General features: G+C 45.3%; 1 long non-coding RNA gene across 1 annotated transcript; it reads left to right on the top strand.

Annotated features, from left to right (window-relative positions):
- Positions 1-18,551: 18,551 nt before the first annotated feature.
- On the top strand, positions 18,552-118,012 carry LOC138293295 (uncharacterized). The gene is made up of 7 exons (XR_011202953.1): positions 18,552-18,647; positions 18,964-19,020; positions 95,512-95,544; positions 107,287-107,325; positions 113,142-113,225; positions 115,562-115,712; positions 116,538-118,012. It is a non-coding gene; the product is annotated as an uncharacterized lncRNA (long non-coding RNA).
- The last annotated feature ends 26,167 nt before the right edge of the window (positions 118,013-144,179 follow it).

The following is a 144,179-nucleotide window of genomic DNA, read 5'->3' on the forward strand; positions in this document are numbered from 1 at the left end:
CATGCAGAAGACTGGCGGAGGACCCCCACCTCAACCCCCACAATTCACATCATGGGAGGAGGAAGTCTTGAACATCCTGCATCCTGACGGCCTCGCAGGAGTCGGCGGAGGAATGGATACTGGTAAGTTGAAGCTTCACCACTGCTTCCCCCCCACCTGCATGCCAAATCATACCCCAACCCTCACCCCCATCCTCGAACCCCACCCTCACCCCCACCCCCATCCTCACCCCCACCCTCACCCCCACCACCATCCTCACCCCCACCACCATCCTCACCCCCACCCCCAGCACACCTATTCCCCGCCAATGTCTCACCATCACAACCCACACATCCCAAAACCTAGGCCTGCATGCGTCCACTAAGCATGGACACCCATCACCAAAGCATGCCCAATGCATATACACATCCCCCCCACAAGCCACCCTCACCAAAGCCCCCACACACGAATGCCAGCACTTGGGGACACGAGAACCCATAGATACACCCATATGCCACACATTGAAACTATAACCATACCTCTATACCCCTGCAGGACCCGACCGTCAACACACCGCGGCGGAGGGGCCAGAATTCTCCACACCCCCCACCCAAGAGGCCGTCAGCGATGACAGCAGCTCTGTCGACCTGGACACCGATGACCAGCCCGGACCATCGGGGACCTCTGGACAGTCGGTTCCCCTCACACAGGCCCAGGCCACTACAGCCCCAAACCCCTCTGGGAACACCAGCACAGCTCCCACCCAGCGGGCCCATGCCTCTGTCTCCAGGGCGCGTCAATCTGCGGTGTGTCTACCACTACAGGGCACCCAGGATAACCCACCACCCCAACAAGAACAGGGACCTGGGGGCAGTGGTAGTGGGCACACCGGCCAGGGGGCAGAGGCCCAGGGAAACAGGGCAACTCGGAGGGCAGCTGTGCGACAGGGGGGGGACGGGCCCAGGGAACCCACTCTCCACGAGGTCCTCACCACCATCATGGGAGCATACAACCGCTCCCAGGAGACGATGGCGACGGTACTGGCCCGGTTCCAGGAGATCCAGGTACTGCAGGAGGAACACTATCGGGGGTATAGGGAGGACATCAGAGCCATCAACACCACCCTGGTTACCATGGTAGGGCTGCTGCAGGACCTCGTCAACACCAGGGCGGACACTCAACAACACCCAAGGGCCCCTGCCACTAGCCTGGACCAAGAACAGCCAACCACCTCCGCCGGCGCTAGTGGACAGGAGGCCCCCGCACAGCAGCAGCCCACCAGACCCCCACCTCCTGCAGAAGAAGAACCACCCCGCAAGAGGGCCCTGAGATCTCGCAAGACAGAGTAGGATGTCAAGACCCCCGCCAGCAATGGATACCACCTGATGTCATCCCACTGTCCCACATTGTCACCCTGTCCATCCTTGAACTGCCCATGCTCCATCTCTCCACAGGCCTCTGGACAATGCACCTGTGTGACTGTTACTCTGGACTCTGCCATGGACATTCCTTCACCATAGCCCCTACCCACTTGAAACCACCCATCCCATTTTGAGCACTTAAATAAACACCAATTTTGCACAAAACTATCTGGAGTCTGGCTGTGATTTCAATATATTGTAATTGACATGACAGTGCAAATATGTCCTTGTACATGGTGAAGTCAACAAACAGCTGCCACAAAGCTGTAGTCCATGGGGAAACGAAGCACAGGACTCGTAGTGGGGACCCCAGATCTGAAATAGGGAGGGAAAAGCCAAAACTCAGTCATCATACACTGGGGCAAATAGACAGGCAGCAGAGATGCAGGAGAGTAGTTAACAGTTACTAAATTATCTTTGAAATGTTACCTGTGTCCTATTGGAAGTACTGTTCAATGATTCTGTCCCTGTTGTCTGTTTCAGCCCCGTCGTCTTCCTCCTCGTCACTCTCCTCAGGTTCCACCGCTGCCACAACACCACCGTCTCGACCATCCTCCTGCAGGAAAGGCACCTGGCGGCGCAAAGCCAGGTTGTGAAGCATGCAGCAGGCCACGATGATGTGACACACCTTCTTAGGTGAGTACATTAGGGATCCACCTGTCATATGCAGGCACCTAAACCTGGCCTTTAGGAGGCCAAAGGTGCGTTCGATCACCCTCCTAGTACGCCCATGGGCCTCATTGTACCGTTCCTCTGCCCTGGTCCGGGGATTCCTTACTGGGGTCAGTAGCCACGACAGGTTGGGGTACCCAGAGTCCCCCACTAGCCATACACGGTGTCTCTGTAGCTGTTCCATCACGTAAGGGATGCTGCTATTCCTGAGTATGTAGGCGTCATGCACTGACCCTGGGAATTTGGCATTGACATGCGAGATGTACTGGTCAGCCAAACACACCACCTGGATGTTCATTGAATGGTAATTTTTTCTGTTCCTGTACACCTGCTCCCTGTCTCTTGGGGGAACCAAAGCCACATGGGTCCCATCAATGGCACCAATTACGTTGGGAATATGTCCAAGGGCGTAGAAATCACCCTTCACTGTAGCCAATTCGCCCACCTCAGGGAAAATGATGTAGCTCCTCACGGATTTCATCAGGGCAGACAACACTCTGGATAACACCTTCGAAAACATGGGCTGAGACATCCCAGAAGCAATTCCCACTGTTGTCTGAAATGACCCACTTGCCAAGAAATGGAGTACTGACATGACCTGCACCAGAGGGGGAATCCCTGTGGGTTGGCGGATGGGGGACATCAGGTCGGGCTCCAGCTGGGCACACAGTTCATGGATAGTGGCACGGTTAAGACGGTAGGTCAGGATAATGTGGCGTTCTCCCATTGTCGACAGGTCCACCAGCGGTCGGTACACGGGAGGATTCATCCGTCTCCTCGCCCAACCCAGCGGACGGTGCCTAGGAAGGACAACATGGAGCACACAGTCAAGCAACCCACAGGTACGTACTCACAGCTAGCACAGTAAACAATTCTCTATGCAGTGAATGGCGTGTCTGAGTGGCTATGCAAGGCCTAGGCCTGTGTGACGCAGTTGAAATTGAGCCATGTGGGCCCTGGAAATGGCGGCTGCCTGACCTGTGAAGTGTGACAATGGGATGTGAGGTCAATGCGCTGGCGTGGCACACCGCGGCGGGCGGCGGGCGAAGACCGCGGCGCGAAGCCGCATTGGTTAACATTGAAGCCTATGGGTTTCAGGAGCCAATGGCGAAGGGCGCCGGCGGTGGCGGGACGCACCGCCGCGGTACGCACCGCCGCGGACGTGACCGCCATTTTCTATCTACTTATCCACTTGCGACTTGAACTTTCACAGGAGAGGACCTATACTGCAAGTGTTGCTGTGACCTCGGTCTGGAAAGGACAATGGCTGCTGCGCCTGGGGAAAGGGCCCCTGCCTTCACTGGAGAGGAGTTGGAGAAACTTGTGGATGGGGTCCTCCCCCAGTATGCGCTACTCTACGGTCCTCCAGACCAACAAGTGAGTTTAATTCAATCTGGATTTGGGGCCACTGGCTGGCTTGGGGGCCTGGCGGGGGGACTGGCGGGGATGGGGGGCATGTTGGGCCTGGCGGGGGGCATGGCGGGGGGCCTGGCGGGGATGGGGGGCATGTTGGGCATGGCGGGGGGCCTGGCGGGGATGGGGGGCATGTTGGGCATGGCGGGGGGCCTGGCGGGGGGCCTGGCGGGGATGGGGGGCATGTTGGGCCTGGCGGGGGGCCTGGCGGGGATGGGGGGCATGTTGGGCATGGCGGGGGGCCTGGCGGGGGGCCTGGCGGGGATGGGGGGCATGTTGGGCCTGGCGGGGGCCTGGCGGGGATGGGGGCATGTTGGGCCTGGCGGGGGGCCTGGCGGGGATGGGGGGCATGTTGGGCATGGCGGGGGGCCTGGCGGGGATGGGGGGCATGTTGGGCAAGGCGGGGGGCCTGGCGGGGATGGGGGGCATGTTGGGCATGGCGGGGGGCATGGCGGGGGGCCTGGCGGGGATGGGGGGCATGTTGGGCATGGCGGGGGCCTGGCGGGGATGGGGGGCATGTTGGGCATGGCGGGGGGCCTGGCGGGGATGGGGGGCATGTTGGGCATGGCGGGGGCCTGGCGGGGATGGGGGGCATGTTGGGCCACTGGCAAGGAAAATGCTGACAAACTTGAACGTGGTATTTCTCCCTCCCTGTACGTGTCACATAGGTCCGCGCCCATGAGAAGATCGGGATTTGGCGTGCCATCGCCAAGGAAGTCCGGACCCTGGGGGTCCACCATCGACGGGGCACCCACTGCCGCAAGAGGTGGGAGGACATCCGCCGCGGGACCAAGAAGACCGCCGAGTCTCTGCTGGGGATGGCCTCCCAACGTAGACGGGGTGCCTGCCGTCAACTGAGCCCCCTGATGTTCCGGATCCTGGCGGTGGCCTACCCTGATTTGGATGGGCGCGTGAGGGCAGCACAGCAGACACAAGGGGGTGAGTACAAGCATTATCTACTCTGTTGTCGCGCAGTGGAGGTGTCTGGGTGGGGGAGGAGGGCTGGGGGTCCCCCTAGGCCAGGGCGATATCTGTAGGCTGGGCACCCCCGTAAGCCCCTGTGTCCCCAGCCACCACCCTCAGTAGTTTGTCAGTACAGCCATCCCTGGGCCGTGTCATCCATGGGTGCAGTTGTCAACTCTAGGCGTGTAGGGCATGTTCCACGGAATGCGTAGCGGACCCCAAGTGCGCAACTTAGTGCAGGGGGCATCTGTGTCTGTCATGTCCGCTAACTGTACCGGAGATCCATGTACTCAATATCCCTTTATTTCTCTCTCCCCCCCCCTTTTTGTTTGTCTTTCTGTGCTTGTGTGCATCAGCATCATCAGGCGGAGGAGAAGTGGCATCGGGGCAGGAGGGAGCTGCATCTCACATGGCCCAGGAGGGCCATGCCACAGAGTCAGACTGGACCAGTGAGACGGAGGGCGAGGGGAGCTCCACGACGGGGACGACTGGACCCTGCAGCGACACGGACACGTCCTCGGAAGGGGGCTCCCTTGCGGGGGTGGCACCATCCGTGCCCCCCGCCATTACAGGTACAGCCGCCACCCAGCGCACCATCTCCGCCCTCCCAGCAGCCCCTCAGCGTTCGCCCCGTGCCCGCTCTGCCAGGAAGCCGGGCATCTCCTTCGCCCCAGGCACCTCAGGCCCTGCCCCTGTTACCCCCGCTGCCCTCAGTGAGGAGGTCATTGACCTCCTCCGAACGCTCATTGTTGGGCAGACTACCCTTTTGAATGCCATCCAGGGGGTGGAGAGGGAGGTTCATCGCAGCAATGCGTACCTGGAGGGCATTCATTCGGGTCAGGCTGCCCATCAGCGATCGTTCCAGGCCCTGGCCTCAGCACTGACGGCAGCCATTGTCCCTGTCTCCTGCCTCCCTCTACTAACTCCCTCCTCCCAGTCTCCTGTTCCTCTGCCTGTCCCACCCACACCATCAGACCAGCCTGCACACACCTCAACACCCAAGAGAAGCTCATCCAAACATAAGCACCACAGATCACGCAGACATTCACACACGCAACATTCCGATGCAGACATGCCAACAGTCACTACCACCTCTGTGACCCCCACCTCCTCGTCTCCCTCCTCCCTCCCTGTGACGTCTACACTCACACCTCCATTCACCTCACCATCAGCCAGTGTTTCCATCACCAGCACACCCTCCACTCCAGTCCGCACACGTGCAGTCACCACCCCCACTGCCATTTACACGTCCCCTGTGTCCTCTCCCACTGTGTCTGTCACCCCCTCTTCCACACCACACAAACGCAGCCACCCACCCACCCAACAGCCATCCACCTCACGACAGCCTATCCCTCCTGCACCTGCACCCAAAGACAGCAAACGTGACTCACCTACAACCACATCCTCTCCCTCCACTCCCATTCCCACTGTACCTCCCACTCTCCATTGTCCCAAGAAACTCTTCCTCGCCACTACTAACTTCTTTCCTGACCCTGAGCCCCCCCCTCCTTCTCGTCGGGGTAAGAAGAGCACCTCAGCCACCACCAGCCCTGCAGCCCCCTTGACAAGGGTGCAGGGGTATTGGAGCCCGCCAGCCCGCATGTCTGGATCTTCGCCCAGCAGCAAGGGGACAGCCAGCCCACCCCCTGGGAAGAGGAGCAGAAGGCGGAAGGGGCGCCGCAGGAGCCCGCCTTCTACATCCCCCCCGGACACCACCCAGAGACAGTCACCAGCCACAGCTCCAAAGGGAGGAAAGGGCCACAGGCCCACGACTAAGGAGGGCAAGGGCAGCAAGTCGGAGAGGTCAGGCAGCAGGCCTGCTGCCCAGGAGGAGCCCACAACCCCCATAGCCGCTGCCCCGGGAGGAACCGGCACAGCTGCCCCGGGAGAGCCCACCACCCCCATAGCCGCTGCCCAGGGAGGACCCAGCCCAGCTGGCCAGGAGGGCCCCACCACCCACAGCCCAGGTGGGCATTGAAGGAGCACCATCCCCGCTGCCCAGGAGGGCACCACCAGGCAATGAGCAGTTGGCCATAGACCGGCCGCCGTCTCACGCACCGCTCCGCTGGGCCCCGCCGTCTCAAGAACCGCTGAACTGGGCCCTTCAAGGCAAGGAGCGCTGAACTGGGCCCCACCGTCTCCAGAACCGCTGAACTGGGCCCCGCCGTCTCACGCACCGCTCCGCTGGGCCCCGCCGTCTCAAGAACCGCTGAACTGGGCCCTTCAAGGCAAGGAGCGCTGAACTGGGCCCCGCCGTCTCCAGAACCGCTGAACTGGGCCCCGCCGTCTCACGCACCGCTCCGCTGTGCCCCGCCGTCTCAAGAACCGCTGAACTGGGCCCTTCAAGGCAAGGAGCGCTGAACTGGGCCCCGCCGTCTCCAGAACCGCTGAACTGGACCCCGCCGTCTCACGCACCGCTCCGCTGGGCCCCGCCGTCTCAAGAACCGCTGAACTGGGCCCTTCAAGGCAAGGAGCGCTGAACTGGGCCCCGCCGTCTCCAGAACCGCTGAACTGGGCCCCGCCGTCTCACGCACCGCTCCGCTGGGCCCCGCCGTCTCAAGAACCGCTGAACTGGGCCCTTCAAGGCAAGGAGCGCTGAACTGGGCCCCGCCGTCTCCAGAACCGCTGAACTGGGCCCCGCCGTCTCAAGCACCGCTCCGCTGGGCCCCGCCGTCTCAAGAACCGCTGAACTGGGCCCTTCAAGGCAAGAACCGCTGGCCCTTTGGCAGACGTGGCAGGGCAGGATCTATCTCGGGCAGGGCTGCAGGATGTCCTCTGGCCAACTTGCCTCCTCCAGTGGCAGTGGGGTCTGTTATGGACTGTATGGACCGTGGCTTTGCACTCCCCAGGATGGCCCAGTGGGCAGGCCACCCACTGTATGGACTGTTTGGACAGTGGCTTTGCTCTCCCCAGGATGGCCCAGTGGGCAGGCCACCCACTGTATGGACTGTTTGGACAGTGGCTTTGCACTCCCCAGGATGGCCCAGTGGGCAGGCCACCCACTGTATGGACTGTATGGACAGTGGCTTTGCTCTCCCCAGGATGGCCCAGTGGGCAGGCCACCCACTGTATGGACTGTATGGACTGTGGCTTTGCTCTCCCCAGGATGGCCCAGTGGGCAGGCCACCCACTGTATGGACTGTATGGACTGTGGCTTAGCACTCCCCAGGATGGCCCAGTGGTCATGGAGTCCCCTCGTGGATCTGGCGTCGTGTACTCAAGTGGCTGAGGTGCCCCCCCTTCCCTTCCCCCTGAGTTGCCTGTCCTATTTTCTTTCTGATGCCCCTGCAGTGTTCTCTCCGTGGAGTTCTTGTCGTGGGACTGGGCCTTGCCCCTTTGCACAGGACCCCTGTGATCCACGGACAGTGGTTGGACTACATTTAGTAGCTGTGTATATTTTGTACATAGTTTATTTATTTATTGGGATTACTGGTGTACATATTTCAATATATCTGCCCGTTTATGATCTCTTCTTTTGGTCTTTGCATTATTTCGGAGGGGGGTGGTTTGTGGGTTGTGACAGTGATCTGTGGGAATGCATTGATGTGTGTGTTGTAGTGGGTGTGGGTGGGTGGGTGTGTGCCGGTAATCTTTTCCCTCCCCTGTGTCGTAGGTGCAGTACTCACCGATGTCTTCCGCGCCGCCGGGCGTGCTCCTGGTATATGAGCAGGTATAGGAGTGCGGGGATGACCTGCAACTCTGGTTCCATACTGCCGGAATCTCGCGTGGAGTGCGTAGAGGTGAGCGTTTTCCCGTTCGTAGTCTGTTTCCGCCGTGTTCTTATCGGCGGTGCTCCCGCCCCGGAAAAGGTGGCGGATTGGTGGGTCGTGATAGGGTGGGCGGTACTTTGTCTGCCGCCTGGCTGTTGGCGGGGACCGCCGCGCTGTTTGTTTGTACCGCCGTGGCGGGCGGAGTGTTAATACAGCGGGCTGTGTTGGCGGTTCCCGCCAGGGTCAGAATTGCATATTTTAGACCGCCGGCCTGTTGGCGGCTTGGCCGCCGCTTTATCACCGACCGCCAGGGTCAGAATGAGGGCCTAAGTCCGAACGTAAAAAGTTGACCGGGACCTCCCAGCCATCGTATCCGAGAAGGGCTCCATGGACGTCGGATCAAGATCCAGGTTTACCCCGGTCGAAGGATTTTCATCTCGAAAAAACGAGTAAGTCCGAAGGTAAAAGTCTCCACCGAGGAAACCCACATCGCGTATCCGGACAAGGGCTCCAGGAGGTCGGATTCAACTGGCAGGTTCGTCCCGGTGAAGAAAAACTTCAAAATAAAGACTAAGTCAGAAGGTAACTTTTTGACCGAGGCCTCCCGCGACCTGTAGCCGAGCAGGGCTCCATCGCGGTCGGCCTGAAAGTTTGACTTTGCCCCGGTCCTGGTGCAACCAGATGACCCGATTGGCGCTTTTTGTTTCTAAGCGCTAGAAAAGTAATAATTCTTTAAAAATTCATATCTCCGGTTCCCCTGAACCGATTTTAATCGTTTTTGTGTCATTTTAAAGATAAAAATATAAGCTATTTTTATAAATTGGTTTTGGATTTTTAAACTGTTTCCTGTGTTTTATTTAATTACTGTTTTGTGATATTTGAATGCTTTACACTTTGTCTCCTAAGTTAAGCCTTGACGCTCGATGCCAAGCTACCAAGGGTAGAGCTGGGATTAATTTACTGAGACCTAACTGTACCTATGTGGAGGTTAGTGGCTTGTTGCTAGGTGTAGGTACCTACCTGCCCTACCAATAACCCATTTTCCAACATAATTGGAAGCAGCGACGGGATCCTGTACTTGTGTTCAATATCACGTTACAGTTTTAGGTAAAACAAATTAAAAATCCTTTAAATTGTCCTAGTGCAAAAATTGTTTTTAATTTTTAATTTGGATTAATTTCAATTATTGAATTTTTGTAATTTTTCTAAATTCTTGTTTCCAATTTTTGCAAAAAGTTTTTGTTGACACAAAACTAGGGAACCATGGAGCTTGATCTGGCTAGCCTACCCACACTGACAGTAGTCCAGCTTAGGGGGTTGTGTATTGAAAGAGGGTTGCCTGCAACCACTGATCTCAGGAAGCAAATCCTGATCACATCCCTGACAGCATGGGCTGAGGCCCAAGAGGTAGAGTCAGAAGAAGCTCCAGAGGAGGGAGAAAGAAGGGAGGATGCAAGCTCTAACCACTCAGGGGAGGGAAGGCATCTGAGCCCAAGTGAGGATGAGGAAGAGCGGTCCTCAGTAAACACAGTCACTAGGGGCAGATCCAAAGCTAGTGGTGGGAAGGGGGTCCTTTCAGGAGGAGAGAACCCATCCATCAGAGAAAGAGAGCTGGAGGCCCAGCTAGCATACATAGCTTTGGAAGCAGAGAAGCTGGCCCTAGAAAAGAAAAAGTGGGCATACAAAGAGAAAAGAGATGGAAGCAGCGATAAAGAAGGTGAGGTGTCCATGGGTGTGGGAGTTTGCCCCAGATTACCCAAGGGGGTGGTTCCTGCTTATGTAGAGGGGGTTGACATAGATAAGTGGCTGGGGGCCTTTGAGAGGGCACTCCAAATGAGAAGGGTTAGGCCTCAATACTGGGGTTCCCTTTTGTGGGAGTTGGTCCCCAACTCAGGGAGGGATAGGCTTCTGACCTTAAGGGGGGAGGAGGCAGATTCATACCCTAGTATGAAGAGGTGCTTAGCCAAGAAGTTTGGTCTGACCCCAGAGCAATATAGAATGAAGTTCAGGGACACCCAGAAGGTCAGTACCCAGTCTTGGGTTGACTTTGTGGACATTTCACTAAAGGCACTGGAGGGCTGGATTATTGGTAACAAAGTAGATACTTATGAGGGGTTATACAATCTGATCATGAGAGAGCACATCTTGACCAATTGTACCCAAGAAAGGTTACGCCAGCATCTAGTGGACTCTAAGCAGACCAACCCTAGAGAGCTAGGGGAGGCAGCTGATGAGTGGTTGAGAACCAGGGTGGTTGTCAAGTCCCAGGGGGGAGACTCCAAGAAGGGGGGGACAGGTCCCCAAAAACCTAAGGAGGGAGGTGGTAAGCCCACCACAGAGACTCCCTCTGTAACCCATAACCCTAAGAAGGAGGAGAGTAAATCCCACTCCCACTCTGACCAGCAGAGACAGTTAGACCCAGGGTTAAAAAAGCTCTTGGACAGTAGGGCTTGCTTTGACTGTCAGCAGACAGGTCACTTCAGAGGAGATGCAGCCTGTCCAAAGAAGGAGGTTAGCACTGGGCTGTCCAGTGTAGCCATAGAGGAGGATTCCTCAGATGATGAAGTCCTCCTAGCATTGAGCTGGGAGACAGGACCAGATGGTAAGCTGGTGATCCCTGAGGGTGGAAGTAGGCACTTCCACCCCATTCAGGTGAATGGGATCCCTACCACTGGCCTGAGAGACACCTGTGCCAGTCACACTATAGTGAGTGACCGGTTAGTGACCCCAGACATGTATGTCCCAGGAAAGACAAAGAAAGTCAGGATAGCCACAGGGGAGGTCACCTCCAAACCTGTAGCCATAGTGCCCCTAGAGAGGGAGGGTATCCTTGACTGGATTAGGGTGGTAGTCAGTGCTGACCTTCCCCTAGATTGTATCCTGGGCAATGACCTCCCAGAGGTGAGTCTGGTCACAGATGGGGTGGTCGCCCAGGGCGCCCCCCCAACCCAAAGTCCTGGGGAGTCAGTCCCTACAGTTAGGAGACAGGGGTCCCCAAGCAAAGGAAAGAAGAAAAGGAAGGGTAGGCCACTCTTAAAGAGAGTTCCAGGGAGCCAAGGGCCCTCTGCCCAAGTAAGGGGGGAGCCCAGAGTTGGCACTGGTGAGGCCTCACCTGACCCCAAGGAAGTCCTGAGTAGTCAGGCAGCTGTCCAGATGCAAGGTGTTGCCCCTCCACTGACAGAAGGGAGAGTGGAAGGAGGGTGTCTGCCACAGGAGGAGGTAGCCCCCCACTCTAGACAGCAAGAGGGGTGCCAGGACCCCAAAGATGCCCCTAAAGCAGCTCAGCCACCTGTCAGTGGAGAGCTTAGGGTGTGGTTCTGGGTACTGACAGCTGTCAGTAGCCTCTGCTGGGTGCTAGCCTTCCTGGCAGCAATGTACTTGGCCTGGGAGGCAGACCCCAGGGCCAATAGCAAAGTAGTTCCCCTGACCCTATTGGTCATGGTGGGGTTGCTCAAGTGTTGGGTGACCTCTTTGGGTAAGCTAGGTGTTGCCCTAGCAAAGTTTGGAGTAGGGGAGGTGGGCACCTCACTACCCAAGTTGGCAGAGAGAAAGGAGGAAGACCCCCCTAGAGGAAAGTTTCAGTTTGAGTTGGGTCCTTTTACTGTTGGGATGGCTTCACTACCCATAGGGAGTGACCCTGACAGGAGGATATAAGGCAGAGTAGGCCCTGCAAAGGGACAGCCAGTTTTCTTCACTGTCTTCCTCGCCTAACAAGCCAGGAAGACTCTCCCAGGGTTGGGCTGAGTCTCCTGGGTGTGTGGGCTGGGGGGGGGTTGTGTGAGAAAACAGGGCTGATTGCAGAGGCCCCATAACTTTTTGCCCCCATTTTCCTCTTTTTGCTGGTGTTTTCCTGACTTTGATGGTGCCCTGGGTACTGCTAACCAGTCCCAGGGCCTGTGCTCTGTGTAAAATGGATATGCAAATTAGGCTAATTATAATTGGCTAAGTTAACCTACCTATAAGTCCCTAGTATATGGTAGGGCATGTAGGTTTAGGGACCACAGCATAGGTGGTGCACACCTAGGTGCACTGCTGAGGTGCCCAGTGTCATTTTAAAAGCAAGCCTGCCTTGCTGGCTGCTTTTAAATTAAAGTTATATGCAAATTCGACTTTGGAATTAAAGGTACTTCCAAAGTCTTAAACTACCTTATTTTTACATATAAGTCACCCCTAAGGTGTGCCCTATGTGCCCCTAGGGCTGGGTGCCATGTAACTATAAGCAGGGACTTTATAAAAATAGATTTATAAGCCCTGGTGAGGTAAAAACAGCCAAATTCGTTTTTCCCTCATTGAAGTAAATGGCCTTCATAGGCTAGAATGGGCAGACTTTATTTTAAATTTTAAAGTCTCCTGAAATGTTACATACCAAGAATTTGGTATCAAATTGATTGTTGTAATAAATCCCACAACTTCCAGTTGTTTGATTTAATATAACTTGTCCAGGTAAAAAGTTTAGACTTTACCTAAAAAGTTGCCAATTTCAGCTCTGCATTGTTTTTGCTGCTGTGCTCTAATTGGCCAGCCTGCAGCAGCTTCTGCCAGGCTGCCTTGATGAGGTGTGAAGTGGCCTGACTTCACACAAAGGAATGTGCTTGGGGGAGAGAATCTCCCCTCAGCAGATGGTGAGGCAGGAAGGGGGAGGGCGGCCAAACTGGTCTTCAAAGGCAGAGAAGGACATTTGGAGCACCCAGCAACACCCCCAGATCCTGCAACCCCAGACAACTAGGTGCCCCCTTGATTAGATTAGGAGAGGGCAGGAGAGGGGTGTGTTTATGATTTTTAGCCACACCAGTGGGTGGGCTCAGCCAGATGTAACCTCCAAAAATCAGATTCAGCCATGTTGGATTTTTAGAGACTGTTGCCTTTTGGGATGGATTTTTGCCACACTTCCCAGGAAGTGGTCATCACAGGGGGACGACCCTGTACCTGATTGGAGGATCAGGACCCCCCTGCTTTTCACCCAGGAGCAAGGATAAAACTGGCAGACCTGACCCCACACCTCAGATCCCCTCCAGAATTCAACAAGAAAGGAACTAAAGAAGAAGAAGGACTGCCCTGCTGGACCCCTGGCCTGCACCTGGACCCTGCACTCAGAAGGACTGCACCAGCTGCACACTTGGGCTTCACCACAAGAAGGACTTTGCCTGGCTTCAACTGGTTCAAGGAGGGACTCCCTGTTTGCTACAGGTGAAAAATTGCTAAACCAGAGTACCCTGCACCAACTCCTGAAGAAAGCGACCAGCTGACCACTGTCCAGTGGCCAAAAAGGAGTTTGCGCCAGGTGCATTCTGGGAGTTGAAGTCCGCACCCCCCAAGGACCATCACAGAACTTCTGGACCCTTGGGGTGAGCTGTGGACCCCAAAAGAACCTTCAAAGAACATCTGGGTGAAGCCCCAGAAGTTTGGAAAAGATTTGAGAATTTTTGGAAAAAAGCTCCAGAGAGGGACCGACCCGCCGCGGAAATTCTAGCCGGCTTGCCTCAACCGCGACCCGGCCTGACTTCGTGGTTCGTCCCGGTAAAGAAAAACATCCAAAAAAGAGACTAAGTCCGAACGTAAAAAGTTGACCGGGACCTCCCAGCCATCGTATCCGAGAAGGGCTCCATGGACGTCGGATCAAGATCCAGGTTTACCCCGGTCGAAGGATTTTCATCTCGAAAAAACGACTAAGTCCGAAGGTAAAAGTCTCCACCGAGGAAACCCACATCGCGTATCCGGACAAGGGCTCCAGGAGGTCGGATTCAACTGGCAGGTTCGTCCCGGTGAAGAAAAACTTCAAAATAAAGACTAAGTCAGAAGGTAACTTTTTGACCGAGGCCTCCCGCGACCTGTAGCCGAGCAGGGCTCCATCGCGGTCGGCCTGAAAGTTTGACTTTGCCCCGGTTCTGGTGCAACCAGATGACCCGATTGGCGCTTTTTGTTTCTAAGCGCTAGAAAAGTAATAATTCTTTAAAAATTCATATCTCCGGTTCCCCTGAACCGATTTTAATCGTTTTTGTGTCATTTTAAAGATAAAAATATAAGCTATTTTTATAAATTGGTTTTGGATTTTTAAACTGTTTCCTGTGTTTTATTTAATTACTGTTTTGTGATATTTGAATGCTTTACACTTTGTCTCCTAAGTTAAGCCTTGACGCTCGATGCCAAGCTACCAAGGGTAGAGCTGGGATTAATTTACTGAGACCTAACTGTACCTATGTGGAGGTTAGTGGCTTGTTGCTAGGTGTAGGTACCTACCTGCCCTACCAATAACCCATTTTCCAACACAGGGGCAATGGCCTCAAGGGAATTCCTGTGAGAGAGAAATCCTGCCATGAGAGATGAGTCTTAGTTGGGTCCACGACAGGCACCGGGAAACACGGTGGTCACCGACAGAGACTGGCCACCCAAAGACTAGTGCACTAAGGCCAGATCACTGGAGTCCTGTCAGCCGAGCACGCTGACCTTGCAACAACCACCCTTGTGGCTCGGTGCGCGACTGGGATGTGGTCCTGTTGGTGGTTCCTCAGTGACGACTTTGCTTGGCCTGCAATAGGCCTGGCACAGACCACATGGTCCAGTGGCAGCCCATCACAAGGCCTTTAGGAGATTCCTGTCTGATGGAGTACTGGCACAAGAGGGAAGCCTGATGCTGCTTTGCCAATGGACATCCGGATGCACCAGGCCTTCAAGGATGACGCTTCTCTCATCAAGGTCATCCACAGTCTTTAGAAGTGTGCCATCCCCTGAGCCAGAACACCTTCCAGACATCATTAAAGTGGAATCCCCACTGCTCCAGATGTACCTGCATCGAACTTTGTAAATAGACTTTATCACTGTGAGCACAGGTGGGACAGGACCACTAGTCCTCAAACACACTGAGATGTCATGGACTTGCGACTGAAGTATCCAGACATCACCTGCACTGCTATCCGTGTCCAGAGCAGTCTGGTTAAACAACAGAGGCGTGCCGTGATGCCTGAAGAGACCGAGAGAATTGTTTACAGTCTACGTTTTCTCTCCCATAGGTTGGACCTGACATTTGTTTTTCAATAAAGTTTGGGAGGGATGTAGTGTCCTGCTAGACACTTTCTAGTGTTTCCACCAGCCACTCTGCTGAGGGCTGGCCTCCACACTCACACCACAGCCATACATCACAGGCATCACCAGTCAGGTGACCCTGCTAATAAAAAGGGTCGGGCGCACGTGACCGAGGTCAGTTATTATAACCTACAACCATGTCTTCATGTCCCCTCATTTAGTAGCATGAGGGCTTATGGCTCCAACACTACATCCTGCTCCATCACATGGCAAAGGCATTTGTTTACCCATGCATCGAGGGATATCCCCCATTGGTGAACACTATTTTGACATTTGAGGCAGCTTGAGTTCTGAGCCCTTCTTTTCAGGTATGTTGAGGACTTTGAAGTCACCCAAGATTTGTGATTCACTCTGGAGGTCCTGAGAAAACAGCATGTGCGTTTTAAAAAAATGGGAAACTGTTTTGTTCAGGAAGGCGTGCTTCTTGTCTAAAAATTATACTAATACAAAGTGGATTGCTGCAAGACTGCTTGGGAAAATATGTTGTACAGAAAAGTGTGCATTTTGTCAAAAAATGACACTAATACAAAGTATGTTGTGCCAAGATTGCCCTCTTCCCAATTTTCAAAAGCCAACACAAAGGAAGAACAATGTCACCAAATGTTTTTGCGCTTTTTCTAAGTGGTGCTTAACATTTCCTATTGCATCTCCTTCTACCTGCTTGAACTATGTTCGGGAAACCAATGATTGAACCCAGGAAACTATACATTCATTCATAAAGGATTTATTTTTGCAGATCCTTCAAGGTTTTGACAAAAAAACTAATGTTGATGTAAAGAATAGAAAATGTAATTGGGAAAAGAGAACAATGTAACACGATTTTCAACTAAAATCTCTGTAAAAAGAAAGCCGAACTATAAAGGTAATATAGTGTAATTACTGCCAGAGTCTTTTGTAAAGGCAGGGATTATCCATTTACTTTCCATCCTATAAGGGGAGTTAATAGACCCACTGAATTGACACACTCTCAAAGCATTTTCAAAGTAGAAAGGGTTAGAGAGGTAATTGAGAATATCATAAAACGTACATGGTCGTCTGTGTTACAAAAGGTTCATGGCAAACCAAGTCTTAACTCCCCTTCCCACCCCTGGAATGGGATTTACTTGTGTGCAGACCCAATAGGCATAATAGGTAAATTCAGGAATAAACTTACACTTATTTTATCTGTGTGAATAGGGTTCCTTATGTATGTAGTTTGCCCACAACCAGCAAAATTCAGATAGAATAATCCAGTGGTGGATTATAATGATTTTTCATTGTGGGACATCTGGCATCAATCGCTAATGAATAATATGATGAATGACAATTGAATATAACAGAATTTCATGGGTTTTTGACATATACCTAATCTGAGTATATGGATGAGGTCATTCTCACCACTCAGAATTTTGGAGTACTGATCATCGAAGGTGAATCTGAAAGAGTTCACTCAGGAAGTGTTTTTTCGAAATTTAAGTATGAAGCTATACATATAGGAAAAGTCAATAGATAATAGCAAATACGCTACCACACTCCTAATAAAAATGGTATTCTAAATGCAAGTGTTGGCATATCATTTCACCTGTCTATCTCAACCACGTGAAAGGTATGCAAGTTGATTTCAAAATGATGGAGTTGTGAGATTTGGTTAGCTGCTGTGTTTTGGCCTTTGATCAGTCAAAATCCAGGGAATCCCATTAACCAGTGACATTTCTGAAAATTAATGACACAAGAGAACCTAAGGTGATGTGACTTGTCTGAATCTCACAAACATTTCTTTACCAGAATCCCCTGCAAACACCAATCTTTGGTTAAAGAGTCGAATTTTCACACATTACAGTGATAGAATTTGTAGGGAATGTCAACACAAAACTTTATTAATGAGAACACCCTGCACACATTCAACTTTGGTTAACAAAATGGAAGGAGACTAACTTAGATTCATGCAACATTTTGCAAACATAAGCTGCATCACACGGAGCAACATATACACTTTGTCTGTCCTTGTAGTTACATTGAGTCCCATGCCAATGATGACATCAGCCAGGCAAACACAAATGATGCTGTGGTTGATTGATGTTAAATGCAATTTCTAATTCGGGTGGTGCTAACAAGGGTTTCTTTTCATTGTGTACATTTGTAATTGTATGTTTAATATATAGTTGTGTGTGAATTGGAGTATTTTCCGTCTCAGAAATTAAAACACTAGACATTGATTGATTTAGAATTATTGTGGACTTCAAGGAGAATGTTAACGTTTATTTCACCCCTTTAGTTTTTTTAATTTTTTGGTTTGCCTTTACTTCTTTTCTTTACACTACTGATACTCAATTCCTGATGCAGGAAAGTGGTAGTAACACTGACTTTTCCCCTTGAGCTTTGTAATGTCTTGCTTCAGTTGCTTGTTTGGTGACCAGTAACAGTTTGAATTTGAACGCAGATAAAATGGAGCTGTTGGTTAGAGGAAATCATCCTTAGACCTGCACCTCCATCTAATGGTCAAAGGCTCTTGGCCAACTCCTGGCCTATGCTTCTGTGACCAAAAATGTTGCTGTAACTGTCAGTACAGATCTTATCTACTGCCGTTTTGTCAAGATCTCTGGTAGGTGTTCATTCCTTTTGAAGAACTCACATAAAATTCCTCCTTGTCTCTTGGTTGAATGGTGATGGCGATCCAGGCTGCTAACTCATTGTGTTTGGATTATAGGAAGGCAGACTTTCTTGATTTATGAAAATAACTGTTTTCTTCAGATTGTTCTAAATTTAGCAGCCACATTTGTTACATAATTTAATTATGTGTGCCTCTGTTAAATCACAGTTGAACTTCCACACCTTACCAGTTCAGAAACAAATACTTTTTAACATACTGTACAGTGCACAATTCACGTGCTGGAAGCTGCCCTGAGCAGCTCAGTTCTAAGCTTCGGCCCTGGGTGATCCTTACATGTTCATTCCTCTTCTAGAGGATGCCTTTAGATTCTCCCTCCTCCACTAGGGATAATCTTATTCCTATCCATTCGCATGTTATGATTACTGGCCCACGCATTGGTTCAAAAAATACTTCAGATTATTTTGACATTCCCTAGTTTTACACCATGTGTATACACTCCAGTTAAACACTGGACGATTGGTTTCCAGGTCCCTGTTGTGGAGAGCTGTTTTCGACTAGGGTTTGTACTATGTGCATATTCATAAAAAGCTGGACTAATTGTCCTCCAGTCATAGAGGACATCGAGTCCTTTGTTTGTTTCCACTATCTGCTAACACACGTGTAGTCCGTTTTTCATTTCTGCACCACTGGAATGCACGAGCCGGAAGATTCACTTCCGGGTTTGTACGCATTATTTATACCTCCGACAGCGCCCGTGTTTGTTGTTACGGGTACGCTAGTCGGAGGGTAGGTTCCCAGCGCGGACTTCTGGCAGAAACTGTACGTGCCACCATGTTCAAGGATCCTTGACATGGGCTCTTTCTGATTTTAAGTTTTGTTCTATCTTCATATCACTTGGTTTGGTTAGAGTAACTGTTACATTTTCTAACCGACCACATGATTTGGCAGTCAATGATTAAGGTATTTCTATTCTACACAGGGCTTCCAAATAATCCTATTTGATAACACTAATTGTATGGATTACTTACCTCTAAGTATTGAGTTTATGATTGCTGTATTTCGGTGTATGCTGTCTACTTGACTAAATGTTTCATTATCCAATCTTGACCTTCTTTATGACTTTTACTCTATGCAGTGCCAACTTTTGTCCCCGACATACGTTTCCCAACGAGCCGTTCCTGATTCGGGGGTGGTAAGTTTCTTATATTCATGTATGATGTTCCATTATACACTTCTTTCACGAGTGCACTTTTATCACTGTATTTACGTCACTTTTTACATGCGTGATTTTGATTCTCTATTCCAGGGCGATGAATTTGTAACAACCAGTCAACTCAATGTAAATGACGCTTTTTCTTTATTTCTTAGTTCAGCGATTCCTCAGTTATAAGGTTTCAGAGAAGATGTACTTGAATGATTTTCGTTTTGGTCCTGCTGAAGCGTCGTAGGATTCTGATGGACCGTTTGACGCGAAACATGTCGACCCTTAACTAGAGTCCCTAGATTATTGGAGTCTTCTAGTACTTTGTGTTGAATGTATTTGAGCATTCTCACTCATTATTTTTACTTTCGCCTGGTTTTTAATCTTGGTCTCCACCTCACTTATACTGATTAAACTTATGATGTTTTGAGGCGGATAACCAATTTCATTTATTTTTGTATCACTCTCTCCGGTTGGTGTTGGATCCCACTATAGGGTCCAAACCTGGATCTACCTGCTACTTAGAGAGCTACGTGGTTAAGAGCTCCCTGTGGGGAGCCCACCAGGCATTGCAGCACCAGCCTGGTGAAGAGCGTTCCCGATGATGAAGCTAGTCATCCATTGAGATGCATAAGGGTTTTGCGCTCTAGCCATTCCTGGACCCCTGGTAAGCTATTTTTTGGAACAGTGTACACCTTATATTATTACTATTTTGGGAGACCGTACACTGGACCACTAATATCCCGGTCCCTCTCTCGTGTGTTCTCATTCCTCTTCTACTACATTATTGTTTGTTCCCGGGTGCCATCGCACCAGAGCAGGCAGAGGCTTTTTCTTGGCTCTAGCTTCTATTCCCACTACACAAAGGTAAAAGACTGTAACCATGTGCGTACAGGGTGAGTAGCGCCATTATGAGAGTGCATGGTGCAGCACATTAAAGCCAGACCTGCTGGCATTACCAATGCTTGTTTAAATTGCAGATGCACCTCACTGCCTTGGGTTGGTCCATTATTTTGTGATATTTGATTGTGTTTCTATTCCTCTTGAGTTGAAAACAGAGGTAAAAGCGGGCCTACGACTCTAGCCATGCATGCCGAGTGCCGCTATACTAGGCATTTAACTTTTTGCATACCTTATGGGCCACTATCTTGTAGTTACATTCACAGCAGTGCCTGTTGTTGTTGCACAGCTTGTGGCATAAGTTTGAGAGAAACTAACAAATGCCTCTTACTGAAGAAAGATAACATGAAAACAAGTTTACTTGCCAAAATAATGCTATCAAGGACCATCTTCTCTGGTAGGGCAGGTCAGGGGTTTGGCGAAATCCCCCAATAAGCTAAACAAGGAAGTGGAAGGGGCAAATACTGGACTATACATAGCATGTGCTGAAAGAAAGAAAGAGCTATGCACAGGAGCCAGGTAAAAGAGTAGCGGTGGACTGGCACCAATCACAGATGAGCATGGTGCAGTGGTGACCAGTACTAGTAGAGTTCTGTAGGTATGTGAGAGACAGCATTTCAAAGGGAGTGAGCTGGTGGGCAAGGACTTGGTCTTTACATGGAAAAAGGTGGCCAACAGTATTTGGTATTAAAATATTCATTAGGAAAATAATTAACACAATGATTTTGTAATAAAACAATCAACAGAAAACATTTCTGAACATGTACATATGTCTGTGAATTATTTTATCTCACTGCTCCATTTTTGTTTTTGGTCAAACTCATGTGTGACATTGGTTTCTAAGCAGGTGTTTATTTAAAATCAAGTTAAAAGAAGGCCTGGTAAAGCCATGTTCTACGCATTAATGATAATGAGACCTCTAAACTCATATTCTGTTAATTTGTGATTCAGTGTATTGTATTTAGGTCAGGCTTCAGATCCTTTCCATGAGTGAGTCAATTACTTTGATCCTTCAGCAGAAACAGCATGAACTCACCATGATTTCACCACACCTCCAAAAATTACCAAGCCATCTACTGTTGAAATAAAAAAAGAAAAGAGTGTGGATTATTGATAAGGGCAGGTATGTATCTCCACTTAGCAATAGGCCACAACTGCCCCACTTTAGTCCAGTGATGGTCTCAATAAATTAATCGTGGCTCAACCCTTGGTAGCATGGCAACAAGCAACAAGGATTAATTTAGGAGATAAAGGCCCTCATTATGACTTTGGCCCTCTATTCTTAAGACTTCCGAAGCTACGTGCGCCAGAACACCACCAGTGCTGACAGATTTTTGTCCGCCATTTAATGGGTACTGGCGGATTCCAGCCACACTGTGGGTGGAAATTCGACAGGATCCATGCTGGCAGTCAGAGGCGCCTGGGCGGTGCCACCACCTGCACCGCCCCGCCAGAAGGATGCTACCAGCTGTATTAATACCATTAATACGGCCAGACGGTATCCTGCTGGCGGGCGCTACCAGCGGTAGCAGCACCCCTTCCCTACCAGACGACCTCGGCGGACAAGGTAAGTCGGGCATCTGACAGGGGAGGGGGTGGGGGGCAGGAGGATTGGGGGTGTTGTGTGTGAGTGTGTGCTGTCTGCGTGTGTGTATGAATGTGTATGTGCATGTGTGAATGCGTCTATGGGTGTTGTGGTGTATGCTTGGTTATATGCGTGTGAGTGAATGCATGTATGGATGAGTGTGTGTGAAAGCGTGTATGGATGAGTGTGTATGAATGCCTGTATGGATGAGTGTGTGTGAATGTGTGTATGGATGAGTGTGAGTATGTATGAGTGAATGCGTGTATGGATGAGTGTGAGTAGATGCATGTATAAAAGTGGAGGTCAATGGGTACATGCGTGGTGCATGTGGGTGTGTGTGTATATGTATGCGGGGAGTGGGGTGGGGAGATCAGGTGGAGGGGTGGGGGAGCCCCATACCAGTGACAGGGAACAAATTCCCTGTCACTGGTAGCCCTCCAGCTGTGGTTTACGTGGAGGTGCAAGCATTGCGGAAACCATGGCGGTAGGCCAGCTCATAATGCTGCCGGCAGTCTGCTGTGGCGGTATGAGTGGAGATGTGGCAGGTTTACAGCAGCCAACCCGCCACACTCATAATGTGGCTGTATATCGCCACATTTACCCTTGCGGTCAAAAGTTCACCAGGGTCTTAATGAGGACCAAAGTGCATAAATCATTCAAAAATCACAAAATAGTAATAAAATAGAACACAGGAACAAGTTTAAAAATCCACACCCAATTTATAAAAATAAATTATACTTTTATCTTTAATTTGACACCAAAACAAATAACATTGGATAAGGGAAACTGGAGATATGAATTTTTAAAGATTAAGGTGGTCATTGTGACATTGGCGGTGACTGTTAAAGTGGTGGCAATACCACCAATCGGCTGGCGGTAATTACTACCAAATTATGACCAGGGCTGTGATTTCTCCCATAAACAGCCAAGGTACCACACCAACCACCAAGGTATTAACACCACTGACCACGGCGGTAGCCATCAACAGCCAGGAGGAAGACAAGGTATCACCCACCATATAATGTCACAGCAAACCGCCAGGATTCCTCGGGCGGTACTAACGCCATTAAAAGCCTGGTGGAAACAGAACAAAGAAAACTAAAGACTCACCAACAAGTACGCAGAGGACTCCGCCACTGCCACTGAACCAGAACTTTAAGTCTTCCCGATGCTCTTCTACGCCATGGCCCTCCTGGAACACCAACTCCGACGAAGACTACGACGGTGAGTACAGCTACCTAGCACACAAGGGAGGGAGGGAGGTAAAGGAGAGTGACACACACACGCACAACACATTCCATTCACACTCACACCATACATAGAACCAGCTGCAGAGTTAAACCAATGTCACAGGACACACGTCAAAATGAAACAAGGACCACAATGATTATCAACAAACACTGTAATTTGATGCCAACAGCCACCATATTGTCCATTCAAATATAAATGCAGGTGACAATGTTCAGAATGGGCCAATGGCCAGTCCAAAGTACAAAAGGGCCACATGGCCACATGGCACATTCCAAGACCCAACTTGACTCCTGACACACTCCGGAATCCACTGTTCAGGGGCATCATGTTGGAAATAGGCAGGCACCTCAGGGAGGAGGGGCAGGTGAGCACCTCAGCTGAAGTGGGGGCTCCATACCCATCTGTCTTTAGTGGGGAGTGCAAGGCCACAGTCTATGAAGTGGGAAACTTGCCCACTGGTTCTGTAGGGGGCTCCATGCCCATCTGTCTTTCGTGGGGAGTGCAAGGCCGCAATCCCTGAAGTGGGGAACTTGCCCACTGGTTCTGGAGGGAGGTCCTTGTACAACAGTCCCTAGAGGGTGGCCTACATGCCCTCTGCTGGAGGTGAGGTCTCCTGTGCCTCAGCTGGAGGTGTGGGCTGCTGTGCCTGTGCTTGAGGTTTAGGGCTTCTGTGCCTCAGCTGGAGATGAGGGCTGGTGTGCCTGTGCTGCAGTTGAGGGCTCCTGTGCCTCAACTGGAGGTGAGGGCTGCTGTGTCTGTGCTGGAGGTGGGGGCTCCTTGCCCTCTGCCAGTGGAGTGGGCCTCTTGCCTTTGATTAGTGGTTTAGTGGGAACCTTCCTTTTCATTGGTGATTGAGTGAGAACCCTTCCTTTCACTGGTAGTTGAGTGGGAACCTTTCCTTTCATTGGTGGTTGAGTGGGAACGTTCCCTTTTATTTGTGGTTGAGTGGAAACCTTCCATTTCTTTGCTAGTGGAGGGGGATCTTTGGCAATCTTTGGTGGTGGAGAGGGATCCATGTGCCCCCTCTTGTAACAAGTCCCCTTGGCCTATGAGATGTTACTTGTGTCCTTACGTCCAGGACTAGGAGTTGCCTCCACTGTCCCGTCCCCTTTCCCTTGCTTTTCACCACCCAAGTTTTTCCTTTCGTGGCAGCCGTCACACTCTGGGGGCCCTTGGTGCCAGCAGCTGATGATTTGATTGGAGCAGTGGCAGACTGTTTGGCTGAGGTGCTGGGCTGGGTTGGTGGGACCCTGCTCTTACGGGCTGGACGGGGGGTGGAGGGGGAGGGAAGAGGTCAAGATGTGCAAGGAAAAGCTTCTTAGGGGTGCAGAGGAGGAAGGTGGGAGGAGGGATGAGAGTGGAGGTTGAGGGGTTGAGGGAGTGGTTGTCAGAGGTGTACCTCTGCTGGACTTGGGTGCAGGTGCATGGACAGTGTGCGTGTGTGAGGTAGATGGCTGTTGGGTGCCTGAGTACATGTGTTTGTGTCCCTTAGGAGGGGGGCAGACAGCGTGGGAGAGGACAAAGGGGACATGTGGATAAGTGTTGTGGAGGTGTCTGCAAGTGAGGTGTATGTGCTGCTTGATGTGGTGATGGTGGTGGTGGCTGCTGATGCAGTGCATGCAGGTGTGAGTGCGGATGTGACTGTGTGGGAGGAGGAGGAGGAGGAGGGGAGACAGTGGAGGCAGTGGATGTGGTTGTGTGTGCAAATGTCTGTTGTTTGTGAGAGTGCTTGTGGCCTAAAGTATGCTGCCTGTGTTTGACTATGCTACTCTTGTGTGATGTTTTGTGTGCATGCTTGTCTGTATTTGTGTCTGGGATGGGTTGGGTTGGGGTTGAGGAGACCGGAACTGGGAAGTGGTAGGTGGAGGGGACATGGTAGGAACAGGGACACTGGCTGCCATCAGAGAGGAGGCCAGAGCCTGAAACGATCTCTGTGGGGCCGCCAACCCACCATGGATGCCCTCCAGGTATGCATTGCATTGCATTGCTGCATCTGATATGCCAGCCCCTGGATGGCAATCACAATGGTTGACTGGCCTACAGAGATGGATCTCAGGAGGTCAATAGCCTCCTCACTGAGGGCAGCAGGGCTCACTGGGGTAGGGCCTGAGGTGCCTGGGGTGAAGGAGATGCCCACCCTCCTGGCATGGGCAACTAGATGGGGGGCTACTGGGATGGTGATGCTGTTATGGGGGGTGGCGGCTGTACCTGTAGCTGGGGTGGTTCCAGAGGTGTCTGCCACCACCAAGGTGCATCCATCAGAGGAGGAATCAGAGTCAGTGTTGTCACCTCCTGTCTCCACCGTGGACTCTGCCTCCTGGGTCCTGTGGGATGTAGCTCCCTCAGTCGCCGGTGCACCTCCTCCTCTGCCAAATGATGCTAATGCACACATGGACAGGATGACAGAAGAAAATAAGGGGGAGAGAGAGAAAGGGGGAGCACCGGGTCAATTGCAGCCCCAACACCACAGTTGGTATACACATTCCCATCACACATAGGGAAAAGGATTGTGCACTATGCATCGCACTGGCATTCCATTGGCTAGGTGGCACAGCAAGATAAGAGCCAACCGCTGCCAGCTGCACCCCTCCTGGGACCCACTAAGCCCTGTCTGACATGGAATGCAACCTAGCTAGGTTACTAGATTTTGCTATACACCCATTTACCTTGAGCTGGATCACGCAGCAATGGCTGAGCTGGCATTAAGGGGCACCCACTAACTGAAACTCACCACCAGGATCCCATGCCACCCAACAATAATTGTTGTCACCCTCATTGTACTCACCCACTTGTGGCTGCAGTGCTGCCCTCAAGGGCCCATCCAGCTCTGGGTATGCCACTGCCAGTGTGCAAGCCATCGGGGGGCAGGATCCAATGGGCACCCCGCCCTCATTGGGAGGCCATCCCCAGCTGGGCCTCTGTGGTCTTCCGTGCCCAGCGTCTCAGGTCCTCCCACCATTTCCAGCAGTGGGTGCTCCGCTTGCCCTAGACCCCCAGGGTCCGCACGTCCTTGGCGATGGCACGCCATAATCCCTTCTTTTGATGGGCGCTGACCTGCAGAGGTAATACAGACAGGAGGACACCATTAACCATACAATGCAGCCTCTCACACAAATGGCCCACAAATACCATTTCCATCTCCATTGGCACACACATCACCCGGCGCCCACCATGTACACTACCACCAGACATACCCCCCACCCAACTGACATGCTGCTAGCACACACATCTCCATGCAACCTTGTCACATGCATCGTGCTCATGGTGTACCTTTTGGTCTGGAGGCCCATACAGGGGTAGGACCCCATACACCAAGCGCTCTAACTCCTCCCGAAGTGAAGGCAGGTGCCCTTTCCCCGGTCACTCTGGCCATGGCAGGATCCAGACACAGGTCACAGCTGCACATGCATTGGAGATTTTGCCCTGTGGAAAGTCAGGAATCAAGTGAAGTTTTTGACAAAAAATGACAGTCAAGTCCGCAGCGGTGTACACCGTCACCGTCGCTGGTGATCCCCATTGGCCACTGTACTCCTTAGAGCCCCATTTTAGCCAATGAGGAATAGAACGGCAGTGCAAGACTGCCTTCCGCCATGATGCCCAATGCCGGCAGAGTTACCGTACTTCCACCTGTCTATACTTACAGGACAGGCAGTCACCATTTTATGGTGGTGGACAACATTCAGAAATTTGAAACTGGGTCATTGCTGTAAATTGCACGTACATTGCCATTCACATTGTCCCATCACATAAATGCTCTACACTGAGGTGGTGGTTCCATAGTTCAATTTGTGACACCCTACTTACTCTTGTGTCCCTTAGATACCTGCCGCTGTGGATGAATGGGAGGAGGAGACAAGACCCGGTGTACAGACCCCTTGTGGACTTGGATACGCTGGAGGGCAGGCACATAATACTCACCTACAGACTGGATAGGGCCACAATTACAGAGCTGTGTGCACAATTGGAGCCTGATCTGATATAAACTATCCATCATCATACTGGGATCCCCCCTCTTGTGCAAATTCTATTAGTGCCCCATTTCCTGGCAACTGGTTTGTTCCAAGTGACAGTAGGCTTGGCAGAAGGAATGTCACAGCCAATGTTCTCAATCGCGCTGGCAAGGGTTTTGTCTGCCTTGGTCAAACACATGTGTAGCTACATCGCTTTCCCCCAAGTTGAAGATTTGGCCACTGTGAAGGTAGGATTCTATGCAATGGGACATATACCAAATATTGTTGGGGAGACTGACAGAACACAAATTGTGTTTGTCCTCCCCCGGCACAATGAACAGGTGTTTAGGAATCATAAGCGTTTCGACTCACTCAATGTGCAAAATGTGTGCCTAGCAGACCAGTACATCTCCCATGTCACTGCCAAGTATCTGGGTCAGTGCATGACACCTATATCCTGAGAAATAGCAGCATCCCAAATGTGATGGCACAACTACAGAGGCACAGAGTGTGGCCAATAGGTGAGCCAGAATCCCCACCCAATGTATGTCAGTGTATGTCTTTAGGAGTTATCCCACATACCATTGTGTAAAGCTAATATTTGTCCCTCAATACTTTGCAGGTGACTCTGACTACCCAAACCTATTGTGGCTCCTAACCCCTGGGAGGAATGCCTGGACAGGGGCTGAGAATCAGTATAATGATGCACATGGGCGAACCAGGCGGATCATAGAATGTACCTTCAACCTCCTGAAGGCCAGGTTCAGATGCCTCCATCTGACAGGTGGATCCCTGTGCTACTCCCAAGAGAAGGTATGCCAGATAGTTGTTACATGCTGCATGTTGCACAACCTGGCCCTCAGACAACATGTACCTTATATGCAGGAGGAGGAGACTGGAAATACCCCTGTGGCAGCAGTGGACCCTGAGGACAGTGAGGATGAGGAGGCAGAGGATGAGGATGTGGACAACAGAACATCAGTTATATGTCAGTACTTCCAATGCCACACAGGTGAGGCAGTGGAACTGACCATTACCCTGATTTTTTATGTTTTCAGTGTGGCTGCAGCAGAATGGCATTCACTTCCTTTGCATCTCAAATGACTGTCACCTATGCCTTCTGATTTTGAAGATGTTGGTGTTATCACAACCGTGTACTGATGTGATGACTACAGACAGCTACATGTCATTATTTGTATGCTATCACAGTGTTCAGGTCATTTGCGCAAGATGTAACTGTTACCACAATTGCACATTTTCATCACACAAAGCACTATCACTCAAGTTGTGTTGAAGGGTGTTCATTGTAGTGAAATTTATAGTGATGGTAGAGGTAAGTCTAGGGTATTTGTTCAGTCTGTTTGTAGCACAGGTCTAGTGTCCAAGGGGCCATAGAAAGGGGAGCAAAGGCAGTTCAAAGTAGACAAGGTGACAGGGTGGGACACAAGCGGGACATTCAGGAGGGTCTCATTTCCTGGTGGTGTTCTTGGTCCTGGCGAGTGTCTCTGGTATCTGTCTGGGTCGCAGGAAACCTTTGTGGGATGGTTCACCTTCTGCAGGGTGAGGGGGGCTGGTGGCCTGTAGGTCCTGTGGCAGGGCCTCCTGTCCACTAGCTGCAGCAGATGTGGTGCACTGTTCAGTTAACTGGCTAGTGGAAGGGGCCCGCTGGTTTGCTGTCTATTTCCTCATGATGTTGGCCATATCAGCCAGCACCCCTGCTATGGAGACCATGGTGGTGTTGAGGGCCTGCCAATCTTTCCTGATCTCCTCATGGTGTACCTCCTACAGCCGCTGGTTCTCCTGCTTGATGTCAAGAATCTGGCCCATCTTGTCCTGGGATTGTTGGTAGGCCAGCAGTACATTAGTGAGAGCCTCCAGGATAGTCGGTTCCCTGAGCCTGTCCTCCCCCTGGTGCACAGCTGTCCTCGAGTGTCCCTGTCCCCCCGTGCCTGTGTCCCCTGAACGGTGTGCCCACTGCCACTGACCCGATGATCCTGATTGTCTTGGCTGTGAAGTGCGGACTGGGGTCCCTGTCCTCACTCTGCTGATTGACGTGTCCTGGGGACAGAGGTGTAGGGACGTTGGGTGGGTGCTGTCATGTTGGATACTGAGGGGGGAGGCTCTGTGGTGGACTGGGAGTGTGCTGGGGTGTCAGACTGACCAGTGGTCCCTGATGGGCCAGGAAGTTCATCCAGATCCACATGTCCAGAGTTACTGTCATCACTGGGGGTATGTTCTGTTGGGGGACTGGATAGCCGTGGCACCTCCTCGCCACTAGGATTGGCTGGGGTACCTGCAGAGATTTAAGTGATGTATTATGCATCATGTCTGTGACATATTCTACTTCCCTAGCTTCCTCTATATATCGTGGCTATTGCCTTGCCCCCTTTTGTTTGTGTATGGTGATGTGTTGTGGAATTGTTAGTTCTCCATGCTATGCATTCATAGGTGGTGGGTGTACATGCAGGGCTGGGAGGGCTGTACTTGCAGTGGGTATGGCATGTAGGGCTTGGTAATGGGGTTAGTCATATGTTTAGGTGCACTGTGGGATGGAGTGTTGGGAGTCAGGGTGAGGGGGTGAGATGGCATGCAGGTATGGGTTGGTGATAGGTAGTAAATTTTGATTCATCAGTGTCCAGTCCTCCGGCAACTCCAGTGAGTCCCTCAGGATGCAGTATTGCCAAGACTTACTCCTCCCATTCTCAGCTGTGGGAGAGGAGCTGGGGGTCCACCACCAGTCCTCTGGATGGTGAGTTGGTGCCTTGCTGCCATAGAATGTACCTTTCCCGTAGGTCCTTCCACCTCTTCCTGATTTCGCCCCTTGTTTGTGGATGCTGTCCCACAGCATTCACCCAGTCCACAATTCTCCGCCATAGCTCCATCTTCCTTGCTGTGGATATTTTTTGTACCTGTGCTCCAAACAGCTGTGGCTCTACCCTGACTATTTCATCTACCATGAACCGCAACGCCTCATCAGTGAAACAGGGGTGCCTTTGTGGGGACATGGGTGTTGTGTGGTGTGTGTTGTGCAGTGGGTGTTGACTAATGTGGTAGGGTGTGGGGTGAGTGACTGATGACTGGGTGTTAGTGGTGTGTGTAGTTGTGTCTGTGATTTGTGTGTCTGTCACTTGGCTATTTTTCATGTTCATAAAGGGTTGTGGGTAATGTGAGTGTGGTTTTTATAGTGCTGTGGGTGAGTGCCAGGTGTGTGTTTTTGGTATTGGCCAATGTTGTGTGGTGTTTTTTTGGGTGGCCATCCTGACCGTGCCAGTGTGTATCGCCAATGGTTTAACACCATTGAATGTCTGCAGTGGTGATTCAGGGGTCATAATGTGGAGGGCGTTGTTTTGTTGGTGTGATAGTGTGGGTGTTCGTACTGACACTTTACCACTTGCCTTTGATCTGACCGATTTGTGTTTGTGGCAGTATTCTATCAGTTTAGTGTGGTTGTGTCATAATTTGGCAAACAGATGTTTGCCTACCCGATGGTATGTTGGCAGCCGTCACTGCGGCAGTAAGCAGGATTTACCACCAGTGTCTTAATAACCACCTACATTTAGTGCATTTATTCTAAAAGTTCCAGTCTGGACATCTGGTTCCCACTTGGCCGGGGCAAAGTCAAAGTTTTACCTTCTGACTTAATCTTTTTTTCAGGACGAGTTTCCTCACCAGGATGAAGTCTCAAGTTGGATCCAACCTCCCTGGAGCCCTCTTCGGATACGCGTTGCAGGAGACCTCAATGTACAATTTTACATTTGGACTTAGACAATTTTTGTGGCAGACATCTTCATCCGCGCCAAACTTGAAATTGGATCCGACCTTCCTGGGGCCTGCTTCAGATATGCTGCATGAGAAGCCTTGGTCAACTTTTTACGTTCCGTCTTTGTCTCTTTTTTGGAGCTTTTTCCCTCTGACATCAGACGACCCTCCACAGCAAGCTGATTTCAAGTCAACGTTGTCCGATTGCCTTTCCACAAGTTAGACAAGAAAATTTTTTGAACGTGCACCACTTAGAGTAAAACAATTAAATCCAATTAGTCCATATTATTAATAGAAAATCTTCTCTTTATTGGGGTTTCCTTGGATATAAAAACAAAACAGCCAACGCGTTTCGTCCTAACCAAAGGACCAAAGGACTTCTTCAGGGCTTGTGGGTAAAAAGTACTTTATTTCTCCTCTCATGTTGATAATTTTTAGGTCATGGATATCAGCAAAAATCTGATGCTAGAATAGTAGACACATCAAGAACTCAGTGTTGGAACCAAGTGTGGCGGCAGGTGCTGCCTGTCCCGATTGAAATGTGTAAAAGACGAACATACTGAAGTTCCTCGAATTTATAATTGACCGGCAGCTCTGAAACGCCACTCGAAAGACGAAACAGGCGTTGCTACGGTAACAGCGAACAGGGCGAGGCCGATACAAATCACGCGGGAAGAGACAGGGGCAGCCACCTTTGAAATAGAGTAATAAATACAAGGGGGGCCATCTGAGAGGAGTCCTAATCTAATCAGGGGGACCCTGACTGTCTGATTTTGCAGGAAATTGGGGAGGTCCACTTGCTGGCACAAATGTCCTTCCCTCCTTTGAAGTACAGTTTGGCTGTTCTTCCCTCATCCTGTTTCACCGTCTGCTGAGGCTGTTCTCCTCCCCAGACACTTCCTATGTCCTCAGAGCAGGCCACTTCACACCTCATCAAAACAGCCTGGCCAGGCTGCTGGAGGCTGGCCAATCAGAGAAGAGCACTACAGGGCTGAAGTTGTCATCTTTTAGGTAGAGTTCTAAAATGTTTCCCTGACTTAGTTATATTAAATTCAACAATGGCAAGTTGTTGGATTTATTATAACAATAAGTTTGATACCAAACTTAAAATATTTAGTTCTTTTTGACACTTTATTAATTCAGAATAAAGTCTTCCAATGTTAGCCTATGGAGCCCATTCACTGCAGTGAGTGGTTACTTTTCCATCAACAAGGCTTATAAACATATTTTATAAATTCCATGCTTATAGTTACATAGTACCCAGCCCTAGGGGCACTTAGGGCACACCTTAGGGTGACTTACATGTAAAAATAAGGTAGTTGAGGTCCTTTTAATTCCAAAGTCGAATTTAGGGTTATCCTTAATTTAAAAGCTGCCAGCAAGAAAGGTTAAACTTTAAAATAATACTGGGTACCTCAGCAGTGCACTATCAATGCTGGGGTCCCTAAACCTACATGCTGTACCATATACTAAGGACCTATAGGTAGGTCGATACAGGCAATTATAATTAGTCTAATTTGCATTATCATTTTATACAGAGCACTGGCCCTGGGACTTTCCTACAGGAGGCAAATCAGGAGGGAGTAATAGAATAAAACAAAACTTTAAAACAAGAAAGCTAAGCAAAACAAGAAGTAACATATGAAACAATAGTCTCTACAGGAATTCTGCTCCAAATGTCCCATGCTATAATTCAATATGATAGAACTTCTGAAGTACAGAAGGGGTCTTCTAAGAAATTAGCAAAAATAGATAGTGGTAAGAGTGATGAATGTATCCCATACATCTTCATCTCTTTTTCAGATTGCTTTATCACTCCGTAAGCTCCATGCTAGAAATCCTTTCTCACCTTCATCGAGTGGCCCTGAGGGTGGTGTAATCTTTATCACACAGGATAAAATCCTATTCTCTGCAGGTTGGAATTTATTTGGTGTGATGTGCAATCAGGAAGAATGCAAATTGCATCCTTTCACACCAAAATATGCATGCCCCTTTGTTCATGGAGTCTTTTTGACCTGTTCAATTTTACTGGTTTAACCTACAGAAAATTAACAGGGGAAAACTCTGGAGTAACAATTCCTGAAACTACATGGCATCAGCATACTAAAATGTGCCGCATGGGACATAAACCAAGAACAGCTAAAATGTTGGGAAATACCCCATTAATATACAGCCATACATCTAAAGTAGACCAAAATTATACAAACTGCACCATGTCCCAAATACATGTAGTAGTCTTTTTCAATCAAGGAAAAAGGAGCAAATCTACACAAGCCACAACATATTCATATTAATTTAGAAAGGACCCCATAATATCTCTAAAGTGCTCTTCGAAGTAGTCTTTCATCTTCCCAATGCCTTAGTCAAGCCCTGTTGTGCAGTGCTTAGTTTGTAAAAAAATGAGTGTAGGTGCCCAAGGTCATGCACAGGATGCTGTGCCTGGCGTTATTAAATTCAGTGTGCCAAAAACCAAGGTTGTCAAGTTTTCACTACACCTCAAGCCTCTTTAACCCATTACCATACAACCCTTTGACGTTGATGGTGCAGAGGGTTCGTTGACAAGGAGAAATTAAAAGGAGCCTATATCTGCACCAGTCCAATGACATTATAAATCATTGATTGTAGTACAGTCAATAAAAGAATTTACGTAAGAAAAAGAGTTTTATTTTTGGTTCCTTTTAATATTTCATTGTTTATTCAATGTGTTCATTTTTAAGTATCAGCCTAAACATAAATGTAATCCATTGATTAATATTCTAATATATTTAAAAATACAATATTAGTTACAATTACAGTCAAAAGGGTATTACTACAGCAAGGGTGTTCCATAAAGTAAATTCTGTAGTCTAGATTAAAGTGGAATAAGGTAGAATAAGATGTCAATTCAAATACTCAATCAAGAGTTGCAATGAGAGAATCAAAACATAAGCATAAAACATTTGCAGGTTGAGCTGGAAAGTATTCTCAACCATAAATTTGCAGACATCAAAGAAATTTTGTTAGCAACCTCTCATGTAAACAGATATAAGAAACTCAGTGATCACTCCCTTCAAGTGCAAGAACCTTCCCTCTAAGAGAAAAGCTCAAAGAAATGTCCTGCCCTGATCTAGGAACACACACAAATCAAAACACACAGGGCCATATTTATACTTTTTGACGCAAAACTGCGCTAACGCAGTTTTGCGTCAAATAAATTAGCGCCGGCTAACGCCATTCTGAAGCGCCATGCGGGCGCCGTATTTATTCAATGACGTTAGCCGGCGTTAGCCGCCGGCGCTGCCTGGTGTGCGTGAAAAAAAACGACGTACACCAGGCAGCTCCGGCGTAGGGGGATATGGAGCTTGGGCGCCAAAAAATTGGGCAAGTCAGGCTGAGGCACATTTTTTGCCTCAACCCGATTTGCGCCATTTTTTTTTACTCCCAACCCCCATAGAAATGACTCCTGTCTTAGCAAAGACAGGAGTCATGCCCCCTTGCCCAATGGCCATGCCCAGGGGACTTCTGTCCCCTGGGCATGGTCATTGGGCATAGTGGCATGTAGGGGGGCACAAATCAGGCCCCCCTATGCCACAAAAAAAATAAAAAATAAACACTTACCTGAACTTACCTTAATGTCCCTGGGATGGGTCCCTCCATCCTTAGGCGTCCTCCTGGGGTGGGCAAGGGTGACAGGGGGTATCCCTGGGGGCATGGGAGGGCCCCTCTCGGCTCCTTCCGAGCCCACAGGTCCCTTAACGCCTGCCCTGACCAGGCGCTAAAAAACGGCGCAAAAGCGGCCGTACGTAATTTTTTTTGACCCGCCCACTCCCGGGCGTGAATTTTGCCCGGGAGTGTAAATACGGCGCACATGCCTCGGAGTCAATTTTTTAGACGGGAACGCCTACCTTGCATATCATTAACGCAAAGTAGGTGTCCACGCTAAAAAATTATGCAAACTCCATGGACTTTGGCGCTAGACGCGTCTAACGCCAAAGTATAAATATGGAGTTAGTTTTGCGTCGGAATTGCGTCAAAAAAAATTACGCAATTCCGGCGCAAACAGAGTATAAATATGCCCCACAGTATTCAAGGTGTCAACATATATTTTCTTTTGTCTCCCACATCCTCCAATAGGATTTCAGTAAACTCCTGGGAATGTTCCTACAATGGTCTATAAACATTAGACCTGGAAAAGATAGATTGCCCATATTTTGCGATCCAGACCATTCTTTGCATGAGTCATCATTCCTGCTGCTTCCTCCCATCCCAGTGAGAACCTTACTATCAGTTGTCTAATACAAAACAAATGCCTATTCACTAACTAACAGAAGGCTTCTGGAAAGCCACAACATTGGCAGCAAAAGAGAAAACATCTTGTGGAAAATAATGGTTCAACACGGAAAACAGCTTTTTAATGTTAATGCATTATTTTCAGTTAAAATGAAATAGACAGCTGGGCTAAATGTTATCAGCACTTATTTACTTTACTTATAAAAATTAAGTATGATTAGCTACTAAAACTAAAAAAATTGCATTTAGTTCATGTGATATTTTAACATAGGCTTTTACTTTCTTGTTTTTTTAAAGGGCATTGGTTTGCAAACAAAGTTTGCTCCAGCAGTTCCCTCCCATCACAGTTTCTTCTCCACAAATTAATCTTTAGAGTGCACCCTCCTTTGTTGTGTCATCATGTTTTATTTTTTAGGTTTCAACTTTTCTTAACTTTTTATATTCTCAATTCTTTCTCTTTCCCTTTCTATTTCTTCCTTCAGTTTTCTTTGCCTTTCTCTTTCTTTGTTAAGTAGCATCCAAATCCCTTATACAAAGCATATAAGCTTATTAAACACATGTCACTGCATAATATAGGTTTCAATGTGACTCTAAAACGTCCTCTTCTAGGTCAGAAATTTTCTTTGCAAATTCTTCCATTTTCAACTCTTATTGAGTATGTAGGAGCAGCAATGTTGAGCCTTCAACATTTTACAGACTCTGGCGGTCATTCTGACCGCGGCGGTCGGCGGTCGCCGCCAGCCAAGCGGTTCCTGCCGAAAGACCGCTCTGCGGTCAAAAGACCGCGGCGGCCATTCTGGCTTTCCCGCGGGGCCGGCGGGCGACCACCAGAAGACTGCCGGCCGGCCCAGCGGGAAAGCCCCTTCAACAATGAAGCGGGCTCGGAATGGAGCCGGCGGAGTTGCAGGGGTGCGACGGGTGCAGTGGCACCCGTCGCGATTTTCACTGTCTGCAAAGCAGACAGTGAAAATCTTTGTGGGGCCCTGTTAGGGGGCCCCTGCACTGCCCATGCCAGTGGCATGGGCAGTGCAGGGGCTGCCATGGCGGGTACCCTGGGCCAGCGGGAAACCGGCGGGAAACCGCCGGCTCCCCTTTTCTGACCGCGGCTTTACCGCCGCGGTCAGAATCGCCCAGGAAGCACCGCCAGCCTGTTGGCGGTGCTTCCGCCGCCCTCCGCCATGGCGGTCATGGACCGCCAGGGTCAGAATGACCCCCTCTGTCTTTTCTTGGCTAATAATATATTTAAAGCTAATTTATCTTGAAAAACCATTGATTGAATAGACACCACTCCTGTATTAACTGCTGGCAAAGCACCAAATGTACTAGTAGCTATTTTATATAATACAGTAGATAACTTTCCAATGTTCTCATTGTTTAGAACTATTCCTACTGGTGGTATCGTTGCTCCAAAAAGGTCTCCCACTAATTGAATCCCATCATTAGTACTACAAGTGTGTCAATGGGGTGGTGTCATTGTCATAGCATCTATGTTATTAACATGATACATATTAGGATGCAAAAAAAGCTAAATAGCAAACACCCTCCCAATCAGTAGGTAATGGGAAATAGGCATCCTGTCCACAAAACAAAATAAATTGCAGGAATAACTGCCTCTTCTCCTGTTAAGAGTTGAGCAGGACCACCTAAAACGTCATCTGTGTGTTCATGACTACTTATCAAAAAATATGTCTTTATAAACTGATTTCTCCTTTTGAAAACACATAATTTCCTTTTTTTGGTGTCTATATAATTTTAATTTAGGAGATACCATTTTCTTCTTTTCTTCTTTTCCCTTGTTTGTCTTATGGAAATTGTTCTTCTTTCCTCAATGTTAAAATAAGATTTTTTTCAAATGGTCTAATTCAGCTGGTTAAACTATTTTCATATGCTTTAACAATGTATACAACTGTAGAAGAATTAAAGAAATAAAAAGTGATTTCCATGTCTTTTGCTTGTCGATGAGGATTCATTATTTTCTAAAAGGGAACTTTAGAAAGGATCATGTGAGAGTTAGAAAAATAGTATTCCAAATGTTAATGTTTATAAAATAAACTAAGGAAAATATAACATTTGATTACCTATGAAAGTGGGATGTGATGATATGTCACATCTTCTGCAGCTGAAGATGGTAAGACTGCACAGACTTTGCACTCAGGCCCATATTTATACTTTTGTAGCACTGCATTTGCATAATTTTTTGATGCAAAAGCTGCGCAAACTTAAAAAGTACAATTGTATTTTGTAAGCTTGCTCCACTTTTGCGTCACAAAATTACGCAAATGCGGCGCAAAAAAAGTATAAATATGGGCCTCAGTGTCTAAAGCTTGAGTGTATTCCTGAACTAATCTAGAATAAACAATAGTTGATAAATCTTCCTTTGAGACATCTATAAATGAAGCTTTTAGTGTCATCTCATTTATTGTATTCAGACGTTATAGGTGCAGGTGTAGATTTAAGTATTTCTATCTCTGGAGTTAAACTTGTTCCAACTAATGGCATTATACATTCTACTTACTCTTAGCCTTGGTAAGGAGTCACACATTTGTGTACAGTCAGCTCTCTAGTAGACTATAGCAGCAGACAGATTTATTATTGTGCCTTCACTTCTACTTATGCAAACAAGCAAAATGTTTGATGATTTACTTGCAGTTATTTCAATCAGCTTATGTACAAAAGTCTTGGAGATACATCCCTAGCAGTACTCCATCTTCTTCTAGAAAAGTTATCCCTAGTTATCTGCTGCAGCCGTAGGCACAGATTTACAAGAATCTGGCTCATCAGTACTGATGCGCAAGTTTCTTGAGCCCCACTACCGCCACCTAACAACAGCATGGGTGCACAGTACTTACAATACGCCATACCATGGCACACATTAGGCCAATAGAATCAAAATTCTTGATGCTGTTGTGGCGCTTTGCTCCACTCACTTCAGAAATGTTGACACTAGTGGAGTAAAGTTCAAAGAGGCCCAATGATTTCAATGCGTGCATCCTTTTAACACCTGCTTTGAGCAGACATTAAAAATGATGCCAAAAATAATGCAATGAAATCTTGTAGATTTCATTGCGCCATTTTTAAGGGCCTCCTAATGCTGGAACACGCCCCTTGCATACATTATGCCTGGCGCAGGCATAATGTGGCTCAAGGGGTCGCAAAGTGGTGCAATGCATGCATTGCTCCACTTTGTAAATATGGTGCAGCGACTTTTGCCACCTTGATCCACATTAGCGTAAAAAATGACACTAATGTGGTGCAAGGAGGCATTAGGGCCTTATAAATCTGGCCCTAAGTCCTAGAGAATTTGCTTATTTTTTTCTTTCCTTTTTCCTTGTTATAGCATAATAACATAACCATTTACCACAGTTGCTTTTCTTTTTGCTTTAAACACAATTTAAAGTATGCATTGTTTATCTCTTCATTTCTTTCAGTTTTCAATTTACTGAATAGTGCTTGTCAAGTTCTTGGGTGTAACATTGTTTTGGGAATCTTACTTAAATCAATGCTGTTTTAGCGTTGCATGTCATGGAACCAACCTAAGATTGCAAGGATTTTGATCTGATGTATTAGACATGTTCTCTAATATAGGTCCATTCAGGTGTAGATTACCTGTGACAAGGTCCACTAGGTCTCTTAGATCTTCTTGGTGTCTGTTTCTTTTCTTCTGTCTCATTCTGTTTCTTTGATGATGGCTTGTGGTGTGTCTATCTCTCCTCAAACTTGCTCCTTCATATGGTTTATTTGGTTGCTCTTCTGATCATTCCACTTTTCCTTTATTTTCAACTCTTAATTCATAATTTTCAGTGGGCATTTCTACACAACTCTGTGTGATTTCAGGAACTTGTACCGGTGAGAGACTTTGTTGTACTTCACCCTCTCTGATCATTCAGGATGCATGCGTACAGGAACTTGGCTCAAAGAACAGCACTTCTTCATGTAGAATCCTGACTCACTGGGTTTGCCAAGCATGCACCCAATTAAGTATCCCGGCATAGTAGACAGGAGTGTTGGTAGTCAGAATTAACTGGTAGGGGCCTTTCCACCTTACTCCAGGCAGAATTTTCATATGTGCTTTTTGACCAAAACCCAGTTACCAGGGTTAAGCTTGAGACACTTCTGCTGGTATGGATTGGTAGTACTAGCTCCAGCCTGGTGAGAAACAGAATGTACCACATCAGCTAATCCTTTGCAGTAATCAAGTATCATGTTATCTGTGATGTTTACAAGGGCTTTCGCAAGCACAGCAGGCAATCACAGAGTACGTCCCATGAGAATCTGATTTGGGGATTATCCAGTTCTCCTGTCATAAGTGCTTCAGAGACTCATCAACACCAATGGTAAAGAATCTGACCATTTCAGAGAAGTAGATGCACAGACTTTGGCCAGTCGAGATATCAGTGTGCCATGCAAGTGGCCTTGGGATAATAGCTAGAATGCAATCTCTGTTCAACTTGAAGCACCTCACACAGCATTCTAAGGGCTTCTTTATTAAAATGGGTCACTTGGTCTGACTCCAGAGAAACCAGAAATTTAAACCATGAAATGAGTTCACATAACAGCAGTTAAACTACAGTGACACTATAATTTCCGCATGTTGGGTAGTCTTCCACCTCTACGGAGAAAATGCACGCTATTACGAGGATATATCTCAGCCCATTCCAAACAGGCATTTTGATAAGTTCCAACTACATCCCTTTAAGGGGTCCTCCTGATCTTCCTGTGTGACTATGTATGTTACAGGGGGTTCTCCTCCCTACTTTCATACGCTGACATTTCACACACCTATGGCATAGCTGATCAGCTAGAACTCTGAATTGGGGTTTAAACCAGTTCTGAATAATCAATCCAGCCATTGTGTCCCTTCAAATGTGTGCAGGAGGATGGAAATGTGTGTCATGTGTGTCATGGGAAACAACAGACTACCTGGGAACACTGGTTTTACATCCACTGAAATCCAAATGCCATTAACATTTTTAACACATTATGCTCTGCTCTACTCCACCCTTGCTGTTTTGCCTCTGAAACTTCTCCCTGCAATCTTCATTTCTTCCCAGGTATCAGGTACTGACAACATTGTAAAGGTAATATCCTCATCAGATTCATTTCTATATTCTCTATTAAATGTTCATGCCACCATTGCACAATACTGTGCAACTTCATCAACATCTAGTTCCACTGTGACATAATCATTGCCACTTCTGTGGTCTGCACATTTAACTACATCAATTTCTTGTGGTAATTAATACCTTCCACCAATTGCATTACATATTCTCCAACTATCCATTATGCATTGGAGAACCGGATGACATCAGAAATCCCCTCTGTGACCACAACTGTCCAAAGTCATACCGCCAATACATAAATATAGTCACTCTCAATTGAGCTGAAAGGTTGCAAGCTCTTGTAAGGCCGGTCAGTTCCACCACTTGTACTCAGATACCTGTTGTGATTTCTGTATTTCTTATTATATTTTGATCCTCCCATTTATTTTCTATATAATAGCCATGGTGTCCTTCATTCCTTGTCCCTCATTCTTTCCTTCCATCCTTTCCTTCCTATTAGATCATTTGGCTAGAATGTTGGTGAGAAGCTTGAGTTAGAATGTTGCAGTGAGTTGCCTGAGTTGGTGAAGGGATTACAAGCATGTAACAGGTGAGCTGAAGATGTACTGAGTTACTGAATTATTTATTTTTGCCCTGTGCAACTGACTTTGGTAAATTCTGAGTGTTGTACAGTTCATATTTTACCTTTACATTTTCTTTTTGCCATCCTCAGATCCTCTGAGGTATGCTCTATAATTGGCACCATGGCATCAGCTAGCATGAATCAGCCTTTGCCATTTTTAATTTAAATTAGGAAACTAAACTTACTGTGCACAGGTGGCGAAAAATGTTCAACTCATATTTAATAGCAATCTTGGGGGGGATTCATTTCTATTTGCAAGCAACACATACTATAGCATAACTTAGGAGTTCAAGGTAGAAAAGTATAAGAAGACATCGTAGACCATGATTCCAATGAGTCTAGTGGGGGGGAGGGGAGGAAGATGAGTACCAATCTACCCTTGATAGGTTGGAAAGTCATCTAAAGGAATCTTCCATTGTGGTACTTGAAAGACACACATTGTTTAAATAGAGCACAGGGAAAAGGTGAGAAAGTAATGACTTATATTTCTGTGTTAGAAGGGCTCTCAGGTGCGTGTGAATTTTATACACTCACAGACTCTTTAATCAGGAGATCATTTACTGTCCCTGAACCCTTCTCTTTCCAAAGCAGCCAACATTGCCAACAGCACTGAACACACAGCAATATGTGTGAAAGAAATAGACTTGTTGGGGGGCGCTCAGAGAATGAATAATGATGTAAATAAATGAAGTGATGTGCAAAATGTGTACAAGGTAAATGAAGTACAGTCAGCACAATCTACAATTAGGAGAGTCAGCAAACAGGTATTTCATATGTGCACAGAAGTCATCTAGCGAACAGTCCTAAATGTTCTGCCTGAGATAGAAAATGCAACATAAATGGTCATTATGTGAAAGTATGTAAGGAAGTGGGAAATAACATACATATGTTAGAGAATGCAGAGGAAGAAAACCACAATGACAATGAACAACTCATTTTCTAAGTCAATATGCAAGCTGAAGGCAAGATGTCATACCTCACATGTAACATTTTGCTAGATGGAGTTAGGTTAACAGTTTTCACTGATTCATGTTCTCCATTTACTCTCATTGATAGCAATATTTTTCAAGAGAAAATGGGATATAAAACATATATCTTAGAAACTCTTGATATCAAACCAGGAGGGTAAAATAAAAATCCAATTCTTTTGGTGGGTATAGCAAAAATGCACATCACATTTAAAGACCGACACACAGTAGGTAAGGTATATATCACTGAAGAGAGTCCAATATTTTAGGATGGAAACACCAGAACGATCTGGGTGTCAAAAACAGGCATTGCTAGTGGACAGACCAATCATGGTATCGGGCATCTGTAACAGTTTCCCAGAGGTATTTTTTTAAAACTTGGATCTGCTAAATGGTATCATGCACAAAATTAAATTGAAAACAGATGCAGTACTTGCAGAAAATAAAACCAGACATGTTGTATTACTGATGAGAGAATTTCTAAAGATGGAACTGAACAAGCTGGTAGATATAAGAGTAATAGAGATGATTGAATGCCTTAATGGTTGGCCCTGATTGTTCTTGTGTCCAAGAGTGGGCGTAGAGAGGATCACGTGTGCACTGATTTAAGAGACTTAAATACCAACATTTGGGTACACTGTTATCCCCTTCCAATAATTGATGAGATGTTAACTCTCATGCATGGTGCTAAATGCTCAAACTCTCCTCTGTGTTTCACCACGATGTGTTGCACCATGCCTACCAACTGTTAATCATATTTACCATTTCATTCAGTACCCATACATTACTAAGGAAGCCTTTTGGACTGGCCTATCTAGTAACCAAAAAAGTAATGTGCTTTCAAGGTGATATTTAAATTTTGGGCCCACTGAACAGGAACATGACAGCAACTTGCAAGTGGTTTTAAGTAAACTGTGTGATGCAGGTCTCACCATATATAGCGAGCCAAAAGTAAAATCCTCGGTTGATTATTTGGGGCATATGATCTCTAGTGGAGACATTAAATCCAAAATAAGCCTTGTAGATTCTATTGAAAACACTTCTCCCCCTTCGAATAAAGAAGAAGTAAATTCCTTCTTGGGTTTGGCGAAATACATGAAAAAGTTTATAAAAATATTTTGCAGACCTGGTACAACCAATGAGAGCACTACTAAAAGGGGGTACTCAATCTGAATGGGACACTAAACAAACAGCATTTCTCAAAAGAAAATGCCATCATCAGTGCTCCCAGTATAGGTAAATTTGACACCAGAAAGAAGATCATACTAACAACTGATGCCAGTAACAAGGGGCTTGGACCCTCCCTCTTCCAAATCAATGAAGAGACAGAAATGGTCATAGCCTTTGCATCAAGGACTCTTACGGCTAGTGAACTAAATTACTCCATAGTGGATAAAGAAGCATTCTACTTGTGGGGGTTACCTTTTGATCTAAGAACAAAACTTAAACCACTGGTTTCACTCTTTTCCCAAAAATGATTTAGAGAATACCACTCCTAGAACTGCCAAATGGGTTTCTTTGTTGCAAGATTATCTTTACAATAGAATGTGTGTTCAATGTGAAAAAAAACAAAGCTGCTTACTTCTTTTCTAGAATGCCTGTATATCAAAACATTGGCAGTGATGGCCATGGAATTACCCGTCATGTCTGTAATTGTGCTAGCTCTGATGAAAAGGGATTGGGAAAATGCTATAACTAAAGAAAATATTATGGCCTCTGTGAAAGGAAAGATTATAAAGGGGTGACCAGAAAAATGTGGAGAGTTTACCAAAGAATTGCAACCAGAATGTGAGACATGAGCTTTCCATAATTGATAATTTTATTTTTAAAGCAGAGAAATGTGTTCTGCCTTCAGAATCAACAGAGCAAATCATTAACCTAGCCCACAAGGGACATTTAGGAAGGGGCTTAATTAAAAGCAGAGTCACAGCAGATGATTGGTCCCCTTACATGGACTTGCTGGTGGAGATAAAAGTGAGGGACTGCTATGATTGCAATATGAGTGATACATTTAAATGAGTGCACAAGGTTCCACTTGAACTGGTCAGTGTGCCAGCATGCCCTTGCGACACATTAGGCCTAGACATTGTTAGTCTCATCAAGGTTTTAGGAGTCCAAAATAGACATATAATAACCCTCATCAATTATCACTCACATTGGATTACCATAAGATGTTCTGTACAAGTCAACACCTAAATATTGATTGAGTTTTTGTCAGATACATTCACCACAGAGGGTATCCCCAGTGTCATCATCTCCGTTAATGGGGTCCAATGATGCTCAGAAGATATGAACAGCTTTATGTCTAGTTTGTCTATTAAGCATGTGAAAACCCCTTTACACTGGCCCAAATCCAATGGTTTGGTGGAAAGGGCAAATAGATTGTTAGAGGAATCTATCCAACTAGGGTTAGCTGGAGGTACAACCATTGTTCAGTCTGTCAAGGTAATGGTGTCGCCATGTCACACCACCCCCAATATAATCACTAGATTTTCACTATTTGAATTGCTCAGGGAAGGAAACCAAGCTCAAAATTAACCTCATAATTGTTATTTGGTGAGAGAATGTCAGAGTAAGTTCAAGATAAACTGGGACAGAGAGTTCCCCATCACCAAAGTCAATAGAAGCAATGGTATGATAACACATGGGGGGTGAAACAACAAGTTTGGAAGGAAAGACAATAGGTTTTGGTGAAGAATCAAAGCAACAGTCAGAGTAAATTTGATAAATACTAAGAGCCCTACAGAATAAAAAGGGAAAATGAAATATGGTGATTTCGGACGATGAACACATACAGAGCATGGATAGACTTGTTCATTGCCTTGCAAGGATGGTTCCAGGGTAGCCTAGAGCTCCTGTTAGGGAAATATACGAGCCACATTCTGGTAAACATAGTATAGTATCTGTAAACCACCTGTATGGCAAAAGGACAACATGGTGCTCTAAATCTAGGGGAAGTTACTTGTGCCTATAGTCAACTCTCATTTATGTTTGGTAAAAGAGATGTGTTGTGATGTCTGTATTTCTTACTATATATTTTGATCTTTTACATTATAGTCTTAGTTTCCCACATTGCTTGTCCCACATCCTTTCCCCCATACTTTCCTCACTATTGAATCATTCTGTTGATGGTGAAAAACTTGAGTTAAAATGTTGGTTTGAAGTGGCTAAGTTGGTGAAGAGATTCTGAGTGTGTGTAACAGGTGAGCTGGAGATTTACTAACGCATAAGCTTCTTACCATCTTCATCGTTGTCATCTCATCTCATATGTTAGAAATGGGGTTTTGGTTGGCAGTCAGGTTGCACCCTGTCTAAGCAAGTACCCTCACTCTAGTCAGTGTAAAGGAGAATCACACTCAGTTAACCCCTGTTCAGGCCCTTGGTAGATTGGCGCGAGCAGGCAGGCTGAACTTCAGAAGCAATGTGTAAAGTATTTGTACACACACAGTAACACCATGGAAACACTACAAAATGGACACCACACCAGTTTTGAAAAAAATAGGCAATATTTATCTAAATCAAACAAGACCAATCCGACAAAAATCTAACATAGATAAGTCAGGATATAAATTTTCAAAAGAATAAAAGTCTTAATCCTTAGAAAAACAGTGAGAATGCTGTTGTTACACAAAGTATCTGGTTAGCGTAAAAAATAAGGCCGCACGGGTGAGCGTGGATCAGAAAAGGCAGTCATGCGTCAATTCCTTACTCGCAAGGGAGGGTGTGCATTGTTTTCTTCTCGGATCAGCGATGCTTCGTCTCTTCTCCCTCGCAAGAGAGCGATGCTTTGATTTCCAAACGGGGCACCTCGGATCCGCACAGACTTTACTTTGACACCCAGGGATGATGCATGGAAAATACTGTTGTGTGGTGTTAGAAAACCGCTCTGCGTGGGGTTTCCGTTGTTATCAGGAGCCACAAGCTGGTGTTGCAGGTCACTTCTCCAGCCACGATGCGTTGATCTCCCAGCCGCGATGCAGCTGGAGCATTGATTTTAGCTGTGAAGCCAGCTGCGCGTCATTTATCAGCTGTGTTGCAAATGGTTCATCGTACATTTCCCTGCACGGCCTTCTGTGGGTGGACTTTCAGCTCTTGTCTGCCAACTTCACCTTTCAAGTGGCATTTGCAAACTAAGAATCTTAGAAGCAACTTCACTAAAAGATGTGTTTTTAAATTGTGAGTTTGGAGACCTTAAACTCCGGATTTCTATCTGCACTCAAAGGAAATCTGCACTTTAAAGTTATTTAAAGGCAGCCCCCATGTTAACCTATGTGAGAGATAGGCCTTGCAACAGTGAAGACTAAATTTAGCAGTAGTTCACTGTTAGGACATGTAACACACATCAGTACATGTCCCACCTTTAACGTATACTGCACCCTGCCCATGGGGCTACCTAGGGACTACCTTAGGGGTGCCTTACATGCATAAAAAAGGAAGGTTTAGGCCTGGCAAGTAGGTACACTTACTAAGTCAAATCGGCAGTTTAAAATTGCACACACAGACTCTGCAGTGGCAGGTCTGAGCCAGGTTAACAGGGTTGCTTATGTGGGTGACACAACCAGTGCTGCATGGCCGCTAGTAGCGTTTGATTTACAGGCCCTGGGTACTTCTAGTGCACTTTTCTAGGGACTTACTAGTAAATCAAATATGTCAATCATGGATAAGCCAGTTTACACATACATTTTACATAGGAGCACTTGCACTTTAGCACTGGTTAGCAGTGGTAAAGTGCCCAGAGTATCAAAAACAGCAAAAACAGAGTCCAGCACACATCAATAACCTGGGAAGCAGAGGCAAAAAGTTAGGGGAGACCACACCAAGGATGCCAAGTCTAATATCATAATAGTGAAATTTTGAAGCCAGAAGACTGTCCGGGATATTACTGTAAGAAGGTGTCCAATCACTATACTCAGACATCTCTCAATACTGACATCACCTGCTGCAGCCACTATAAGGCAGCCTGGCAGTCATGTGGCAACAGGGTCCAAAGTAGTTGAAAAATATGCCACTGGTCTTCGAGAGTCTCCATGCAACTGAATAAGCACGGAGAGAGCACAACGCTTCTTCTCTCTGCAAAACAATGTGTATATTTTAACATAATCAGACATTCCCAATGCTGGGGAAAGACAGAGACTTACTTTCTCTCAGTTCTAGGAACGCTTTCAAGTAATTCTTGCCCCATGGACATGGATCAGGCAAATATTTATGCACCAGCATCAGTAAAGGCACTGTGCACTAGGGAAAGGTTAGGTGTCCACTGTCTACAGTACCTAACCCTTCCTTGGAATATCCTGTCTTCTCTTTCAGTTCTGGGTGGATTCATCTTCTGGATTCTCTCTATTCTTCTTGTGACACCTTCTTCTTTACTTTTTAAATGAGATGTCTGAAAAATAGGACCTCTTTTTGACAGTACTATAATTTGCTCTGGGATACCTTGCGTCTGTTGTCAGCTAAATGGTAGCATTAAAGATCAAACAGCTCTCTGTATACCACTGTGGAACTCAACACCATGCTAAAACCCTGCCTCTACATATAAATGAGAACAATTGACTGTCCTCATGCAACGGGATAGAGAAAAAAGCCTGGCAGAGATTTGAAACAATAAACCACTCTGCATTGCAGGAAATCTGAAATAGTATTGTTTCTGGATTCATAGCACGGGACAACCTGAGACAACTATCTTCTTAATTTTTCAAAGCTCCTGTACAATTCGATTCTTGTTGTTGGACTTCTGTAAACCCATGATCGTGGAATTGCAAGGAAGTCTGACAATTTTCTTTCATAATCCCTTGTTTTAGCATGTTTTCATCCACTGGAGTTATTCCAGCCACTGTCTTACATGTTAGGGTATATAGTGGTGTTCTCAGAAAAAAACTGCAGTTGACTTTATTGTGATTCGGACAAGTTCTACACCTTTAATTAGTCCAATGTCTTTCACCGAAAAATCCATACTTTTGATTTTACACTATCTTGTACATCGGGAGACAAATCCTATACCGTCCTCACAGGATACAATTCTACAGCTGTTTCTTGTCAGGCCATTTTAAATTCATCTTCATCATGCATTTAGAATTCAACTCCATCTGGTGTGCAGTAAGTAGTGCAGTTTAACATGCACAAAAGATCCTTTCCGAACAGATTTGCAGGCCTTGAATCACCCCGCCCCCAAAATGGTGATCCTCCTTGTTGGAAAGTGGATTATTAGTAAGGGCAGGTAAGTACGTTCACCTAGCAATAGGCCACTAAACCCCATTGAGGTCCAGTTAGGTCTCAATAAATTAAACCTAGCTCAACCCTTGGTAGCTTGGCAATGAGTGACAAGGCTTAACTTAGGAGACAAGTGTGCAAAGCATTTAAAAATCACAATACAGTAAATAAGTAAAACACAAAAAAACAATAAAAATCCAACACAATATTATGAAATATACTATATTTGTCTCTTTAAAATGCCACCAAACTGATTAAAATTGGATAAGGGGAACTGGAGATATGAATTTTTAAAGAATTCATGTTTTCAAGTGCATCGAAGCAACTAGCGCTCAAAGGTTTAAAAAAGGTCACACTGGAAAGGGACTAAGTCCAGAGTTCAGGCCACCCATGAGGTAACATTGTCACACTTACTTTCAGAAGTGTTTCTTGATTTAGGAAAGTGGTCACAGCACCAGCCAGGGGTTCAGAGGTTCTGGTTTGCCTCATGGGGACTGGGACTACAACTCCCACAATACACCTCTTCAACTTATAGAGTTCCTCCAAACGTCTCCAAACTTCTGGATCTTTTTCCAGAGGTCCTTTTAGGGTCCTTGAAGTGTCAACAACTTGATCTGAGGTTCCAGAATGCTCCTTGGGAGTTGAGACTACAATTCCCAGAATGCACCTGGTCAGAATCCTCAAATGGCCAATGGACACTGGTCATCGGGCTCTGCCTGCAGGACTTGATTCAGGGGACTCTGGGTAGCTCCGTTGAGCGTGTAGCAAACAGGGAGTCCATTCTGGAAGCTGTAGAAGACAGTGGTGAAGCCCAAGTGTGCAGCTGGTGAAGTCCTTCAGAGTGCAGTGTCCAGGTGCAGGTCAGGGGTCCAGCAGGGCAGTCCTTCTTCTTCTTTGTTTTGTTCCTTTGAGGGATCTGAGGTGTGGGTGCAGTTCTGCCATATGTATCCTTGCTCCTGGGGTGGAAAGTAGGGGGGCCCTAGTTGTCCAATCACAGACAGGCTCCCTCCCCCTTTGATGACCACTTCCTGGGAAGTGTGGCAAAAATCAATCCCAGGGTGCAATATTCTTCAAAAATCCAACATGGCTGAAAGTGGATTTTTGGAGGCTAGACCTGGCTGAGAGCACACACTGGTGTGGCTAAAAATCCTAAACGTGCCCCTCTACTGCCCTTTCCTAATCTAATCTAAAGGGCACCTAATTATCTGGGGTTGCAGGAAATGTGGGAAGTCCTGAGCTGCTCCAAATGTGCTTTCCTGCCTTGGAAGACCAGTTTAGCTGCTCTCCCCCATCCTGTTTCACCATCTGCTGAGGCAGATCTCCTCCCGCCGGCACATCCTTTGTGTTCATCCCAGGCCACTTCACACCTCATCAAGGTAATCTCGCCAGGCTGCCAGAGGCTGGCCAATCAGAGAAAGGCACTACAGAGCTGAAGTTGGCATTTTTAGGTGGAGTTTTTTAAAACTGCACTAGTTATATTAAATCCAACAATGGCAAGTTGTGGGATTTATTCTAACAAATTAAATTGATACCAAACTCAAAATAGCTGTCTCTTATGGGAACTTTGTTAATTAAAATAAAGTCTCCCCGTGTTAGCCTATCGAGGCCATTCACTACTCCTGTTTTGATGAGAGATTACACCTGTTGGCCTCTTCTTCTAGAAATGGTCCAGTTTGGCCTACCTCTAAGACTGCACCAAGCACACAATATACCTATCCCATCAGGCACTATGATTGGGAATTGTCAGAATCAAAGTTCTCATTTTCCAACATTGGGAACTGTTGAAATAGTTTCTGATTGCAGAATGGAATAGAACTTGCTCTTGGTACTTGATTTATATTAAATCAGGGATGATCACCCATATTCTGTGGGGCCATGGGAGCTCCTGGGACCTGCATCACAGAAACTTGTGACTGCGTTGATATCTGCATTTGTTGGACCAGAACCTGAACCAGAACATTCTGCATTTGCATCCTCCAGTAGGATTTCAGTAAACTCCTGGGAATAAGCAAACTCTACATTTTCCCAAGTCTATACAATGGTCTATAGAGGTTAGACCTTGAAAAGATACATTGTCCACATTTTGCGGTCCAGATAGTTCTTCTTATGGGTTATCCTTCCTGTTGCTCCCTTTCCTCCTGTTGAGAACCTCACTATCAATTGTGTAATGAAAACAAATGCCTGTTCACTAAGTAACAGAAGGTTTCTGCAGCAAAAGAGAAAACATAATGTGGAAAATAATGGTTCAACATGAAAAACATGCCTTGCAATGTTAATGCATTATTTTTTGTTAACATGGCATTGTTAGTTAGGCTAAGTTAAATCAGCACGTATTTACTTCACATGCAGGCTTATAACAGGCATTTAGGACCTCATTTAGATTTTGGCAGATGGGTTCTTCTGTCCAAAACGGTGATGGATACTCTGTCTTCCAAAATATAAATCCCATAGGAAATAATGGGTATTATATTTCAGCAGACGGAATATTCATCACCGTTGTGACAGAGTAACCCATCTGCAGAAGTCTAAATCAGGCCCTAGGTATGATTACCTAATGTTAAATTTGAATTTAGTATATGGTCTATTTAAAGGTAGGTTTTAACATATTTTAAATAAAATAGTGTTTCTGTTTGCAACAGGACCCTTATTTCACACTTGCAGGCTCCTGCTTTCTCCCCTTATGACGGTTTCTCTGTCTTTCTCTTCCTCCTTCTTTCCTCTTTGTGTGTTTTTCTTGCTTGCTTTCATAAAATGTCTGATCAGGAAACATAAGTGCCTTTCCCCCAAAATGAGTGCAGGTGGCCCCCACCGGCAACCACTGGCTCAAATTAAACACCGCTTTAGCATATGGGTGGATTTCTTTATCAAGAGTGCTCTGGCTATACAAACACTCACCAGTAATCTTGTGAGACCTCAGAGAAATCCAACCCAATGCTATAGTTTACAACTAAGAGCAGCTTGCTAACAATGTGCTGGTCTCTTTCACCATCAATTGTGTCTTTCAAAAGATTCAGAGAGACGAGATAAGCTTCCTAAATTACAAATAACACACAGCACTGAGCCTGAAATGAAAGAGTGCCTGTCCTAATACTAGTGTGGGTGTTTTGCATTTCCTTCATTCCATTTTCTACAGTCCTTACTTTTCGTGTGATGGAGGATTTTATAATATGTAGTATGGTCAATTTTGCAGCTATATTTTCTACAGTGATCTCAAACCTTCACTCCTACTGAGCCCTGACAGAGTGAGAGAGGCAGGCAGGGGTGGCATGCCTGGCTTTTTCATTATAGTCATCTTCTACTCTATGGGAGCAATAGCTAAATGAAATTAGAGTGGAAGAATGAATATCTTTTAAATAACACTCATGTTTACATTCTATGAGGAGCTCTGCACTACCACTATTTCCTCAAACAGTATAGACGCTTGGTTAGTCAGACTTAAAAGATGTTTTGCTGCTACACTAGGAGCTTAGGGAGAACACATATGGCAAGCAATCCAGCAGTCATTAGAGGTGGACCAAACATCAGGATTTACTTCCGTAAAGGTGTATGAGTGTCTTCCAGAGGGCACAGAGGTGACTGCTAGGTGGGGAAGAGCTGCCACTCACTATCAAGTGTTGACTAGTTCTCAGGCATCATTCCTCAATTGCACTAGGACGGTGGTACGAGATTACTGTACGGTGCACAGGTACTATCAAAACTTCCAAGTCTCATATACAAGCAGCAGAGTTACGAAGCAGCGCAAATATCCACGCAGGCTCCAACCCTCATACACTTCTCAAAGCCTGTTCCATATTTGATATATACGTTGGCCAATGCGTGTTTAATTATGCGCTGATAGGCAAATCTTCCAATCCTTGTTATGTGGTAGGGCCTTCTGTGTTACCTAGATATGTATTAATAGTGTATCGCTTCATTAAAAAATACATTTAGCAAACTTTTAGAATTAAACATATTCTTCTGATTCTAACCAAAATGTAAACATATCTTCAACTAAAGATATGTTAGCAGGTGATTGACCATGTTCAAAAAATGAATATATTGACTAAAGAAAGTGCTACAAAAAGTTGCACATTCTATTTTGCATCAGCATTCAAAATGTACAAATTGAGTCATCACGCTGTCCATGCTACGTGTGGTGTGTTAGGTAGTCAACTAGTTTACCTATCCAGAAAATAAACATTTCATATTGGTTCTATTCCGCGGAAAACAACCAACAGTATTTCTCGAGTTCCCAGTCAAATAACCATTTCATATATTTGCTATTTACTTTGGATTATGGTTGATATTTATATAAGCGACTGATGTATCATGTATATTTCTAAAGTGTAACCAATTTATAGAACGAGATCCTTCATTTTACTGTAAGGGAAGTGAAATACACTCTGACATTTACAGTGCATTTCAAAGAGATTCATGGAAAACAAACATTCTAAATTGAGACCTTTAGAATGAAAAGTGAAGGCCTGGCCGGGCCAGTGAATGTGTAAATGTAATTGGCAATAATGCAAGGAAATAAAACAGACATCAGCGTGTCCATTCCTTTGCTTTTTGCATAATGTTCATGAAAGGACGGATAAAAAAAACAGTAATTTTCAAGCGCTAGTCATATTTTACAACTCTGTAATTCAAATTCTCATCAACCTTGCATGGATATTCATAAGTATTTGCTGAAAGGTGCATTTTTCTTTTTACCAACATCACATCGCCTCTCTTAGAAATAAAATGATGCCAGCGCGGTTAGCTTCCTCCCTAACACTTTTTCTGTTGCACCAAGAGGGGGCTGGTATGATGCTACACGAATTCAGGCACAATGGCCCGTATTTATACTTTTTTTGCGCCGCATTTGCGTCGTTTTTTGACGCAAAAACGGCGCAAACTTGCAAAATACCATTGTATCTTGTAGGTTTGCGCCGTTTTGCGTCAAAAAGCGGCGCAAATGCGGCGCTAAAAAAAGTATAAATACGGGCCATTGTCTTTTATAATTAAAATATATTTTTCAATGAAATCAGTTAAAACCATGGATAACCCATATTTATGTAGCCCAATTGGTCAGCAGTATCTGCAGGAAAAATATAAAGTACCTCTGTTTTCTTAATACAATATAAACACATTAATGATATTTTCTAAATATGAATGTTACGATTCTTTATTATTTTTAAACATACAGCCTACAAACGCAATATATGAAAATAAAGGTGATATGTGTTTACTGTTGTGTAGAACTGCCTGTCCATCTGCGAGTCAAAGAAAATCGTTTTAATACAAAAAGATTTTCTGAGACAGAAGTTGTTATGCTCATTTATGCCATGGCAGTGAAAATAAATGTAGCTCAAAAACATGTATCTTGGAGTAATAATAAGCACACATTCCCACATTTATTACTACAGAACAAAGGTGAAATTTAAGTTTATTATCACAGTACACTAAAATTGTTCAGAGAAAAACACTGCCTCACTGATTGCATGTAAACAACAAAAACAGCGGAATACGGTAGGGATTGATTCAAATACTATGTATAAATATCGCAATGAAACAGGTATTTTTCACTGGACATAGATTTTAATCTCTCATACCATGTCGTATATTCACTATATATAACCTGGCTCTGTAACTGCAAACATTCTGACACGAAACAATCGAATTGGGTCTCTGGCAACAAAGTGAAAGGAAAGACAATTACAAACGTTAGGCAACAGAGAAAGGAAAACAACAATATATCACAGAAGCCCCTAAATCTAAAGAAAGCTCATTGTCCATCTCTCTTGTATCTTCCTTATATAGGGTGGCTATGGAAAAGGTGCAAAGATCAATCCATCCGGAGATCGTTGCACCCTCTTTAGAGTATTAGACCCATGACTGGATAGCCAAAAATTACTTTACACAGGGAAACAACTCTCCTAATAGTCATGAGGACTTTTCATTATGCTTTTATTATACAGGACACATTTAATCTCTTGCATTCTGGTTTTGATCAAATACTGTTTGATAAAAGAAGTACACATGAAAAAATACCACGGCATAGCAGAATATGAAAATGTGAAGAATATAAAATGCTATTTATTACCATTGTAAAATGCTATTTATTACCATTGTAAAGGGAAGGGCGAGGATCATGACTCCCATGAGGCTTCAAATCTCATGACTCTCTGCCCTTCCCTACACTCAACAATGGTAATAAAGACCATGTCACATTCTGCACATTTACATATATAAGCAATGGAATTTATTAATCTTCCTTGTGCCAGTTTGGATTTGTTTTGCTGCCTTTACCAAATACACATTAGTTTCCCCTGATGGTGCCTTGTTCTCTAAACAGTAAACATATTATTTCTATATGACTCGTATTAGGTAAATCTCAAATATTTTGTTTCATGTTCTCTTGATAATGCAGGGGCACAAAATTACAAGACTGGTGTACAATTTCTATATATCAATTCAGTTTTATTCTCAAGATTAGTTTTAAACTTTAAACTTTTTTTTTAATATACCTGTATTAAACAATTAATGATGAAAGACTACAGCTTCACATCTAACTATTTATTCCTTGTCCATATGTGTTCCGCCCAGTTTTTGGCTCTGCTTGAAGTGCCCTTAATTAAAAAGCCACCCTGAGTAGCACCTTTACTACTCAAAAGGTTGGTGTTATTAGTAATTCTTGACCCACCCACTAATCTCCAAGACCCCACCACTACTATCCAAACTGCAAGATCCACATTGATAATGCCTTCCTGTAAAGAGACATTTTGTACAAACCAGTGAATCTGTAATATTTAGACAATTATTTCCTTCTGGTATGATCCCAAACAAGTGAACACAACTAATCAGCCTAATGATCAAAAAACACCTGATTAAATAGAGTCAGGGAATGATCTCAATCACTACGTGACATCCCAGACAGGGCTTGTCATTTTGGAAATGGGTCTTACTGACAGCCATTCTTTAAAATATTGTTGTACATAATGCTGAAGACCGCATGAACTCAAAGTATTGTGAAAGCCTTCATGGTAGCCTATTGTATTGTTAAAGAAAGACTGCTAATGATTTGTTGAAACCTTGCAGAAAAAGTAAATAATCAAACTTTAGTCACATTCTCATAGGTAAACCTCCTTAAGCTCAGATCAGTTTTGAAAGATAGACCATTGATGATCGTGTGCTTTTAGTATGCCATCCTGGTGAAACCTTTACATTCTAGAGGCAATAGCAGAGGACAAACCCAACCACTGGTGTCCTAAACTCGCAAGAGGTAGGTCGTCCATGAGAGCCTCTTGATAGAGGAGACCAAAAAGACAGAGGAGCTCAAAGAAAACGGAGACAGTGAAAGATTGTTCCAGCGGTACTGATATCTGGCTGGATTCAAAGAATGAAGACATTCTTGTAAATTGAAATTGATGGGTCATCACTGCAAAATGAAGACATCTTCGAACCTGAACTTAAGTCAGAATATGAAGTTCGGCATCTTCTAAATCAAGAGAGGCCTGGAAATTCACAAACAACCATTAGAGGTACTTTTTGGGGCGTGTTCATCTTGAAATGTGTATATGGGATGTAATGGCTCAGCTCTCTTAAATCTATGACCAATCAAATGCTTCCTGAATACTTTTTCAGCAGAAAAAAAAACATCCATTACTTTTTTTAACACTTCTTGAACTTATGATTGAGGACCTGATTGTTTAATTTCATTCCAAGGCCAAGCGGTCATTCGTACCCCTCAATCTGTAAGAGTGGAAGAGAGTTTTATTTTGTAGTCCTCTTTGACAAGGTCCAGTACCTACTGGTCTGTGACAGAGCGAAGCCAGGCATTGTAGATATGAGGAAGCATTTACCCCATCAGAATAAGGGATATGTTTCTGACACAGTCAGGATCTGTCAGGCTTAGATAGAGTGAATTTGAAAGGACTTTTGAAATATCTTCTAAAGTATTGCGGTATGTCTGGTTATTGTTCTTATAAAGACAAACCATAATATCTGGAATCTCTGTTCCAACGAGGAAAAGTGTGAAATTTCCTAGCTCAAGCTTTGACCTTCCAGGCATTAGAAGATGTTTAAATTCCATGAAGCCTTTGATTCTAACTCTTCCATCTGTTGAACAAGAATGTCTTCTAAAAACCTTCAGCCCTCCAATTGTATCTTAGTCCTAAAGTCACCTATCGATAATAGTTCTTGAGGCAAGAGCAGATGACTTTAGACAGTAATGAGAAATGTTTGGAAAAAATACGCTTTGCATCTCCATAACAGCAACAACACCTTGACCAATAGCTGAGAGGCATATGTAGTGTTGATTGCTGCTCTCACAGCCAAATTCACACCTGTAGGGTTTTGCACATTACAGTTTACTGGTTCTGAGTGTATGCGTCTACTCCCAAACTCAAATGCTTTCTAGCCAGATTGGGTTTTTAAATAGCATTTTTTCATCTAAGGGAATTCAGAATCTGCATCCCCTAGATCATCAAGAAGAGACAATATTCTGGGATTAGAAACATTGTCCCAATCCTTTCATTCTTTCTAAATCAGATACTTGATCAGTTGATGTGTAGATATCCCAGAAGCTGTATCTTTTAGGAACTGATAAATAAGACCCTTGCTGCTCTAGATGTTCTCTCAAGTAACCAAAAACATCAGATAAGTCAGCCTTCCAGAAGTATTTGCGTGTGGAGTCTTCAATCACCATATCTTCTTGATCTGAGGTAGAAGAGGATGAAAAGGCAGAGAGGGGAAAACCCTTTGTGATTTTTATGGCTTTAAAACTGTAATCCAGGAAAGAAAAAACATTTTCCAGGGACACTTACCCCTTCAGCAAGCTTCACACCCATGAAGAGATGTGTATACACCAAAGAACAGAAAGAGGCAACATATGTGTCTCTAGTATTATGTATTATGAGATCATTTTTGATTTAGAGAGAAAACACACATGAAATGGCTGTCAAAGAGGGACGCATCCCTCATAAAGTAAAGAAGGGACAAGGAAGAGAACTCAGGAGGTAATGTGATTGTAATGATGATGCTATACAGCCTACCTTTATGCCATATCCAATGGTATGACTATGGATTGATTGACTATGCTACCCCAGAGAGTGTCCGAAAGCTTTGAATAATAAGGAAGTCAAGGAGGTTTTGGAGTCTAGTCATTAATCTGCAGACCAAGTACCCCGTATCTTAGTCAGTGAGGAATTCATTCAGTCTCACCTTTGACATTGTTCGCTGATTCATAAAAATTTAACAAACTGAGGAAAGCCGTCAACAACATTTTTACTTTCTTCTAATATACATTAACTGGTTCTGTGCCAGGGACGTAATGGTTACGTCCTGCTGCACAGTGCTCCTGTGCCGAGGACGTAACCATTACATCCCGGCACTGGAGCTCAGAGGTAGCGCTCTCTCTGTGGTCTTCCACCCCACCCCCCATGGCAGGGATGGCTGAGGAAGCCCTTATCCTTCCACCCCCTACCACTCCTGTCCTCCCCGTGGCATCTGATAACATCAGTGCGTGATCCCACGCTGACCTCATCAGAGGCATGTCCCTCCACGCTGAAAGCTCAGCTCCCAGGGTGGATCGGAGAAGAAATGCTTTTGTATTTCTCCTCCAATCACGTGGAGGGGCCGAGAAAGGCATCAAAGGAAATTAAAGGTCTTTCCTTTCCTTTGATGTCTTTCGTGATCGGGCAGAAGAAATGCCCACTAGACACCAGGGATTTTTTTGTTTTTGCTTTTGACATGAGCCAAACAAGCCCACCAGAGTCCATCAGAGACCAGGGAAGATTTTATTTCCAAAATGAGAGGGTGGGGGTATGGCTATACCCCCATCCTAAATAAATGGGCCAAAGTTGTTCTGCTCACTGGTGGGCAGATGGGACAATTACCCCCGATCCACACCCCGGGGGGGGGGCAGAAAGTCTACTAGATGCCAGGGAATTAAAAGAAAACAAAAAGTAGTGGGAAGGTGGCTACCAACCAGTATGAGCCTGGTTATGCCCCTACCCCAACTGAAGGAGGTAACAGTCTTTCAGCTCTCCCCCGCACACTAAAACATCTTATCCCATGGCAAGCAAGAGGACATTTGATTATTTTGGGTTTTGGTTTTACATTTGGGCAATGAGAGCTTGGCTAACTCTTAAAATCGTCCCACTTGGAATGGTGAGGGCTGCACTTTTTTGACTTTGGGACGCTGCCATGTAGAAAAATCCACAAGACCTAGACACATCTGAAAATTAACAACTGGGTGATTCCAGGGTGGTGTGCTTCACATGGCCCCACACCATTTTCTTACCCTTAATGCCCTGCAAACCTCCAACTTTGCTGGAAATCACACATTTTTCCCAAATTTTTGTGATGGAAACTTCCGGAATCTTCAAGAATCCACAAAATTCCTACCACCCAGCATTTTCTCATCTATACCGACAACATTTCTGCTGTACTTGTCAGCCTAAAAATGTGTTTTTTCAAACTGCCCTTTTGGACCCCCTTTGGTTCCCCCTCAATTTTGACATGTTTTTGTCCCTTCCCTCTCACAGGCACTTGGCCCACCTACACAAGTGAGGTATCATTTTTACCGGGAAACTGAGGGAAATGTTGGGTGGTAGGAAATTTGTCCCGATATGGTGATCTCATACAGAAATGCAGGGAAAACATGATTTTTTTTATACATTTGAGGTTTGCTGAAGATTCTGGGTAAGAAAACATTAGGGGATCCACAAAAGTCACACATCCCTGGACTCCCTCGGGTGCCTAGTTTTCAGAATGTCCATGTCTGGGTTTGGTAGGTTTCCCAAGATGGCTGTTGAGCCCAGGACCAAAAACGCATGTGTCCCCGCAAAAAAAGGTAGTTTTGTATTTGATAATTTTGATATGTCCAGATAGTGTTTTGGGGCATTTCCTTTCATGGGCACCAGGCCTACCCACACAAGTGAGGTACCAATTTTATCGGGAGACTTGGGAGAACACTGGGTGGAAGGAAATTTGAGGCTCTTCTCAGATTCCAGAACTTTCTGTCACTTTTTGCCAAATTTTGAGGTTTGCAAAGGATTCTGGGTAACAGAACCTGGTAAGAGCCCCACAAGTCACCCCATCCTAGATTCCCATAGGTGTCTAGTTTTGAAAAATATGCAGGTTTGGTAGTTTTCCCTAGGTGCTGGCTGAGCTAGAGGCCAAAATCCACGGCTAGGCACTTTGCAAAAAACAGGTCTGTTTTCTTTGGGAAAATTTGATTTTTTGGGGGGCATTTCCTGTTGCGGGCGATAGGCCTACCAACACAAGTGAGGTATCATTTTTATTGGGAGACTTGGGGGAATGCTGGGTGGAAGGAAATATGTGGCCCCTCTCAGATTCCAGAACTTTCTGTCACCGAAATGTGACAAAAAAGTGTTTTTGGGCCAAATTTGAGATTTCCAAAGGATTCTGGGTAACAGAGTCCGGTGAGAGCCCCACAAGTCACCCCGTCTTGGAATCTCCTAGGTGTCTAGTTTTGGAAAATGTGCAAGTTTGGTAGGTTTCCCTATATGACGGCTGAGCTAGAGGCCAAAATCCTCAGCTAGGCATTTTGCAAAAAACAGATCTGTTTCCTTTGGGAGAATGTGATGTGTCCACGTTGTGTTTTGGGGCATTTCCTGTTGTGGGCGCTAGGCCTACCCACACAAGTGAGGTACCATTTTTATCAGGAGACTTGGGGAAATGCTGGGTGTAAGGAAATGTGTGGCTCCTCTCAGATTCCAGAACTTTCTGTCACCGAAATGTGAGGAAAAAGTGTTTTTTTTCAACTTTTGAGGTTTGCAAAGGATTCTGGTAACAGAACCTGGTGAATGCCCCACAGGTCACCCCATCTTGGATTCCCCTAGGTGTCTAGTTTAAAAAAATGCACAGGTTTGGTAAGTTTCCTTAAGTGCCGGCTGAGCTAGAGGCCAAAATCCACAGCTAGGCACTTTGCAAAAAACATGTCAGATTTCAATGTAAAAATGTGATGTGTCCATGTTGCGAGCATTAGTCCTACCCATGCAAGTGAGGTACCATTTTTATTGGGAGACTTGGGGAAACACAGAATAGCAATACAAGTGTTATTGCCCCTTGTCTTTCTCTACATTTTTTCCTTCCAAATGTAAGACAGTGTGTAAAAAGGAAGTCTAATTGAGAAATGCCCTGTAATTCACATGCTAGTATGGGCACTGCGGAATTCAGAGATGTGCAAATAACCACTGCTTCTCAACACCTTATTGTGTGCTCATTTTGGAAATACAAAGGTTTTCTTGATATCTATTTTTCACTCTTTATATTTCAGCAAATGAATTGCTGAATACCCGGTTTAGAATGAAAACCCATTGCAAGGTTCAGCTCATTTATTGGCTCTGCGTACCTAGGGTTCTTGATGAACCTACAAGCCCTATATATTCCCACAACCAGAAGAGTCCAGCAGACGTAATGGTATATTGCTTTAAAAAATCTGACATCGCAGGAAAATGTTACAGAGTAAAACATGAAGAAAAATGGCTGTTTTATTTTTACCTCAATTTCAACATTGTTTTATTTCAGCTGTTATTTTCTGTAGGAAACCCTTGCTGGACCTACACAAATTACCCCTTGCTGAATTCAGAATTTTACCTACTTCTAAGACATGTTTAGCTTTCTGAAATCCAGCATTGGTTTCAGACCCTTTCCTGTCACTAACTGGAAGTAGGCTGAAAATAAAAAAAAGTGTAAAAATGGGGTATGTTCCAGTAAAATGTTAATATTGTGTTGAAAAATTGGGTTTTCTGAATCAAGTCTGCCTGTTCCTGAAAACTGGGCAGCTGGTGATTTTAGCACCACACACCCTTTGTTGAGGCCATTTTCAGGGGGAAAAAAACATAAGCCTTCTTCTGCAGCCCTTTTTCACATTTTTTTTTTTTAAACTAACTTTTCGCTGTATTTTGGCTAATTTCTTGGTCTCCTTCAAGGGAACCCACAAAGTCTGGGTACCTCTAGAATCCCTAGGATGTTGGAAAAAAAGGATGCAAAGTTGGCATGGCATGGACAAAAAGTTATGAGGCCCTAAGTGTGAACTGCCCCAAATAGCCAAAGAAAGGCTCGGCACAGGAAGGGAAAAGGCCGGGCAGAGAAGGGGTTAAACTATTCATTTTGGGCTGTTATTCTTTGAACAAGTTTGATCATGTAAATACAATATAAACGCTTCCCCTTCAAACATTTATGCTATCATTAATGAAACATACATGATTTGTACTGTATTCAAGTATTACTTGTACTTGATTATGAACATGACAATAAATTGGGCCAGATGACATGCCATATAAATTCACTCAGTTGGATCTATCATATTTTTTTCATCCCAATATGCAACATATATGAGCTGTGTTAGACTTGTCAGCCTCAGGGTGGTCTTCATCCAAGCCTTTTCCCTTTGACCTCCTTTTTTGTTGGAATTTGTTTTGGTTGGCTTTAGGACTCATGAATAGGCTGCAGGCATCAACTAGTTAGAGCAGGAAAAAGCCAACTTTCCAAAAGTTGCCTTTTCAAAATTGTAATGTAAAGTCCTACTTTTCCATTAAAGAGACTCTCAAATTTAATTTCTCAAACACAAAACATGACATACTTATCTACCTGTTCCCAATCAAAAGTTAGTATTAATTAAATGTGATAGGGCAACCCGATGTGATCTTATGGGAGAGGTAGACCTCACTGTAGTGAAAAACACATTTACGAGTTTTTCACTACCAGGACAGATAAATCATAAAAGCACATGTCCAACCTTTTAATTACAATTCACCCTGCCCTGTAGGCTAACTAGGGCCTACCTTAGGGGTGATATGTGCAGTAAAACTGAAGATTAAGGTTTGGCACTAGGTTATTTTGCCAAGTTGACTTGGCATTTTAAAACTGTATTAAAGCTGTGCTGCAATAGTAGACCCTGAACATGTTTTAAGGGACTGATTTAGTGTGTGCCACAATAAGTGCAGTGGACCCACTAATAACATTTAATTTACAGGTCCTGGGTATATGGAATACCACTTTATTAAATACTTATAAGTAAACTAAATATGACAATTAAGTGTATGCCAAGTTTTTCATGTTTTAGAGAGTGATCACAAGCACTTTAGCATTGGTTAGTAGTTGTAAAGTGCAAAGAGTTCTAATGCCAGCAAAAACAAATTCCGAAACATAGGATGGTAACGGCAAAAAGTCTGGGGAAGATTACCCTAAAACTGAAAGGTCTAACAGTGGAGCTCTATTTTATTATCACCTGCAGGTATCAGATTATCTGCCAGGTTTGTTTGATTCCTAATACTCCCTGCCTCAGAGGAGTGAAATACACTTTACATTCCTTTTGGTTATCCTTCTGTGGATAAACGTATCTACTGAATGTTACTCCGATAGTATTGCGGGCATGTGGTGCTACGCATTGCTAAAATTAAACATCCTTAGCAATTGAGCGTGGTGTTTTGGGGGGGGGTTGAAGGGAATGAGACCATAATACAAGCAATGATAATGCCCTGTGTCTTAATATTGAGCAAGGACAGACATCTGTATTTGGTGTGCATAGCACTGGGCTGTGGTGCGACTGCACCTACTGAAGTATTGATAGCTAAGCACTGAGCAATTGGACATTCATACTGTTAAGAGTCTAAAAGACCCATCACCTCTATGACCATTTTTTTAATTCAGATTTTTCCATCTTCCACCACACCTGGGAACTTGGCACACAATACTTGAACATGTTTCATAATGATGCATGTGTAATGACTTGCTACCAGTATTATTCACTACATTTGTCATAAATTTTGGCGAGTTAATTATGTGTCTCCTAATTGCACTCCATCACCTTTTTTTCAAGTTTTACTTTTTGAGGAGGTCAATTAGAATGGATGCTGATCAGACGTGCTTAAAAATACTCTATGTGTTAATACATTGCAGACTTTTGAGTAACAAAAAGCAAATGAACTGTGAATACTATTTTTGCATCATCTGGGGAGACACACGCGTTTTAGTATGCATGGCAGACACATGAACATAAGAATAAGATAGCTATGAAAGCAGAGCAAAGAACGTTCAGATGATATAATTCTTGAAATAAAAAATCGATAATATTAAGCAATACATAAAATTGCAAGGAAAATCACAAACTGTATTTTAGTATGTTTAGTAGCACTACAGTAGTGCCACTCATATGCTACAAAATGCTATTTAGAAAGTTACATGCTGAGAACTACGCCTCCTCCCCCCTATATTTTATGTACATGGAGCACAGCCCCAGCTGTAGATTTCTCCACACACGTATGCCTACATTTAAGTGTTTAATGTGGGAGGGATGGGGGCACAATGAAAATTGGAAAATACTATTGAATGGGTGGGAGGGTGGTGGGGTTAAGGCAGGAGCGAGGAGAGGTTTAGAGAAGGACATGCACCCACCCTGGAAGGTTTAGTAGTGGATGATTTGCCTCCCAGGACACTGAGATTCTCAGATGCAGAGGAAACCATGTGTTGCAGGGTGCTAAGCCACAGCTGAGCCATAACTGCCTCGGATGAGTCAAGCACTGGGTCGCGCAGACTCCATAGCTCTAACTAACCCTGACTATGCTTACTGCCCCCAGCGTGCTGGACTGCAGCGAGCAGCAGGTAGTGACAAGCAGCAGTGAGCAGGGCGTTACATGGGCCCTGCTGGGACTGCAACTACATAGGCCAGGTCCTTGCCCGGATCCCGTGCCCAGTGCAAGAGTCAACACCAGAGACCATAGCCCTACCTCTGGTCGCTGAGGGGCATAGTGGGTAGTGAGATAAGCAAGATAAAGCAGTGTATGCAGTGGGCTGGCTGAGTAAACCAAGAGGACAGCATGAACCCTGCTGGGGTTACAGCACAAGGCAATGGCCCAAAGAAAAATAGCCCAGAAAACCAGTTGGGGAATACTTGGCCTGCCAATTTGTGCCCTCTCACCCTCCCTATGCCCCAATACCAGCAACATCAATCCTGCTGAGAGCATTGAGCTCTGAGAATCAAGGAGCACCAAGGGGGTACAGGAGGCATGGAGATGTATAGAGACGCACAAAGGGCAATGGAGGGTAAAATACATAGTACAGATAGCTGTGAGGAGGTGAGTGGGTAGCAGCAGTGCAAGTCATGCAGCAATGCAGAAAGGGGCAGCAAGGGCAAGCAACACGGGGAAAACTTGCACAACCACTTGAAAAAAATCACAGTACCACCCAGCACCCAGACCTGGACCCCTCCTCCCACAACATCAAAGAAAAACCAAGAAACAGATCACTAAACATACACACAAGACTGCCTTTTCAAAGCATTTGAAAAAAGTGCAGCAGATAAGAAGGAGCAGGATAGGCAAGAAAGGCAGACAGGCTGCTAGATAGGCGCTACTCGGGCTACCTTCCCAGATGGGGTCTGGTGCTTCATAGACATGCAGGGGCTACTGATCTAGGTACCAGTGTTGCTTGCATGACTGTAGCCTCCCCTACACCCTTGAGAAGAGAGACCCTACCCCTCCTGCACATGCAGAACAAGCCAAATCCTAGAGGAAAAGTGTCCCAAACAGTGAGATCTGGAAGACTCAGATCTGCTCCACCAGTGACATTAACAAGGATAAGGAGAAAAATTATACCCAGGGTAAGCAACCTAAGTCAGTCTCAATCACACGAAGGCTGTCCCAGGTACAAATCCATAGATCTACGAGCAGCTTCCCCTCACCTACGGTGTTTGACTTCTTTAAATAAATCAACACCTTAGCTAGTCAGGCCTTGCCAAACAGCAATGCCACAGACCAACTAGCAAAGGTAAGGATTCTGAGGAGGAAGGAAACAGAGTCCTTATTGATAGAGCAAACCCACTGAATATTTAACCCAAAAGAATGAGCCTATTGAACTCGCTATTCTAACCATCAGACCTGCATATGTTTGGTTCCACAACTACACAGGCCCAACAGGTTGAAGACCTACTGGGGTTATCTTTCCTTCAAAACCTTGTCCCATCACAAGGCAAAATCCAGCAAGAAAATAACTTGGAAGGAGCAACTAGCTGCCTTGAGGCAGCAGCCCACCCCTCCTTCACCAAAGTCTCTCAGTAAAAAATAAGCATCACCTAGAACTAAAGTAAGGACCAATGGGACAACACAATCCTCCCCCAGCTTTTACTGAACAGGGGGCAAAAGTTCAACAACAAGCAGGGCAAGCTTCTACAGTTCATAAAATGTACCAACCCATGGGGGAGGGAGGGAATGCCTACCTTGCATCTCATTATGGGTTGACTCTTCCTAAAAATGGTGCTAACTCATATATTTTGATGCCAGACAGGTATCATGTCAAAATATAAATATGGAGTTAAGTTAGCGCTGCTTTAGCGCAAAAAGATAAATGACCCTAAGACAACACTAACTTTCCATAAAAATCACAAGCTGTGCACACCATGTAACTATAGACAAAAAAGGAATCCAACCATCCACTCATTTAAAAAAAATATATTTATTACGTTTATATGGAAATGCATACAATGATCATGTAACATAGCAAAAAACATGTAGATCACACATGTATGCAATATGCATCAGCTTATGTTTAAGAAATGGGGATGATGTAAGCAAATCAGATGACTGACATGTCATAAAAAATCTAACTGGACAATAGTTGGGTTACTATGTCTTCACAACAAGCATCTCCGACGCACAATTTCAGAAGTAATTTCAACTAGCATATTAGTGTTTAGGTGTGATTATTGCCCACTAAGTGTCACTGCTTGTTCTGAATTGCAACATTTTATGAGGGGGATGATGCATCACAGACAGCCACTACTGCAGCAGAGTATCTGGGCTATGCAGTGTTTTGGTAAGCGGTGTGTCGGGACCTGCTAGGATAAGCTCCCATTCGGATGCGAGTGGGTATTTGCATAGAGCTAGGGTGTCTTCACGGCAAAGAGCTGTTCCCTCCACTATCGCCCACACAGTTAGTGACTGCACCCAGGGTTCATAAGTCGATGGGTCGTGATAGCAGTATCTGCAAGTTATGAGACGTTTAGCCAGCAATAAGCTCATATCTAGGAAACTGAACATAGCTCTTAGTTTTTTTCCCCTTGGAAACAACCCTAGTATACACGTTTCACATATTTGTGGTACAGGGCGGCCCACACAATGGGTTAAGTGGTTCAGGATAGCAGTCCGATAGTGATGTAAGTTTGGACATTACCATAACCTGTGTAGTAAATCTGCTCCCACACCCTGACAGCGTGGGCATGCAGTATCGGCTTGGCCATAGTATCTGTTGATCTTATCAGGGGTGAGATAGGCCCTCTGTGTAACATGGTATTGTATGTGGCAAAATCTCATATTACATGAAAAACGCATGGGACTTTATAATATTGCCGCCCATTCCTTATTAGTGAAGGGGCCCCCTTTTTCCACCTCCCATTGCCCACGTAGAGCTGTGAGTGGACCAGAAGTGAGGAGCCGTAAAGAGTCTGCTATCCAGTGCACCAGGTGCCTCCCATCACCAAATACACGTAGGTATTGTAATGTGAGATGTATTTGGGGCTCCCTTGTCAAGTCACCCCGCTCTCGATGTAATGCATCCCTATATAGCAAAAGGGTTTCTGGGGGCAAACCAGTGACTTCCATCAGGGCATTGTGAGTGCAAAACATTCCATCAGTGTTAAGATCTCCCAATGTGTGACTCCCCACTGCATGTCAAGGAGCCAAGTCAATGGTCGATGTACGACATGCGCCACATGGTGTCTCCAGCAGTGGGATGTCTGGTGCTTAGGGGACTATGGCCCTCATTACAACATTGGTGGTAAAAGCCACTTACCGCCGTGCAGAAGACTGCCAACACACCGCCGCGGCCGGGGAATTCCGCCACGGTCACTATGACCCACAGCTCGGAATCTGCCAAAATTGAGACACCCACACAAGTCCACCACACCAAAGGTCAGTGATAAACTGGCGAAAACAAAACGTCCACCGTCACGCCTACAGAAGTACGCCCACACTATCACGACCCATGAATCCACGTGGCGGTCTTTCAACCGCAGTATTCCATTGGCGGTACACACCGCCGCACTCAAAATACACACACCTTTATAAAACACAACCACATTGGACAAATCAAAATACACACACCTGATACACATCCACACACCACTCCCACACACCCGATACAATATAAAACACACACCCACATCACCCACAAACCCCTACAACCACAATTGCGACTGAAGGCCCGAGAGAGACACCACAATCTACAACCAAGCATCCACAGGCACACAATACCATCACCCACATAACATCCACGCACCTCACACAACACACCACTAAATATCACCTCACACATCACAACACACACCACCCTACACATCACCCACACCACCCCATGGCATGGCAAAGACACCCCAGGTTCTCTGAGGAGGAGCTCAGGGTCATGGTGGAGGAAATCATCCGGGTAGAGCCACAGCTTTTCGGATCACAGGTGCAGCACACCTCCATAGCTAGGAAGATGGAGCTATGGCAAAAAATAGTGGACAGGGTCAATGCAGTGGGACAGCACCCAAGAAATAGGGATGACATCAGGAAGAGGTGGAACGTCCTACGGGGGAAGATGCGTTCCGTGGTCTCAAGACACCACCTTGCGGTACAGAGGACAGGCGGCAGACCCCCACCTCCTCCCCCACAACTAACAACATGGGAGGAGCAGGTCTTGGCTATTCTGCATCCTGAGGGCCTCGCAAGAGTAGGTGGAGGAATGGACTCTGGTAAGTCAAACCTTAACTACTATATACCCCACCCTACCTGCATGCCATCACATACCCCCACCCTCGCCCTCACCCCATCACTCCAACTCCTCACAAATGTCCCAATATCACAAACCACACATCCCAACACCAAGCCCTGCATGCAACAACAAAGCATGGACATCCATCACCAATGCATGGCCACTGCACATACCCATATACCCCCCTAAACCATCATCACACAAGGTCCCACACAGGAATCCAAGCACTGGGGTACACGGTCACCCACCCATTGCACACCATGGTACACACAGATGCAATAATCATGCTTTTACACCCCTGCAGGACCCCTACCCAATATCAACAGAAGAGGCCCACAGTGATGACAGCAGCTCTGCCCAACTGGATCTAGACGACCAGCCCAGCCCATCTGGGACCTCTGGACAGTCGGTTCCCCTCACACTGGCACAGGCCACCACAGAGCTTCCCCCCTCTGGAAACACCAGCACAGCACCCACCCAGCGGGCCCATACCTCTGTCCTCAGGACACATCAAGCAGCAGTGTGTCCACCACTACAGGGAACCCAGGCTAACCCACCACCCCAACAACAACAGGGACCTGGGGGCAGTGGCAGTGGGCACACCGTTCAGGGGACAGAGGCCCAGGGAAACAGGGGAAATGGAAGGGCTGCTGTGCGACAGGGGGAGGACGGGCCCAGGGAACCCACTCTCCATGAGGCCCTGTCCAACAACATGGGAGCCTACCATCATTCCTAGGAGACAATGGCAATGGTACTGGCCAAGTTTCAGGAGACCCAGCGGCTGCAGGAGGAACAGTATTTGGGCTTCAGGGAGGAATTCAGATCCATCAATTCCACCCTGGGCACCATCGTAGGGGTGCTGAAGGAAGTCAGAAGTGGGGATATGTCCCAGGGCATAGAAATCACCTTTCACTGTAGGCAAATCCTCCACCTGAGGGAAAACGATGTAGCTCCTCATGTGTTTCAGCAGGGCAGACAACACTCTGGACAACACGTTGGAAAATATAGGCTGGGACATCCCTGAAGCTATGGCCACTGTAGTTTGAAAAGACCCACTTGCAAGGAAATGGAGTACTGACAGCACCTGCACTTGAGGGGGGATTCCTGTGGGATGGCGGATAGCTGACATCAGGTCTGGCTTCAACTGGGCACACATTTCCAGGATTGTGGCACGATCAAGCCTGTAGGTGATGATTACATGTCTTTCCTCCATTGTCGACAGGTCCACCAGTGGTCTGTACACCGGAGGATGCCTCCATGTCCTAACATGTCCCAGTTGACGGTGCCTATGAAGGACAACAGCGAGCACAGAGTCAACCAACTCAGAGGTACGTAAACACAGCTTACTCAGAAAACCATTCATAACACAAATTTTGTCTGTATGAGTGTTGAGCCAAGGCCTAGGTATGTGTGACGCAGTTAAAAATAAACCCATGTGGGCCCCTGTGGGCCCCTGTGGGCCTGACCTGTAAAGTGGGACAATGGGATGTGAGGTAACTGCACTGGGGTTGTACACCGTCGCAGTAAGCAGTCGAAGACCGCAGCGCGATTCTGCATTGGTTAAAATTGGACCCTATGGGTCCCAGGAGCCAATGATGATGTACGCTGGCGGTGACGGTACGCACCGCCGTGGACGTGACTGCCATTTTCTATCTGTTCAATCACTCGATACCTGATCTTTGACAGGAGAGGACCTACACTGCAAGTGCTGCTGTGACCTCAGTCTGGAAGAGACAATGGCTTGTGCATCTGGGGAAAGGGCCCCTGCCTTCAGCACGGAGGAGTTGGAGAAACTCGTAGATGGGGTCCTCCCCTACTACACGCTACTCTACGGTCCTCCAGACAAACAGGTAAGGACACTGTGAGCATGCTGCATGGGCAATGCCTGTGTGGAGTGGTGTGGATGAAAGATAGGGAGGGGGAGAATGATGCGTTCATGAAACGACGGTGAGTGCATGTGCCACATGGCAAGGGTAGGGATGCGGGACAATGACTGTGACGGTGCAGCTGGTAATAACATCTCTTTTTCCCCTGTACAATTCATGTAGGTCAGCGCAGACCAGAAGAAGGATATTTGGCGTGCCATCGCCAAGGACGTCCGGACCCTGGGGGTCTACCACAGATGGAGCACCCACTGCTGGAAAAGATGGGAGGACATTCGCCGCTGGAGCAAGAAGACGGCAGAGGCCCAGCTGGGGATGGCCTCCCAACGTGGGAGGGGTGCCTGTCGCACCATGATCCCCCTGATGTTCAGGATCCTGGCGGTGGCGTATCCGGACTTGGATGGGCGCTTGAGGGCACCGCAGCAGCAACAAGGGAGTGAGTACACTCTCATTCTGCTGAATCAGCGCACAGTGGAGGTGTCTGGGTGGGGGAGGTGGGCTGTGGCTTTCCCTAGGCCAGGGCGAGTGTGCTAGTTAATTCCCCTTTTTCAGGCAGACCCTGGGTACAGTGCCAACTACACCTAGTCAGGCTCCTGTGACATCCATGTGTGCAGATATCGGCCATAGCCTTGTAGGCCATGTCCCATGGATTGAATAGTGGACCCCAAGTGCACAGCGTAGTGCAGGGGGCTTCTGTGTCTGTCGTGTCCGCCAACCGTAGCGGTAATGCATGCACTCAACATGTCTTTCTTCTGTCTCCCCCCCTTTTTGTGGTCTCCCTGTACATGTGTGCATTAGTATCATCAGGCGTAGGAGCAGTGGCACCGAAGCAGGAGGGAGCTCCATCCCACATGGCCCTGGAGGGCAACACTACGGAGTCTGATTTCACCAGTGGGACGGAGGGCGAGGGGAGCTCCACGGTGGGGACAGGAGCTGACACCAGTGATACGGACTCGTCCTCTGATTGGAGCTCCCTTGTGGTGGCGGGCCCATCTGTGCCCCCCGCATCTACGGGTACAGCTGCCACCACCTCCAGCACCACCTTCCCAGCAGCCCCTCAGCGTGTGTCCCATGGCCGCTCACCCAGGAGGGTGGGCATCTCCTTCGCCCCAGGCACCTCAGCCCCTGCCCCACTCACCCCTGCTGCCCTCAGTGAGGAGGCCATTGACTTTCCTCAGGTCCCTCACTGTTGGGCAGTCTACCATTTTGAATGCCATCCAGCGTGTAGAGAGGCAGTTGCAACAAACCAATGCATTCCTGGAGGGCATTCATTCAGGTCAGGCAGCCCATCAGCAAGCTTTTCAGACTCTGGCCTCAGCACTGATGGCAGCCATTGTCCCTGTCTCTAGCCTCCCCCCTCCAACTTCCTCCACCCAGACCCAATCCCCTGTACCTCAGCCTATCCCAAGTACATCATCAGACCAGCATGCACACACCTCAACACACAAAGCAAGCTCAGGCAAACATAAGCACCACACATCCCACAGGCACTCACGCAAGCATCACACACATGCAGACATAGCAACATCCACTGCCTCCACTGTGTCCCCCTGCTCCTCGTCTCCCTCCTCCCTCCCAGTCTCGTCTCCACTCACACCTGCATGCACTACATCTACAGCCACTACTTCCATCACCAGCACACCCACCAGCACACCCCGCTCACGTGCACTCACCACCCCCACTACCATTCACATATCCCCTGTGTCCTCTCAGTGTGTCTGTGACGCCACATCCCAAGGTACACAAATGCAGCCACACACCCACCCAACAGCCATCCACCTCACGACAGCCTCCAGCGCATGCACCTTCACCCAAAGTCACCAAACTAACATCTCCTACAACCACAACCTCTTTCTCCACTCCCAAACCCCCTCCATCTACCCTTCCCAGTGTTCCTAAGAAACTTTTCCTGGCCACCCTTGAGCTTTTTCCCTCACCTCCCTCACCCCGTCAGTCTCCTAGGGCCCGACTCTCCAGGTCCCAACCTAGCACCTCAGCCACAACATCGGCGGGACCAGTGGTGCCAGTAGTCACCCGATTCTGGAGTGCACCAGGCAGCAGGGCAGCCAGTGTGGCAAGGAGCCACAGCACAGACAGTCCCCTTCCTGTCAAGCATCAAAAGTTGGCCAGTGCCTGGTGGGAGAGGGGGAAGACAACAGCCACCAAAGCCGCTCCCAGGGGTACAGGTGGGAGTGTGGAGTCAGCTGCGACACCTTCCAAGGTGGGGAAGAGGCACAAGAAACCCGGCAAGTCTGGGAAGATCAGCACGGCGGAGAAGACCGCCATCAGCCCCGCTGCCCAGGATTTGGCCAGCAGCAGCCCCGCTGGCGCAGACAGGACTACCAGCATCACCCCCGCTGCCCAGGAGCCAGCCAGAAACAGCCCCGCTGCCCCAGACAGGACCACCAGCAGCAGCCCCGCTGCCCCAGACAGGACCGCCAGCAGCAGCCCCACTGCCCAGGAGGCGACCGCCAGCAGCCCCGCTGCCCCAGTCAGGACCGCCAGCAGCAGCCCTGCTGCCCAGGAGGCGACCGCCAGCAGCCCCGCTGCCCCAGACAAGACCGCCAGCTGTAGCACCGCTGCCCCAGACAGGACCGCCAGCAGCTGAAGCGCTGCCAAGGACACCGCTGCCACAAGCACCGCTGCCAAGGACACCGCCGCCACAAGCACCGCTGCCAAAGACAGGACCGCCAGCAGCTGAAGCGCTGCCAAGGACACCGCCGCCACAAGCACCGCTGCCAAGGACACCGCCGCCACAAGCACTGCTGCCAAGGACACCGCCACCACAAGCACTGCTGCCAAAGACAGGACCGCCAGCAGCTGAAGCGCTGCCAAGGACACCGCCGCCACAAGCACCGCTGCCAAGGATACCGCCGCCACAAGCACCGCTGCCAAAGACACCGCCGCCACAAGCACCGCAGGCCCATGAACGCCAAAAGCACTGATGCTACTGAGGCCACCACGAGCAGGATGAAGCACTCTGGGCACAAAGCCCCCTCCTGAACCAGTGGAGAAAGACACCCACTACCTCAGTCCTTGGCAGGATGAAGCACTCTGGGCACAAAGCCCCCTCCATAACCAGTGGAGATTCACATCCACTACCTCAGTCCTTGGCAGGATGAAGCACTCTGGGCATAAAGCCCCCTCCAGAACCAGTGGAGACTGTTATCCACTTGAGAGACTGTGGCTTTGCACTCCCCAGGATTGAACAGTGGGCAAAGCACCCACTGTAGAGACTTGTGAGACTGTGGCTTTGCACTCCCCAGGATTGAACAGTGAGCAACCCACCCACTGTAGAGACTTGAGAGACTGTGGCTTTGCACTCCCCAGGACTGAACAGTGGACAACCCACCCTCTGTAGAGACTTGAGAGACTGTGGCTTTGCACTCCCCATGATTGAACAGTGGGCAAACCACCCACTGTAGAGACTTGTGAGACTGTGGCTTTGCACTCCCCATGATTGAACAGTGGACAACCCACCCACTGTAGAGACTTGAGAGAATGTGGCTTTGCACTCCCCAGGATTGAACAGTGGACAACCCACCCACTATAGAGTTTTGAGAGACTGTGGCTTTGCACTCCCCAGGATTGAACAGTGGGCAACCCACCCACTGAAGAGACTTGTGAGACTGTGGCTTTGCACTCCCCAGGATTTAACCGTGGGCAACCCACCCACTGTAGAGATTCGAGAGACTGTGGCTTTGCACTCCCCAGGATTGAACAGTGGACAACCCACCCACTGTAGAGACTTGAGAGACTGTGGCTTTGCACTCCCCAGGATTGAACAGTGGGCATGGAGCCCCCTCGTGGATTTGGCATTGTGCACTCAACCGGCTGAGGTGCCCACCCTTTCCCTTCCCCCTGAGGTGCCTGTTTGTTTTCTATGTGATGCCCCTGCAGTGTTCTCTCCGTCATGTTCGGGTATCTTGTGTGGGCCTCGCCCATGCATTGTGTGCCCAGTGGTCCATGGACTTTAAGGGTGGAATACCTTGGACTAATATTCTTGGTGTATATATTTGTAAATAGTCTATGTATATTATTTGACTACTGAATTTTAATAAATTACAATTATTCACATCATTTCCTTTTGTCTTTGCATTCTTCCGGGGGGGTTGGGGGATGTAACTGTAATGTATCATGCTGTATTAGTGTGTGTACTGTCGTGGGATAGGGTGGGGGTGGGGGTGTTGCGTGTTGCGTGTGTGTCTCACTGTTTTTTCCCTCCCCCCTCCCCTGTGTTGTAGTTGCAGTACTCACCATGGTCTTCGCCGCCGGCGTTCGTGCTCCTGGTAGAGGAGCAAGAAGATAAAGGCTGGGAAAATGTGGAGCTCTGGTTCCATGGCGTCCTGGTTCCTCATGGTGTGTGCAGAGGTGAGCGTTTTCCGTTCGAAGTCCTGTTTCCGCCGTGTTTTTGTTCATGGTGAATCCGCCCCAGAAAAGGTGGCGGATTGGTAGGTTGTGATACTGTGGGCGGTACATTGTCCTCCGCCTGTCTGTTGGCGGTGACCGCCATGCTGTTTGTTTGTACCTCCGTGGCGGTCGGAGTGTTAAAGTGGCTGTCTTTGTTGGCGGTTTCCGCCACGGTCTTAATTCCATTTTTTTTCTGCCGGCCTGTTGGCGGTCTTACCGCCACTTTAACACCGACCGCCAGGGTTGTAATGACCACCTATATCCTTAGTAAGGTAACAACACCTATGGTAGCAGCAGTATGCCAAGTTCAATAATAAGGGTTCTTGTGTAGGGTACTTGGTACAAGGGTGAAATAAATGTAGCTGTGACCATAAATGTAAACTAGTAGCATATCCAGTAGGTATCGGGAGGAGAACCAATGGGCCACCCATTGTAGCTGTGCAGATAAGTAGTAGTGCTCTAAACTAAGCAGTGATAACCTACCCAGATTCATAGGCAGGTAGAGTTTAGTAAGGGCTACTCTGCTGTAGGAGGTATTCCAAATGAAGCTGCGTATGTCACGCTCCAAGGAGCAGAAAAAGGGGGATGGGATATATAATTGTAGATTCACAAAGTAATATAAAAGGCAAGGTAAAATTATTATTTTAATTAGGGCCACTTTGCCCATCACAGTTAACAATCTTCCAGAATGTCATCTGGTTTCCTAGAGCCATTGTGGCGTGTGTTAGGTTCCCATCAAACAGATCAGTGTCAGTATGGTATCCCTGGATACCAAGATATCTAAATGTGTTTGGCTGCCACACCAGTTCAGGAGCAAGAGGGATGAGAACTGGGTCAGTCATAGTGAGTGATAGTGGGAAAATGCAGGTCTTGGCCCAATTGATGCATAGACCCGATACCTTTGCATATGTATCAAAGAGAGTTATTGTATCGCTGGGGAAGTCTTTTAGGTCCTGAATGTATACAAGAAGGTCACCCGCATACAGGGATACAGAATGGAGCCCGTCTCCTTGAGGTATGCCCCCTCTGCCGGAGTGCGACTGCCAGAGGTTCCACTCTGAGGGCAAAGAGCAGGGGGGATAGAGGGCATCCCTGCCATGTACCTATCTCAATATGAATTGGCGACAATACATGCTGTCTAATCTTTGTTCTGACTAATGGGAGGGTATATAATAATCTTACCACTTGGAGAAAGTGAGGGCCTAACCCATATCTTGGTAGGACTTTAAAAAGGAAGGACCATTCCAGCAAATCAACTGCCTTCTTCAGGTCTATCTCAAGACAGCCCACTCATGGCCAGCAGTGAGGGGCATAGCTCCGAAGATGGAAAAAGTGGCATATGTTGAGGGATGTCCTGCGACCAGGCGCAAAGCCATTTTGATCCTCATGCACAAATGCAGATACTAGTGGGGCTAGTCACGCTATGACGATTTTAGCTAGTATCGTATAGTCCATGTTTAGGAGCGCTAGCTGTCTGTAAGAATATAAGTTAGTGGGGTCCCTATGCAGCTTGAGCTGGGAAACCAGTGTGGCCTCCTGAAGCATGGTGGGTAGTCTCATTAGGCCTAGGGCCTCCTCATAGAGATTGAGTAGTTGGGGTGCGAGTTGGATACAGTATGCTTTATAGAATTTTGCTGGCAGTCCATCAGGACCAGGAGTTTTCCCATTAGCAAGAGGGCGGATGCTGTCTTGGATCTTAGAGAGCATCATAGGGTCCCCCAACCCTAAGTATTGTTCAGCTGAGATACAGGGAAGGGGTAAATAAGCAAGAAACAGATCAATATCATCTGGTGTGGGGGTCAAGGCAGAACGATATAATGACGCATACTGTAAGTGGAATGTCCTATGAATTGCATCTTGTGCATACAGCAGAGTGCCAGAGGGTAAGGAAATGGTCATAACTAGATTTGGTGGGTTCTCCTGTCATAGTGTACAAGAAAGTAGGGACCCCACTCTATCTGCCTTTGCAAGTGTGTTAGCTGAGTATGAAGCATAGTTTAAGCACCTGAATCTTTTAAGTGGCTCAGAATGAGCTTTACGCTAAGCATGTAACTGTGGCACAGTGTGAGGGCTCCGTGCTACTTCTGACTACTAGTGTAATAATTGTTGTTCAGCATCAGATACATCCCTATCCAACTGTTTGTGCATGCTCCAGCTAATACCAGGCAATACCCAACCATCCGCTCATGCTGATCTTCTGAGATCCCAGGAGATACAAGTCGAAGACCTCCTTGATCATGACCCTGCCCTGTGAAGCCACTAATCTACACCAAAGCAATCACTTTGGGGGTAGGTGCAAATCAAAAACTCTCTGCTTTCATGCAGGAGTCTACCCCTAATTCACTACCCACTGTGCACCTTGGCACTCCCCTGACAAGCAAACACATTTGTCATTCTATAGCTCCCTTACATGCACCAGCGCAGCTAGGAACTAATGTTGTGTTCATTTTTGCACCTACCTAGGGTACATTTGTTTTAGCTTCAGGCCTGTGGCCTCTGCCCTTTTACCCAGATGCATATTTCATTTCATTATATTTTAACATGGCTTGCTTTTAGCGTGGACATTTTGTATCAGTTGTTTTTCTGCAAATGAATTGTTGCTAGTTCCTTTGCACAACATTTCATTCTGTGCCTCTGCTCGAGGATGTACATGACAGTTTACTTAGCACTGCTGGCACAAGAGTATGTAGCCAACCTCCAAACCTAGACATATTACCATGTCAGGCCTGTTCTCAGAACACAACACGTTTTGTTATAAAAACACCACAAAAAGCTGAAATGGGTTAGAGAGTACATTCCAGCCAAACATCTTATGCTCTGTGCCACTTTGTTGCAGCTTTGCTGATCTTGGTCCTGTCTCCAGCCAACCGATAAGACAGCCAGCAGACCAAAAGGCAAATCCCTGTTTTCAGGTATGGAGGTGGGGGCTCCTTCCATGGACTAGTACAGGCAGAAGGGCTATCACTGATATCCTCTCACATTAGATGCTAGAGGCGTAGGTATTTTAGACTAATGATTATTTCAGAATGCTGGGACCGTTTATCTGTTTTACTCTAACGGTCACAATCATAACATGTTATGTTTCATTTTCCAAATAAGAGCAGCTCATGCAATTCTTTTAATAAATGTATTAAAACTCATCCTGCATTTCTTGTCTATCTTCACATGCTTGAAACTTGTGCAAAAAAGAGAAAGGAATAAGATTTGTTCCACTACGATTTCTTTGAGGAGTCAGAGTGTCATGCATCAGGCTGCCTCAAATCACCTTTACTCTCTAGGCCGGGTGAGGTGCTGCCAGCTAGCTGAAAATGGTTAGTCCGACAGCTTTGAATCGGTGTGGGACTGACTAAGTCACCCACACACAGTGGTGATGCCATCCAAAACCAAGCAGTCCTACTCTATAATAAGAGTCCTACGACACTAAAGCAGTCCCAACAATAAGTCTTACATGATCTGCCTCAACAAGGCTTGGCCAGAAGCCCCAAATGGAATCAACCTCAAACCATGGAGGGGGCAGCCCAGGGTGAGCAGGCCCCAAACAAAATCAAACAAAGGCTTCTTAAACAATGGAAATACCATACAAGAACTGCTGCACAGATGTCAAAGGGTGCCAGGGTGCAAGAGGGAAGCTATTTTCAATCCACAAGACAAATCAACCTTGGACAAGCACATCAATTTCGGATGGAGAAATTATTCACAGCCACATTGAAGCCAATTCCTGTGCGGGTAAATACTCAACATTAAGCCCCAGCAGGGCACAAGTAAGCTCACCCTGGGAAAGTGTGCATTTAATATCAGTGCACCAGCATTTAAGGGAACATGCTGACAGGAGTGTAAAAGAGCGCAGAGTGCTCAAAGTAAAAATGATCCCGAACGACTACAGTCAAACACCCAACAGGATGATCAATGACACTGAATGATTACAACCGACCGACACAGGCAATAAAGTTCTGCTGGTGCCCCAGTATGCCTCATTTAGTCCCCATGATGCACTAAACAGTGGCAACCTGATCAAACTCTTTAAGTACATCAGGTCCTTTGAAAATTTTATATAATCAGATGTTGCCTCTGTAGCATTAGTAAAACCAAGGGGGTCACAAATGACAGAACCCACTCTTATCACTTTGGCATCACCCAACACAGCTCTAAAATTGCTTAGAGAAAACTAAGGCCCTCATTATGACCCTGGCGGTCTATTGACCGCCAGGGCCATAGTCGAGGCTTCTTCAACAACAGGCTGGCCTCTTTCAACCTGCCACATGTCCGATCAAACCCCCAGGGAGGTCGGACCCGCTGGGCCGGAGATGAGCATATCCGACCTGGCTGTCCACACCAGACTGCCGGCGGTATTAGGCGCCGCCTTTCAACCAGGTTTTCTGCACCAGTAGCCCACCACAAAAATCCTAGTAGAAAGGCTACCAGTGACAGGGAATCTCTTCCCTTTTAACCTAAGATGACTCCTTCATCATCCCCAGCACAATCCCTTCCAATCCCCTGATCTGGCAGTACCCCACCTGCAGGACACCGCCAGGCCGTATTATTGCAACTACTGCTAGCTTTCTGCCCAAAATGTGGTGGACATCCAGCAGTACCTGTAATTTGGTGGGCAGAAGACCGCCAGCACTCAAGGTCTTCTGGCGCTTGTGGCTTTGAGATTCGTTGACGAAGACCGCCAAAGTCATAATGAGGGCCTAAATCTTTCAATAATGGGAAAACAATATGTCACCGCATAATGACATCCTAAACCCAACTCACCCCAGCAAACATTCAGAATCTCTGGTGGCAGCACACCCAAAGAAAATGATATGACGGACTACATTGGCTGCACAAAATCCAGTTTCAAGGGGAATCACTGAAAACAACTGAATATGACAAGTGGGTGGGCAAGAAACAGTCACCCTACCCCCCTTCTCTATACTTTGAAATCCCATTGGTTCCTCAAGATCTACTCCACAGACTTGAACTCCAACTACCAACATGACTTTGGATGCGGCCCAGCAAGTAAGTCCATCAATAAAATCTGACTGGCCCTGCCCCCCCTTGATATTGTCTGAAACCAGGCATTTGTGAATTGGGAAATCAACACAGTCACCTATCACCAAAATGCAGGCTACCAGTAACATTGGATCAATGGCACCCCATTCATAATATGGTCATGAATTATATGTGAAATTAAGAATAAGTCCACAAACACAAAATTATTGAATACATTAGGCAGTTCCAGGTGATACTGTGGCAAGAGGCATGAGCTGAACACTCAGTGTCCCTGGTGGGGTACATGGAAATAACAAAGATTCCCACACAACTCAGCAACAAAGGCCCTGCAAAAGGGGGCCCAGCAAAATACGTTTCCTTGCAACTAAACCTTCAAGTCAACATAATATCATGTCCAGAGAACTGGCTGCAGGTGGTCAAAATAGAGGGCCGAGACCACAAGGTGAAACGTCCATTAATATTACTGAATGTTTATATTAACTCAGAATGGAGGTCAAAGCTGGCAGCGCTCCCAATTTTGGAAAACAATTTTCAACCTGAAATCAGCCCACAATGCACTGTTCATAATAATATCTGGGGACTTCAATGCCAATCTCCTCACTCCCTGTGAAAATGACATCTATCTCAAGGCACAAGATGAAATATGGAATATTCAACAACACGCAGTGCCTCCATTCAGGCGTAGTGACTATCAGGGAACACGGCTTGCCTCAAGCCTAACAGCATCAGGGCTAGGGATTCTCAATGGGAGATTCACAGGGGACATATTCCCAGACAGGACAGGGTCTTTTACCATGATAGATTACAACGCAGCCTCAGTGACCTTTTTGAATATATCATAGCCTTTAAAATCGAAGAGTGTGAGGAAAGTGACCATAATCCACAGATAATTTTGTGAGCCTCAGTATCTTCCCTGTGTCCTAAAACAGCCCAGTGTTCAAGGATTGCTAAAAGACCTAGAAAAGGAGCCCCCAGACTTTTCTGGGTAAATAGTATTATTTGTTCAAAAGTGTTTATTTCAGCTACCTGTGCCTGTTTTACTGTGGACTCTCTGTGTTTCAGGCAGCTTGGCCTTTTAAAGTGTTGTTTTTTATTTAGTTTTTGCCATGACTGTGTGAATTACCTTTCTAGTTTGTGGCAGATGACTTCATAACCCCCTCGCCCCCTCTCTTTTCTAAGTAAAAAGGCTACCTACACCTTGCAGAGCGTGTTTTAGGAGCCTGTTTTAATCTGTTTCTGTGATTTAAATTGTGTTTAGAAACTGTCTGCTCCCCCTGTTTTTTTGCCTTAAAAAAAGCCACATTTCTGAGCGCGACCAGCAGTATTCCAGTGTTTGTTTTTAAACAATCTCTCCCTTACCTGGAAAGTAGACTCTGCTAGCTTGAAAGTGTGGATTCAGCCTGTCTGTATCCAAGGAGATTCTGAATAGAGCAGCAGCTGCCTCCTCCCTGGCCACAGGGACTGGACTTAGCTGATTGGCTCCCTGAGTCCCTGGCAACCTGAGCCCTCCCCCCCTCACCTGCTCTGGCCCCTTAAGTTGTGGAGGGAAGCCCAAGACAGCCACCTCCATTTTGTGAGCCTCAGCATCTTCCCTGTGTCTTAATACAGCCAAGTGTTCAAGGACTGCTAAAAGATCTTGGTAAGGAGCAATGAGACTTCTCTGGTAAATAGTATTATTTGTTCAAATGTGTTTGTTTCAGCTACCTGTGCCTGTTTTACTGTGGACTCCCTGTGTTTCAGGCAGCTTGGCCTTTTAAAGTGGTGTTTTTTTTTTTATTTAGTTTTTGCCATGACTGTGTGGATTACCTTTCTAGTTTGTGGCACATGACTTCATAACCCCCCCACCCCCCTCTTTTCTAAGTAAAAAGGCTACATACACCTTGCAGAGTGTGTTTTAGGAGACTGTTTTAATCTGTTTCTGTGATTTAAATTGTGTTTAGAAACTGTCTGCTCCCCCTGTTTTTTTGCCTTAAAAAAAGCCACATTTCTGAGCGTGCGACCAGCAGTATTCCAGTGTTTGTTTTTAAACAATCTCTCCCTTACCTGAAAAGTAGACTCTGCTAGCTTGGAAGTGTGGATTCAGCCTGTCTGTATCCAAGGAGATTCTGAATAGAGCAGCAGCTGCCTCCTCCCTGGCCACAGGGACTGGAGTTCAGTTAACTTCCTCCTTATATAAGTTCCTATTGGTTGTTGCATATGTTGTTGTGATAGGTTTTTGGGAGCTGGTCTTTCCATTGGTTGCTGGCTCCAGGCCTGGGGCTGTGATTGGTGGATAGGGCTGTGATTCTGATTAGCTGCTGGTTCTAGAGCTGTGATTGGTGGATAGGGCTGCGATTCTGATTAGCTGCTGGTTCTAGAGCTGTGATTGGTGGATAGGGCTGAGGTTGTGATTGGCTGTTGGTTCTAGGGCTGTGATTGGTGGATAGGGCTGAGAATCTGATTGGCCGCTGGTTCTAGGGCTGGGGATGTGATTGGTGGTCAGTATTAGGGGTATGATTGGTGATTAGGGCTGGGTCTCCCATTAGTTGTTTGAATCAGGGTTAGAAATCAGATTGGTTAGGGTTAGAACCAGGTTCCTATTGGCGAGTAGGGCTATTTAAAGCTAGGACTCAGGGCGTCTCAGCCCGGGCGTAGAGGCAAAGGACAGAGAGGACAAGGCAGTTGCCAGTTTGGGACAGGTAGGGACTAAGGCCATACATGCTGCCCAATTATCTAATGACCAGTAATGATTACAGTCCCTACACATCCGTCAACATACAAACACATTATCCGCAAAGACATCCAACTCATGCATCACAAACTGACCACAGACAGATTGCAATGTCCCATCACCCAACACAATACCCATTATACAACACATATACACATATCCTCCACAACTACAACAGTCAAACACCTTCATTCCACAACAAACACTACTCAGTCCACTCCCACTAACACAACCTGACATCACCCACACAACAAAAAACCAAACTATACATTTCTCTTAGTCTTAGCCTTCCAGATACACACTCCCTGCTCATACTAACCAACAACACTATCATCTGTTTGCTCCACACAGACCACCTTTCATCATAACAAATCCCAACCCCAGCCTTCCAACACACCATCTACAAACACCCTTCCCCTCTCGTTCCCAACTACACACAACCATACAATCCCCACACTTCACTCCACCACACATATTACCTCTTCCAGTCATCAAAACTAACATTAACTCCCCTGACACACATCCATCGCCCCTTAGACACCTCGCACATTCATCTCCAAAACACATCAACACCCCATCTAACACTCTAATTCCACTCACCAGCACTATCTCACATACAAATCCCTCACCAAAAACAACATCAATATCCCCTCTCACTATTCCACAAAAACAATACAGACCACACACATCAGCACATCAAAACCAACACAAACTTTCATTATACTTATCGTCACACCCACTCCCACACTCAGGACTACACAAAGAATACAAGTCCCGTCCTATCTTTACCCCTACTTTCTCACTCTTCACAAACACCTACTACAAACTCCCCAATCCAGCAACTTTCATTCACTCGCCTCTCCTCCATTGCACAATTTAGAGCCTTACATCATGATCCACATGCTCCTCAACCACCCCTAACCCATACTCCATCCACACTAAACAGACGCAAACAAAATAAACAACATGCCACTCTGAACAACCTTGCATCCCCTTGTCTATTACATAATAAGACTACCCTACAAAAAACAGTACACTCTTCATGTCTCTATCAGCCACCAAGTCCACTACCCACACACAGAGACCCAACAAAATGCTTCCTTAACCTGCTGGAAGAGGAACACTAAATTGAAAAGGAAGATTATTGTGAGCCTCACACAGTTATCACAACTAACAACACTCCTGCTTCAAGCTCATATTATACTACTTACCCTTCTAAACAAAACAACACTACCACTAACACAACTTTTCCAAACTGCCAGCTCATAAATGCTTGATCACTCTCAAAACACAAGCACCACATCTATGACCTGCTCACAGACACACATCCTGACTTACTATTCATAACTGTATCCTGGTTGGGAGATGACATGGCCCCAGTGTTGCACGAAGCCCTTCCTCCGGGCTATCAAACCATCACACAAAACCGTATAGGCAAGAGAGGAGGTGGACTAGCTATTATATTCAAGCAGGCAATAAACCTCAGTAAAACAGACAACATTTCCATATAAGGTTGTGAAACCCTCCTTACTAGATGCCACCCTACTCCATCTTCCTCCTGTAACTTTCTCCTCCTTTACAGACCTCCACCTAACAACTCCACATTCCCAGAGGCTTTTCTAGATACATGCTCAAACCGTATAACACTATACTCAAACCTATGCATTCTTGGGGATCTAAACATTTGGTTTGACAAACCCAATATGCCCCATCCAAAAGCTATCAACACTGTCATAGTCGCATTGAACCTACATCAGATTGTACACAATCCTACACACATCGCTGGACACATCCTAGATGTCATTTTTGCTAAGCCTGAACTAGTTACCATTCATAGCATCATGCCAATCACTTGGTCAGACCACCATTTGATAACTTTACAACATAAAACTCCCTAAATCAACACACCCCACAACTACTTACATACATGCACCTATCGACCATGGAGCAAACTCAATTTTGATGTCTTAGAAACACAACTAAAAGCCAACAGAGATCTAGATACAATTAATTCTGTGCCAAAACTTTATGAGTGGCTACAGGAAGCTTTTGATATCCTAATACCACTCAGAAATATTAACACGACAAAAGAAAACCAACACCTTAGAGAAACACAGAACTTAAAAAGATAAAGCAACAAATCAGAAAGTTGCAACGGACCTGGCTCAAAACAAACAACAGTCAAGACAAACTGCAGCTATACAAACTTAACAGAATGTACAAATCATCAATCAAAAAAGCTAAAAAAAGGTACTACTCAGACATAATTCAAAATACTAAATCTACAACCAAGGACCTTTATTAAATTCTCAATTAATTTTGAAAACCTACATGCATGGACGGAAGTCATCCCACTACTCAAGATTTCACAAACATATTGGCAACTCACTACACAACCAAGGCAGACACATTGGACTCCTATTTAAAACAGAATAAAACCATCAGCACCAACCCCTTTCCTAAAATACCCTCTAAGAATAAACCAACCCAGCCTCTATAGTCCTTCCAACAAATATCCCAAAGTGAATTTATGGATTTGGTCAAACGAAGCAGGCCTTCCGGTTGCCCTTCTGACCCTTGTCCACCACAAATCTTCAAGAAGATTCTTTTATCTAGTTCTGCTGCCACACCTGTAAGAAGAATCATCAACAACTCTTTAACTACAGGAACTTTTGCTGTAGACCTGAAAAAGGCATACACACGACTGTTATTAAAGAAAACAAACCGAGACCCGCAAGACCCCAACAACTACAGATCAATCACAAATGGACCTTTCTTGGGCAAATTGTTAGAAAGGCAGCATTCGCCCAGTTGTCGCAATTCATTGAAGACAATTCTATACTTTCAGACTTCCAAACTGGATTCCGCCCAGGAAGAGGCACTGAATCAGCACTCATGGCAATCTGGGATGATCTTAAAAACACAGTCCACCGCAATGGAGTTACTGCACTACTTCTCTTGGACCTCTCGGCTGCCTTTGATACGGTTGACAAGGACACCCTAATTCAAAGACTCCATGAAGCCGGCATACAAGGGACTGCTCTTGACTGGATTACTTCCGATCTTCAAAAAAGATCTAATATCATCTACTCACCCCCCTTCTCCTCCAAACCCTACCTCACAAAAGCAGGGGTCCCCCAAGGATCAATCATCTCACCTTTGCTTTTCAACATCTACATGACATTACCAGAACTGATCAAGGATTTTCATTTCACATGCTACAACTATGCAGATTACACACAAATGCTACTTAAATTAGAATGCCCCCAAAACATTGAAAACTCAGAAATCTTCAGTTGCCTCAGAGCCGTTGATCAGTGGATGACCTGGAGCCATCTCAAACTAAATACCTCCAAAACAGAAATACTCATATGTGGTGACTGGAGAAGTTATGACCCTCTGTGCGTCTGGCCTGACGATCTCAGACCACCTCCTCAAATATCCAAAGAAGTTAAAAATCTTGGAATCACCATGGATTCCAAGTGAACTATGAATGCCCAAGTGGACAAATTAGCACGAGCAAGCTTCATCACCTTGAAGACTCTACGACACATCTTCCCCCACCTCGGAATTTCACACAAGGTGCAAGCTACTATCTCGCTTGTACTATCCAAACTGGATTATGCCAATGGCCTCTACCATGGATCATCTCTATCTGTTATGAAAAAACTACAACGTATTCAGAACTCCGAAGCCAGGCTATTACATATAAAGCCACAAGCCCACATCTCCCCTGCCTTGAGAGCACTACACTGGTTACCCGTTGACAGAAGATGCACTTTCAAGCTGCTTTGTATCACCCACTAAGCTAGACATGGAACAGGACCGAAACAAAAATACCAAATTCATCCAGCAAAGAAACCTCCTTTCAAGATTGGCACCCCACCTTAAAACACCACCATACAAGAAAAAGACTATAGGTGGTACATCCATCTCCGTTCAAGCAGCCAAACTATGGAATTCATTACCCCCAAATATAAGAGCCACAGATAACTACTCAGGAGTTGGCTCTTTCCTTCATAGCCACCATATTCAAACAACTATGGACCGCATATGCCTATGTTGATAAATTTTTGTTCTGATTATGTTTATATTTCTAGTTATATATAGTTCTTTAAAAAATATGTATTGCTACTATGTCATAACAATAAAATACACACACACTCTTTAAACCTGTTTGACTAAGTATATTTACCCATGGTTCTAGTTATGAATTGTATGTACATATATGTGTGCATATGTGTGTGTATTCATGTGTGTATGTATGTGTGTGTGTTTGTGCGTATACATATATATGTATGTATGTGTGTAGGTTATTCTGTCCTTGGCATGTTCGTGTGTCATTGCATTGCTCCTGGGTGGGTTGTTATACTAGATATTTATGAATCCCTGCTCTCATCTTATCACACTTATCTACCCATCATCATATGTCATGCCTCTATCAATCTATCCTCCATTCCCACTCTGACTCATCCCAAATCCATTCTACTACTTTTGTCTCCTAAATAACTCTGCCTAAGCTCTTCCCTCCGCTTCCACATCTAACTCACCAAACCTCACTCTACTACCATGACCTCCCAAACAACCCTACTAAATTCTCCCTCATTTATCTCACTCTGTTACTATGATCTCCCTAACCCTTCCGCAGACTCTTCCATCCTCCATCCCCCTTTACTCATCCTAAGCCTTTGGGATGAGTAAATGAGGGATAAACTCCCAATTAACACTTCTGGATTTCTTTCCTCCTCCACCCCTCCATTACTCCAGTCAATCTATCTAACAAACTCTCATAGCCGTGGCTCAAATTAACTCATAATAATACTAAAACTGTACTCATATTTCCCGATACTAATCCATTACTAATTCTTGTTGGGTTCCGGAGTAGCGTGCTACTCACCGAAAAGCGATTCAACGCCTCGTCAGGGGTAGTAAGCGCTATATAAATTCTATTACTATTACAATTACAATTACAATAATGGCGGTGAACTCCCAACCTGCGGTTCAAACCTCAGCCAACACATTTACCTCTGACCTAAAATCAGAAAATCTGAAGTTGCTGTGCTGGCATGTGCAAAGCCAGGATGAAATCCCATCAGACTGCATGAATGAATGTACAAGAGGGCAGGGGCCAAGGAACAGCACTCAGACATATTTTGGGCAAAGAAGTTCCATACATGTAACTCTAGAGACTCTAGAGCCTTCTGGAAAATAATCCATAGGCTAAACAATGGAAATGCTTTGCTTTCTGGGGCAACTATAAGAGAAAAGGTATGGTCCCAACAACTGAGAAATTTTTATTCAAAAATGCAAGTAGAGCCATTGTCAACCACAGCCGAAGGGACCTATTGAGCCTATGACATCCTCTTGATCATCCAGAAAGAGAGTCCGACTTGTAGGACCGTTATTGGGGCGAGACTGAGTGAGAAGAGCAGCCACTCCAGGAAACAGGAATGGTTATGGCAAAATTTGGGATGAAGCAGCTAAAGATGGAAAATAATTCTAATTAAATGAATTTATAAAACATAGAAACAATAATATGGAGAAGTAGAACTGAGGCGGCACAAGGTCTGAATAGATTCCCTTCTGCCCTGTATAAAACTAATCTCGAACTATGGGGAAAAACCGCTGGCCTTCTTTTTAGCTCAGTGAACCTTCAACAAGCAGATCCTGGCATAGATCAATAATCCACCCAATCTTCAAAGGGGAAGACAGAGGCGATCCTGCAAACTTTCCCTTAATGGCCATGCTTGACATCGATTCTAAATATTACACAACATTAGGGTTGCAAGATCTGCAAGAATGGGGGGGGGGGCAATCTGATGCTTATCCCATAGAATCAAGCAGGATTTCACATTGGCCAGGGAACTTTATCTAACCTTCTTTCTTTGACCCTTTGCATTGAGAAGGCTTTTGGCTCAAAACCAGCTTTATACACTTGCTTCTTGACTTTAAGGCAGCATTTGACAGGGTTCCCCAAAAACTATCATGGGAAAAACCTACCATCCTTGTGATACCATTGAAAATTATGAGTGCCATCAACTCCTTATGGGCCTGCAATGGCTCCTAGACACTCTATCAAACTTCACTGAACGGCACAAACCAGAAACCAATTACCAAAAAACAGAAGTGGTGAGGTTCAGCAAGAAATAAAAAAACACCTTGATCTTGGCTGGTTGAAGGGGTATGTCAGTTGAACCAAAATACAAATACCTCAGGATATCTTTCGACTCAAGATGTAACTTCTTTGCACATATGGATAAAATGAAATCCAAATGTGCATCCCTAACATTTAGCTTTAACACTCTGTTGAAATCCTTACAAGGACCAATGTTGGGCCCCTTCCACAAGGCATAGATAGATTCATCTATCTCGTATGGTTGCAAAATAATGGTACGAATAAGGGTGTCAATGCTTCTCGACCTGCTTATTGCTAAATCATAAATGCAATAAACAAACTCCAAAACAATACATCACAAGCCCAACTAAGCCTAGAGTTAGACTGAACAAAAAAATCTGTTGCCACAAAGTGCTTTTTCTTAAATGTGTGTCATGGATTTAGATTGGCAGAGGACACCAGAGGACAACACACTAGCAGCTTCTGGATTGAAATACACCAGCCAAACTCAAAATCAACTTTAGATGCAGTTTCTGTGAAATGTTGCAACTGCTTCAAGCCTCTAACCTATGGAGCAATATGGCTTCAACAGCCAAGTCCCAAACAACCCTTAACAGATCAATCAGACTCTTTTTTCTGTAAGAAAACAAAGAAAACCAAGCAAAGCATGCTCTCACCTGGCAAAGCATCAACTCTTATGGGTCTCTGAAGCCAGAAGCATATTTCAACTAGGGATTTTGTTACTATTATAAGCTTCAATTGATGCACCTTCTCTTAGGTATTCAGCCAACTCAACTACTCTACTGGCTGAAACTGCCAAGACAAACTTCAGACTCTGTGTCAAGAAAAAAAGAAACCTTAATGTACATCGTCTGCCTCTGGCCAGCAAAGATAACAGATCGCAGAAGGATGCTGCAGGGTGCTTTTAATTAGGCAGCTGTTCTAACAATGCAGGCAGGCCTTTATTTAGGCATTGAACCCAGAACTTACACAGCTTAACATCAGGGTGGTAAAGTATCTGGAAATTCTTGAAGGCAAAATAAAAGTCACAGGGGGAAGCAGAGGCCACGCATACAGTACCTGCAAACCTCCCTAAAGCCCTTGTTCATGCACTGACACTTTGAATCCTCCCACACAACTAAGCCCATGAAGACCCTTGACACATTTTAATTTCCGAGAAATGCACTTGATGTATTTTCCAAACGCAATTTAAGGTCATGCACAGTCACTTTAGAACATTCACATAGCTAATGTTTAAGGAATGCACTTTTTTCCTTTTAAGGTTCTTAAACTGAAATGAATAAGCAGTTATAACACATTTAATCATGGCCATTTTTACAGAACTGTAATTTGTAGTGCTATTTCTCTGGTTCTGGTGTGATGGTTTTAATTAACAATCCACACTGATAATACATTTGAATTAGTAGTGGATAATACATTTGACATGCATCCACCAATAAGAGTGAGCCAATTCGTAATTACAAACCGCAATTCCAAAATTTTACAGCCAAAAAAGAACCCAAAGCAGTAGTAAATGTACTCCACCTCAGACCCAGAATAAGTTCAGTGCCACAAATGGCCAACCATTGCTACTGCAATACCCTCCTGTAGAAATAAAATTAATATAACGGTTTAAAATAACACCCCATAAGACATAGGCCCTCATTACAACTTTGGCGGACGGCAACCGCCGCCCGCCAAGTTGTAACCGCCGCGCGGGCGCCAATGTGGCCGCACTCCCGCGGTGGCCATTTTGACATTCTCACTGGGCCGGCCGGCGGAAACTGAGTTTCCGCCCGCCGGCCCAGCGGGGATGACGGCCACAAATGGAGCCGGAGGTGTTGCGGCGGTGCAACGGGTGCAGTTTCACCCATCACGCTTTTGCTTCATGGGGCTGTGCCAGGGGGCCCCTGCACTTCCCATGCCTAAAGCCTGGGCAGTGAAGGGGCCCCTAGGGGCCCCACGACTCCCCTTTCTGCCAGCCTTTTCATGGCGGTTCCTACCACCATGAAAAGGCTGGCGGGAGGGGGACTTGTAATCCCCTCGGCAGCACTGCAAGCAGCGCTGCCCTGGAGGATTAAATCCGCCGGGACCAACGTGGCGTCTTTGACCGCCAGGGTTGTAATGAGGCCCTTAATGTTTTAATACATTAAATTAGTTATACTAATTAAAAATATAAATCTATTTAAGTTAATGTTAAAAATACTTGCACTTTTATGTTACAAAATGCAATTAATTGAACCTAAATTTATTGTATACCTAACTTAGTATTTTGATGCATAATAAACAAATATAAGAATTTTACTTTATGTGGGATTTTTGTTTAATAAATCTTTAGAAAATAATACATTTTCTTTCATTAGGTAGTTAATCCAAAATAAAATGAATAGTGCTGTAGTATTTATTGTTTGGTTCTACATTTAAAATAAAAATACAAAATAATTGACATTAATATTGATCTTAAAAATATTTTTAGTATTTTTAATACTACTTTTTTTACATATCCTTATGCTTTACCACTGTCTGCATGTAAAAAGTTAGCAGTTGTAACAAATCAATATGAACATCAAAATATCTGTGAGCTTTCATCAGAAAATTTTATAAAACAGTCAGGGGCAGCTCCTCCATTAGCTGCAAAACCTTTCAAAGAAAATGATATTAAATTATATTTATTATAGTTTTCTTTGAAAGGGCCAGGGCCATGGGGGTGACGTGCACTGAGGGGGAGTGCATGCATGTTTGGCCGGCCATCTAGTGTGCACAGGGCTCTCTCCAACTCAGCAACACACGTGCTCTGCTGGAGAGAGCCTGCAAGCCTCCCAGTCTACCTGAGTTGAGAGCTCTCATACCTTTCTGTCTTACACTGACACATCAGTTACAGTATTAAATTCAAATGTTCGAATTTCCAACAGATCAGAATGACAGAACTTGAATTCGGAAATCTCTCATGCAGGTTTCTTGAAGTAGGTAGGGATTTGGGCCTCCGGTATCCTAATGGGTTTTGCCAGGTGTTTTGGGGAAAAAAGTTGCATTCACTAATAAATTCTGTGTTGTTTACTCCACCCCCAAAATTACCGCTTTGGAATCCATGTGAGTGATGAACAATGCTTTATTCACTTACTTGGCTAGCCGGTGTTTTATGCAATACAGCTGCTCCTACCTCATTTGTTTGTGTGTAGATCTAATCCCCTTGGTGTTTATCTAAATTAATGACGTTTGGATAACTGTTTTGGAGACTGTTTATCAAAAGAGCAATATCAATAAATAACAAGGAGGTGGGTTTGTCCTTGTGCTGTACCTGATAGTCCCGTAGATTTTCAAAATACAAAAGTATCCATATTGAACAAAACTTGTTACTTTTTATGATCCTTTTAACATATTTTAGGTGTGCCTTAATATCTTTAGTGCCTTTTGTCATCGTGGACCTGGGGCAATGAAACAGTGCCTGGAGTGACACCAAAGTTAATAACTTTAAGGCTCAGAAGTAACTCATTAGAAAATAGATTTGGGGTCAGATGCACGACCCTCAGGGTTTGCGACATGCAATTTGCATTTTTTTGTGACTCGCAAATTACGAGTCCCAAACAATGATGTACAACAGTGTCTGAGATGCTGTTTACAATTCCCAAATGGGTTGCAAGGGACCTGCCTCATTAAGATTCATGAGACAGGTCGCAATTTGTGACCCATTGGGAATGGCCAGTACTCACAAGGATGGTGGCCTGCTGGGATCAATAGACAGCCATGTCTGTGACTGCTTTTTAAATAAAGCGTTTTTTTTTATGCAGCCCGTTTTCCTTAAAGGAAAATGAGCTGTATTTCAAAAATAAAAATGAAAACTTTACTTTTTGTTTTTTTAGAGTGACCAGTGGTCCACGGGATCACTGCCTGCTCTGAAAAAATATTGCCCCCCAATTCAAAAAAGGGGAAGTGGTCCCTTGGGGATCCCTTCTTATGTGTGAATGGGTTACCATCTCCTTCAAGAAGTTGGTAAAATATGAATGTTTTGCAACCGCATTCCCAAATGCAAAACAATAATACATACCAGTGCAACTCACCATTTGGAAGAGATGCACTTTACTCGCCCCTTCCTAATTGCAACTTGCAAACCCGATTTTGCGAGTGAGTAATAGCTACTGACTTGCAAAATAGGGTTGGTATAGAGGGAATGCATTTTACCCGTTGCAAATGGCCCGTTGGGCCATTAACAACTGATAAAATGCATTGTACATCTGGCCCATAGTGCAGACCCCATTACGGAAAAATAGTAGACTGAATTTACTAAAGCCTGTCCACTTTCTGCCTCTCTACCTATGTTCTTTACTCTTCAGAAAACAATGGAAACAATGGTTTCTCTCTAGGTGTAAGTTCATGTTCAAGTGCAATAACTGTGGAGTTGCTACTGCTGTTAATGGGGTATGAGAAACAGAAATAACTCCCAGAGAAAACAAGTCTTAGCCAAAGCTCGAAGTAGTTATCACTGGCGTTTGGACAAACACAAATTTTGCTCACCAGAAGTTAATTTTACTGGCAGATTGGATTTGGCCTTCTACTGCCATAACAAGTCAATTGCTCCAGTCAAGCAAGTTGCCCAAGTTTACTTGTCTAGTAGATGGCCATGGTGCATTAGCTACTTTGCAGATGTCCTGTGTAATAGCAGGAGAAGGATGGGTTATATTGGAGGAGGCTAGCAGTTGCAAAGATGGCTTCAGAGTGAGCACACTCAGAAGCAAACAAACAGTATGTTTTTTTTGTGCTAATGTCCTGAGCACGGTTCCAGCTGTATACCAAAGAAACAGGAGAAGGGCGTGATCAGCAGTGAGAGATGCAGCACAGGCGGTTTCATCAAACCTTTGTTAGCAAAACTGTCATTGCTGGCAGGTAAATGGTTATCTATTGATTGTGCTTGAGTTCCGGGGGACATTGTGCTGTACTACCATGTTAGGGTCTGAGGTATTTTCTTTTTGTGGTGTAGTGCAAAATCACAAACTTCCTTAAGACTGTACCTCCAGTGATCTTTTTGGGAGCAATATAAACATTAAAATGGTTTACTAATGTTGCAGTGAAATATGAATGTGCATTTACAGTATTTGCAGCCAATGTGTGAAACTCTATACTGTTTTAAAACTGAGCATCTCTGTAGATTTTTTTAGCTTACTCACTAAAAGCTCAACAAGTCAATGGCCATAAAGGTGTGATGTTTTGATGCTTTATGTTAGATGCTTCACGAATTCTTTAAAATCTTTACTTACTGTTGAAGGGTGTATCATTGTCAGACTGTGGCTGATATGCCCCATGTTGCAAGGATGCCATCAAGTTTTTCGATTACTCATGCATGTGTCATGGATGAAAGATCTTCAACCAAAGGATAACGTGAATATTCATCTACAATCACCATTAAATTATGCCCATTTTCAGGTGGACCAAATAAATTGATGGCTATTCTAGCCCATGCATGTTTAAGGAGTTCTGACATGTTCAGATTATGTTAAGTGATTTTGGTTGATGGGCAACTGCATGTGTGACAGGCTTTGAGTTCCTTTTCAACTCTTTCATTGAAGTAGGGAAAAGAAACTCGTTTTGGATAGCTCTCTTTGTAGCATCAATACCACAATGTCCTTCGTGAGCCACTTCTATCACCCTTAGTCGTAGACTCTCCAGAATCATGATCATTGCACTATAACTCCTTCCTGCGTAATGAACAATTAATCTTTGACATTTTAGTATTTTTCATAATCACTATTATTACTGAGAGGGCAACTGTGTTAATTACATGATTGATGTGTAATTATATCTCTTAACTGTAAGAGGTCACTATCATGACTCATGGCAGTGACAATCTGGGCTAACAACACAGCAGCTGGTGTACTTGAGGTATCTTGGCTTTCAAGTTGCCAAAGACGATCAACAAAGCTTCATGATCATTCACTAGCATAAAAGTCTTTCTGTACAGGGATGCATTGAAATGCTCACAAGCACATAGCACAGGCAAACTTTCTTTCTCAGGCTGTGAGTAAGCATGTTCTGTTTGAGACAAACTTCTGCTAGCATAGGCCACAATATGTCATCTAGAATTTGGGCTAACATCAATTATGGTCTCTGTATGAAGCATTGGATTGATGTATGCTATTTCCATAGAATTGTCAATGGTGTGTCTGATTCTCTTGGAACTTTTTCCACATTCTTGTGATTGTTTTTTCTTCATTAACTCCCCCAATGGAGCACTGCCAGTGACAAAGTCCTTTATGTATCTTGAACAGTAACTGGCCATTCTAAGAAAACAAAAGTACCATAGAAACATCTTGTGGGGGTTCCGTATTTATCAAAGATTGTACTTTTGCAGGATCATATGTCAAAGCCCCATCAGAAAAGATATGGCCGAAGAATCTCAGTTTTGTCTTGTTTAACTCACACATATGAATTTAAAGCCAAACATGCATCAGTGAGTAGTTGACATACTTGTGTGAAGGCTCTATCATGCTCCTTTTATATAGCACCAAAAGCTGGTATGTCATCTCTATAATTACATGCATTTACAACAGGTTGTATAATGTGTCGTATGATGTCTGGGAAAAGATCTGCAGCCAAAGACACACTAAGACTTAGGGGCTCATTCTGACCCTAGCGGCCAACGACTGGGGAAGCACCGCCAACAGGCTGGCGGTGCTTCTGGGGCCATTCTGACCGCGGCGGTAAAGCCGCGGTCAGAAAAGGGAAACCAGCGGTTTCCCGCCGGTTTCCCGCTGCCCCAGGGAATCCTCCACGGCGGCGCTGCAAGCAGCGCCGCCATGGGGATTCCGACCCCCTTCCCGCCATCCTGTTTCTGGCGGTTTTCACCGCCAGAAACAGGATGGCGGGAACGGGTGTCGTGGGGCCCCTGGGGGCCCCTGCTGTGGCATGGGCACTGCAGGGGCCCCCTAACAGGGCCCCATTAGGATTTTCAGTGTCTGCTTGGCAGACACTGAAAATCGCGACGGGTGCAACTGCACCCGTCGCACATCAGCAACTCCGCCGGCTCCATTCGGAGCCGGCTTCCTCGTTGCTGGGGCTTTCCCGCTGGGCGGGCGGGCGGCCTTTTGGCGGTCGCCCGCCAGCCCAGCGGGAAAGTCAGAATGACCGCCGCGGTCAGAATGACCGCCGCGGTCAGAATGACCGCGGTACGGTCTTCTGGCGGTTCCCGCCAGGCGGGCGGCTTCCGCCACCCGCGGGGGTCAGAATGACCCCCTTAGTCTCTTTTATCTAACAAAACCAACATGTGTAGGAAATGTTGCAATATACCTGCATTTACTTCAAGTTCTAAATGATGATAACCTTTATTCAAATCAAGTTGAGAAAAGACCTTGGTACCATTCAATTGCATTATCATGTCAGCAATGTGCAGTCCTTGATGTCGTTCTCGTTCAATTGCTTTGTTTGACTGGCTCTTGTCAACGCATAGGCACACATCTCCTTCTAGGTCCTTTTTAGGCACTACTCCTATGGGAGATACCAATGGTGTTGGACTAGTGGAACGTTCAATAATGTCATGCTTAAGTAATGATTCTAGCCCTTTTTCAAAATCTTGCAAATGAAAAGCAACTCGTCTATGTCTCTGATTCTCAGGATGGACATCCTCATTGATATGCAACTTTACTTTCATTGTCTTTAATTTTCCTAAACAATGAAAAAATGAAGGAAATTGACTCACTATTTTGTGATGAGCATTCATGTTGTAATTCACTGAAATAAGTCCAATGTCAGCAGCCGTATTGAAATTAAGCAAGCAGGCACATGCTGCTGTGCCTTGAAGCACATGGATTGGTGCTTGTACCTCCATTTTCTTATGCATTACTGTTGTATAAAAGAACCTCAACTTTTCAGGGAAGGTGATGCAGCCCAAGTATACACTTTGGTATTTGACGGCATGAGCCATGGTAATAGAGACTGTTCATTGTACTTTTCTTCAGGCATTACATTTATTGATGCCCACTATCGATAATGAAAGGTACTAACATCCATTTATTTTCAATGTAATGTTTGTATGATTTCATTGTTGTGACATGTCGACTTTTCTCTGCACAGGTGACCAGTCTGACATGTGCATGCTTTTCTGTGGTAAGCATTGAAATGACACAACCACTTTCTTCACTTTAACTTGTTATTGAGGCGGAAGAGCTATTTGACAATGATTTAGATGAGGACCAACTTCGTTTAGTATCTATTTCACTCAACTGATGTTGCTGCTTGGCCTTGTGGGCGCATGTCAAACGTTGCTTCTGGAAAGTTCTGGTGGCCAATTTGTCTTCATGCCATGATGCACTTACTTTTTTTCTTCCCTCTGATCATCATCACAAAATGGTTCTCTTTGCCAAAGCCCTTACATATCTGACCAATGGTGAGACACTTTCCTTTGTGTGGAAACGCAAATCCACATCTGAAGCATGACTTCTTTTTGCATGTAGACATCACTTGGATCCTTCAGTCTTTTGTTTCAAATTAATTTTCACTTTCATGACTGACTCACACTGAGCACCTCTGGCCTACAGGTCGGCAGTTTTTCTTTCACCACATTCTTCAGCTCTGGCAGCCATCAACACTCATTCCAGACTATGAGTTTCTCTCAGCATTCATTGCCTGAATGAATCAGACACGCATTCATCGATCACTCTAAGCTGCATGGTTTCTTCACCAATGAAAATAATTGAACTTACTGTGTTTGATGAGGGTGTTGAATATTCCCACAAATTCATCAGTTGTTTCACCAACTCGTTCATGTTCTTGACTGAAAACATATCTTTTATAACCAATGATTGGTAATGGATTGAATTTGAGATTGAATGTATTCTTAGTCTGATGGTATGTGACTTCTTTGTCAGTTCTTGGCATTTTCTTTATGACTTCTTTCTCACCATCACCAGCAAGATTTTTGATAATCTTCATGTTATCAGTTTTTCCAGGGCATCAATTGAATCTCCAAATGGCTCTATCCATGCAATCAATCTTTCCCAATATTTTGCTTTTTGGCAGTGTTGGATGATGCTTTTGGTGGTGGTGGTTTCAGAAAGGCAACAGCATTGTTGCTGTTCATGGGAGTGGCTGACGTCAAGGGTGGAGCTTTGTCAATTACGGTCAACTGTTCCTAAGAATCTGTATCATCACTGAGGCCTGACGATGTTTCAGCCTCTGGGTCATCCAGGACAGGCTTTGGAGTTTTGACCTTCGTTTTGGTCTCCATTGGTGTCCCATCACTCATGGACACCTCTGGAGTTGTTCTGAGCTGCCACCTAGCAGCTTTGATGGTATGCATGGTTTGGTGTATTGGACAGCCCAGTAAGCACAGACTCAGTGCTTCTTCTTGCGTCCCCCGTCTGGTGCTGAGGTCGTAATGCTCCACTTATCAAGACTCAGGTAAGAGTAATAGTAGTATGCTTCTTTTTGTCTACTTTATCAGCCAGCAGCATTATTTGTAGCAATACATGACAACTTATGATTGTCTTTATCTGTGCTTTATAGACCACCACAAACTGTCCAGGAGAGCACTGTCTTCTTTGGGTTATTTATTCCTATCCCATCGCCAGTTGTAGCATCTTCCCCAGTCTGGTATCCGCTGAATGACCAGGTGTTGGGTCATTCCCCAAACATTTTGCCTTCTCCACCAAATTTTTCAAACCCTTTTCGGCTAAACTTATGACTTTGGTCACTTTATCTCTGCTAATCAGTGCTAAAGTGCATGTGCTCTCCTTTGTAAACTTGGTATGATTAGCACATTTAAGTTAGCTGTAAGTTCCTTGTACAGTAGTATCCCTATACCCAGGGCCTGTAAATTAAATGGTAGTAGTGGGCCTGCAGGGCTGCTTGCTCTACACACTGAAGTAGCCTTTCAAACATGACTCAGGCCTGCTACCGCAGGACCTATGTGCACAATTTGCTGCCACAGCGACCTGGCATTGAAATCTACTTGTCAGGCCTAGAACTCCCATTTTATTACATGTAAGTCACCCCTAAGGTGAGCCCTAGCTATCCCTATGCGCAGGGTGCTATGTATGTAGAAGGCAGGACATGTGCCTTGTAGCGTGGCTTGTCCTGGTAGTGACAAACAGCCTATTTGGTTTCTCACTGCTGTGAGTGCTGCATTCTCATAGGATTGCATTAGAAATGCCCTGCCTTTTGTCTAGGGGGTATTGTCTGATTTATAAGGGGTAGCATAGGCATGATTTGTATAGTTATAATGGTAATGAGAAATGCTGCTTATTGGTGTACGTGAATTTTTTGTTATCATTACGGAGATGCCACGTCTAGAAATTGAGCATTTTTCTGTGCTTAAGACTCTGGTGTTTTGCAGCTTGACTCCAATCCATGTCTGGGAATAATGACAGTTGGGCTTTGTGCATACCTTTCAGACAGCCTGTACACAGGGAGGGTGGAGGTGTTACAGAGGTGCATCTACATATTGAATGGTCTTCCTGGGCTGAGAGAAGGGGAGGCGGGCACACTTGCATCTGTAAAGGCCTCACACAAAGGGCTTGTTTACCCCCAACTGATGTTTGAAGACTGTGCTGGAGGAGAGAGAGGACACTCCCAGAACCAGTTGTAACTGGTTGAGACCTCCTCTCCCCCCTTTTTGAAAATGCTTGGAAAAACTGAGTATAAGTACAGGGGATTTTTCCCCATTAAATCACACAAGAAACATACTTGGAAGTGGACACAGAATGGTGCTGGAGGGACTCACCAGGAACCGCCTTGGACTGATAGTGCTGTGCTGACCTGTGACCTGCTTGGTCACTTGGAGGGACTGCCACTGATTGCAATCCTTTGTGCTGGCCTGCTGCTGGGCCCTGGCACCCTGTGCTCCATCTGTGTGTCCCCCAGTGGTGGGGTGCTTGGGCCACTGACCTCCTGCAATTGCTTGTTAGCAGCGTATGAGGAATGCAGCCTGTGCTACCTTTTCTGGACCATCGCGCTTTGTGAAGCGCTTTATTCCCCGGTCTATAGCACCAAGTGAGTGCTTAATTTTCTGCCCCCCTGCGCTTTATAAACGCCTTCCACAGTATGTCATTAATCTTTAGAGCCTACATGCAAGTTTTCATATGTGTATTTAGCATGCTTTCCTTTTGATTGGTAAATTAAAAAGAAAACATATGTTTTTCTCTTTATGGCTAAGATAAAAAGAAATATATGGATATACTTATATTCACTGAAAATAACAAAGGTTAAAAGGTCAGTATAACTAGGTGAACATTTCAGTTAAAATATTCTCTTGTGTATGAATAAAACCACTAAAATTCACCAGTAATAAGTAGTTCAAGTAATGTAACAGTGTTGTCACCATTGTTGTCAATTTAGATTTTTCAGTTATGTTATCACTGATGTCATAGAACATGTCATAAGAGATATAATAAGTGAGGTAGTTAACAGGGCATGGCAAGTCTTCAAGATTTTAACTGGAATCACTTAATCAAATGCCAAATCAACCAATCAATCAATCAATCAATCATGTGTTCTGTGTGTAGCACGGCTTGTCACCCGACTTGGTATGCAGGGGCTTACTGCAGATGTTTATTCACAAATCCAGGTTTTTAGTCCCTTTCAAAAGTTGGACAGCAAGGGTGAGGTGTGGAGATGGAGGAGGAGGGCATTTAGGGCTTTAGGGGTGAGGTGGGAGAAGGATTGTCCTATGGCATGGCAGCAGCATATGATCCTTGCAAGGGCGATGTGTGCTGAGCAGAGGGCCCTGGTCCATTTTTCGAGGTGAAGGCAGGGTTCAAGTAGGTCTGTCCTCGTTATGAAGGACTTTGTAGGCATAGGTAAGGAGTTTGAATTGGCATCTGTTCTGGATAAGGAGCCAGTGTAGGTACTTCAGGTGCTAAATTATGTGGGTTCTCTTGAGCAGGTTGAGCAACTGTGTTCCGGATGGTCTGGAGTCTTTGCACGACTTCGGTGGTGGTGCCTGCATAGAGTGCGTTGCCATAGTCCAGTCAGCTGGTGATAATGGCCTGCATCACTGTCTATCTCACGGTGATGTGGAGCCACTTAAAGATCTTGCAGAGCGTGGGGAAGCAGCCTGGAGAAACAGCATTGCCCTGGCATTTCATGGAGAGTTTGCTGTTGAGAATATTGCTGAAGTTGTGGGAGTGATTCTTTGGAGTGGGGGTGGGTTGAAGCTCAGCTGCATACCAGGAGTTGTTCCAGAGGGTTGAGTGTCTGACGAAGATCAGAGCCTCTGGTTTGAACGTGTTGAGCTTCAGGCAATTGTCCTTCATTCGGGTAGATTCATTCTTCAAACAGTTGTGGAAGTTGGTTTTCATCTTGGTGGGGTTTGTTTAAAATGAGAGGACGAGCTGCGTGTCATCAGGGTAGGAGATGGTTTTGATGTTATGTCATCTAACAGTGTCTGTGAGTGATATTATGTAGACGTTGAAGAGTGTTGGGCTTAGAGAGGAGCTTAGGGGGATGCCCGAAATGGTGTGCTTGACCTGTGAGGTGAAGGGTAGGAGGTGAACTCTCTGGGTGCATCTCACGAGGAAAGATGCCTTCCATCTGAGAGCATCATCTGTGGGCCCAATCTGGTGTAAATGGTTGATCAGTGTGTGTGGGAGATGGTTTTAAAGGTGGCAGAGGAGTTGAGCAGGACCGGGGCGGATGCTTCTCCTCTGTCGAGTAGGTGGCAGATGTCATCTGTTGTGGTGATCAGAGCTGTTTTGGTGCTGTGATTGGCTCTGAATCCTGATTGCAAGGGGTCTAGTAGGTTGCTTCTCTCCAGGTGTTGGTGAGTTGAAGGTTGATGGCCTACTCCAGGACATTGCTGGGGAATGGGAACAGAGAGATCAGTCAGTAGTTATGGAGGTCGCTGGATTCAGTAGAGGGCTTCTTGAGGAGGGGTCTGATCTCTGCATGTTTCCAAGCTTCTGGAATAGTGGCTGTGGTTACTGAGGTGTTGAAGATGGTGGTTAACTGGCAGCTGATCTCAATTCTTTTGATGTGGAACCAGGGGTTGGTGGGTGCTCCCGAGTAGATGAAGCTCATGAGTGTGATTGTGTTCAGTGTGATTAGTTGGCCCTAGTGCAGTGAGCAGGTGGTTGGTGGTGGAGGTTGATGGGATGCATGGGAGGTTGGAGTGTTGGGGATCGAAGTGACTGTAGATGGTTTCTATCTTGCTGTGTAAATGGTCAGCGAGCGCATCACAGAGTTCTTGTGAGGGGGGGTGGAGTTTTCAAATGCTGAGGGGCAGGCAAACTCTCAGATGATGGTGAAGAGTTCTTGGGTTTGGTTGGCTGTTCTTGATCCAGCGGGACAGGACATCTTTTTATTCAGCTTTGATCTGACAGTCGTAGTCATTGAGGGCCGTTTTGAAGGTGGCTGGGTCAGCGTGGTTCTTGCTGGTGTGCCATCTTCACTCCAGTTGTTTGCATCTGTGCTTGCTTTGATTCGCTGAGCTCCAGGGATGACCAGCTGGCTTTTTTGGTGGTTCTCTGGGTCTTGGCTGGTTTGATCAGAGTGAGCAGGTCGGTAGCGATGATGATCCAATCATTAATGTTCCGTAGTACCTAATCCAAGTTGCTGGTGATGTTGGGCTGTGAGGATCTGAGGGTGTCGGACCATAGCTGCTGATAGACCTTGGTCCAGCCAAGGGAGGGTGCGCTGTGGCAAATGGGACAGTGCAGGGTGATTTGGCAAAGGTGAAGTGTACGATGTAGTGATCGGACCTGGTGAGTTCTGTGGTGTTACCTGTAGATGATTCTGTTGCTGGATGTGAAGATGCAGTTCAGCGTGTGTACTGCTTTGCACCTCGGGCCTGTGACCAGCTGCTTGAGGCTGACGTTGTCCATTCTTTCTAGTATGTGGGGGAGTTGGTGTTGTTGGGGTCATTCATTTGGTAGTTGAGGTCTCCCAGGCAGATGTAATGTTCAAATTCAATGGCGAGAAGGATGATGAATTCAGTGATGGCCTCGCTGTGGCTGGTTCTGGGTCTTGGTGGTCTTAATGCAAGAGTGCCTTTGATGGAGGTGTTGTTGACGGTGAGGCGCTTGAAGTTCATGTGTTCCATGATGGGTGTGGTTTCATCAATGGTGATGGTGATGGTGCAAGTGATTGAGTATTGAGTTGTATATGATGGCGATGCTGCCTCTGTGTCTGATGGTGCGGTGGTGGTGTTTAATTTTGTAGTTGGGGGTGTTGCTGTGGTGATTTCCTGGGCTGAGACATGGGTGAGCCAGGTCCCTGTGATGAAGGTTATGTTAGGGGCAAGGGTGGAGATGGTATCCCAGACTTCGGTTGCTTGTTTGCAGAGTGATCTGGTGTTGAACAGGATGCACCTGAGTTGTTCCGAGGCCGTCTTGGTCAGCAGGAATGGTGAGGTGCTGGTGACAGTGATGGCGGTCAGTCCTGAGGTGGAGGCATATCGGCAGTGGGTGCAGGTGAATGATCCCGCTGTGTGGCAGGGTAATGCGAGGCAGGAGTTGTTGTTGCATCCGTTGTCGAAACCACGAAGATCCATGGAGCAGTATTGTGGGGGTGAGTAGAGACAGGGTTCCTGGTACTGGGCATCACCCAGGCACAGACGGGCACAGACTGGCTTGCCTCTGGTAGGCCCGCTGCACGCAACCCCTGTGCAGTCGCACAGCAGCCTCCATAAATAGTCCTGGGAAGTGAGAGGGGCTGGCAGGGAGGTGGCAGGGTGACGGGCAGGGGAGGGAAAAGACAGCAGGGAAAAACAGCAGGAAAAAATTAAGAAACAAAGTACAGGCAACAAAAGGGCACAGCAAGGAGGCAAAACAGAATGGGACAAATAAGAGTCCAGAAAAAGAGGACTATAATTACACTTTTCCAAAAAACACTGTACAAAAAAACAATTACCTTGATAGCAATTACATAAAGTGATGAGTCAGTCCAGGCGGGCTGCAGGATTAAACTGGCAGCCCTGTGTGATGCAGCTGGGCAGCAGAAACAGAGAGCAAGGCAGAGGCAATGGGGTAGAGCACTGAGACTGGGGTCAGACTGGTGTCAGAGGCTACTCTTTAAGCAACAGGGTGATTCACATTCTTCTTGCTATAGCTAGTGTGAGCTCTGACATTCTGTAGGTCCCTAAGAAGGCAATGTTACTTTATTCCTTCAACTGCATGGAGCTTGGCGTAAATCTTTTCAGTACATTTTGTTGATTCTTGTTTATTGTTAAGAAGTCACCAATAATTAAATGTACATTTTAGAAATTCAATTGCTGGGCAATTCAGCAATATGTATAGGGTTTTTAAATGACAAATGCAATTGCTAGCCCCTTTTTAACTTGCACATTTTTACCTTGTAAAAAAATCATAAGGTGATTAAGTATTCATAAGGGAAAATATTTTACATGCATATGGTCATGCAGACACATAGATGCACATATATACAACCTAGGACTTTTCAGGTGAAGAATGTTTTGTTTAAAATGCAAATACATGTTCCACTTATGGGGAGGGACACAACCATATCTAATCAGTGATCTACTGTTAATGTCCCACACATAGTTACAGATGATATAAACAATGAACATCTTCAGTGTCATCAAAGGTGACATCACATATCAGATAAATCTTGATATATTGATATCATCAATGACAACACTGAAGATGCTTCTTGCTCCAACATCTCACAATAAGCTAGGGTAATCGTTTGTCTATACCTAACAGGATCTTCAAGCAAAAGCTCTGTTATGGATGAGAAACAAGAACTGACTTTAGTGGATACCACCAATCCTTGGACATAGCTAATTGCTCAATAGTTAGGGGAACATTTTCAGACACTTTGCACAACACAGCAAGTGAAGTTACTATGCTAGGTTGTGCGCACGAGAGAGAGCTGATAGCTTCAAATAAATGTTCCACTTTTGTTCCCTCCATGTGCTGGTGCACTTGTGGCTGTTTAGTGCAAAAGGTGTGAAAACGTGTCTCTATTGAGGTCAAGATAGTGTTTGTGCCGGAAGGGATTTCTTCACACACTAAAACTATCCTTTGATGTTATTTCCTCTTTCTATGTGTGCTGCTGAATAATTAAATGTACGAATGTTCTGTAGCAAAAATCATAGAGTTGGGACTTAGGACCTGATTTAGAATTTGGCAGACAAAGTACTCTGTTGCAATTGTAAGGAAATACCTTGTCTACTAAACTCTCAGTTCACCTCCCTCATTTAGAGATGGGAGGACACTAAGCTGTCCAGTGATGGAGTTCCTGTTGGCTGTAGTGAAGGAAAGCTTCCTCCGATGGCCTGGCACAGCATGGAACATTGGAGGAGGGGCACTACACTGTCTGGCCTATTTAGGGTGGATGTAGTGATATCCTTTTTTTCCTGACCCTCACCACGAAGAAAAACCTGACAATGAAGGACAGAAAAACATAATGTCTCCCACACCCTGGGAGAAAAATCAGAGTTTGAGAGTTTGTTTTTAGATAAAAAACAAATGTTGAAAGTTTGGTGATTGGACATCAATACCAATGGCAGACGTCCACCAAACTATTCTACTTTGAAGGGAAGCATTGTGGTGGCAGATGTTTGAACTATGACAATGACCACAGGGATGACTGTCATCTCTAATTCTGGCCGATGATAGTCAAACATGGTGGTAGAGATAATGTCTTCCATCACCCTGATGGACTGTACTTTGTCTGTCAAAGCCTAAATCAGACCTTTCATGGGAAACTCTGTTTAGGTAAGCTCAAATAACTCTGTCCCCCTTGAGCAATCTGCATTAAATCTGAGAAAATAAATGTGTTGCGCAGATATGTCTGGCAATTTTCATAGGATTTCACAGAATGATGTGGCACAACTATGAACAAGTATAAAAATTCCTATGCAAGTCTTGATTTATCCATAACAATATAATCGTTAATGTCAGTCATAAAAACAACCACTGGTATGGACCAGTATTTCACTTATCTCTTTCTGTCTGTCTCTCTCTCTCTCTTTCTCTCTAAATATATATAAATATACTGTATGTACATTGCCTACTGGCAGTCGCCAGTAGTTAGTTATGGTTAGGACCTAGTTTCCAGAAGAAAAGCATTTTTGACTTACCTACAACTTTTGCTCAATTTTGACAAATCTTCATGGAATTATCCATAACAAGTGTGCCAGTGAATCTAGTTATGCATGGAAAGTTTCAGGACGAACCATCAAGCAGGTGTCAAGATAAAAGGGTGAGTCAAAAAAAGTGTGTTTCCCATGTCAGTTCCCATTGAGATCTTAGACACAACTGCAGCTCAAACCACTCAACAGAATTGCACCAGATTTGGTAGAAAGGTAACTCTTGGTCCAGAAAACACATATTTTTTTATTTGTTGTAAATGCATTCATTGGTTTTCAAAAAATTAAAGGCAATCCAAATTTGTATACCTAGGTGTGAGAATAATTTGCAAATTCTTCCAATGTCGTGAAAGAGATCTACACATCGAGAAACTGCAATCATTTCTAGGTTTATTCACTTTTGGAAGAGCTTATATACCAGATCATGCACAATACATTAGACCACTTCATGTCTTTATTTTTCCTGATTCATCAAGCAAACACTGGACACCACAACATACACAAATCCCCAGATCATCAAAGTCTGATGTACTTGAAGCAAAACATTTGCACACAGGTATTAACAAAACAAACTTGTTAATCCAGGTCATCCCAGGTACCATTGGCATCACATATGTCACATTCAATGAAGGTGACACAGTACCAATAGAATACAAATCATACTCCAATTTAGAAATACGTTTGGCACCAACAGAAAATGTACTGACTACAGTTAAGATGGCAGACATCAAAGAGAGGCCACTAGCCCAGGGAAAACACATCATTTATGTATTTCCAATACCAGCAAATTGAGGCTGTTAGCAAAGTCAGTGTTTCTAATGCAAAAGTATGATATCCACTTTGGATACAGCGGGCTACCTCTTTGACTGCCACTGATGTTGATTATGCTTTTGACCAAAAACTACAGACCCAAGAATTTCTCCAATATGAACTTGAATACCCCATGCCCACTAAAGATCAGTACTCCACAGCTTGCACACTAATTTGTGGAGTGATGAGGAATGATGAATTTCACCCTCAACAGACCCACATGCAGTCCTTGTGGGATTGCACAGAACAACTTGCAGAGCTTAATGTTTTGATTTTGGAACTGGAACATATAGCCCTGCAATTCCAACACTATTTGTGTGTGATTAGTACTATTGTGTCCAGTCTTTTAACAGGCCCTTTCACTACTGGTACCTTAATGAGTTCTGAGGTTCAAAAGGAAACATTATAAAGCTCAAATTCCTGTGGGTATGGTGACAGGTCTCAAAGACAAACTGCCACAGGCTCATGTTATACATACATTGGGCCACCAACATGTTTTAGGAAAGTCACTGACTGATGGAGCTGCCACACCTACAGTTGCTATGACTTCTTTCGCTATGATAATCTGTTTTCATGCCAGGATGGATGGTGACATCCTGGCTGCCATGAATGCTTTGGTCGATGGCATGCCCTACAAAAAGCTTACCCTATCAAATATTCCTACCACTTAAGTGCCCAAGATATTGCCTTTATTATAATACCAGGGGTGGGTGTTTGTTTGATCCCCAACATGCATTAGAGAACAGAACTGATTAAAGCAGCTCATAAGGGTGTTGCTTCTGCCCATGCTAGTTTGATGTCTACCATTTTCTCAGTACAAAAATGCTATTGGTGGCCTAGTCTATACAAGCAGACCAAGCAGTATGACCTTAACATGATATTTTCCAACAAGTTACAGGATCCACCATCAAACACCCACAGCAGACAAACCTCTCAAAATCAAACTTTATAGTGTATGTACTGGGTCATTGCGGTACCTTAAATTCAGATGGTGCATACAAATACATACTACGTGCTGTAGATTCTTGCTCCAGATTGCTATGGTTGTGGCCACAATGATCCGCAGACGCTTGAACTGTTATTAAAGATTTGCAAGTCTTTATTGGGACATACGCAGTCACAGCATTCCAATCGGACCAAGGCCCTGCTTTTGCCTCCATGACATGTAGGGATAGCATAGGAATGATGTGTTTTGGGATGCATTATTCTTCACCCTACCATCCTGCTGGAAATTCGGTAGTGGAGAGAAAAAAACAGGACTTAAAGGAATTGTTAACAGCTATGGTACTAGGTTCAGTCCGTAGTTGGCTCCAGCACTTGTATGGAGTCCAGAGGGAATTGAATAATCTGCCTAGAAGAGCTTTGGGAGGTCGTACCCCTTACAAAGTCCTGCTTGGTATCCCTATGTACGTCCTAGATCTTGATGGTTCTGGTGCAGTGGCGGCAGAAACTCCTTTTTACATAAATTAACATGTGATTCCAAAAGTTGGTGATCCAGTTCGAGAAAAGATACCTGTGAAGAAGGAGTTTGACCCATCCTACCAGTGCCAGCTCCAGGCATACACTGCACCAGAACTACTATTCTACTTCTGCTACCTGACTTTAAAGACAACCGCTTTGCCTCCATTGACCATGTCAAATTGCATCATGTGGCCGATCTTGCATAGTAGACCACAATAATTCCTTGATAGTTCCCTTACACCTCTCACTACCATACAGGATATACGTCTTCAAGCTATAAAAATGCTGAAATTGTTTCTCCAAGGCTAGGGAGGGCAGAGACTGAACATTTGTTGATTTCTGTCACCACGGCATCAACAAGAAATGTCCAAAATACTAATCTGCAATTTTCTAATGCAACTTAAAGGATGGAATTGTTAATGATGAACCCCCTTTGGATATATCTACCAGATATATCTACCAGTTCTCTTTTACCAGCACCATCTTCACTGCTTTTGGTTACTTTGCAAACATTGTTGATTTTTCTTCAGATTTTCCAGCACCAGCTATTGCATCAGCGCTTGATATATGTAAGTTTTTCAACTGTCTTAAACCAGACTATTTGATTCACCCATGGTTCTATCTGTGGATAATATTAACACTGTTTGCCTTTCTTCTTTGGATTGGTTTTGTTATTGTCTTCTTTCTGCTGATACATGGTCATTATCTTCCTGAGTGCTCTGCTTCTGAACTGGCGCAGGAGGTTTCATAGCCTTACTTGTTCTCACACAAAATGCTAAGAGGCTTGCCCTTTGTGAACATTTCTGGTGTTCCAGTTCCTTCTCGGATTGTTTGGGATAAAATACCATTTGATATATTTGGTCCTACCGAAATGATTGGGATGAAACAACAGTTGGTTCTATGCTTGCTGAGCTTGAATATTGAATATTACATTGTGATTGAAAGTATATATATATATATATATATATATATATATATATATATATATATATATAAATACAGCATATTATGGGGATATTTTCTGTTATCAGCATTATGGACACAAATGGTTGTCATGCACATTTTATCAACTCTACACAGGGGTTTAGAGTGCGCAGACTGGACCCTTGTTACATTATCACACAGCACTCAGGGTTCTTCACCACATACAGCATCAGTAAATTATGTCAACAAGAGTTGCCTTCCTCCACACTAACAGCTCTAAAAGAACACATTTCTCCATTTTCTGAAGATATTGACTTGCAAGATTTCCTGTTAGGTACCAGAACACCATGCTCTGCAAGATTAATATATGCAATGTATAATGAAATCTAGAAACTTTCACAAATGGAAGCTGCTGCACATTTAAGGCAAACAGATAAGGAACATTTAGAGAAAGCTTTAGCTTTTATTGATGTTGGCATGAACACATTGTCCACTCACATTTACACTTTAAACAACATTGTATCTTCTGCTATTGACATTATTCAAATTGATATGCCACGTTTACACCATTGACAAAGCCAGCTTAAGTCCACCATGAAGTTGGGTTGGAGGTTGCCAGTTCTAAAAGGTGGCTGTGTGTCATGGAAGCACATTAACTCTAAGTAGTTACTTGCTGCATTTAACCTGACACGGAAACAACAGATAATGGCTAAGAAGGGAGCTAGTTACATCATGCTTAATATATTTTTGAAAAGCTGTCTTTGACTATATCAGAAACACAATCATCAGGGCAGGGCCAATACTGACATTTCAATTCACTTTGTGTTTGAAACATTTTCCTATTGGCATGTATGAACAGCCAGGGGACACATACACCCATGAGATGTAGGAGTAGCCCTTTGATTTCAAATATTTGAATGGTAACAAGGAGGTTTTTCTCGTGAATATGAAACTTATGTAAGCCATTCTATGATTTGTAAACAGGTGGTATTGCACAGTGCATGCAATTCATTTGTGGCAAACTTAGCTTGCTACTCAAAGGCAATACCTGTCTGAAATGGGGCGGCCTCTAGTTGGCAGAGGTATACACCCTTGTTCAAGTGGGGACCACAATCCTAGTGAGGCTAAGTCACACACAATCCAAATTATCCTGCGCCCACCCTCTGGTAGCTTGGCACTGAGCAGTCAGGCTTAACTTACAAGGCAATTATTTGCACAATAAAGGATACAGTAACACAGTGAAAACACCACAAAAATACACCACACAGGATTAGAGAAAGTGATGATGTTCATCTGAATAAAATAAGGTCAGTACAACAAAGATTCAATAAGTACAATCAATCAATAGGTGACACAAAGTACCTGATTTCCATAAAAAATAACACGCATGCAGACCGCAGAGGAGGAGATGTTGCAGAAAATTAAGGTGTGCTTCGGATTTTCCAACAAGGCACAGACGTTGCGTCGTTTCTTTCCATGCTACAAGGGGCTTGCACCATTTTTTGGTGCGCAGACTTGGTTCCTCACTGTGAAGCGGGGTTCTTTCTGACTCACATCACCACTCCACCTCTCATACTCACATCGCCACATCACCACTCATACCACCATGGCGGTATGAACCGCTGGGCTGGAGATAAGCATCTCCGAACCGGCAATCCACACATGACCGCAAGTGGTATAATGAGCCGGCCTACCACCATGGTTTTCGCGGCGGTACCACTGCCACGAAAACCATGGTGATAGGGCTACCATTGACAGGGAATTCACTGTCACTGGAAGAAGGCTCCCCCACCCCTCCAGCAATCACCTAACCCCCATCCCTCCTAGAATTACAGTGCCCCAGCCCCCCAACCCCTTGCCCCACCCTGCTAGAATTACACCACCACCCCAAACCTCACCCCCACGCCCTAGAATTAAAGCACCACCCCAAACCATCCAACCCGACCCTCAACCCCCTCCCCACAATCATGCCGACACACACCGATACACACCACGCATGCACCCCTGCACCACCACTTCCATACACGCATTCACTCACACATGCTCCCACGCATAGATACTGACATGCAGACACGCACTCAGTGTAACATTCATATACGCATTCACTCACATGCATACAGCCACACATACACAGAACACTCACAGACGCATGCACACATGCAGACACACATTCATACAGAACACCCTCCACCCTCCTCCTCTGACAAACGCCCAACTTACCTGGTCCAGCAAGGAGGTCTTCCGATAGGGAACAGGAAGGGGCCCTGCTTCCTCCAGCAGCGCCCCGCCAGCAGGACACTGCCAAGCCATATGAATGGCCATAATATGGCTGGCGGCGTCCTTCTGGTGGGACGGTGCAGGTAGTAGCAACGCCCAGGTGCCTCGCCTGCCAGCATGGCTACTGCCGGATATCTGTCCTAATTGTGGCGGAAATCTGGCAGTGTCCATATTATGGGGGGCGGTCTTCTGGCACCTGTGGCATCGGCGGTTGACCACTGATGTCATAACGAGGGACAAATACTTTTTGGCCCTGAGACTTCAGAAAATAGGACGCAAGCTCAATCTAAACCCTTGAAGAACACTTCTCAGCAAAGTCCAGCAGGGCAGCAGAGCAACAGCAGGGCAGCAGTTCTTCACAGCAAAGCAGTCCAAATGAGTTGTTTGGGCAGCCAGGCAGTTCCTCCGCACAGGTTGCAGGTTCACGTTCAGAAGTGTCTGATGAGGATCAGAGACCCAGTTTATATATCCAAAAATGCCTTTGAAGTCTGGGAGAATTCAAAGATTGGTTTTGAAGTGCACAAGTTCCCCTTTCAGTACAGGCCTGTCTACCAGGGTCCCAGTAGGGGGCTTGGCAGTCTATAGTGTGAGGGCAGGCCATTAGCCTTTGAAATGTAAGTGTCAGGCCCTCCACCTTTCCAGCCCAGGAAGACCCATTATCTATGCAGATGAGTGCAGGTGTGACTGAATGTTCTGTGTTTGTCTGGGTGAAATGCACAAGGAAGCTGTCAACCAGCCCAGCCCAGGTGTTAATTGGAGACAGGCTATAAGGTACAGATGTATTTTAAGTGCAGAGAAATGCTCACTTTCTAAAAGTGCCATTTCTAAAAAAGTGATCTAAAATCCAACCTCACCAATAAGCAGGATTTTCCATTACCATCCTGGCCATTCTAAATATGACTTGGTTACCAATGTCTGATCAGAATCTACCACTCAAAAAGTATATGAGGGCAGTCCCAATGCTAGTTTATGAAAGGAGCATGCCTCACAGTAGTGGAAAATGAATTTAGGATTTTTTCATTCCCAGGCCATGTAAAACAAATATGTGCATGCCCTGCCTTTTGCCTATATAGCACCCTGCCCTATGGGTTACCAAGGGCCTACCTTAGGGGTGACCTCTATGTATAAAAAGCAGAGTTTAAGGCCTAGCAAGTACTTTTAAATGACAAGTCGAAGTGGCAGTGAACTGCACATACAGGCCTTGCAACGGCAGGCCTGGTACATGGTTAAGGGGCTACTCATGTGGGTGGCACAATCAGTGCTGCAGGCCCACTAGTAGCATTTAATGTATAGGCCCTGGGCACCTTTAGTGCAGTTTACTAGGGACTTACAAGTAAATTAAATATACCAGTTGGGTATGAACCAATGTTACAATGTTTACGGGACAGAGTACATGCACTTTAGCACTGATTAGCAGTGGTAAAGTGTGCAGAGTCCTAAAACCAGCAAAAACAGTGTCAGAAAGTGGAGGGAGGCAGGCAAAATGTTGGGATATGACCACCGTAAGGCTGTCAAGTCTAACACCATCCATTTGATTTGCCCAGTGTTTCAGTTACTTTCAAATGGGAACAACTTGCTGCTGAGTGATCAAGGCTGTTGTGGGGTGACAGCAGGTGTTGCATATGTGAGTTCTGTTTCTCAAATAGTGACCTGTGGTTGAAGTGCACTTTTCCCTCCCACACATGAGATTAATGTGGCAAATTTGAGACCTCACATTGATACTTATAATGTCAATGTTGACAAGCTAAGCAGATGAAAAGCACTTTTGTTTCCAAAACCCGTGGTCCTCACATCTGCCCGTGAACTATAAGACGTGCCAGTGGCAAGGCTGTCTGCAGAGATAGAGTCCATTTTAAATGCAAACATTCCAAAACACTTCAGTGTACTGGTCAGTCAGTTATATAATGTATCTAACACCGCAGGGATTGTATGCTTTTGTAAGGCTGTGGGTTCTAGATTTGTCAGTTCTTTCCAGACTGTGTTTAGAGGTTATACCTTCAGCCATTCACTCACCTCTTTCGAGTGTGTTCTGAGGTTTCCGAATATTTTGGTATTATTTGGCGGTATCTTACTGTTGCTATTTTTAGTTCGAAAAAGCTGCTCCATCTCAACTCCAACCAGCCCATCAGTGTCATGAATGCATAATGCAGTACTTTGAAGCAGCAGCATTGGAGGATCCTGACAAGAATTGGTCATTGTCATTTTGACCTATTCTCTGCTGTGTGAAGCCCATCTTCTGTTGTTTGTGATGCCCTTTCATATGTTCACTGGAAGTGTGCCTTGCTTTGAAACGTACCTTCTGTGTGCATTAATCTGATAATGATTTTGATGAGGGTTCATTGCCGGAATTGTCCCAGGAGATGGCGGTTGCTATGTCACTGCTTCTAAGAGCCACCCTTTGTGGATGTAGTGGCCATCTGTGCTTTTATATTTGGCACAGCATGGAATGCTGCACTCTCAGCTGCGACTTTGGCTGAGACAACGGATCACATGTGCTCGTTCCACCTTTTGAATGAGGCTAAGGTTGTTTTATTGAATGCCAAAGAATGGCCTATCCTGGATTCCATCTCCACTGATGTATTTAATGACCTAATGTGAGATTTTGATGGGTTTTGATTGGTATCTTTTTACAAATTGACTTTTTTTAATTTGGCCTTCTGCTTTGGCCTGGACTGCTTTGTCAACATGGACATTTCATCTCTTTTTGGTATATTTTATATTATGCTTGCTTTTAAGTTATTTATTTTATATTCTTATTCATTTTAGGTACTGAATTCTACACAAGTGGAGGGTGTTGTGGATTCTCCCTAGTGCCTGGGTTGGATACCCTTATTTTAACACTAGGCCCAATACCTTTCACATGTAGACACTTTTCATTAATTTCATATTTGTTAGCACAGCCAGCTTTAAGCTCATTATTTTTATATTTGCTTCCTTCTGAAAAGACATAGCTGTTCACTATGCACATTTTATCAGCCTTTTGCATGCATTTCACTTGGTGCCCTGTTCAAGGCTGTCATGTTCACTACATGTCATTCTAACATGCCATTCTTAGACATATTATCCTGTTAGACCTGTTCTTAGAACACTGCAGGAATTATTATATAAACACCACATAGGCCTAATGGGGGCAGAGTGCATTTGTGTCATGGCTGCCCTGTGACATACACGATTTCTTTGACAGCTTTGCTGATCCTGGGGCTGACTCTTCAGCCAAGCAAGATGACTTCCATCCACACAACAGGCACACCCTTGCCAGCCTTTTCAGGTATGTTGTCAGGGTTCTTCTCCTAGACTGTGATAGGCAGAAGGGTTACCAATGCTACGGTCTCAAGTTTTAGACAAAGAGTGTATGTAGGAATCTTGAGGCTTTCAGATCATACAAAGATGGTGGGGTTGTTTATCCTCTTTACCCAAATTGTAATGATGACCATTGTCTTATGTTTCATCTGCCTTATTTTCGCAGGCCATGCTTTTTATAATAGGATGCAATTTCTTTAGTTAATGCTTTGAAATCCATTTTGCATTACATATTCTGCCTTGGGATATGTGAGTCTTTTGTAACTGAATGAAAAGGGTGTGATCTGTTCACCAGGACTTTCCTGAGGAATTAGTGGCATGCTTAGGTTGACACAAATCATCTTACCTTTTTAGGGATGGGTGAGGCACTGCAGGCTACCCAGAAATCAGACTCACTGCTTTCACATGGTGTGGGACCAAATCAGTCACCCAGACACAGTGGTGCTGCAGTCCTAAAACATGCAGTCTTGATATCATAATAGGAACCACACAACATGCCTGGATTCATATATCTGCATTTAAGAAAAAAAGAAATGTATTACTTTAAAGTGCAAATATGTCTTTGATATTTAACACAAATCTAATGTCTCTGTAAAATTCTATGTTTTTATATTATATCTGTTCACAACATTTTTTCTTGATGTTGGGAAATAATGTAAGTATTTTGTAAATGCATGATCATTTAAAAGTGTGTGAATATTACATTTTAAATATTTTTTTTATTATTTTTCTTAAACAATCAGTCAACAGAAGTATGAACTAAACCGTGCAACTATTACATTTAAACACAGTTACACCACAAAATACTGTTTTAATTTAACAAAAAATAGTAATGTTCTTACTTTGTATATGTAAACACACTAGCCACCATTTTGAGTGGTGGTGACGCTCTTAACATTTAAAAATACACTGTTTCAGAGTCTAAAATGGTGGCAGCCTGACCTTGTCATCAGGAAATTTGCAAACATATGTCCGTCAGCAAAAGTTAACTGTGTAGTTGGTGTAAACTCTGCAACGGGCACAGCCATAGGGTAACGTGACTGACAGCAATGTACAACAGCCAATAGATGTGTTTGTCTCTGTTCACGATAGTGTGCATCATGTACATGTATGCAGCATTTGTAAAAATGCTCACTTGCCTCCTAACATTGTAGCCAACATCACCTCCTAAGCTTTGGGTTCTGTTTCTAGACTCTGGTAGACACAATGGTAGGAAGAGAAGGTAACAGGGCTTCTAACTTCTCAGCCAAGGAGGTGGATTTGCTGGCCACAGAGGTCTTGAACCTACATAGCCAGCTGTACGGCTCACCGGGTGTAATTCTCACAAACTTTTTTTTTATTGAAACACAGGCTAGAATGTTGCTTTCGCTTCCAGAGTGAAGTGTAGTGAATGAAGTGAAGTCAACTCAATATTGGAGATGTGAACACAATCATGTTACTGAGTGATTTTAAATGTCAAGAAATTTGAATGAAAAGTTACCTTGAAGATTGAGGTAATTCTTCACTTCAGTTGATTCACATATAAAAGTGTTGCATTTATGAACTGCAGGTCCCTTACTTCCAGTGGCCAGTCAAAACTGTGTCATAAATATCAGTAAAAAAACAGTGATATGATGAAATGAGAGAAATGTGAATGGCAGAAAAATAGTTTACGTTAAGAACTTGTCTGCATAAATATTTTCTGCCCTTTAAAGTTTTCCCATTTCCAAAATAATGAGTGGATGTTTGAGTTATACATGTGACAGTGCCACATATGGTGAAAGGTATGTCCTGTGCTGAAGGTACATACGACACAGACTCTCAATAACCATACAAGTATATCCCATACCTACACACACATATGCTCATACAACACCAAAAATCACCCTCTCACTAACACATACGGCAGCCCTTTTGTCATAGTATATGTTGCTAACCACATTATCAGACTCTGGGGACACTGGGCATTAGGCCTATGGAGCTGGGCGTGGGGGTGTGTGATAACAATGTACAAGATGTTTAGCCTTCATTAGCTCACAATGTTTTGCACTGATTAGAAGTACCTCTTACTACAAGAAATGTATCAGACCCCTGGCCTAGATGATGCTAGTGGCCTGGATTTGTAAAATACGGACCTGAAAACTGATGGGGGAACTCCAGCTCACTACAAATTTGTAGTTTCAAGTACAAACATTTTTTTAGAAAATCTGCTGTATTAACTTATCAGGCACACCTATGATAGATTTATCAAAATTGTGATACATCAATATCAACAAACAAAAGCTCACAAAACATTGTTTTCTTTATTTTTTCATATCTATACAGGTCAACATCCATCAGAAAAACACTAGATGAAAGGCCATCGCAAAGAAGATGCAGACTCTGGTGGTCTACAGGTGGCACAGCATTCACTGCAGAAAGAGTTCGGAGCCCCTACGACATTGGACCAAGAAGTCACATGTCTGCCTAAAAAGAGGTACTTCATTTTTTCAATGTTAGGAGGGACAATTGTACTAAACAGACCCTCAATTCATGATTGGGTTAGATATGATGCTCCATCACAATTGTGAGGAGGTTATATTGGCCCTATTGCAGATGTGCTAGCATACAAGGCACTTTTGATACAGTGGATGTTCCACACTTCACATTGGTGAGGTGGTATAGTAATCAAACAATAGTGAGAATTTTATCCAAAATGACCAGGAACAAGGGAACAATGGCAACTTTTTTGGCAAAAACATATAAACATGTTTTCACTTCAAACATGAATTCATTTCACAGTTGCATATTGGCAAAAAGTCTTACTCTTTCTCAAATGTGCATGTAAGCCAGTCCATTTTTACAAACATGAATTTCATAAGCAAACATTATTACATGAAACTGACAGAAATGTGTACACACTGGTGAAAGACTAACACATACCCAAAAACAACATATTTGTGTCCTTTGTTATGCTCAGATGATAAATCAATATTGAAGAAAAAGTGTTATTGAAAGTGACATTTGCAGATGGACAATGTACATGGTACAAATGTTTATTTTTGTGACATGAGTTCACTATGTGAAACAACCAAGCTGTGCCATCCAGAGGTATTAAACAATTTTAGGAGAAATGTGAAATGGCTAAGAGAAATGGCCCGTAAGATGTTCTCTACATGCAAGGGGTGATGGGAAAGTATACCTATGTTTGAAAGCATTGAAGCAAGTGAAATATGAAAATTATGAAATGTTTTGTTCAAAAACCTCATGATCATTTTTCTTTGCACAGATTTAAAAAAAAAAATTGTATTTGTCTTTTCAGCATCCTCAGAAGCTGGCCAAGGGGACATTGGCCACAAAAGCTGGGAAGTAGCTAGCCACTGTGTGTTGGGTAGTGAGACCTCAGAAACCGATGGACACAGTGGCATGAAGGAGGAGGGGACTGAAACAAAGGCCACCAGCTTTTCATTTTCTGTGGAGGCCTCCACAAGTGACCAGTCCGTAGTTGGAGCAGACCCTACAGGACCTTCACAATCTGCATCCTTGTTCCCACTTAGATTCCTGTTGCGACCCTCCCTCTTGACCCCCCCCAAGTTGGCCAAACTCTCCCCCCTAAAAGGGCTAGGACCTCCTTTGCCGCATGTCACTACTCCCTGGTCTTCCCTGGCTGCACTCAGTGAAGACACTATTGATCTGTTACACAGCATCTCTGTAGGTGAGACAGAAATTGTGAATGGCATCCCAAAGCATTAGTTGCCAAATGCAACAAATGGTTGTATTTCTGGATGTCATTCATACTTCAATGTCTGGCATGCAGAGATCACGTGTGAAAATAGCCTCCGCACTAACTGCAACCCCCCAAATGGCCCAACCTAGTGCCCTTATTCTGGCCTCTTTCTCATCCCAAATACCAACTCCCACTCGAATCCCAAGTAATTCTTTGCAGGCACCCACTATAACAGACACAAGCAGGACACTCACACTCACACATAACACAGAGACACACAAAGAAACACAAACATATGCCCATCCAACATCCACACACTACTGACACTACACCCACAGGCACCACAACTACCACATATGCCACCACATCTACAAGCAAAACCACACCAACAAGCTCCACCACCACACCTACAACCACAACACACACAACCACAGACACAAGCAGTACCACCACCACCACTTCCACCACCACATCAACAACCACCAGCACACCCACAATCACCACAACAACCAGCACACCCACAACCACCACCACACCGATATGCGCCACAACCACAACATCTATCTCAATAGCACCAAACAAACAGACTCACACAAAACACACCCACACACACAAATCAACACCCACTAAACCCAATTGCACACAGTCACCGGAACACCAAACACCTTCTAAGAAATGCACACCAAACATACACTACATACACCAGCCCACATGCATCTGCAAAACAGACAGACACATACATCACCCACTCCAGCTCCATTTACCTCCCAAGTCAATCCTCTCCCACACCTTCTACCCCTTGTCCTCCACCCAATTTCACTTCTTATCTGTCCCTGACCCCTGTGAAGCCAAACCCAACCTTCCCAAGAAGGATCCTTCTTCGACTGCCCATTAGATGCACCTTCCTGAAAAGGTTGTCCCTTGGCAGTGTAATTAGGAGGCACGTTCCTGGGCAAAGACCCAAACAGTGATGCTGTGCACTCTGCTTTTTGGACATTCATGCTTTATTCTTTAAGAAAATTTTGGAGCCACAGAGTTAATTTAAGAATAAAAAATGTAATTTTCACAAAGTTTATTGTGACATTCTTTTTTAATTAAAAGTCATTATTTATTGACAATGGTATTTATGAACATGTGAGTTACATGGCCTCAATTTCAACAAAACAGTTTTTATTTATGACACATTTGTATAGTACATACATTAGTGATGTCCATTTGTAATGGACATGGTAATTTGAGTGTAGGCATTCACCATGGTAATGGACACTCACTCCAAAACTAAACATGTTTGCATCCTTTTAAATTGTTAAACCAGGTGTATTTTTAATCTGATAATTGTTAATAGTAAACATATATGCCTAACATATACACAATATTAAAGTTAAATGAAATGTAGTGATGTCCAGAAAATGAACTAGACAAGGGATAATATGACAGTAATATATACATGAAGTGTTTTATGTATGGAAGTGACATTGAATGTACATTTCTTGTAAACCACCTTGTTGCTTTGTGTGGTGCAATTACTACATTTTATTAGATTAATGTTGTTCAAATAATGTGCAATGCATATGTATCCGATGTGATAGTTTAGGGAAAATGATGAAACACACCTGTATAGACACATTTTAAATTTTGGATTGATGTGGCTTTTTGAGTAGGTGGTCATTAGCAAGAAGGCAGCTTGGACCACATTGGAAGTATAAATACAATGTACAGGTGTGCTTCTTTAAATTTCTTAAACTATCACATCACACACATATGTATTGAACATTATTACTCTGCTGCTTGTAAGGTATTCATAAAAAATGCATGAGTCCAGAGTTAATATAAACAGACAATTCCAGTGGTAACAGTTAACAAAAGTCACTTACCTTTGGTTCCAGTGATGAGGGGGTTGATGTGCATGGTGGTGAGAGAGCAGCAGCAAAGGAAGGACTTGCACGATTGGGTTCATGGTGGCAATGGAAGTGAGAAGAACAAAAAAGGTAAGTTTCTACCTTAAATGCCTTTGAATCCGTCAACTCAAGCGTGGAGGTTTAGCCTCCACAATTACATCTCTGCGGAGGCACATCATGATTGACGCAGTGGTAAAACTGGTTATGGTCCCACCACTTTTGCTCATGGCTCTGTAGACTCTAGTCTAATTTTCTGGGGGTGATGGCCATTCACTGATGACCTTTAGTCTACGGGCCCGCAAGCAAATAAAGCGGGTAGACAGCCTACTCAGCAGACGGATTATCCAATGGCAAAACAACAGTTCCGCAAAGACCTAAATCAGGCCCTATGTCTTTTGTATTCTTCTATCATTTAAATCAAAAGGACTCATCACATTCCCTTCACATAGGAATACACCCAATGAAACTACTTATTCTGAAGCAAATCAGATTTCGTTATGTGATGGAAACCTCACAACCATTTGTCCTCTCCACCAACCAGAGTACCACAACTGGTGCAATGTCATCCCAATGGGAAATTGTGTACTGTACACTACAAAAGCAGAACAGAGTCATACCATTAGCACTCTGTGTGCTATACACTATGAAAGCACTGCAAATTCATACTAATAACAAATGCTGTGTTATATGCTAACAAAAGCAGTGCAGTGCTACACTGGTGACAGATTGTGTACTACACACTACTGAAAGTTATGCAGTTTTGTACCAGTGGCAGATTGTATGCTATTAAAATATTGATAATACACCATCTCCCAAGCAGACTCTCAGGAACAATGCATCCTATAAGCTGACAAAGAAGCAGACGCATATGCCTCTTTGTCAAAACAGCAGAAATATAATATCTTCAAGTCCTGGCTTGTGCTTGTTGAAATAAAATCATTATGTAAGTCCATGTTTCGCATGTTATTAGGAATCTCTCTATCCACAACATTTGTCCTGCTTGCTAACTTCTACTTTGCAGTAAAAATAAGTACTTGGAATCAATGTAAATTACTGCAATCCCTAAAGAAACATGTTGAGTATATTGTATTATTGGACATAACGCCATTAAAGGTTTTTTTGGTAATACAATAACCATTTGTCATGTTATGTAGACCCTAGATGTTCAAAAGAAACCTCTGTCAGGTATTTTTTATTTAGCACAGTGTCACCAGCCCCTCTGAAACCATCTCATATGATCTATTTTGAGTAGGTTCATGTAAAACTATTTTCTGCAAATTATTTGTAAAGCAGTTTTTTTGTTACCAACTGCAACTTTGAGCGAAGATGCAAATGTGCTAAATTATATATGCTTGTTTTGAGAGGACAGCTGGGCGTCGTTGTTAGTTATTCTTGGTCTCAGAATGTCTTGTGTTAACAAGATCAACTCAGACCTTAGAAGTGAATCTGAACAATTTTAGTTTTATAGTAATTCATGACAGGCAAGGAAGAGCCCAGCAAATTGGTTTATTCTGTTTTTTTAGCTAAGGCAATGGCACTAACATTTTCCTCTAATGGCCACTCTAAATGTGTTTGAAATAATGTGATTGTCAGGCTCTGATGAAGACATTCAGGCAATTTAGATAATATCACTCATGACGTTCTATGGCATCATTGAAAACATGATTGCAACATATGAAATTACATCATTGTTTACAACACTGTGTGGCGGGACGCGAGTTATAGCAATTTCAGGGCTCTAGTTATGGTTACTTGAGATAACTATAACCTGTGAATTTTTGTTGTTTTGTTAGATAGATAGATAGATAGATAGATAGATAGATAGATAGATAGATAGATAGATAGATAGATAGATAGATAGATAGATAGATAGATAATGGTATACCTATCTCATAATAGTAGACTAGAAGACTGTTCAATTTGCGGTCAGAATGAGGTATGTTGGCAGTAGCTCCTGAACAGTTTTAAAGTTAGCCTAAATGCTATTAGACACAGTAATTCGTTTTAATAAACATCATGCCCTGTCATACTTCTGAATTTCAAGCTAATATGATGTAATGATGCAGTAGTGGGCGTAGGTGGAAAGCGCTGTGATGTGATTTGGTAGACAATAGAAGCCATCCATGACTATCCTACTGGGAACAGTTTACCTGATGAGGACTTTCACTCCTCAAGTTTATTATTGAACCTGCCTCTGTATAAGAGGGTATTCCAGGGGAAAATGGATTGGTGGATAGCAACACCGTACTGAAAATACAAGCATTCTAGAGTGTAAGAGGGCATGATCAGTAAGCAGCAGCTCAAGGCAGGCACCTGCAATAGGAGACCGGCCTAGGTCGTCAAACCTAGCTTGAAACATAATGTGACTGACAGCACTGAAAGGAAGCATAGAAAACAATGGTACTTGTACACAACAACAATTCAGTATAACAACTATGGAATGGAAACCCAGATTAGGTGACATAGTCCCAGGATAATCTGCAAAAATAAACAGTAGTTACACACTTGAATTGCAAACAGTCAGCAATTAAGTGCAGTTTATCAAAAGTGTGCCCACCTCCTGACCCAGATTGAACTCTGGGAATATACTCTAAATAATGGGAACAATTGTGCTTGTTGACTGGTGGCTGGCCGCAGTGAAGGTATTCCCAAACTGTTGCAAGAACATCACGGAAAAAACACAGAATTGATTCAGAGTAGTATGCATGGCAGGCAGAAACTTAGACTCCATCGTCCATGGCTCTTGTGGGATTGTGAGAAAAGCAAAGCCATAATACATATGACAGTGAGAACAAAACAATTGACAATATTTTTGTTGTCGATATTTTTGTTCTTACTATCATTAATAATATTAATAATTAAGAATGTATAAATATAACAAACCTCAAAATATAGACAAAAAGATATAGTATATGACTTGAAAAATATTTCATACACAAAAATCTCTGAGCACCAAAATCAATACAATATCATTTAAATTGTATCATTCTTTTAAAAAAGAATCTTCCTTTTTTTATAGAGAAAAATACAAATGTAATTTCAAGGTACCCACACAATATATTAAAATGTCTAAATATTCTAAAGCTGCAAAATTGTTTAATTGAATAATATCTTTAACAGTGCTTGTGATTATATCAGCCATATAACTAATAGAGCCTGTAGCATATGTAAATTAATAAACTACCTATATAAAGTATATTTCAAAATTACAATGTAGATAAAACATAATTTAGGATAACCTTATATTTTTTTAATGTAATTTTAAAAATGTCTTTAAAAAAAAAAAAAAACCTTTGACAACTTTGAGATACATTCAATTAATACTTTTAAAAATCGAACATACAACTCATAAACCTATAGGGTATTAGTTTACTATGCTAATTAATAAAACAATAAAACAAACATTTGAAAAGTACACAATAAGAAGGGAGGGCAAATTTACTATTTATTATTTACTTTTGTAAAAAATGCCTCTTGTGCCTGGTCACTAGCATTTCTTTTGGAGTGATACAGCCTCCAGTGTATGTGCTCTGACCTCTAAAATTAAGTAAAACACCGAATTGCAAATTTAACTTCCAGAAAGCAGTAGTACAAGGTCCAGAAAAAACATCAATAGCATGGAAGTTAAATATCACCACTGGACTGAAGGAAAACTGTGCCATCCATTACCGACATAAAATAAATGGCTTGAGGCGTACATGGGTAGCCTGACTGCTGCAGCTTTTAAAATGGAAGGCAGACCTGTCAAAATAACCCTCTTTGACAGGAGGGAAACCTAATTGTAAATACTAAGAGGCTTATTAAATGACTGTGACGTCAGACCGCCTTACTCCAGGCAGTCTGACTGCCACATTACTGCCGTCCGTGCCAGGGACATGGTTTCCGAAGGACTGTCTGGGGTCTGAGTTGTGGTCAGCCACGGTGGTGCTGCACTCAGCACCATCTTGCTGATTGTAACTCAACTTTTCACCTGCCTTTTCATGGCGGGGACCCTGCCATGAAATGTCTGGCAGAAAGCCAGTAAAGGGGGCCACAGGGGAGCCCCGGCAGGGTCCCTCCTGCCCAACAGCCTCAGAATGTGCTTTGCAGGTAGACAGGGGGATGCCGCCGCCATGAGGGCAGCATACTCCCTGCGGGTTTGGCAGTAGCTCATCCAACCACCAAACTCATAATGAAGCCCTTAGTCTCCCCTAAGTATGTATCCAACAAAGTAGAGTGGCAAGTATAAAATGTAAGAATTTATAATGTACATGGTCTTACAGAGACTAGTCCACAAAATCTATTTTCACTTTGCAGAGCGGTAGTTGTTTCTTCGAGAAAACTAAAGTACAACCAAGTGCTATTTTTGTATTTTCAGCATCCTTTGAAAATGCTACAGAAAATATTCAACCATTTTTGCAAATATTTATCACTAGTCCACGGCAAAGTTGGATTTTTGATAAGTACACGGGCAAATTAACATTAATAAAGCTATACTTGCCCTTCCTGAAGCTCGAGTTTCATCCTTGGCGTGGTCTCCCTTAACTTTTTGCCTCTGATCCCCAGGTTGTTGATGTGTGCTGGACTCTGATTTTGCTGTTTTTGTTACCCTGGGCACTTTACCACTGCTAACCAGTGCTAAAGTGCAAGTGCTCCTTTACAAAATGTGTATGTAATTGGCTTATCCATGATTGGCATATTTGATTTACTAGTAAGTCCCTAGTAAAGTGCACTGGAGGTGCCAGGGCCTGTAAACCAAAAGCTACTAGTGGGTCTGCCGCACTGGTTGTGCCACCCACATAAGTAGCTCTGTAATCATGTCTCAGACCTGCCACTGCAGTGTCTGTGTGTGCAGTTTTAACTGTAAATTCACCTTGGCAAGTGTACCCACTTGCCAGGACTAAACCTTCCCTTTTCATACATGTAAGGCACCCCTAAGGTAGGCTCTATGTAGCCCCAAGGGCAGGGTGCAGTGTTTGGTTAAGGTAGGACATATAGTAATGTGTTTTATGTGTCCTGACAGTGAAATATTGCTACATTCGTTTTTCACTGTTGCTAGGCCTGACGCTCTCATAGGTTAACATGGGGGCTACCTTTAAATCTGATTAAAGTGTGGATTCCCTTTGGGAGCGGATGGACATGTGGAGTTTAGGGTCTCTGAGCTCATAATTTAAAAATACATCTTTCAGTAAAGCTGATTTTAAGACTGTGGGGGTGATTCCAAGTTTGGCTGGCGGCGGGCGCCGCCAGCCAACCGGGAACCGCCAGAATACTGCTGCGTGGTCATAAGACCGCCGCGGTTATTCTGAGTTTCCCGCTGGGCGGGCGACCGCCAGAAGGCCGCCCGCCCGCCCAGCGGGAAACCCCTTCCCACAAGGATGCCGGCTCCGAATGGAGCCGGCGGAGTGGGAAGGGTGCGACGGGTGCAGTTTCACCCGTCGAGATTTTCAGTGTCTGCTATGCAGACACTGAAAATCTTAGTGGGGCCCTGTTAGGGGGCCCCTGCAGTGCCCATGCCATTGGCATGGGCACTGCAGGGGCCCCCAGGGGCCCCACGACACCCGTTACCGCCAGCCAGGTTCTGGCGGTCAAAACCGCCAGAACCAGGCTGGCGGTAAGGGGGTCGGAATCCCCATGGCGGCGCTGCCTGCAGTGCCGCCATGGAGGATTCCCCAGGGCAGCGGGAAACCGGCGGGACACCGCCGGTTTCCCGTTTCTGACCGCAGCTGTACCGCCGCGGTCAGAATGCCCATTGGAGCACCGCCAGCCTGTTGGCGGTGCTCCCGTCATTTTAGCCCTGGCGGTCGTCGACCGCCAGGGTTAGAATGACCCCTGTGTGTTTGAAAATGCCACTTTTAGAAAGTGAGCACTTTCTTGCTTATACCATTTCTGTGACTCTGCCTGTTTGAGGATTCCCTGTCTGGGTCAGTGTGACAGTTGGGCTGGTTGCACCGCACACTAGACAGTGGCACAAAGGGAGCTGGGGTGTAGCCTGCATATCCTGATGAGCCATCTGTGCTAGGAGGGAGGGGAGGAGTGGTCACTCGCACCTGAAAGGGCTGTGTCTGCTCTCACACAATGCAGTCTCCAACCCCCTGGTGAGTGTCTGGGACCTGGCCTGGGCAACGCAGGATTTCACATTCAAAAGAGACTTTGCTTTGAACTAGGCCTACTTCAAAGGAGAAATTGGGTATAAGAAGGGCACCCAAAACCACAGACTTGAGAACACTTCTGAAAACAAGAGGAACCTCTGCCTGGAGAAGAGCTGAAGAGCTGAGGAAGAAGAGCTGCCCTGCCTGTGACTGTGCTTTGTGGAGCTATCCTGCAGTTGCTGCTTCTGCCAGAGTAAGAGGGCAAAGACTGGACTTTGTGTGCCTTCCATCTTGAGAAGAAATCTCAAAGGGCTTGATTTAGAGCTTGCCTCCTGTTGTTTGAAGTCTCAGGGACAGCAAAGACTTCTCTCTGCCAGCACATGGAGTCTCTGGAGAGACTCCTGCTCTGACAAGTGGTGCCCTATCCAGTCCCTGGGCCCTTGAAAGGAAAGCTGGTGAAAATCCTAGAAAATCAACTTCGGACGACTTCGGACCGACGGCGCTGATTAATCTGGTGACGTCGTCTGCAACCGACTCCGTGATCTTTGCTGGAACGCGACGACCTTCGCAGGCCCAACATCGCTGCAGCCCCGCCAAAGTCGGCGACTCCGTGGAAGTCACCGCATCACGTCCTGACCGACGCAGCTCAAAGTGCGCGGATGCAACATTTTGCACAGATGCCGCGATCCCCGACTTCGCGCATCGGCTCATTTTCATTTCTTCACCAAGGTACTATACCTGGGGGTCTGCGCGCTTCCATGTCCGGTGCCGCTGGTGTCAGACTGTTGGGAACGACTCCGTTAGGACACTGTGTTAACACCTCATCGAAACATTTTGTGTTTCTAAGCACTGTTTTTGAGCTAATCTTTAAAAAATTTCATAACTTGACTTGTGTATGTCAGATTTTTGTTGTTTTGGTCTTGTTTTGTTTAGATAAATAATTCCTGTTGTTCTAAACGGGTGTTGTGTCATTTGGTATTGTTTTCAATAAGTTACTGTGTGTGTTTGTAGAAATACTTTACACCTAGAACTCTGAAGTTAAGACTACTGCTCTGCCAAGCTACCAAGAGGGTAAACAGGGGTTAGCTGAGGGTGATTCTCTTTTACCCTGACTAGAATGAGGGTCCATGCTTGAACAGGGGGTAACCTGACTGTCAACCAAAGACCCCATTTCTAACAGCTTCCCTTTGATAATGTATGAAAAACCACTTCGGCCTGGCTGAGCGAGGTATGTGACGTAGCGTATCTCATGAAGGGCAGTTAGGGATGGCCCAGGAAATACATTAGATTGAAAGAAACAATAATGAGGCCTGCTCCTTTACAGTTCAGTGCTAAGTGATGCATGGTAAAGAAGAGCCTTGATCACAAGATGTAAGGCAGCTTTCCTGAACCCCAATTCCAGCGGGAGGAAAGCAGGCCTCAAAACCAGTTCAGTGTAGACAGAACTGGTCTGCTCATTATCCTAGATTCACACTGTTGTCTAAGGGAAATACGCTCTACCAGATTTATATTCCCTGAAAATGGTGCACTGTGGGATAGTTTGAAGCAAGGCAAACAGGATGTGTTGAATGGGAGGCATGGTTTGCCCTTGGGAGCTATTTCAACTTTTCAGATCAAATCAAATCAAATTAAATCATTAACATTTATAAAGCGCGCTACTCACCCGTGCGGGTCTCAAGGCGCTAGGGGGAAGGGGTTACTGCTGCTCGAAGAGCCAGGTCTTGAGGAGTCTCCGGAATGCGGAGTGGTCCTGGGTGGTCCTGAGGATGGTGGGGAGGGTGTTCCATGTCTTGGCCGCCAGGTAGGAGAAGGACCTCCCACCCGCCGTGGAGCGGCGGATGTGAGGAACGGCGGCGAGAGCGAGGCTGGTGGAGCGGAGAAGACGGGTGGGAGCGTAGAAGCTGAGGCGACAGTTGAGGTATTCTGGTCCCTTGTTGTGGAGGGCTTTGTGTGCGTGGGTGAGGAGACGGAAGGTGATCCTATTGCTGACGGGAAGCCAGTGCAGGTGTCTCAGGTGGGCGGAGATGTGGCTGTTGCGGGGTATGTCGAGGATGAGGCGGGCGGAGGCGTTTTGAATTCGTTGCAGACGTTTCTGGAGTTTTGCAGTGGTCCCAGCGTAAAGGGTGTTGCCGTAGTCCAGGCGGCTAGTGACGAGGGCGTGGGTCACGGTCTTTCTGGTGTCGGCGGGGATCCAGCGGAAGATCTTCCGGAGCATGCGGAGGGTGAGGAAGCAGGAGGAGGATACGGCGTTGACTTGTTTGGTCATGGTGAGAATTGGATCCAAGATGAAGCCGAGGTTGCGTGCGTGGTCTGAGGGGGTCGGTGCGGTGCCAAGGGCCGTGGGCCACCAGGAGTCGTCCCAGGCGGTCGGGGTGTTACCGAGGATGAGGACTTCCGTTTTGTCTGAGTTCAGTTTCAGACGGCTGAGTTTCATCCAATCTGCGACGTCCTTCATTCCATCTTGCAGGTTGGTCTTTGCGCTGGTGGGGTGTTGGTGAGTTCAGTTGAGTGTCGTCGGCGTAGGAGGTGATGATGATGCTGTGTTTGTGTACGATGTCGGCGAGGGGGCTCATGTAGACATTGAAGAGTGTCGGGCTGAGCGAGGAGCCTTGTGGGACGCCGCAAATGATCTCGGTGGGGTCTGAGCGAAAAGGAGGGAGGTAGACTCTTTGAGGGCGGTTGGAGAGGAAGGAGGCGATCCAGTCCAGGGCCTGGCCTTGGATCCCTGTGGAGCGGAGGCGGGTTATTAGGGTGCGGTGACAGACGGTGTCGAAGGCAGCTGAGAGGTCGAGGAGGATGAGGGCGACTGTTTCACCGTTGTCCATCAGGGTTCTGATGTCGTCTGTGACTGAGATAAGGGCGGTTTCAGTGCTGTGGTTGGCTCGGAATCTGGATTGAGAGGGGTCAAGAAGGTTGTTGTCTTCAAGGAAGTTGGTAACCTGCTTGTTGACGGTCTTCTCTATGACTTTGGCAGGGAAGGGGAGGAGCGAGATGGGGCAGAAGTTCTTCAGGTCGCTTGGGTCAGCCGTAGGTTTCTTCAGTAGGGCGTTGACTTCAGCATGTTTCCAGCTCTCGGGGAAGGTGGCAGAAGAAAACGAGGAGTTGATGATGGTCTGGAGGTGCGGGGCGATGATGTAGTCGGCTTTATTGAAGATGAAGTGTGGGCAGGTGTCCGAGGGGGCATCGGAGTGGATTGAGTTCATGGTGGTTTTGGTCTCTTCTGTGTTGATGTGGGTCCAGGCGTTGAGGGTGATGGCTGGGGGTGTGGGTTCAGTGGTGGTCGGCTGTGTCTGGTGTCCGAAGCTGTCGTGTAGGTCGGTGATCTTACGATGGAAGAAGGTGGCGAGGGAGTTGCACAGGTCTTGTGAGGGCGTGATGGCGTTGGCGTTGGGGTTGGAGAGCTCTTTTACGATGTTGAAGAGTTCTCTGCTGTTGTGGCTGTTTTTGTCCAGTCTGTCTGTGAAGAAATTCCTTTTGGCTGCGCGGATCAGGTGGTGGTGTTCGCGGGTAGCGTTCTTGAGGGCAGTCATGTTGTCTGTGGTGTGGTCCTTACGCCAGGCTTTCTCGAGGGTACGACAAGTTTTCTTTGATTCCTTAAGGGTGTCAGAGAACCAGAGAGGTTTTTTGGTGTTGGACTGTCTTGGAAGGCGTCTGAGGGGAGCGAGGTTGTCTGCACAGTTGGTGATCCAGTTCGTGAGGCTGAGGGCTGCGTCGTTGGGGTCGGCGGAGAAGGTGGGTTGGTTGTCGATGAGCGTGGAGAAAAGCTGTTCTTCAGGGATTTTGTTCCACTGTGGACGAGGGATGGGTTGAGTGCGGAGGTGGCGAGTCTCGCGTCGGAAGGTGAAGTGGACACAACTGTGGTCGGTCCAGTGTAGAGCGGAGGCGTGGCTGAAGGAAACGTGTTTGCTGGCAGAGAAGATGGGGTCGAGCGTGTGTCCGGCGATGTGGGTGGGGGTGTTCACCAGTTGCTTGAGGCCGAGGTTGTCGAGGTTGTCGAGTAGGGCGGTGGTGTTGGGGTCGTTGTTCTGTTCTAGATGGAAGATGAGGTCGCCGAGGAGGATGTAGTCTGGCGAGGCGAGGGCGTGCGGGGAGATGAAGTCAGTGATGGAGTCGCTGAAGAGGGCACGCGGTCCGGGGGACGGTAGATGAGGGATCCTCTGAGGGTGGTCCTGGGGTCTGTGCGGATCTGGAAGTGCAGGTGTTCGGCGGCGAGGGGGGTGTCTTCGGTGGAGGTGGTGACACTGATGGAGTCTTTGAAGACAATGGCGATTCCTCCTCCTACTTGGTTGGTGCGGTATTTCCTGGAAATCTTGTAGCCTTCGGGGATGGCTGTGGCGATGTCGGGGGCCGAAGAGGCGTTCATCCAGGTCTCAGTGATGAAGGCGACGTCTGGGGCGGTGGAGTCCAGGAGGTCCCAGAGTTCAACGGCGTGCTTGTGAACGGATCGAGCGTTGATCAGGATGCATTTGAGGTGGTTGATGGCGCGTGGGCTGGTGGTCGTGGTTGTTTCGTGGTGGAAGGTAAGTTTGCATGTGTGACATGCAAAGGGTCCGTGGGTACGTTTCGGGTTGGCTTGGAAACAGGTACTGGAGCGCCCTGGGTTGAGGGCGTGGAGGGTGATGGGGGTGTAGCGGTGCAGCAGGGTTTGGGAGTGCTGAGGACCAGGGGTCGTGGCGCTGGGCGCGGACCAGACGCGGACGGGCGCAGACGGGCTTGCCTTTGGCGCGCGGTCGCGCAGCGGCCGCCATAAGAGGGAGGAGGGGGGGGAGGGGTCAGCTGGGGGTGGGGGACGGGAGTGTGGCGACGAATGGGAGCTGGGGGGGTGGGGGCGTGCAGGATGTGGCGGCGGGAAAGCGGAGGGAGGGGGGACAGGTAGAGGGGAGAAAAGATGGGGGAGGGGGGGGTTAAAGGTGGCGGGGAGTTTAGGAAGAAAGTTAGGAGGAAAGTTAGGAGGAAAGTTAGGAAGATAGGGGAGGGGGGTTATAGAGGTGGAGGTGGGTAAGAGGTAGAAGATAGATTAGGGTGAGGGTGAGAGATAGAGTGAAAGGATAGGAAGATAGGGGGGTTACAGAGGAGGTAGCGAGTGAGGGGGAAAGATAGAGAGATAGGTAGATAGAGCGATAGGTAGATGGGGGCGTTACATAGGGGGTGGCGAGTGAGGGAGGTCAGGGAGACGAGACAGGAGCAGGAGGGCAGACGCAGGAAGAACCAAGCAGAAGGTAAAAGAAGAAGAGGAGCAGAAGAGGGAAGAGCAGAAGACAGAAGATCACAGAAGAAGGTAAAGAAGAAGAGGAGCGGAAGATCAGAAGACAGAAGAACACAGAAGAAGGTAAAGAAGAAGAGGAGCGGAAGATCAGAAGACAGAAGAACACAGAAGAAGGTAAAGAAGAAGAGGAGCGGAAGATCAGAAGACAGAAGAACACAGAAGAAGGTAAAGAAGAAGAGGAGCGGACGATCAGAAGACAGAAGAACACAGAAGAAGGTAAAGAAGAAGAGGAGCGGAAGAGCAGAAGAGAGAAGAACACAGAAGAAGGTAAAGAAGAAGAGGAGCGACGAGGAGCAGAGGGAAGAGCCAAGAAGAGGGACACAGAAGAAGAAAGCACACGCAGGTCGCGGTGCAAAGGAGAGAGAAAGAAGCACACAGAAGAAGAACACAGATGAAGACAGAAAACGGGGAGCAGGAAAGCAAGAAGAGTACAGATGAAGAATACAGAAGAAGAGCACAGAGGAAGAACAGAGATGAAGAAAAGAAGCAGGAGAGGAGGTGAGTAGCGCGGGGCAGGGCGAGGGGCTGGGCGGTGGGGGGGGGGGTACTTACTGTGAATTTGGTGGGCTTGCTAGGAGGTCTCAGGAGCCTGGGCTGGTGGAGCTACAGTGGCAAGGGGAGCGACCTACCCTTGGGTCAAGGGTCGCTAACTCTGTAGCGCAGCGGCCGCCATAAGAGGGAGGAGGGGTCAGCTGGGGACGGGGGACGGGAGTGGGGCGATGAATGGGAGCTGGGGGGGCGGGGCGTGCAGGAGGTGGCGGCGGGAAAGCGGAGGGAGGGGGGACAGGTAGGGGGGAGAAAAGATGGGGGAGGGGGGGTTAAGGGTGGCGGGGAGTTTAGGAATAAAGTTAGGAGGAAAGTTAGGAGGAAAGTTAGGAAGATAGGGGGGGGGTTTAGAGGTGGAGGTGGGTGAGGGTGAGAGGTAGAAGATAGATTAGGGTGAGGGTGAGAGATAGAGTGAAAGGATAGGAAGATAGGGGGGGTTACAGAGGAGGTGGCGAGTGAGGGGGAAAGATAGAGAGATAGGTAGATAGAGCGATAGGTAGATGGGGGCGTTACAGAGGGGGTGGCGAGTGAGGGAGGTCAGGGAGACGAGACAGGAGCAGGAGGGCAGACGCGGGAAGAACCAAGCAGAAGGTAAAAGAAGAAGAGGAGCAGAAGAGGGAAGAGCAGAAGACAGAAGATCACAGAAGAAAGTAAAGAAGAAGAGGAGCGGAAGATCAGAAGACAGAAGAACACAGAAGAAGGTAAAGATGAAGAGGAGCGGAAGATCAGAAGACAGAAGAACACAGAAGAAGGTAAAGAAGAAGAGGAGCGGAAGATCAGAAGACAGAAGAACACAGAAGAAGGTAAAGAAGAAGAGGAGCGGAAGATCAGAAGACAGAAGAACACAGAAGAAGGTAAAGAAGAAGAGGAGCGGAAGAGCAGAAGAGAGAAGAACACAGAAGAAGGTAAAGAAGAAGAGGAGCGACGAGCAGCAGAGGGAAGAGCCAAGAAGAGGGACACAGAAGAAGAAAGCACACGCAGGTCGCGGTGCAAAGGAGAGAGAAAGAAGCACACAAAAGAAGAACACAGATGAAGACAGAAGACAGGGAGCAGGAAAGCAAGAAGAGTACAGGTGAAGAATACAGAAGAAGAGCACAGAGGAAGAACAGAGATGAAGAAAAGAAGCAGGAGAGGAGGTGAGTAGCGCTGGGCAGGGCGAGGGGCTGGGCGGTGGGGGGGTACTTACTGTGAATTCGCTGGGCTTGCTAGGAGGTCTCAGGAGCCTGGGCTGGTGGAGCTGCAGCGGCAGGGGGAGCAACCTACCCTTGGGTCAAGGGTCGCTAACTCTGTCGCGCAGCGGCCGCCATAAGAGGGAGGAGGGGGGGAGGGGTCAGCTGGGGGGCGGGGGACGGGAGTGGGGCGACAAATGGGAGCTGGGGGGGCGGGGCGTGCAGGAGGTGGCGGCGGGAAAGCGGAGGGAGGGGGGAAAGGTAGAGGGGAGAAAAGATGGGGGAGGGGGGTTAAGGGTGGCGGGGAGTTTAGAAAGAGTTAGGAGGAAAGTTAGGAGGAAAGTTAGGAAGATAGGGGAGGGGGTTATAGAGGTGGGTGAGGGTGAGAGGTAGAAGATAGATTAGGGTGAGGGTGAGAGATAGAGTGAAAGGATGGGAAGATAGGGGGGTTACAGAGGAGGTGGCGAGTGAGGGGTAAAGATAGAGAGATAGGTAGATAGAGCGATAGGTAGATGGGGGCGTTACAGAGGGGGTGGCGAGTGAGGGAGGTCAGGGAGACGAGACAGGAGCAGGAGGGCAGACGCGGGAAGAACCAAGCAGAATGTAAAAGAAGAAGAGGAGCAGAAGAGGGAAGAGCAGAAGACAGAAGATCACAGAAGAAGGTAAAGAAGAAGAGGAGCGGAAGATCAGAAGACAGAAGAACACAGAAGAAGGTAAAGAAGAAGTTGAGCGGAAGAGCAGAAGAGAGAAGAACACAGAAGAAGGTAAAGAAGAAGAGGAGCGACGAGCAGCAGAGGGAAGAGCCAAGAAGAGGGACACAGAAGAAGAAAGCACACGCAGGTCGCGGTGCAAAGGAGAGAGAAAGAAGCACACAGAAGAAGAACACAGATGAAGACAGAAGACGGGGAGCAGGAAAGCAAGAAGAGTACAGATGAAGAATACAGAAGAAGAGCACAGAGGAAGAACAGAGATGAAGAAAAGAAGCAGGAGAGGAGGTGAGTAGCGCCGGGCAGGGCGAGGGGCTGGGCGGTGGTGGGGGTACTTACTGTGAATTCGCTGGGCTTGCTAGGAGGTCTCAGGAGCCTGGGCTGGTGGAGCGGCAGAGGGAGCGACCTACCCTTGGGTCAAGGGTCACTAACTCTGTCGCGCAGCGGCCGCCATAAGAGGGAGGGGTCAGCTGGGGGCGGGGGACGGGAGTGGGGCGACGAATGGGAGCTGGGGGGGCGGGGGCGTGCAGGAGGTGGCGGCGGGAAAGCGGAGGGAGGGGGTACAGGTAGAGGGGAGAAAAGATGGGGGAGGGGGGTTAAGGGTGGCGGGGAGTTTAGGAAGAAAGTTAGGAGGAAAGTTAGGAGGAAAGTTAGGAAGATAGGGGAGGGGGGGTTATAGAGGTGGAGGTGGGTGAGGGTGAGAGGTAGAAGATAGATTAGTGTGAGGGTGAGAGATGGAGTGAAAGGATAGGAAGATAGGGGGGTTACAGAGGAGGTGGCTAGTGAGGGGGAAGATAGAGAGATAGGTAGATAGAGTGATAGGTAGATGGGGGCGTTACAGAGGGGGTGGCGAGTGAGGGAGGTCAGGGAGACGAGAAAGGAGCAGGAGGGCAGACGCGGGAAGAACCAAGCAGAATGTAAAAGAAGAAGAGGAGCAGAAGAGGGAAGAGCAGAAGACAGAAGATCACAGAAGAAGGTAAAGAAGAAGAGGAGCGGAAGATCAGAAGACAGAAGAACACAGAAGAAGGTAAAGAAGAAGAGGAGCGGAAGATCAGAAGACAGAAGAACACAGAAGAAGGTAAAGAAGAAGAGGAGCGGAAGATCAGAAGACAGAAGAACACAGAAGAAGGTAAAGAAGAAGAGGAGCGGAAGAGCAGAAGAGAGAAGAACACAGAAGAAGGTTAAGAAGAAGAGGAGCGACGAGCAGCAGAGGGAAGAGCCAAGAAGAGGGACACAGAAGAGGAAAGCACACGCAGGTCACGGTGCAAAGGAGAGAGAAAGAAGCACACAGAAGAAGAACACAGATGAAGACAGAAGACGGGGAGCAGGAAAGCAAGAAAAGTACAGATGAAGAATACAGAAGAAGAGCACAGAGGAAGAACAGAGATGAAGAAAAGAAGCAGGAGAGGAGGTGAGTAGCGCGGGGCAGGGTGAGGGGCTGGGGGGGGGGGTACTTACTGTGAATTCGCTGGGCTTGCTAGGAGGTCTCAGGAGCCTGGGCTGGTGGAGCTGAAGCGGCAGGGGGAGCGACCTACCCAGGGATTGTATAGGAGTCTTTCTTGGTCAGTGGCTAGTGCTGGTTGATTGCACAAATGTGGCAGCTTGCCCCCAGCTCCTGAGAATACATCTGAACCTGTGGGAAATCAGAAGAGAAAGACACCTGCTGTCTCTGACCTGTGTGGAGACTTGAATGGCTGGACCTGCGCCCACTTGTACCCAGGATGAACAAGTTGACTACAAGGGTCAGTTGGGTTACCTCCTGTGTGTGTACAGGAATAGCAAAAACTGCAAGTGACCTTTTCTCATGTGCACCCTGCCTGGACAGTGCTGGTGGCCTCTGCTGTCATGAATGCTGATCTCTAAAGTGCTGACCCTAAGGTCCTGGGAGCCTTAAGAGTGAACAAGGGGAACTGCTCTAACATGAAGAAAAAAGTTGGACCTTTAGACGACCAGGACTGAATACCAGAGCAATTCAACTGAGGAACAACATTGGAGGGCAATAAAATCAGGCTGGCTCTGCTGAGAACCTTTTGCTATCTACACATGAAGGCTTCAGTGGACTGTAGCAGCTAAATTATCCTGCAGCAGTGTGATCTGACAGGCTACAGCTTCAAGGGTTGTCTTGCTAGAGATTTTTGAGCTGCAAAAAGAATTAATGGCCTGATTTAGTGTTTGGCAGATGGGTTACTCCTTCAGAAATGTGACAGATATCCTGCCCATTTTGTTGTAATTGCATTATAATCTTGTTCACCTTGAATAAGGCAGATGGGACAGCCACCACATGTGTGATGGAGTATCATTTCACCAAACTCTAAATCTGATCAAGTCTTAACAAAGCAATTCTAACCGACAGAAGGTGCAAAATATGTCTCACCAAGAGAGCGGCAGCAGATTTTAAATTGTTGATTTTCCTTGTAAAGTCAATGGATTCAGCAGGAGATTTGCAAATGTTTATACAAAATCACAAAGTCTTTGTTGGAGACAGTCATCAAACTGTCCCTATTGTACACTATACACTTGCAGAAAAAAGTTATAAGACTGCTAATTAGATTAGGGGTTGTAGGCCCCAACTGTTACACTGATTAGCCTCAACTTTTTCCTAGGTCCTTGTCTACCACACCCATTTACATTATGCTTTTTCTTGGCACTTTGTAGCCTAAAATCTATAGTTGCCCTTATTGGAGTTTAATAATATTTGTCTCATTTTACTTATTAAATGTTAGAAAGTGTTTTAGGGATTTTTATTGCATGGTGTTTTGTCTGTCTGACTGTTTGGTAATGCTAAATATTTACAAAGTTTCTCTATGTTTAGCCTGGCGCTGTGTGCATAACCATAGCTACCAGTGGGTTTAGACTAGATGTATTTATTGAAACTGCGTGTTCCAATCAAGCTCCAGCCTGAGAAACGTTCATAACTGTGCATATCTTTGGGAGGAGGAAGGAAGAATGACTATCTTACCTCCATGCCTCTTAACAGTAATGAAAGTGAATATATTTGGGGAGGTTAAAATCACTATTTTAAATCCAATCCAACTGACAATGGACAAAGAACTTATACTAAGGGGGATGTCGACTTTGGTGCTACTAACACTGGGGAAAACACAAATATTTAGGGAGGACAGGTTTATTATTCTTACTCTAGTCCTGCTTACATTGAGGGAAGTAAATATATTTGACGACAGATGAGATTTACTATTCCTACTCCAAAATGACCAACACTGCAGAAAGTGAATACATTTGGGGGATCATAGTTACTATTCTAATACCACTTCTAATAAAAGTAGGGTGAGATTTATGATTTTAATTCCAGCCCTGTGGGCATTAGGAAAAGTGCATGTATTTTGTGAAGGAGCAAAATGTCAGAAAGTGTATATGTTTGTGGTGAGAGTTGTAATACTCTAACTGACATCCTACTAACATTGGTGCAAGTGTATATCCTTAGGGGGGTCCGTTTGTCCACTCTAACTCAGGTTCTACGAACAATGGCAGACATGCATATATTGTGGGGGGGGGGTGGCGGGGTTCAGATTTAGTATTCTAACACCACTTATACCAACATTTTGGGAAATGTGCATACATTTAAGGTGGTCAGATATTCGATTTTAACTTCAGGCCTAAGAACATTGGAGAAGTTAATCTATTTATGAGGGAGCAGATTTACCATTTTAGTTCTATTACTGATAACATTGGAGTACATTCATATGTTTGAGGGAAGGATCAGATTAATATTATAACACCAGTCCTCCTAGCAGCAGGGGAAATATATCTATTTGAGGGGATCTGGGAAGGTGAGATATGCTTTTCTAACTCCTTTTCTACTAACACTGGGAATGTCCACATGTCTGTGTGGATCAGATTTACTTTTCTGTCTCCTATGCCACTAACACTGAGGAAGGTATATAAATTTAGGATGGTCAAATACATGATTTTAGCTCTGGTCCTCAAACACCCGGAAAAAAATTAAGTATACATTTTATTTGAGGGGTGGTTACACTACTGACTCTTGTGCTACTAACACTGGGGAAAGCACAACTATTTATGGAGGACAGGTTTATTATTCTTACTCTAGTTCTCCTTATACTGAGGGAAGTGAATATATTTGGCAACATATTAGATTTACAATTCTAACTCCAAATCTACTGACACTGCAGAAAATGAATACATTTGGGGGATCATAGTTACTATTCTAATACCATGTCTAATAACAGTAGGGTGAGATTTATGATGTTTAACTCCAGCCTTGTGGACATTGGGAAAAGTGCATGTATTTTTTGAAGGAGCAAAATTTCATATTTACTGTTCTAACTCTTTTCCTGCTAACATTTGGGAAAGTGTAATATGTTTGTGATGAGAGATGTAATACTCTATCTCCCATCCTACTAACATTGGGATAAGTGTATATCCTTAAGGGGTCAATTTTTCTACTCTAAATAAGGTTCTACTAACAATGGCAGATATGCATATATTGTGGGGGGGTGTGGCAGGGTTCAGATTTAGTATTCTAACACCACTCATACCAACATTTGAGGAATGTGCATATATTTAAGGTGGTCACATTTGCAATTTTACCTCAAGGCCTAAGAACACTGAAGAAGTTCACATATTTTTTAGGGAACAGATTTACCATTTTAATTCAATTACTGATAACATTAGAGTTCATTCATATGTTTGAAGGAAGAGTCATATTATTGTTATAACTCCAGTCCTCCTAGCACTAGTGTAAGTTTATATATTTGGTGGGGAGGTGAGAATAATTATTTAAGTCTAATTCAACTAACATTGGAGAAAAGATATACCTCTAGTGGGCATAGTTACTATTTTAAATTCAGCCTTACTAACTCTGGGAAACATGCATATATTTGTGTAGGTAGCATTTACTATTCTAACACCTGTCCTACTAACACTGGAGAGTACACATATATTCGTCTGGGTCAAATGTACTATTCTAACTCAAGTCCTACCAACCTTGTGATCAATTTATCATTCTTGCTTAATTAGAACTAACAATAGGAATGTGCGAATAGTTGGGTGGGGGAGTCAGATTTACTATGATAATTCCAGTTTAACTAACTTTGGGAACTATTCATATATTTGGGTAGGTGGAATTTACTATGCTAACCCAATCCTAAAACACTGGGGAGCATGCATATTTTTGAAGGGGGAATATTTACTATTCTAACTCCTTTTTCACAAAGATTGAAGGAAATCCAAATGTTTTGGAGGTCTGAATTATAAATCTACAAAGTAATGAATCCAACTATGCTTACGTAATTTTATAATTTATTTTCACATTAAGAAATATCATGATATAATTTAAATAATGAAATGATTTATTAATTATTACTCTACTATCAAGTAAGATACATGTAAATTGAAAATCTCTCCTCATCCAATTCCCCAAAAAAACGCACAAACCAATAACAGATATATATGAAATATTTAAAAAAAAAACATACACATAACATGCTAACAATTAAAAACAAATATATAATTCAACAGGTATATTCCATGAATGCGCATATATTTAACTTAAAAAATATCTATCCAATCCCCCAATAGAACCCACTCCCTGAAAGAATACCTGACAAAACATGAACATATTAGAAAAAATTAATCTAAAACACATTAAATGAATAACTAATAACAATAGGGATCTAATTTTATACACATGTTTTACATTAACTAATATATCATTACAATAAAACACTTCCCAAACAATATGACAATAATTGTTGACCCCAAAAAATAATAATTTGTCCACTGAATTTCCAAAAACAGATCACCGTGTCCATAATCTCATGACTGCATAATAATTACCATTGTACTTAAGATCCTTAAATCACATGATCAGCAGGATCCTGATTGTGGTGCAAATACAGCTGACACTGGTTATGCGGCCTAGTTGTGAAAGGCAGACTGGTTGGCCTTCTCTCTAGCAGGAGAGTGGAGGAAGTAACAGTTTTTCCACTGATGGTGGAGGATGAGCCAGTTTCTTCTCAGGTCCTGTAGAAAATTTTAGACACAGAACTTCAGCACTGGGGTTTGTGGTTTTGCAGCATATACGTTTCTTGACTAAGTGCAGCCAAAAGAGCACAGACTCTTTAAGAAGGTTACAATTATTCCCTTCTTTCTACATGATGAATAGAAGGTCTGACAAATCTATGTCTAGGCACATGTGTCTCTCTAGAACAAGGCAAAACTCAGTAGTTAGTAGATCGTGACTTGTACACAAGCCTGACCGAAGCCTGCGCTCAATCGATGGGATCAGCTTCACCAAGAGTCTACCATGGTAGGCTGTAATATTATATACCTAAATGACTGCAGAACTCTATGAAGCTCCACAGCTACCTTTCACTGTTATGACCTGTATTGTAGAGGTAGAATGAACTTCCTTAGCCCTTTCCTGTCTCTTGACAAAAGTGACAGAAGGCAAAGCACTGGTGTCCCTCGTCTGTCTTAAAATGAGGAAGACAACAAACGTCTAGCTCTACCACTCTGCAAATATATGTATGTTATTATTCTAACTTTTCTTGTTGAAGGAGGGAATGGCTGGATATATTTGTGGTAGGACAAAGCTGTGCGGTGACTAGGGTTAAAGTGGTGCTCTTTGTTGGCCATGGTACCATACACAATAGCTCTGATGCCCAAATCACAGCTGTTTCGGACACTTGCAGTGCTGAGGAGCAGGTTGGTTTTTTGTCATAGGCATGTGCCAGTGCTCCTCAACCACCACAAAATCTTATTGAACCAGAGAGTGTGTTGCCAGATTAGAACAGTCATTTGTAATTGTCCCAATTGTCCTTGTTAAAGTGTCACTCTGGGGAAGGCCCAGAAGGCTGAATGCAGAAGTCTCCACTCTGAAGAGGCAATAAGTTGGCATGGTTGGCATGCCAGTCCACTCATGTTAAAAGAAGACCTGTGTGTGTGTGTGTGTGTGTGTGTGTGTGCCCCCAACCCGTGCTGGTACTGTAAAGCCATGAACCATTCAGGTGGTTGCATAGAGAAAAAGTCTGTAAGGAGATTTTATTTTCCCCTGGCCTGAAGTGAGCCCTACATGGTAAAAGGGATCAAAAACAATGACAATTAAACACCTTCATAAATATAGCAGTACAATGTCAGTACTACTATCCTATAATATATGGCTAGGTGTGTTCTAGGTTTACATCTATGATAACTGATAAAATCCCACTGAAAGAGAAACAGCCATCATCAAATTTCAACATATAAACACTGAAAAAATGCCTGCAGAAGCATGCACATTCAAAGAAGAAAAGTGAGAATGGATCATTTTTATTTTTTCCTGAAGGGACAAAAACAATGTAATTTTGTCATATAAAGTAGCAGAACGAGAGACGGGTGTAACATTGTTCTGCTTGAGTTTTAGTGTTAGGGACATCACAAAAATAGCTTCTTCTTCCTTTTGTGCCCTCCAGTTTTGTGTGTCTGAATTTAATTGTACAGGGTATAGAAGCATGCACTAGGCATGATCCAAGTATTTTATACACTGTAGATAATCTGTGAATATTAAAATCATATTTGATCTTTTGCATTATTCAATTATTTAACAGACTAGTGATTAGTTCTCATCCTGTTTAACATATTTTGGAAAACTAGGAAGAGGGTGACTGGCACACACTTGGATATAAATCGCCTTGTCTCTATGTCTCTTTAAGGATAAAGGCTTTGATTGAGTGTGTTGCCTGTACAACAGTGTGATGGCAATAGACATCACCTATTCATCTGCAAAGTCAGCCATAAGAATGTGGTGTTAGGGAGTATCATGGATGCTTCTGGTATGTTGTTTCCTTGGCAGTATGGTAGGATTTTTGATGTGAAAAACAGTCCTGCAAGAGTATTGTGCATAGAAGAATTGAGTAGGGAACTGAATATTTTTCCAACTATGGAAGATCACCTGGCATAACATAAATTTCACTCATTTTATGTTCCCTGGTGTGTGCCAACTTTACATTGCTGCAAGTACTGCAAGAAGTTAAGCAGTTGGTTGTATGAACTGACACTCCTGCCTAACCAAAGAGAGAATGCTTGGTGTGGTCCAGAATATGTCCAGTGGTCAGGGAATCAGATCCTGAGTTCTCTAAGTGACTGATCTCATAAATGGCAGCATAGGCATGAATAATTTGGCTTAGGTCATCTTCTAATCCGTCTATCTTTTTTCTTTCCTCTCTCTTTAGTGTTGTCATCCATATCATAATCAGGTCAGCATCCTTTTTCCTCTCCCTGCTCGAGCAATACTCCTTCCTTGTCTTTGTACCTTTTGTTTTCCTCCAATGTCGACTACCATCTGTCAGCTCCACTCTTCTTTGAGAAGTTCCATCCATATGCACTTTTCCACCTCATAACAACAGCAGACATGAAGAGAGCCTGTGAAAAGGGCAATGACAATCTAACAGATGAATGAGCAGTAAGTAAGAACCTTCAATATAAGATCCAAACAGTTCAGAATAGGGCTGGAATGTGGCTGGAATCACCAAATCTGCAAACAGAAAATTGCAGGAAGGTTTCACACACACTAACACATATGTACTCAATATCCACTCAAATTCATTATTTGTCATCTTTTCTTGTGTATATTTATTCTCAACATCTCAGAACTCTAATAGGGGTTTGTGAGAATTCTGTGTCTGAGGGCCCCAGGGGAACTCACTTACTGGACCCCGATTATACCAAGTGGGATCTTTCACTACTGGTATCCTGGGACTCCCATAAGGCCGACACTCAAACTGGGCCCCAAACACCCCTTTTTGCACTTGATTGACATAGTAACAAGCAAATTAGTCCTATGCTGTCTCAGGGAGATGCCAAGAGATAGAAATTCCAAACCTCAAAAAGACAACACATTGCACTCAATAAATACATTTTCAGTCAGGGCATTTTCTTTAAAAAATAAAACTGAACGCTACACATAAAATCACATAGATGCAAAAAATGGCAAATTGAAAAACTAATGGGCTCAACCTCCAAGATAGAAAAAAGGATGATATTGGTCAACTAACACCCATAGGCAAACTAGTCAGTATGAGAAACCTTTTTTAGTTTGTGCACCAGCAAATCTTAAACCGCAAAACCATTATATGCTAAGTTGCTTAGTGCCTGAACAGTTCCAGTCTTTAATACAAATATAATGATATTTAGCTTTTCATTAATAAAGAGAAAGACCTACAAACTGTGATGCACATGCAGTAATGAACATTACATTGAAATAACTTTCAACCAAGTTGCATAATAAATAAGGACCTGTAGATTAATGTGTACAACTTGCCATGGCACACAAAAACTCAGCTTTTTGAGAGAACGTAAGACCATAACCAGATTTTCCTATGATCACTGACTCCTTCACCTTCAGAGACGTGAAGCAATCTTTTTAAAATGTGACATGGGGTTTGTGGGTGATGCCCATAACTGATCCTGGGTGGCCCCAGACACATTCTAATGATGCTTGTGGTGCCTTTTCCCTTTTGTGGTACTACATCAGCCTATAATCATATTTTAGTACAGGACAGTGACTTCTGGGGTGCTCTTTTGTCCATAAAGCTTTTCTCTTTAGTAACACAGTGGGAGTGCTAGCTTCTACTATTTCTCTTTTACTTTCAGTTCAATTGAGCCCACTTCTGAGGGACCTCCTGTGCTAGAGCTCTATCCTTTTTGGACACAATGCACCTATTCTTTTGCGGCACACTAACACACACATTCAAGCAACAGTCCTTTAAACAGTGAAGCCTGGCTTTTTCTTGCCCCAATTTGCTGTCTCCATTCTCAGGAGGACAACCACAGCAAAGCCACGTCACACAGCTGAGTGTCAACATTGCCCAACCCCAATGTCCCACAGACTAAGTAGGCCTTATATGCTACTCTATAAGGAATGGCCCAGTTATTAACTGGTAAACTTCATTGCTCTGAGGGCAGGTTTTTCTTATCACAGTCCTTACAAATTGCAGCACAGCAGCCTTTTGAAAATAGACATGCTTGATGTCATGCACTCACCAGGTTCCAACCACGGAGATGATGCTGGGCTCCCAATCCAGGCTGAGGCAAAGAAACGGAAAAAAGTAACAACAAACTAATTTCATTCACTGCCCCCGAGGGGAAGGTAGGATGGGATAAAACAAGAAAAGCTGAACTTGTGACACTGGATCTTCTCTGCTGCCTTGCACTACTGCCTAGTAGGGTATGAACTTTCTGGGCCTCGTTACTTGTGATGCAGGTAAGGAGCCCTAGAAAGAAGAAGAAGCATTGTTTGCCAACAGTTCTTAGCCTTTTATGGTTTAGCAATTGTTTTACAAATACTATACACTTACGGGCTTTTTCATAACTGGAGTTTTCCCAACACTTCTAACAAAAGTCATAACATACAAAGGTCATATCAAAACTCAAATGTAAGTAAGTGCACTTGAAGCTTCTCCATATACTTAATACAACTAGTCAAGGAATACTGTAGAAAAAACTTCAGTTCAGGTATAATAAAGATTAGAGCTCTCCAAAGAAAAGAGTTGAAAGTGCTGGGCCTCTCTGAATGTTCAGGAATCATAGAATGTCTGATTTCGAAGGACCAACTCTCACCTTCAAGAAACACAATCTTAGTTTGACTAACTTAACTAAGGATTAGAGTTATTTAACTAGAATCCAAAGGAAGACAGGAGGGTGTGGTGCAAGAAACCCAAGAGGAGGCAGAATCACAGCCCATGAACAAAGGCACAAGAAGTGTTGTAGGAGACAGGATCACGGGATCAGCAGGAAGGCTTGGAAGGCTAGAGCGCTGAAGGTTTCAGGTGACTCACGAGTTGAGTGCAGGGCAGATGCTTGCGCAGAACTGGAATGAGACCAAGTGCTGATTCAGGTTCAGATGGGTTATTTATGCTGGAAGGGAGAGACTGTTCCAGAAGGCACATGTCTCACATGGAAAAGTGGAAAATTCCAAGTAAGCCTGGGGAAGAGCATGTGTCACCAAAAATGGATATGAACCCTTGCAAGTGGTATGTGCAAGACTAAACAAGCAACAGTACAGGTGTTTCAAGGGTCCAAGAGCTCAGGGAGGGGGACCATGGATTTCACAAGACAGAGAGGTGCCATAGGGGCAGTGTTACATGAGCCCAGTGTGTAAAACTCACAGCACAGAGGGCACAAGAGGGGTTTGCGACAGTTCCTCCCCCACAAGGAAAGACCTATGGGACATTGTGTGTGTGGCAGGCAAGAAATTATCGAATCAGTCAACATTGCTACCTGGTTCCTAAGACTGTTCTTCAGGACCATACCCTTTTGAATTGATTAGGTAAAATAAATGACCATTAAAACATTTTAAATCAAGGTTGTCTGAACTTCAAACTCCGGGAGACCATCAAGGGTAAACGGTGGAAAAGGTGGAAGAGGAAAAGAGGGACAGGTTTGAGGATGATATGGAAGGGAGGCTTTCCCCCTTAAAAATTATGCAAGTTTGACAGCCAAATTCACAAGCTTTCTGAAAAATGACTTTCGCTTGTCGTGCTAAGTCTGACTAGAATCAAAATGTTAACACCTGGGTGTTAAAATGACTCTTTGGCACAGGTACATAAGGAGAACACATCC

This window comes from Pleurodeles waltl, chromosome 4_2 (assembly GCF_031143425.1).
Source record: "Pleurodeles waltl isolate 20211129_DDA chromosome 4_2, aPleWal1.hap1.20221129, whole genome shotgun sequence".
Classification (NCBI taxonomy): Eukaryota; Metazoa; Chordata; class Amphibia; order Caudata; family Salamandridae; genus Pleurodeles; species Pleurodeles waltl.